Source organism: Taudactylus pleione, unplaced genomic scaffold, assembly GCF_031769625.1.
Source record: "Taudactylus pleione unplaced genomic scaffold, aTauple2 ptg000191l, whole genome shotgun sequence".
Lineage (NCBI taxonomy): Eukaryota > Metazoa > Chordata > Amphibia > Anura > Myobatrachidae > Taudactylus > Taudactylus pleione.
This window is the reverse complement of record NW_028284593.1, coordinates 3760282-3882177: the sequence shown is the minus strand read 5'-3', so window position 1 is coordinate 3882177 and position 121896 is coordinate 3760282. Positions and strand designations below refer to the sequence as shown.

The window sequence follows — 121896 nt, the reverse complement described above, 5'->3', positions numbered from 1 at the left end:
TAACTTCACAGGTAGTTCCCTCACTACCAGAACCTGGCAGGGCCTAATGCCCTCGCCAGCAACAAAGCCCAGCACAGTACTCACAAATAGGTTTTTCCAGTGTCTCTGAGCAAACTCCCTGCCTGCTCTCCCAGGTGAGACAATCAGCCCTCAACACACTAGGCTTATATTGGCCACCCTCAGGTGGGAACCCAATCAAGCCTGTTACCAGGCTGCGAGAACCAAAACCTGGAGTGGCCGTGGGTGGAGCCCTCCCTCTCCTCTCACCCACAACCCCCAGGTCCCAAACCGGCTTTTCAAAAAGCCGAAACTCAAGCCTGCTATACTGCAGACTTTCTCCTGGGGATTTTAAACATATAGGACAGGAATCTGGGATAAATGTCCCTGCCACAGACCACTTTACCAGTGATCCTATCACAATATATATATACATACATACATACATACATACATGTGCTGGCACCGTGCTTGGGACAGGAAGATCAGCCTGCGTGTACACCTGAGATTGTCATGCATAGTCATCTCGCCAGAATCTGCTTATTAGCTGGCCATCCTCCTTTGTGAAAACCATATAATACAAAAAGAGAATCTGATTTTCGAACACAGTTTGTATACTCCACATAAATACGGAGAGCACGAACTACATCCAGGGAGGCTTCACCTACAGAAAGTTCTGGAGCCTGGAAAGCTGGAACAACAATTTCTTCATTTATATGAAAACAGGACACTACCTTAGGAAGGTAACCCTCCCTTGTACGAAGCACAGCTTTATCCTGGGGAAAAATTTAAAATGGGGAGTGACAAGAGAGTGCTGCCAAATCAGAGACTCTGCGAGCAGAAGAGATAGCAAGAAGAAAAAGTGTCTTTGCTGTCAACCACTTCAAATCTACAGAGTGTTAAGTTTCAAATGGGAAGCTTGTAACCTCTTAAGAACCAAAGACAAGTCCCACGGTGCTACCGGTAGAACAAAAGGAGGCTGAACTCCTTGGAAAAGAATTAAGCAATCTTCTTCTGAAACCAGACTGACAGTGCAGAAACCTACACTCTCAAAAGTGGCCAGGAAGAGACCATTGTCTAACCCTGCCTGCAGAAAAGCCAGTATCCCAGAAATCCTGAGCTCTAAGCATCGTTTGAATTACAAAACTGGAAAATCCCCTCGCTTTTATGATGGAAGATTCAAGAGCCACGCCATCAAAACCAGATGGGGCAAGTCCGGATGTCGGCAGGGACCTGCGTTAACAGATCCTGCCACAGAGGGAGATGATATGGAGTGTCTACCGCCAGATTCTGTATGTCGTGAACCAATGACGTCTGGGCCAAGCAGGAGCCACCAGTATTACTGTTCCGCCTTCCTGCTTGAATTTCCTGAGAACTCTTGGGACTTCAGTTGGCGTATCTTTCCTCCCATCTTACTGCCAGTGCGTCCACGAAGGTTGCTGATGGGTCTCTGGACCTGGCCTGTACCTTGTGGCGTGACGCCATGAGATCTCTCTCTGGTAGACCCCATTTGTTTACCAGGAGCTGAAAACCTCCCAGATGGAGAGACCACTCTCCGGCGTGCATGTCCTGGTGACTTAGGAAGTCTGCTTCCTAATTGAGTATTTCTGGAATGAATATTGGCGAGATGGCGGAAGATTACGTTCTGCCCAAGTGAGAACCTTTGTCACTTCCTTCATGGCCGCATAACTTCTTGTGCCTCCCTGATGATTGAGGTAGGCCACTGTAGTCACGTTGTCGGACTGGATATGGAAAGGCCTGCCCTGGAGCAGGCCCTGTGCCCTGACAAGTGCTTTGTATACAGTAAGCAGTTCCAGAATGTTTATTGGCAGACGACTTTCCTGATTTGTCCATCTCCCCTGGAAGGTATGATGACCTGTCACTGCCCCACATCCGCAAAGACTGGCGTCCGTGGTGAGAAGCACCCAATTTGGACGGGTGCCCAATTCCAGAACGGGTGCCCTTTGTTTAGATGCTCCTTTTTTAGCCACCACAGGAGGGGTTGAAGAACTTCTGTAGTGAGAAAGATCATCTGGGACCATATTAAATGATGCTGTCCATTCCATCTGGAGAGAATCAACCGTTGCAGGGGCCTCGAATGGAACTGAGCATACCCCACTATGTCAAAGGTCGATACCATTGATCCCAGCACCTGCAGTGCTGACAGAATGGATACTCTTCGCTTACGTAACAGCATGTGTATCCGCTTTGATAAGGCCACAATCTTGTCCTCTGGCAGAAACACCCTTTGTGCCTGAGAATCTAGAAATGCTCCCAGATATACCATCTGCTGTGTTGGAGAAAGTGATGATCTCTTCCAATTGATGATCCAGCCGTGCCTTTATAGGCAGACTATAGTCAGTTGAAGATGATTTTGTAAAACCACCGAAGTCCGTGCCAATATCAGGTCGTTGTCCAGATATGGCAGAATTCGGACTCCCTGACGCCCGAGATAAGCAGTCATGACTGACATTATTTTGCTAAATACCCGAGGACCCGTAGAAAGGCCATAGGGTAGAGCCTGAAATTGGTAATGTTGCTGAAGGACAGCAAACCTTAAAAATTGCTGGTGGAATGCATATGCAGATATGCATCCTGAATATCCAGGGAAACCATGTAATCTCCTGGCTCCATAGACAAAATAATTGACCGGAGAGTTTCCATGCGGAATTTGGGAATATGGATAAACCTGTTTTTAGATTCAGTATAGGGAGATATCCTCCATTCGGCTTCTGGACCAAAAATAGATTTGAGTAATAACCCCTTCCTTGTTGGGACACAGGAACTTTGACTACTACCCCTGCCTGTAGCAGGGAGTGAATGGCTTCCTGAAAAGCCAAGGCCTTGTCCACATCTGATGGAGGCTCTCTGGCAAAAAAAAACTTCTGGTGGGGATGTCTCCTGAAAGTGAGGGCATACCCCTGAGAGACCACTTCTGGGCCCCAGGCATCTGTAGTTGTTTGATGCCGATAATCCGCAAACTGAAGAAGTCGGCCCCCCGCCCTGGGATCTCCCAGGAGGAGGCCCACTCCATCAGACGAGGACTTGTTGTCCGGCTTAGAAGCTGAACGTCTTGCCTGGCCAGACCTGTTAGTTTGTCGCTGTGACTTACGAAAACTTGTCGGCCTAGAGAAAGTCTGTCCTTTAGCTCTTTCGGGAGGACGGGACTGAAAAGAAACCTTCCTAGCTCTACTCTTTGACGTAGATGGCAGACCTGCTGACTTTGAAGCCACCAAAGTAGTAATTAGGTTATCCAACTCTGCTCCAAAGAGTACCTTTCCATGAAAAAGTAAGACTTCCAAGATCTTGGAAAGCTGATACAGGATCAAAGGGCCCTGCGTGCCACTACTGATGCTTTAGAAGCTAAAATTCCAGCATCCACTGCAGCCCCTCCCAGATAGGAAGAAGCTTCCCGTATGTGGGAGGTATTTATCCTCTGTTCTCTGGTAGCATTTGGTAGAGAGTAAACCAATGCCTCAATCCATTCTTCACAGCTTTAACTACCCAGGCTCCAGCTATAGCTGGACGGGTAACAGCTCCAGATGATGAAAATATTGCCTTAAGACAGGCTTCAATTTTTTAATCTGTGGACTCCCTCAGAGAAGATGCTGATGGAATAGGCAATGTAGCATTTCTGATTAAATGCGTTACATGAGCATCCACAGTAGGATGTACCTCCCACTTAGTACATACAGAAGGTGGGAACAGATACAATGATTTTATTCTCTTATCTACATAAAATTGCTTATCAGGGTTACCCCATGCCTCCTCAATAAGCTCAGTGAGCTGTTCAGACACAGGAAACTTAGTTTTGACCACCTTTTGATGGCAATTAAACATTGTGGAGTCCTCTTACTGTGAGCCAGTTCATCATCCTGAATATATAGGACCGTTTTAACTGCCCTCACCAAAGAAGTAACATCCACCGTAGATGGATGATCTCCTCCCCAGAAGTAGATCCTGGAGAGGAATCCTGTACATCAATAGATTCCTCTGATGATGCATCTGAATTCATATGTTGGGCAGACTGAGATAAAGACAACTTGCGTTTAGGTGCTTTAGTCACTACCGGTCTGTTATCAACATTAGATGGTGCCATACTTTGACTAGAATGGCCATCAACAGCCTTAATTGAGGAAAGCATATGAGGTGGACACTCCATTCAAAGGAGGCATCGTCAGAGTAGCCAAACGATCCACCACCTGCATCATAACGTGGGACAAGCCCAAGATGGCTCTTGTCCAATAGGTAAACCGGACTGTTGAGGTGGCTCTTTATAACAGACAACACACAAACCCTCCTTTATGTCCCTGTGAAGACACAAGTCGTCCATGATTTACGTGAAAACAGCACAAGTGGCTCCCCCTCCTGTTTCCCTTTATCTTTTGACATATTCAAAGTAAAGGCAAAATTGCAAAGTCATGTGACAGCCTTCACAAAATTTCAATGAATGTGAAGTACTCAGAAAGAAATAACAGTGATAGTTATAATTGATAAAAAAATAAAACAAATAATAATATCAGTCAGCAGCTAGCAAACAGTCACATGTAATATAATTACAATTGGCTCTAAATCAACGCAAAAGAATGGTAGGACATATAGAGCACCGTATTCCTTAACCAAGGGAGAGGTATACAGCGAGACTGACCCAGACCCTCCTGAGACCAACAGCTACCGGGCGCACTGAGCGTGGACCGCGAGCGTCTCATACACGTGAAGGGTAGGTGGAGCAACCCAAACGCGCAAAACCCTTCGTGGGGACTGCGTCTGGGTCAGAGCTGCCAGGGGAGCGCCTACCTCCCTTAAGCTGCATTAACCAACTGGGTATGCTGACCTCGCAGCAACAGATAGCGTCTGCTGCCGAACCCCGGCGTCAGACAATAGAGCCCCAGCTCGTGTAGTAAGGACGCCTGGTCCTGACAGCAGTGGCTTCTGAGTCTCCGAGACCAGAAGCAAGGAATGCCGCACGCGATTTCCTGTAAGCGAGGAATCGCCTTACCTGACGTCTCCGATCAATCAGTGCAGTCCAGGTCGCAGCATTGCTGCTAGCAAAGCCCAACCGCGACCCACCAAAATCACCAGCACAATTACTGATGTTGCGGCCCGGCAGAGGTAGATGGAGTCGCAGTACGTGCGTCTTGATACAGACGCGTGGTACTGCCAACTCAAAAACACATAAAAAATAAATAATAAAATAAAAAGCTAAGGACTGCCCGAGCAGTCCCCTGCTACAAAGGTGCGTCTGATCATGCCACACCAAACTAACAAACTGAGGTCTTATGGCTAGGGGAAAGGTATATATGGAGGAGGACCCAGGGCATTCTGGGAGCCAAAGCTTTAACTGTTTGGTGCCTGGTCTTCCAACTATAATATCCCCACGGTGTCCCTGTGGATCCCTATGTACCCTGAAGAAGAAAACATATAAAGTTGTATAAAGAGAATTAAATTGAACATTCACAGTATAATATCTAATCAGGGAATAAAATCTAAAAGCACAATGGGATACATACAATTTCTCACTGTTGTGGTAAATCATCATGTCGACTTATAATAATGTTATTTAAAGCATGTTAATCGTTTTAGCATGATATGCATCATGTTTAAAGTACGCTATAGCACAAGTGGCCACAATTTAACTTCGTCCCACAAGAAACTACTATATAAAGCCATGTGTAACCATGAAGTTTTCTCTTATATGCTTAAGGATTCTGCCATTTTGCAAAGCACTCATCAATACAATGGAATTTAGCAGATGATAGGGGAAAGTGAAAAAATCTGAATATAAACTGCACAGTGTTTAAAAGACTACCAAATGTGTACTTTGGAGGAGGAACAGCTGCAATGATTGGACTATCTTTCTGTCTGTCTATCTCCCTCTCTTTCTGGAAAGCTTCCGTTTGAAAAGGGAATCCCCTTCCCATCAGTATTTGTTGAATTTCGGATTATGGGCCTGATTCAGAGCCGGACGCTATTTGCGCTCGCTCGTTCAGAAAAATGGGGTGGCTATTCAAATGAACCGTTCGCTCTTTGCGGTCTGTTTTGGAAAACTACGCCCCCTGGCTGCTCGCATCCTACGTCATGTCCGCTATTTATTAGATTAATCGAGTACATCGACCAGCGTATGAACTGCTCGCTATTCTTGTGGTTGGTTTTTCCTACCACAATCTTGCGAGCAGTTCTGACTATAAAATAACCCAGTGACGTGGTCAATGACGCTGCTGTATTAATTATGCACACCCATAAAACGCCCGTTTTGACCTTTAAGCACGCCTGCGTTCTGATCTCCACTCCCCGTTTTCAAGCACCTTCCCGTTACCACCCACATACGCCTCCTCCTGTCACTCAAAATAGCAGGCATTCGCTATTAAGCAAACGATTTTCGGCCGCACTGACTGGTTCGCGGATGCGTATTACGATCCGTACGCATGCGCAGTTGTGCAAACATCGCTCGGAACGAATGAGCGGCCGCTTACGAGCGGCTCTGAATCAGGCCCTATGTACAGCCATGGCCAAAAGTTTTGAGAATGACAAGTATTGGTTTTCATACAGTTTGCTGCTTCAGTGTTTTTAGACTTTTGTCAGATGTTACTATGGTGTACTGAAGTAAAATTACAAGCATTTCATAAGTGTCAAAGGCTTTTATTGACAATTACATTAAGTTTATGCAAACAGTCAATATTTGCAGTGTTGACCCTTCTTTTTCTTTTTTTTTTTTTGAGAAATATTTTTATTGAATCGTTTTTTATATTCCATTCCATTTAAAATAGTAACATTACCATAATTGACACAGAAAATAAAATAACATAATCACAGAAAAAACTCTGTGAACTACAATAACATTAGAATTAAGAAACATATATCACAAAATATATCACAAAAAAAGGAATACATTATATATAGATACAGAAACATATATATAAACATTGAATACAAATATGCAAAAGAATAGGTTATACAGAATAGTAAAAATTAGGAAAAAGAGAAGGGAAGAGGGTGGGGGGGGGGGGGGTACCAGTCAATTAGAGAGCAAAATCGCTGAGACAAATTATGTCCAAATAAGACAGAGCTAAATCGTTGTCAGGGGTGGTTCAGCTGAAAAATGTGCGGTCCATGGGGACCATGTTTTAACAAAGTGATCTGGAGTGTCATGTAGGACAGTTGTAATTCGTTCCATTTTATAGGTGTGCCATATGGCGTTAATAGTAGCTAAAACAGAAGGGGGAGTGGATGACTTCCAAAGGGAGGCAATCGTACATTTAGCTGCATTCAATATATGTTTGATTAATTTCAGTTCGGCTCGTGTGGTATTTGGAATAGGCCGAGAAAGGAGGGTATATAAAGGAGTATTTGGGACTTGAATATCAACTACATCCTTAATCAATTTATGTATATCCACCCAATACCTCTGAATACTAGGACAGGACCACCAGATATGCAGCATGGATCCCACCTGGCCACAGAGCCTCCAGCACAAATTAGGGGAAGAGGGGTAAATAGCATGAAGTCGAGTGGGGACCAGGTACCATCTATAGTAAACTTTGTAGGAGTTTTCCTGTATGCGGACTGAAATAGAGCTCTTTGCAATCTCATTCCTTATATCTGACCATTCCTCAGGTGTTAATATCTCGCCCGCCTCTCTCTCCCAGGCCTCCTCATGGGCTTCTTTTACGGGTTGATTATGTTGGATTAATGATTGATAAATTGTGGAAATAAGACCCTTAGTTGAGTGAGGATGTAGACAGAGTGATTCAAGTGTAGTTTTATCAGCTATTATAGAGGTTTGCGTCTGGGAATGAAAAAAATGGCGTAATTGGAGGTACTGAAAAAAAACGTTATTGGGTAGGGAGAATTGAGATTGCAATTCAACAAATTCCGGGAAAGTCTGCAAGGGAGCTAAATCAAATAAAAATAAGATATCAGATTTAGTCCATTGGCGAAAGGATTTATATTGTGTACCTGGGACAAATTCAGGATTGTTCCATAGAGGGACCATTAAGGGATGAGATGAGCGAATATTATAGAGACGGGAGCATTGGTTCCAAATCGAAATCGAACAGTGGAAAGTATGTTTAGCTTAGGTGATCGTGAGAGGGCAGGGCACCAAAGGAAAGAATAGGGAGAATAAACAGATAATGCTCCGGCTTCGATAGATGTCCAAACTCTCTGGCTAGGCGGAGCGTGCCAGAGAACACACGAGACTAAGTGGGTTGCCCGATAATATTTGATTAGATCAGGAATACCCAGCCCTCCATCACTACGAGGTCTTTGTAACAAGCGCATCTTTACTCTGGGTAATCTCCCAGCCCATATATAATGTGAGATCTCTACTTGAATATTTTTCAGGATTGTGATTGGAATATGTATCGGGAGAGTCTGCCACATATATAGCAGCCGAGGAAGAATGTTCATTTTAATTGAAGCCATACGTCCTATCCAAGAGATTATAGATCTATTCCATGTATGAAGGTCGGACTTAATGGAGGCCAATAGTCTAGGAAAATTGGCTGCGTATAAGGAGGAATACGTCTTAGTTAAATAAACCCCTAAGTATTTTATCTTATCCGTTTGCCAGCGGACAGGGAATGCAGCTTGAAGAATGCGAAGGTCAGCAGGGGGGGTCTGTAAGTCTAAGATCTCCGTCTTATCTGTATTAATTTTAAAATTAGAGAGTGTGCTATATTTATCTATCTCGAAAAAAAGATTTGGGAGGGATGAATGGGGGTCAGTTAAAGTTAGAATCACATCATCAGCGTATAAAGCGATCTTGTGGTCAGTATTGCCAACTCGAATACCAGAGATATTCAAACTCGATCTAATCTTTGAGGCTAGGGGTTCCATCACCAACGCAAATATAAGAGGGGAAAGGGGGCAACCCTGACGGGTGCCGTTATAGATGGAAAAAGGGTCGGAAGAAAGGCCATTAACTAAAACGGAAGCTGATGGATTATGATATAATGAGAATAATCCATTAAAAAACGCACCCGAGAACCCCATGTTAAGCAAAGTTTGCTGAATAAAGGGCCAAGCCACACGGTCGAAGGCCTTCTCAGCATCGAGAGCCACCACCAGGGTCGGGTCTGATCTGCCCTGAGCAATTTGTATTAGATCAATCAGACGTCTCGTATTGTCTGAGGCCTGTCTATTGGAGATAAAGCCCACCTGGTCCGAATGAACTAGGTGGGGTAAAATTGGGGCTAACCGAATGGCTAGGATCTTAGCCAATAACTTCAGGTCTACATTCAGAAGTGAGATTGGTCTATAATTTTTCAACTCCAGGGGGTCTCGATCAGGCTTAGGAATGACAACTATATTGGCCCTGGTGGTGGCCGCATCAAACGATTTACCCTCCAACAAAGAATTAAATAGTAGCTTAAGCATAGGAAGTAGGGTTATAGTAAATTTTCTATAATAGAGCGCGGAAAATCCATCAGGACCAGGGGCAGCTGACCTACGTAGATGCTTTATAGCTGCTATAATCTCCTCATCAGTGATAGGGGCATTAAGTAAGGCAATATGTGATTCAGAGAGTTTAGGTAATTGACAAGATTCCAAATATTGGCGTATTCCATTAAGAGTGTGGGGGGTATTTATGTCTACAGGTGGGAGGTTATATAAAGAGGAATAGTATTCCCGAAATAGATTAGCCATAGCCTTGGGGTCATGAGTTAGTGAGCCGTTCGAGTCTCTTAAGGAGATAATCCTGTTACGAGTACGTTTGGCTCTTAGTTGGCGGGCCAATAATGTGTCTGCCTTGTTAGATTTCTCATAAAATCTCTGGCGTGTCCACAATAAGGCATTCGCCGCTTTTTTAGAGAGAATCTGAGATAGCTGACCCTTTACAGATAAAATTTTTAGATACGTGCGTTTTTTGGGAAAACGTTGATGGAGCTGCGTGAGGGAGGATAATAAAGATTCCAGTTCATTTATACGCGTGAGTTCCGCCTTTCTCTGAGCAGAAGATAGGCTGATGAAAAAACCTCGCAGTGTGGACTTATGGGCTTCCCAAAGTATTGAGGGGGAGATATCCGGAGTGAGATTAGTGGCGTAAAAATCTTTTAAAGCAGATATAATTTGTGCTATATGAGCCTGTTTCATTAATAAAGACTCATTTAAGCGCCAACAACGGGTCAAGGGCGTCGGGCTTGTAACCAAAAGCTCCATCTCGATAGCTAAATGATCTGACCAAGGGATAGGTAAGGTCTGTGCCCCCAAGAGCCTTTGGGTGGATGCCCGGTCAACTAAAAAATAATCGATTCGTGTATGAATATTATGTGGCGGGGAATAATGTGTATAACCTCTAGCTGAGGGATAAAGAGTTCTCCATGCGTCATAAAGATCGTTAAGTGACATGTGAGAATGCAGTCGTTTGGTGAGTTTAGCTTGAGTGGAATAGATTGAGACGGGACGAGATCTGTCTAGAATGTGATTTGAGATGGTGTTAAGATCCCCCCCAATTATAATGAGGCCCTGTGGGAGTTGGGATATATGATTGAAAAGGCTAGTAAATAGGGATGCCTGCTGCATTGCCGGGGCATATACCGATGCTAAAACAATCGGTGAGTTACTATACGTCCCTGATATGATGATATACCGGCCCTGATCATCAGATATCACTTTGTCTATATTGATAGGGAAGTCCCTATGTAGCATAATTGTCGTGCCTCTACGCTTAGCTGACATATTCGAATAGTAAACCTGTGAGTATATTTTGCTTGCTAGAGATGGATGAGGGGCTTTAAGATGCGTCTCCTGCAAGAAAACAACATCTGGTCTACGACGATGGAAAAACTGGATGGCCATGGCCCTTTTAGTGGGGGAATTTAACCCGTTGACATTTAACGTAAGAACCTTTAACTTCATGGTGGATATGTATCTAGATAATTCCGTAGTATATGAATTGGACATATTGACTGGTTAGAGATCCAGGGAAAAAAAAGAGGACAGATTAGGGGAGAAAGGAAAGAGATCAGGAACTACCAAGGTAGTAGAAAAGAAAAGACCTTGACCAACACAAAGGACAGGCCTAAATTTGAAAGAGAAGGCATTACAAATACCTTCCCTTTGGCGGGGGGCATGACAAAGAAAGAAAATAAAAAGTAGAAGAACTAAAGATGTATAGTACATGTGTACTAGGACAGTATAGAAGCTGTGACCGTTTGTCCAGAGAAAGTGTTAGAGGTAACAGACATAAGGAGAATACTGTAGACATCGTGAGCGAAGAATAACAATAAAAAACATAATAATAAATGTAGAATCACTGTAGATACGATAGAAGGGTACTCATTAACGTTCCAACTTAGGAAAGGATGGTTCTACTTGAGAACCCGAACCATCCTAAAATTTAGCTAACATAACAGATGAACTATGACATCTTATTAACAATAAACATACAGACATTATACTTTCAGAAGAATGAATAACCCGGGATGATACCAATTTAACTAACAGTGACTTCTCCTAAGAAGAAAGCATTTAGAAAACACAAAAATAGGATATTGACACGATGCCAATTTGAAATAAACAACATCAGTTAGGCCTGAGACCATTTGGGGGATGGTACTGAAGGGCTTTGCTGTGGTGAGGCAATTTGTTTACGGATGGATTCAGGAAGATCATCGATAAGACCGAAAGTTTTTAGAAGCTCGTAGCCTTGTGTAGGGGTTTTAACAATATATGTGCCTCCATTCCTTGTGATTTGGAGTTGAAAAGGAAAACCCCATTTATATCGAATAGAATGATTTCGCAATGTTTTGGTTATATTGATAAGGTCCCGGCGTTTCTTAAGAGTAGACGGAGCTAGGTCTTGGAACACTTGAAGTTGATACTCTGAATAGGAGATTGTAGATAAGCCACGGACAGAATGCATGAACCGGTCTTTTGTTTTATAATAATGAAATCTTAAGATAACATCCCTCGGGGGTTGATTCAGAGGGGGTTTCGGCCGCAATGCCCTATGCGCCCTATCCAAGTGGAGCATATCTTTTGATATATCTGGTAGCAAGTGAAAAAAAAGTCCAAGAACCCAGGAAGAGTATCTGCCGTTATGTCTTCAGGAATGTTGCGGATTCGGATATTGTTCCGTCGGTTCCGGTTCTCCAAGTCCTCCAGGTGATCTTTATACGTATCAAATTCCGAGTGCAGATCAGCAAGCTCTTGCTCCACTACGCTTTGGTACTGACAGACTTCGTCCATCTTCTGTTCCAGAACATCTGTGCGGGAACCAAGATCTGCTAATTCAGTTTTAAATTCTGTGAGCACCGACCTCATTTCTGACTGGATAGTTTTAGTAACAATAGCTATAATGTCTTTAGTTGTCAGAACGGCATCCGCAGAGGTATCTTCCTCAACGTCGGAAACAATGTCTGCAATCGGCGTTTGTCGAGTCAGAGAACCAGATTTTTCCCATGCTCTGAGTATGCTAGGCTTAGGAGCGGCAGAGTTTTTGCGACTTTTTTGTGACATATTGGAATGACAAAAACGGATTATTCAATCAACAAGTGTGCCGAGATTTCCAAAGATGAGGGAGGGGAACATTGGCGAATGCTAGCCGAACAGTGCAATGAATTCTCTGGAGCAATCGCAGGTCACAGCATGATTTATAGAAGAAAAAACATCTGGAGAGTCATGACTAGATAAAAAGAAGAAAGTCGGCTAATGGTATATCCATCTATAAGGCAATATATGAAAGCAGCATTAGATGGCGCTGTAATTCCACCTTGTAGGAGATGAAAATGAGATTCTCCAATAGATTATAATCAGTTAACACTCACTAGATTATAGTAAGTAAAAAAAAATAAAAAAAAAAAAAATAATGAGTGTTATAGATGATTGTAGATTATTGCAGTTATATATATAGATGGATCTATAATTGCAGCTGCATCCGGCTTGTACCATCAGAAACTTAATTAGAAAATGGCTCCCTGCTGAGGGCTGGTAAGTTATGTTCCTTAATTACTTCACAGTCCAGGCAGCTAGTGGGCCGTGGAGCGGAGTATGATGGCAAGAAGAGTAATCTGGGTCAGAAAGGGCAGATTAACATCCTCAGTCAGGCAGATTATAAGAGTGTGTGGATATATACAGCTCTTACCACACACCTCCGGGCGGTGAGTCCCAACGGCGCTGACAGCCGGACAGCAGGCGGCAACAACCTCTCTCCCTCCGGCAGGACAGTCAGGGAGAGTGACAGCAGAGAAGGCAGGGGGGACCACGCTCCCGTATACAGGCGATCAAGCGCCGAAATCTAGCCGCGGCCACACCTCCGGACTTCAGGCCATAAATCGAGGCCCCGGCTTCTGTGGAAGGACCAGGCCGCAATCCGCGGGAGCGTCCAGCGACTCCCCGATTCCGCGACCACGGCACCGGACACGCAGAATAGTCTGAGGGGGTTATTATAGGCAGTGGTGCATCATTTATGGCCCCCTAGAGTGTCACCAGCAGCCGGACAGCAGTATATTCCTCGGGAGCTGCAGGGAAGCCCAGACCCTTCTTTTTCAAGACCTCTGCAATTCGCCCTGGCATGCAGTCAATCAACTTCTGGGCCACATACTGACTGATGGCCACCCATTCTTACCTAATCAATGCCTGGAGTTTGTCAGAATTTGTGGGTTTGTCCACCCGCCTCTTGAGGATTGACCACAAGTTCTCAATGAGATTAAGGTCTGGGGAGTTTCCTGGCTATGGACGAAAAATAACAATATTTTGTTTCCCGAGCCACTTGGAGCACCTTGCCATAAGGCAAAAGTGATAACTATCATGTTGGAAAAGGCATTGTTTGTCACCAAACTTCTTGGATAGTTAGAAGTTACTCTTGGAGGAGGTTTTGGTACCATTCTTTATTCATGGCTGTGTTCTTGGCAAAATTGTGAGTGAGCCCACTCCCTTGGCTGAGAAGCAACCCAACATATGAATGATCTCAGGATGCTTTACTGTTGGCATGACACAGGACTGATGGTAGCGCTCACCGGACAAGCATTTTTCCAGATGCCCCAAATAATCTGAAAGGGGATTCATCAGAGAAAATAACTTTACCCCAGTCCTCAGCAGTCCAATCCCTGTACCTTTTGCAGAATCAGTCTGTCCCTGATGTTTTTCCTGGAGAGAAGTATCTTCTTTGAAGTTCTTGATGATGTGATAAATGGTTGATTTAGGTGCAATCTTACTAGCAGCCTGTGAAGCCCTCTTTGGGCAAAGCAATGATGGCTGCACATGTTTCCTTGCAAGTAACCATGGTTAACAGAGGAAGACCAATGATTTCAAGCTCCACCCTCCTTTTAAAGCTTCCAGTCTGTTATTCTAACTCAATCAGCATGACAGAGTGATCTCCAGCCTTGTCCTTGTCAAGCAAACTCCCCTGGTCCTTTTGTGGTAGGGTTGAAATGCAGTGGAAATGTTTTTGGGATTAAGTTCATTGTCATGGCAAAGAAGGACTTTACAATAAATTGCAATTTATCTGATCACTCTTCATAACATTCTGGAGTATATGCAAATTGCCATCATAAAAACTAAAGCAGCAGACTTTGTGAAATCCAATACTTGTGTAAATTCTCAAAACTTTTGGCCATGGCTGTATAGGAGGGTTATCCCATTGCCTCAGTTTTGTTCACTTTTCTGGTATGGTTTTTAACAGCATGTTTTCTTGTTAAAATTACATCTGCGGTACAACAGTAATTGAATGTTAACATCATTATTTCTTTTCTCCACTATGAAAAAGAGTACCTTGCTGATTTTGTTTGTGGTAGTAATGTATGCCTTTGTTAAGCATCTAAAATACAATTGGGATATCTAATGTTGATTTAACCTAGAGTTTTTAATTCTGTTCCAAAATCTTGCAATTTTGCTGTACCTCAAAATATCAGGCAGATAAAGTAGGTTGGTTTGGATTTCTGTATTCGAGAGAAGTTACATTAGTGGTCCAAATTTTGTGGTGAGTCCTTAAACACCCATGATACTTCAAATAAACTGGAATAAATAAGCCATAAATGTTTTAATAAATTGAAAAATCAATATTTCGGAAACTAACGGTCAGACAGATGTTTTACATCCTCTTAAAAAAAAACTTCCGTAAAAATCTGAGATGGGTGGTGGACACACCTGGTTGAACTGACGTGGACTGACACAGCCAGTAAATATAAGACAAGATCAGAGCTGGTGCAGTCACATTTGCCAAGTGAAAAGGACCATACAACTGCTCACATAAGGAATGCACCCTCTAATATCCATAATCTCACTGTGCAAAATTACAGTTTGTGCACAGCTCCATGCAATCGAAGCACATGCCTTTCATTTTGTACCCCTCTATTATAGTAGAATTTAGAATACCCTAAGTGAAACCTCACTCCCAAGACTACCATGGACCTGGCAATCTGTATGACCCTTCAAGTACTTTGTTGTTTTGGCAAACAATGCCCGTCAGAGAAAAAGTCAGAAGGAGCGATGGGAGCTCAGAAATGGCCACTGCACTCTTTCCATGTGAAGGCTATCTTCTCTCAGTCACACTGCATCAGGTTTTCATTTTGGGAGTAATAACTGAATTGTAAAATGGTGGTTCAAGAGTTTAGGCTATTTATCTTATGCATATAAACAAAACATATAGATCTGACTGTTTGCAGAGCTAAGAAGCCACTAGCCAGAACTGAATACTGCACAATCTGATTACGAAGAACATGATGAGAGTAAAAAAAGCTGTTTAGCTGACTATCCTGCAGGAGTTTAAGTGTATTGAGCCTTTACAATTCTATGGAGAACATACATCCAGATTAGTATGTCCAGTGATAAAACAGTTCCTGGGTTTTGATTTGTTGTCAGATTTTTAACACAGGAAATTCCACCCCTCAAAAAGACAGAACTTCTTATTTAAGGTGGCACAGACTATTCCTAGAGTACTAATGTTACACCTACAGACTTACAGCACAATAATTCAGAACTATAGTGAAGGACTGCCTATTCAAATGTGAAAATAAACAAAAACTGTACAATGTTCAAAGGAAACCATTGCATACAAATAATGGGATATTTTAAGTAAGTTATACTTTTGTACTAAAGGAATATTTAATTTTTTTGGTTACTTTGCCAGATTCCCAAGAACCTTGCCTTTTTTCATCTACAAGTGGTAGTAGCAGTTAACTCAGGAATAGCACAGCAATTCCAAATCTCCCATTCCGTGAAAATTCAGTCTTATCGGTGAACTATGACTGATTTTAATTTGCACACTCATTTAGGATACATGATCTCTCTAATGCTGCATACACATGGTACAACCTGCACAACCAAAGATATCGCCGATAGATTTCCCACCAACTTTCTGTAGTGCAGGGCAAACGATTTTGGGTATACACACACGTAAAGATTTTCTGCCCACCATCCAACTAGTTGATTGGTTGGAATGAAAATCTGGTAACTTCTGGGAGTAAATGATGATCAGCAATTTGCTCCTAAATGCCAGAAAACAGATGAAAATGGTCAGACAAGTTTGTTAATGTTTGATCTAAACAAATTGTTCATACAACAGTTTTTGTCCATTTTCCGGGGTTTGGGAGCAAATTGCTGATCATCAGTTACTCCCATACCTTACCAGATATTCATTTCAACCAATCGAATAGTTGGATGGTTGGACAGAAAATCTTTACGTGCGTATGCACCTTAACAGATATCTATGATAGATATTTCAGTAAAGTCATGTCTTTACAGGCAAATCTTGACAAAATCGTCCAAGTTGGCCTGCATGTACAGTCGACCATAGATACCGTTCATGCGGGAACGCGCATCGTTGGTCGATCGTTCATTGCATAAAAATGAACGATTTATTGTTGAAACATATCGGTCATATTGTACAGGAAAATTAGTCTTGTGTGTACGCATCATAAGTCTTTACCAACTGGGTATAATACTTGCATTTTAGAAACCAAGAACAGAACGTGTAGCTCAGCACTTTATAGCCTAGCCCAGTGGTTCCCAAACTGTGCGACGTGGCACCCTGGGGTGCCTCAGGTTGGTGGTCAAGCACCAAATCAAATTATTTATGGTCAATGTAATGTAAATATGTGGACAAACAGAAGCGCAAACCTGTCCACCACCACATAACTGAACCCAAGGATGATGGGAAAGACCAATTTACTTCACTACATTATTTTCTGAATTTCTCAATAACAAACTTTTAGCTTAGGGGTGCCATGAGAAGAATGCTGATACTGTAGGCCGCCGTGATTCAAAAGAAAAGTTTGGGAACCACTGGCCTAGCCTACAAAATTATCACTGCAATTTAAGAAAATCCCAATACTTGGAAGGTTGTAAGAGCACTTGGTGGTAAACTGTAATCAAATTAGTTTAGACAGCCAGAATAAATAGATAGATATCTACCCTATCAGTGAAACAAACACATTGCGAAGGGTTGAAACCTTTAAGCCATTACATGGCCATTATTCAAATTGGAAAATTTAAACACTAAGCTAAATGGTTCTGGTAAGGCACATTGCAGCCAGAAACATGACATTTATCTCACACCCCTAAGGAGGTGCACAGGAAACCTTGTGATGCTCAAGGTACCGTACAGGCGAATCTGTACAGCGATATTCAGTGGCTTATGCTGAACTGAATCGGCTCCTACGTGATAACCATGTGTATCAACTGCAAGGACAGAATTGGCAGAACACTGTCTCAATGTTGAATGTTTTTCACACCTACACTAGTAAGATCAATAAATTTGTATCTGCACTATGAAATAGCAATGGGAGTGTATTGAACTGGTCCTAAAAAGCAACTGCATTATTTGTGAGACGGCCAAGTTGACAAACTCAAGGTAAAGCAATAAAGTCTATCTTGAAACAGTGGGTGCATCTTTATTTGTTCATGAAACTCTTGATATAACTAATTATGATGTTAAGAATTAACAAACTTATCTGGAGTTTTATTTACAACAGAATTGCATGTGCATCAATTTGCTCAAAAACTACTGCAGTACTTTATCGACCTAAAAAAAAAAACAAACAAAAAAATTCCACCACAACAATGTAACATCCAAGTCGTCTTGTCAGTTAATACATATGCTGTGATTGGCACTCGCCTCTCAAACATAGGCTGTCCTATGAACTAAACAAAACATTGCCCTGGACAGAAGTGTGTTCAATTAGATTCTGTATACCTCATCCAGGGTGACTGTTCATGTGTTAGAAGTGCAGGAACCATGCAATGAACTTTAGTCAGCAAGACAGACTGGAGAATTCAAGAACAATGGTAAGCATTCAGCTGTAAATAGCCATTGGAGCCAATCGCCAATTGTGTTACAGGTAATTGTTTGTTCGAGCCACTACTGAAAAAGAAAAACTTTACAGGCAATTCTCTTTGCCATAAAACAAGCATTAAGACATTGTTGAAATTAAAATGCAAGTCTTTCAGGCACAGCTTTATACATCAAGAATGTTCTTTAGTTCTGAAAGTACATTCCGAGCGATTTAGATTGGCATTACTGACACTGAAAAGTATTTTAAAGATATGCATCTCTTTCCATCAAAGGAAAGAAAGCCAATGACACCAGACAATCCATTCTTTGGCGATCTAGCACCAAGAGAGAAACACTCACAGGTATTGTGAACATACGGAAATATAATCTAACGCGTTCACATTAACGATATGCCACTTATGAAAAGCCACCAGATGTATTCATTCTCAGCTCAAATTTATTCAATGAAACAGTGTCATCCTAGCAGGGTCAAAACAAAAAAGTAACCCATTCAATCCTTCCAACTGAAACACCTCTGAAGAAATATGATGAAGTGTATTATATCGCCACTTGTAAAGGGCCACACCCATAAAATGTCCCTAGCCAAGATATAATACTTGTATACTTAACCATTATAGATTCCAGTCCCAACTTTAGTACACATTTTCAAACTGGTTTTATTTGTTACTTTGGATGACTATAAATAAGTGTTTCCACTATGGAAAAAGAAAGTGAACACAGTACATTTTCATGACTGGGGAATGGATTTGTTTCTGAAGAATTCTTCTGAAGGGCAAAAGCTTAGAAAAAACAACCTGAATATTTAAACTCAGTACTTTTTCCTTAGTTATAAAGTCCCTTGTAAAAAATAAAAGTACAAGACTCTAAATGATTTATTGCTGGTCTCCTGTTTTTTCTTGCTTGATGTCCACCTCTTTGTTTCGAACCTTGCTCTCCTCCTTTACAGACAGTTCTTCTAGTTTTTCTGCCACTTTGTCGGCACAGTCATTTTTGGTCGAGTCTTCTGCAAAGAAAATGTGATAGTCATGTGACCATTACATACAGAATATACTGCACAAGCAGCAGCGCAGAGCTACCCCTAGTTAGTACTAGCAACCCTGGCTGGGTATTTACTTTCCCAAACCAAACAACTAATGGTAACCTAGGGAAGAGTTTTTGTTTTTTTCCTAACTCTGATTCTCTTTGCCATGTATTGGAGGAATTTGCTCTGTGGGAATAGCTTATTTCTTGAGCATACTGCTTTGGTGTGTGAACAAAAGCAAGGGTTTCCTGCTATATATTGCCCACCCTGTATTAGTGAGCAAGGTACTGACTGAACCTCGACACATACTGGAACTCCCCTCTAATCTGACCTCTAGGGGGCACTTGAGAACTGGTATCGGGGAGCCATGAGGTAGAAGTATCAAGCCTTCTAAAGAGTTAAGTTGCCCATAGCAACCAGTTTCTACCCATCATTTTAAATAAGTTAGTTGATTAACGCTAGAAAGAAGATGGTTGCTATGGACATTTACCCCACTCTTTAGGATGCTTGACACATCTCCCCCATTCAGGTCTATGGCAAGCATGTAGAATACTAAGACGTTTGCACGGAAGTTAACAGACCATCGGGGAGCTGTACCTAAGCCTTGAAAAGTGAAAGTGGAGAGTGATAAAGTACCAACCAATCAGCTCCTGTCACTTTACAGGCTGTGTTTGAAAAAATGTCAGTTAAGTGCAGGTTTGTACTCTCTCTGCCCACTTGATCACTTTTCAAGGCTTAGTACACCTTCCCCCATACATTTAAGGCATTTGACAACAAAGAACTGTACCCTACAGCTAACAATCTAAATCTGACATGGTGTACTATAAACCCTTACATCTATATCCCACAGACTACACAGCAGTATATAAAACCAGACGGCAGGAGAAACACACCATAAGCAACATGTGGTGCTCAGCGGAAATTGAGCATAGGAATGCTTAGATTTGCTAACAATGGATACACAGCAAAATGCACAAATTACGATGCAACTAGCCATTGATAAACATTACGGAAAAACTTTTCATATCCCATTATCAAAACAAACAGATTTTCCCTGAAATAGAAAATGTGTTGAAATGATCTTGGTCTTTATTTAGCAGACAGAAAAAGTGCCATAACTGGAGGCTGCAGTTGAGCACAGAGTGAGTCTGCAAAGAGTCAGGCAAGAGAGCTCATTCATGACTGATTACCTTTTGTATCCTTCTCTTTTACGTCACTTCTACATTCTTCAAACTTTGCTTTGAACTTCTGGGCATCTAATTTTGAGAGGAAAACCAGCAGTTTACACCATAAAAAACCCTTGCAACAAACCCCAACATTTACATTAGAGCCAATACAATTAGTTAGGCAACACAGAACAGTGAATTATGTAAATCTTACAAGTAGTTCAATGTGAGATACATAAACAGGACTTTAAATTGACATTCAGTTAACAAGACAAACTATTCATAACTTCTTTGGCATGCCAGAGTGTACAGACATTGCCAAAAGTTTTGAGAATGACAAAAGTATTGATTGTCACAAAAAGTTTGCCGCTGAGGGGATTCAGAGAAAATAACTTTACCCCAGTCCTCAGCAGTCCAATCCCTGTACCTTTTACAGAATATATGTCTGTCCCTGTTTTTCCTGGAGAGAAGTGGCTTCTTTGCTGCGCTTCTTGACGCCAGGCCATCCTCCAAAAGTCTTCGCCTCACTGTGCGTGAAGATGCACTCACACCTGCCTGCTGCCATACCTAAGCAAGCTCTGCACTGGTGGTGCCCCGATCCTGCAACTGAATCAACTTTAGGAGACTGTCCTGGAGCTTGCTGGACATTGTTGGGCGCCCTGAAGCCTTCTTCACAACTATTGAACCTCTCTCCTTGAAGTTCTTGATGAACTGATAAATGGTTTATTAGGTGCAATCTTACTAGCAGCAATATCCTTGCCCGTGAAGCCCTTTTTGAGCAAAGCAATGATGACAGCACGTTTCCTTGCAGGTAACCATGGTTAACAGAAAAAGAACAATGATTTCAAGCTCCACCCTCCTTTTAAAGCTGCCAGTCTGTTATTCTAACTCAATCAGCATGACAGAGTGATCTCCAGCCTTGTCAACGAGAGTCACTGACATGTCGTCAGCTGGTCCTTTTGTGGCAGGGATCAAATGCCGTGGAAATGTTTTTGGGATTAAGTTCATTGTCATGGCAACGAGGGACCTTACAATTAATTGCAATTCATCTGATCACTCTTCATGACAATCTGGAGTATATGCAAATTGTCATCATAGAAACTGAAGCAGCAAACTTTGTGAAAACAAATACTTGTGTCATTCTCAAAACTTTTGGCCATGTCTGTATACCACATTAACCAAGAGGAATAACAATGTGTCTGCCATCTTTTAGCTGTTGTAGATTCTGTTCTGCTACTGTTGCTTGTGTCCATTGTTCTACTTGCATTGTATTTAAAATACAATGTAATTTTATGAAGTCTCTAAAAACAATGAAAGAGCAAGATGGCAGACTAAAGCATTTTCTTTTATTAAGTAGTTAACCTTAAAATATTGTAAGTTATATATACTATTAACTTAAACAGTTTAAGATTACTGGCAAGAAATGTGTGGCGTTACTAGGTGCAGGGTAAGTCCAGGATTGTGAATGGTCAAAAGACGACAGCTGGCAAAGAGATAGCAAAAATGCCAGTGTGCGCACAACGTAATGAGGGGATATAAACACCATATCTGACATTCATTCCCCTCTGCTGGGCCAAATTAAGCACAAGTTTAGTATCCCATTAAAGTTACACTATTGGCTATTTGTACACAATATGTCCCATCACCCTAGCTACAGCAAACAAGGTCTGTATGGCTTTTAAGCAAGAGACTATTGCTTTTTTCTTTTATTAGTCCTCCTGCTTACACTCACCCTCCACCAACATGTAATGGCTGCTAGAAGTAGACTGTTCATTAGAACAGAACCAGCAGAGACGCAAGGAAACAGCCCCCCAATTTTCTCAAGCTGGTAGTGCAGTTTTAACTGAGTTACTAATGCACTAATCATAAATGAGTTACTATTTCCTAAAAGAATTGAACACCGATGGAAAGGTCAATTTACTCAGCACCAACTGACACTAAGCTAAAGACACAAGCGCACAATAATGCTTGTACTGTAGAACCACTGTTAAGTTGGCCATCCACTATACAACTTTGTCAGATATCTGTCCAATCTGGCTGGTTGGAATGAAAACCTGGTAATGTATGGGAGCAATTGACAGTCGATCATATGATTTTAAACACTGAAAAAGGGGACAATTTTTTTTTTTTCAAATTGGTTAAAATTTGTGTGTTTTAACCAATTTGTTTGCACAACCATTTTTGTCAGTTTTCCAGTGTTTGTGAGCATAATGGGCAATTGTCATTTGCTCCCATACATTACCAGGTTTTCATTCCAACCAGCCACATTGGAGAGAAAACTATATAGTGGGTGGCCTGCTTAAGTCTATTGAGATAAAGCATCTGGTTATAAAACCAAAAATGATTTCTGTCTGTTCATTTTAATTTCAAGTAAACTTAAAATTGTGTCTTACAAATTACATCACATTCACAAGTAAACTGACTGGGTTTCATTTGGTGTACTCACTTTCCGCATTTAAAAACCGAATAGCCAGCAGCTCAGGTTTCGGAGCTTCATCTGCATAATCTGCATATGTATTCCAGACCCATGCCCGGTCACTTCCAGCATTGGGTTTCAGCTCCATGGAAGGTGTAACTGGAAGACAGAATAAGCTTCATTTTCACATTGTACTATATTATGACCTGAATCCAACATGCAGTCTTTGGATGTCTGCCAAATCAATTAGCAGTTTATTTGCTGTTTGATTACTGGGTGAGATAAGTTAATTAAATTACTTGAGTACTTAAAACAAGTTTTATAAGCTATGAAACTTTAGCCCCACAGCCACATGCCAACTAGGGAAAGACAGTAGGATTACAACATCGTAATCGTACCATCATTCCCCATCCCCTGCAGTGCCTACAATGAACGATTAAGTGTCATTCAGTGTAGGCACCCTCCATCATCCCCGAACATGGCCAATCTGTCATTATCGGCAGTTTGACTTGCATGTTCAAGCGATGATTGATGTCAAACAGCCAGCGGTAGCGCACATCGCTGGTGGTTTCCGACATTGTAGTGCATGATCAATAAGCGATTGCACGATTACGATGTCGTAATCATGCAATCGCTCATTAATATTGCCTAGTGGATGTGCCCCTTTACTTTCTGCTGACTACCACTCTAGCAGTGTATTAAAGCATACATTTTGCTAAAAAAGGCTGTTCACTAACGTGCAGTACTAATAGTCTATAGGTTCAAATATGAAACAAATTGTATAAAGAATCCAAATACAAATGAATATTCCGAAGAAGGGCACTCTAGGTCGGTTATGACATACAAGTGAACCCCCTTAACAAAATATATATTTAGTAAAAAAAAAGATCACATGTTATCTGCAAAACCTACAGCAAATCTAAACCTTAGATACCCAATTTCACAAATATGCAAGTTTAGACCAGACAACATTACGTGGTTTTACCTGTAACTAACGTATCATTTTACACCATAACTGACCTAGAATGTCCTTCTTTGGAATAGTCTTTTGTTTTTACATTCTTTACAAAAATTTATTGTGCGGTTCTTAATTTTATATCTGGTGCACGTCCAGAATATTTAGTTTTTTTTATACTATTTTATAAAGATCATCATCACAGATTCAAATAAATGTATTTTTTTCTGGATTACCAGTTGGTTGTTATATTTGTTGTGGTTTTTTGTCTATTTAGGTTCAGACTATGTACAGAAGGTTTTAATAACAAAATACCATATCTAGTGATTCAATGCACCATATATCTATTCCTTTTGGGCCATATGATGCAAGACAGCTGGCGTGATATCTGGACTGCATACTTTTTACCTTAACTTTTCTATATTTCCCTAATTTTTGCATCTAAGTTCAAACAGTATGTTCCATTTTTACCTAAATTTTTCATCTTAGTTCACTTATAGTGTACTAGGTACTTAGAATTTGTACTCCAGCACTAAGTAGCAAAGTTGGTGGCGCTATTTTAGGGTAGGCGTGTGCAATTGTGCATTAATTAAATGGCTCCATTAAGAAAAAAACAAACAAAAAAAAACAAAAAAACTGATAAGATAGATATCGCTCTCAAAAGGTAAAAAAAAAAAAGTTTGTTAGTGAAAATTGTTTATTAATTGTGCGGATGAAAGAAAAACCCTCTCGAGAGCCTAGGAAGGTTACTTAAGTGTACAATAGTTACAATTGAACTTTGGGCATGAACACTTTTCCAAATCGTGGTTAGTAGCGCATCTGAGAACTACTGCTTACCATAATGATTAGCGCAGATTTTAAGGGTCTTGTCTCTCCTCATCAAAAGGCGTATTGTTCCTTTCTCCTTGTGTCTGAGCAGTTTAACATCACCAGTGCCTCTTTCTTTCCACTCTGGTGGGTCATTTTCAGAAGCAAACCGAAACAACTTTGCTCTCCTGCAAAATGTGCAATGGGTTACAAGTAATACTTATCCCATTGCAAGATATTATCAAAGTGCATAAGCATCATGTATAAGAGAGGAAGCTTTATATTTCAGATAATGTAATGCAAATTTTACCATGGTAGGAATGTAGTACAGGTTGAGTCTCCCATATCCAAAATGCTTGGGACCAGGGGCATTTTGGATATCGGAATATTCCGTATTTTGGAATAATTGCATACCATATTGAAATGTCTTAGGAATAGGACTCAAATCTAAACACAGGATGCATTTATGATTCATATACACCTTATACACACAGCCTGAAGGTAAGTTTATTCAATATTTTCAATAATTTTGTGGCTCAAACCAAGTTTGTATACATACATGAAATTCATATTTGTGTCATATACAGCTTATACACACAGCCTATAGGTAATTTTATACTTTATTTTTAATAATTTTGTGTCTTAAACAAAGTTTGTGTGCATTAAACCATCAAAAAGCAAAGGTTTCACTATCTCAGTCATGCTAAAAATATTCCGTATTTCGGAATATTCCGTATTTCGGAATATTTGGATATGGGAGACTCAGCCTGTACTGCCATTAATTCCCTGGTGTTCAAGGAGAAAATTAGCAAATATTTCATCTATAGGATCCGCCATATTTACCTCCATGAACATGTGGTGTACTTCAAAAGCACTGGCTATTACACCCCCTTCTGGCATTTTAGTGAATTGCAATGCATTTTCACAGAATATGAAGGAATACTCAGCATTTATTTACAAAAGCTTCATCATATTCTATTGTGCTTTACAATTGGGAACAAAAGCGTAACAAAGCGAGACTCGGTATTAACAAGAGGACTCTTCCCACAAGCTTGCAATACTTATCAAAACATGTTCTCATCACATTTATACAAATGTCAAAAATGAACAGCAAAAGTGTGGTTTGTTTTACCCTCTGTTGATAAAGCGGTTGTCAGGATTACCACAGATATGTTCAAGATAGTGTTTATTTAGAATAGGAATACAATCAAGTGTTAGGAGAGAAGTTTAGATTCACTGCAACTGAGTAGAAAGGGCACCCTGGCATAAAGACCTTAAAACAGGGTTTAAGGGAAAAGAAAAGTCTAAAATTAAATTTAGTGGGAGGATCCAATTTTAACATTGAGGGGCTTTTTAGAAGTTATATGTAAAATAAAACAGTTAAATGTCTATCCTGCTAGTGAGTTATGCTAGATACGTCATATGACCTCACATCTTCATATGACTTCTGAGAAATAACAGAAAGACTTAGGGGCTAGATTTACTAAGCGGATGATTCTCGGAAGATTTGACTCCTAAATTTAAAACTGCAATAATAAATGCAAAACTCTCCTGATTTTGCACTTACTATTATGGTTTAAAATTTTGGTCTTCTAATCTTACAATCATGTTTTCAATGCCCACAATTTTACTACGTGCAGACAGGAAAGACCTTGGACAGTTTGGTTTTGGGTACAGTTTCTTGCCAGGTTAAATAGATATATCCCCCCCCACCCCCCACTGCTGGACAAAATATGGAAGACTTGCGTGGCTCAAAAAATCTATAGACTGGACAAAACTAAACAGCACGGAAGAGGAGGTTAATTTGGTAATCTTTCAGTAAGATGTAACTAATGTCAAATCTTAGCATTTCTGCAACAGAGATCTTGTTAATATATCAACTAACATCTTGTTAACTTTGACACTATCTAATAGTCTCATAACAGCAAAAGAAAGGAGCAAGTTGCTCATGGAATACTACAATGCAAGGAATACAAATGCATTAACTTTTCTGCATGCAGGGAAAATACTGTCTGCATTTGCATGTAGTGAGCAAATACTGGACAGCTTTGTTTTTACAATGAAATTTTGAATTAAGCTAGGACATGCCTTTCTCAGCTATAAATCTTTCTGCGCATTTTAAATTTCCCTCACCATGGTTTTGCTAGTGTTCCAACTAGGCTGTATTAGCAGGACATCGCGCACTGGCCGATTTTAAAGTGGCAAAATGAACCCTGCCCTTATAGTGGCGCCTCGCTAAAGCAGCTTGCCCTGTGCCTTCCACACCCACAGGCCGCAGTGTCCCACGGGTGGGAAAAGTTGTGGTTACCGAACACCGCTGAGCGAATAGATGCCATGCGCATTTCATCTATTCACAGTGAGCAGAGATCTTCGGCAAAAGCCAGGCTCCTACCTCAAGTGCTGGGCACAGCCCCAAAGTGTGATAAATTGGGGGAACGTCACAGGGACACAACCCCTCCCCAGTCGGCCATGTCCCATTTTCGGGAGTGCACACGCAGAGAGTCCCTGTCCACACCTTAGCGCACTGACCTCGGTCTGGTGGGAACAATATTTTGCCATGGTGCAAATTGCTCCTTGATTTTGCGCTCAACTCTGATCAGGACCATATAGTGTGAAAACGTCCACCTACAACACGTTTGTGAAGATTACAAAATTAATCTTAATACGAGATCAAGCCACATCTAGACTCACATCTTAAACAGCTCTTCCTCATCCTCCTCGAGTGTTTTAATCTCCTGCTCAGGCAGTGAAACAATGGGTTCAAAGTGAGGATCATGATTGGGATCTTCTGTGTTTTCAACAGAGGTCTCATGCTCCTCCTTTGTTTCCTGAAATTCAACACAGATACAACTTAGTATGTAGACACTGCCAGGCAAAACATACACCTTTCTCACATTAGAACAATAATTGGACGTGCATTCTGCCAGAATTTTCCGATTTCAAAGTTATAATTAAAGTATATGAAAAGAGGGATTCATTGAAATCTATCACAAGGTGCTTCTTTGGGTGCTGGTACAACTTAATTCAGTCTGTTACAGGATAGAATGAATATAAATATAACATTTCAGTCCTCCTCAACCTATAGGGCTTGCAAACATTGATGTTTTTCTACTATATAAGCCATTCACTTGTTATGCCTAAAAGGAAAACAAGTGTAATTGGAATTGTGATGAACCAGTGCTCGGTCAACAGAACCATGATTAAAAGGCAAAAGCAGCTATGCTTTAATAGGATTTTAACTACTTATTCACGTGGAACTAATCAAGATAGTATTGTTTGGTAGGGAACCTAAAGGTTGGTACACTATAGCGATATCTGCAGATCGAGTGATCTGCAGATATATCTGCAGATGACGGTCCTTCATACACACTGAACGACCATCATCTGCATGCTGCATCAAGTCGGGCCGTCCTGGGGGCATGGCGTAATTGTGGCACTCGTAGCCACGCTCCCTTCAAAAAAAGAAAACATTTGCGGCGCTGCGCACTGGGGAGGGGGTGCTGTGTGCCCCTCAGCCCAGCACATAGACAATGAGGGAGTGTGATCAGAGTGATCACTCCCCTCCTTTGGCATAGGAGACTCTGCGGCTGCTGCTTTAGCAGCCTCGGACAGTCTCCCAGTGCAGCCCAGCACACAGCAGCGTGTGCCGAGTTGCGGTGAACCCAAGAGGGATGGGTAATTAGTACCCGCTCGCAGCTCCCCCCCCCCCTCGCGGCACCAGTGTTCAGGCGATAGACTGATCGCCCGTACACACTTGCCGATGAACAAGATATGTCTGTTCATCAGCTGTGCAACACAGCCAATGTGATATCTGTGAATGACGTCGTTCAGACACATCGTCTGTACACACTGGCCGACGGGGGCACGATATATTTGCCGATCAATTGATCGGCCAGTGTGTACCCAGCATAACACTTTGTTGCTTATGCCCCATTGCTTATTCTGAGTGTTATGATTGCTAACGCAGCAATGTATATAAAACAAGTCCTTGTCCTGTAAGTCACTGCTTTCTTGTTTATATCATTTTTAAGGCGCTGCAGAACACTTGTGGCGCCATATAAAGGATAATAATCTAGCATATCTAATGGCAGCAGAGAAAACGTATATTGCTTTAGACTAGTTGTGCATACACACGGTACAATAAAAATGCACGATATGAATGATGATATTGTGCATTTTTGGGTGCCCTCCAACCCACAAACCAGTGATGCGTGGGGACGTATGGACGATAACGATATAGTCCATTGGCCGTACATGCAGGCCAACCTGGTCAATATCGACCAGGTTACATAGGGACCTGCAATAGTTGATCGCAGGTCACTGGCCCATTGGTGATGGTGTGCTTCGATCATCCAGCACACCGGGAAGGTGCAGGGAGATCGTTCAGCGATATCGTTAACACTGACGATCCTCCCATGAGTATGCACCAGAAGAATGACTGCATATTCTCAGTTTCCAAATAGAAACTCAGAGAGCCCACTTTACTCAACCCTTGCTTTGAACGTCACAAGTCTCTAGTCTTCAACAGACAAAGAAATGCCTTTCCCACCAAGAAACATGTTATAAAGTAATAGGGACCACAGATGTCTTGGTTGTGACATTATTACCCTTAAATACTGTGGCAATTTACCTGGAAAAGTGCAGGAAAATTCTATATAAATGTATTGGCTACTACACTGGCACTGATGTTGTTACTACAATGAATTAGATGCAAACAAATCACAATTATATACAGTATAAACAGAACTTAAGATCAATTTCAGCAAATTGCTTAATACAGACAATAGAAAGTAGTGTACTTTCCGTAAAGAATTGTCCTGTACATCCAACTGCACGAATAGAGGATGGATGAGCCTGAGAGCGTATGGGGTGATCTAAGGAGGTCAAATTAGCAGCCATAGGGGCTGTGCCAGATCAGGCAGAAGAATCACCACACACCGACACACTTTGGGATGCGCCCATACGCCCACTATACACACATTTTATATTTACACCCAGGCTGAAGACGCAGGTGGAGGAGTCCCCCGCCCCGGCTATTAGCCCCTCAGTCGGGCAGAGCAGTTGGCAGCCCCCGGCCAGCAGCGCTCCCTGCGCCGCCAGCCACACATCACCCTGTAGCACCACGAGAGGCGGCTCCGTCCTAGGCCCCCGCCCCATCACCCCTAGACCGGCCCGACGAACACACTGGTGCAGCCGATGCCCCCGGGCCAGGCGCGGTGGACGGGGAGAGAGGCGGCGGCCTGTTCCTACCTTGGTGTCGGCCATCAGACGGAGGATGGGGGCAGATTGCGCGGCTGTGCTGGGGGATCCCTGGATGTGGAGCCTCGTCCGTGGTTTCGCGCTGTTTTTCCTCCCTCCCACCGGCCGCACGTACAGACGTATCCTGTGCTGTACGCAGCGTCACCGCCCCCGCCCCGAAAACGCTAGATCCGTACAGTGACGTCACATCCGCTGTGTGAGAAGAAGCGGGGTGATTAATTGCGGCGTATCAGTAAGCGTGTGTGGCTGTATTACATATCGCTCGGTCCCGGGTGGCGCTGCTGTTGCTGGTACCTTGAAGTCGGTTTAAAAAAAAAAAAAAAAAAACTACAATAGGTGTAAGGGAGCAGCTTCCGGTCCTGCGGTGTGACGTCAGTAACATGGCTGCCCCCATGTGAAGTACTCATGCAGCAGCTCAGACACCAAGCAGGTAACAGAATAAGCTTGCGGGGCTGCTCACCTTTCTGTTTCTCATTGTGTTCATTATGTCTTAATTAACGAGATATTGGCCCTGTCAGGTACTGTTTTCCCATAGTGGCAGTAGTGTTATTAGGGTTTAGTGTCGCAGAATAACCGCCATATGTATTTATAGGATAGAAGTGTGCGACCTGTGAGTGCATGTTATGCTGTCACACAGCTTGTTGTGTTGTGTTTTAGTCCCACCAGTAGCCGTGTTTTTGGGGTCCATGTAAAATTCTATTCCATGTAAAATACCAAATGCACACACTTAGAGCAAGGTGCAGACATAGGGGTGAATTCAATTAGACCTCGCACTGCGCATTCCATTTGCAATTTCCAAACTCGCATTGATTTTTCACAGGAAATTTGTGGGGGGGTTTTGTGTGCACTTCCTGAGCATGAAGAGGTAGGAAAAATATCTTAATGTTAAAATGTGCAGACACAGTGCAGAACCTCTGGTACACATCTCCCAACGGTGGGATATTTATAATGGATGCAGGGTGTGTGGTGTAGCAGTGCTGCACAAATCATCGGGAAAATGGTGGTGTGGTGGCCAGTTTCCCAGCATTTTGCGCATGCACAGTAGAGAAAAATTGCAGGGAAAGTGGCTGCCGTGCCATTTCACTGGAGTCCTGCGCACGCACAGTAGACTCTGGAACAGCACCAGAGTCTACTAGTGCTCACTAATGTGCTGCCAACTAGAGAGGGAGGGGCCTGGACAGAGACTGCTCACGGGCCCCTCTCCTCTGTTAATACACCACTGCCTCCCAATGGAGGGAATTCAATTTAACGCAATGTTGAATAGCCGCGGGAGCTAGCTCCCGCAGCTATTTAATACACCGCACTGTTTGGGCGCGCTAAGGATTTCTTCTCGCACACCCCCTGGGGATGCGAGGAGAAATCAGACCAAAGTGTCGGGTGCGCAGCAGCTTTTCTGCTTAGCGCGGTGCTAACAGCCATGCGCCCGGCACTTTGGTCAGAGAATGCCAGTTAACGCGCCTTAACACCGTTGTTAAGGTGCGATAACCGACATTCTCCGAACACACAGCGTGGTGTATTGAATAGCTAAGGGAGCTCACTCCCGCGGCTAATCAACATTGCGTTGATTTGAATTTCCCCCATTGAATAGTTACACACTTGGGAAAGTTTAAATGGCATAATTTGACCAGTAAAGAGTTTTCATGTGAATTTCTCTAAAAAAAACTTCATAATGCTATGGGACAGGTATATGGAGGTGTTGCATTGACAGCTTTTAGAGCTTGCAGATGAGATGTAGGTGTTTACTTCAACTTTTTACAAACTTATATAAAAACACTAAAAAAAACGACACGTTTTGCTGTACCCCAAAATCCTAGAAAGACTTTAATTTGCTGAAAAATACTTGCTCTAATTTTTCAATGATTAATATAAAAGTGCAAAAATTATATGGTCCCGCTATCTCAGTTGTCTTTTTTTGGGTCTAGGGTGTTTTCCCCACTTTTCATGCACTTCTCCCAGGTCACATTTTGTAGAAAAGTCGCTACCACTACTGCAAATTGGGATTTCTAATTGAATCTGGCATTTTTTTTGGGTGAGTGCTTTAGTGTGATGTCCATTTGCTCACAAACACTGGAAAATAACCAAAAATGGTTGTTCAGACAAATTGGTTAAAAGTTTAAAACACACAAATTTAGCCAATTTGAACAATTTTTTTTTGCCCTTTTTTCAGTGTTTAAAACCTTATGATCGACTGTCATTTGCTCCCATACATTAACAGGTTTTCATTCCAACCAGCCAGATTGGACAGATATCTGACAAAAAATTGTATAGTGGATGCCCAGCTTTACTATTAATACAATCGTATTTATGCAATTTCTGTTTGTCTAAAATTAGAAACGGTCTGACTGTTTTGTTTCTGAAATATTGATTATATATATATATATTGGGTAACCAGGCGCTATTTGGTATATATAAATTAATTTGTAAAAAAAAATAAACTAAAAAGTTGCTACCCCATAAATAGCTCTAATATTACTATTTGGCCGTAAACAGATGATATATGAGGTGCATTCATACGAACATCAGAAACAGTTTAATACCTTAATATTTTTTATTACATTAATATTTTTTATTTATTATATATATTAGATTGTTTCTGATGTTCGTATGAGCGCACCCTGAGGTGAATTATTTATTCTAGGAGTCACCTCATATATCATCTATTTACTAATCACGGCTTATTTATTCAGTTTATTTGAGGTATCATGGCTGTTTATTAAGGAATCACCACGAAATTTGGACTCTTATGGTAACTTTCCTCCCGAATCCAAACCAAATTATTTTAGGTGCTTAACAAAGGTATAAATAACTATCACAATAAAGATCAGCATGGTACTCTGTTTTATAGTGGAGAAAAAAAAATGAGGTTGACGTTTGATTACTGTTTTCTACGTCATACATAATTTACACCAGAAACCATGAAATTTAAAAACTTAAACATACATGAAGTTGAGTCAACAATCAAATTATTTTCCCCTTGTTTGGATCAGGTTGTAACCATCTGTCATTTTCTTTAAAGTGTCAGCAGACTGTGTATACTGCCTTCCAGTACTTCCTTGCATAGTAGGCACTTCCGCTACACAGAGGACGTGAATCAAAGGAACAAAACACTTATCTCCTGAAGGCCAGGACAACACATTTGTTGATTGGTTTTGTTTCTTGAAATGTACCAGCACATTTTGTTCTCCTCATTACATTGAATAATATACCCAATGTACCAGATGTTATCGTACACTGCTGCTCTGTATGTTCCAGTTTGCAGATCACTTTTTGTGAGACTAATACCCCTTTTACACGACCTAAAAATCCTAGGTGGATACTCACCAACCCAGGTTTTTGGCTTTGTAAATGTATCCATCCAGGTCAAGGGATCTAACACTGGTGCATTGCAGGGTTAGCCACGAGTCGTTCCCGTGGCACATTGCAGTGTAAACAGCGCGACCTGGATCACGATGACTCAGATCATGCCACCCGATTGGCCGGCTTCAGTGGCGCTTGGAGATGACATCTCCAAGCATCCACTGCAACACCGCCTGAAGAGCCAGGTCACTGCAGACCCAGATTCGGTGTGAACAACTTGGGAATATCCTGGGTCGGCGCGCAGTATGAAAGTTGTACGTTCCGGGTCTGATCCGGATTGGAACCCTATTCCAACCCACTGGATCAGACCTGGAACTTTGGTATAGAAGTGGTATAACTGGTTCCTGCTGTCTTCATGTCGTCTGACAAGCGGTATATGTCATCATTACTAATAGGCTGAAATCTGTGATGAGTACGTGTTCCTGCCACAGTCTTTGCTGTTTCTAGACGGCTATGCAGTTTGGTTTTGCAGTCTTGTGTTTCACTTTGTGATACGTAGAAAAACTTTATCAGTGATCGCGCTGAGCAAGAAAAAATGTGGGTCCCTGGGACCCCTCACTTTAAAAAATTGGGGTCCTACCCCACAGTTTCTGGGTCCCATTAGGATTTATACTTTTGAGCTCCACATATGCCATGAGACCACCCCACATGCCCTTTATATATGTTGTTGCACATTAATTCTATTTTTGAAACAAAGGTATGTTACGTAGCAATCTAGCTCTATACTGAGCGGTGTTGCATGTGATGCGCTACTAAGAATGCAATATTTAGGAAAAAAGTAAACTGCCATGTGATACCCATTGTGAAAAGTATTTAGCATGAAGAAAACATGGTATGACTATGAGGACAACGGTAATCACCCAAGTTCTGGTAAATGACACGGAACCCGCCTGTGTGCATCTTGTCTGGTTCAGCCCATGAAGATTATGCTCAATCACAGACTAGATCATGGGTGGAATGCATTCCGCCAGTCATCGCATGCATGCCGGCGTTGGTAACGCAGGTATGCATGAAGATCCCGCAAAGGACCGCTCTTGCCGGTAAGAGCGGCCCTTTGCGATGGAGGGACTTCTGGGTCTATGACCCAGAAGCCCGTCCGGCGTCCTTCTGTGCATGCCGCGCAGGGTGCTGGCAGGGATTGGATTTTTCTATCAGAACTTTGCGGAAAGAAGCACATAGGCTTCTATGGGTAACGCCATCAGGAAGATGGCGTTACCCACCGCAACTAAGTCCCGGAGTGCATATGAGAAATGTGGTCAAACCCGCATTTTCGGGATTTCGCCGCATTTCTCCCCTTCCTGCATCTCGCCCCATGCGTGTGTTATAAGGTGCCTGGACACGGTTTAGCAAAAAATGACAACAATACTCTCTACAGATTAAAAGCTCCCAAAGTGCAACAGACCCACTCTATCTTGACATTCTATGTATATAATATTTAACACACCCTGTCATGGTCCCCAGCCTCCCTCTATTCTGACAGTCCCCACTGCATTTAATATTTATCACACCCTGTTTATCATGCCCCCCTCTGTCCTGTCCTCATACCCTGACTTCTCCCTCTTTTTTTACAAGTTCCCACATCACTACACGTTTTATCCAGCCCCCCTGCGGGGCACACACAGATCCGACACCCAGATGCACACTGGCCGCTATCAGTACAGAATGGAAGGCAGTAAGTTAGTATGTCACCAGGTCCGTCAAAGCTCCATGGGAACAGAGGAGCTGCATGCTGCCACTGCACCTCCACCGAGATTCAACCATGATGTGGTGGACATTATTATTAGTTGGCGTTATTTGTACAGCTGCCTGAGCTGCTCCGTCTAACCACTCGGTCACCAGTGGTGATGAATCATTGAGCAGGGAGGTTTCTAGATAACTCAATCACCCCCCTACGTACATTGCAGCCACCCGCTACAGCACCCGCTCACCCATAGGCAGATTTAGGCCTCATTGGGCCCTAGGCAAGATAGTTGTTATACGTTCTTTACCTGCCTGATTTACTTTACTCTCCTTCACTAACCTCAATATTTTTAACTCCCTAAAAAACCTCACACTTGTTACCCATCTTCACCTCTGCCTCTATACCTAATTTCCTTCGCCACTCAGTTTGGTTGGGGATAGATCCTCTTCAGTAAATGTACCCTGACATCATAATTTATTGTCCACGTGGATATCTATTTGGAATAGTAACGGTGGCGAACGAAGCGAGCCACTAAGCCCGAAGTGTTGCAAGCGAAGGGAGCCTGCGAGGGTACAAGTTTCTACTGTTGGTGACCAGATACTTCATTTGGGAGAAAATAACAGTGCTTTAAGGGCATGGAGCCACACTTCCGCCCTCACTCCACGTTACATCCGGGTACATTAACTGAAAGGGATCTATACACAACCCTCTGATTTTGTGCCTATAGTTCTTTCTCCTCCCCTTACACCAGCCTCTATATTCCTCTTCACCTACATTCCCTATCCAGTCCCTCTTTACCTTGCGACTTCCCCCACCCATTCCTCTCACCCCTATTCTTTACCTCTCTCATTCCTTTTGCCTGCCTGATTCTATCTTCCCAGCCTTCACCAGCATCAATAATTTTAGCTATGTACTTGCGTCATTATCTTCAATCCTCCATCATCCATGTTACCCCCTGCCTTTTACCTACCCTCTCCAACTTTACCCCATCCTCTTCCTCCTGCTGTCCGTTATCGTACACAACCTTATCTTGTGCAGAAACACACACTAACTTACTTCGGCCCCATAAAGGCTCACACTAACTTACTTTGGCTCCATAAAGGCTATATTGCCCCAGTGTGCACACCCTATCCCTCAGCTCACAGGCATGCACGCTCCGCCCACTCACCGTCCGTACCAAGCGGGACCAGGGAGAGGTGAGACTCAGCAAGGGATTACTTACAGAGCGGTCAGAGCAGCAGGGAGCGGAGTGTTGTCGGGTGGGACTCAGAGAAGCATGTGAGGCAGCAGCTTCGTCTAGGCTGTCAGTGAGAGGAGGGGGGGCGGTGCCTCCCTCCAGTTCTCTACTGACCTGAGACTGTGTGGATCGTGGCGGGTCTTTTGTGTATGCGACTGTCACATGCACGCTGATGCCACACATGATGACCTCCTAAGCTCAGCTCACTCCTCCCTGTCTCTCGGCGCCAGTTAAACACCATCTTAATATAAACAAAGAAAAATCTTGATTGCAATGCCGGTGCCGCCTTGTGGATAATCCGCCTCTGCACTCACCCCTGAAGTACTCAGCCCACTCGCCACAGCACAGCATAGGTCTCCCGCTCACGTCCGACAGTACCTGTCCACCATGGAAGCACCTCCACCTTCCAAAGTGCCAACCGCTCACAGCTCACCCCACCCGCTACAGCACCAGTCACCTCCGCAACACCAAACACCTACCTGTTTACACTTCACCCAAGCAGGCTGCAGGGGCCTTCTTCATTCCGGGTCACGGAGCCGCGTGTCACTCCCTGCTGGGGCTCCTCCTAATCTTTTTATAGCCTGTGGCCGGGCATCAATTACTCAATCAGAAGCCCAGGGATTGGCCGCTGTAGCGGAGCGCGTCCCCAGGGACCCACCCATTCTTGAAAAGTGAGTCCCTGGTCCTCAAAAACGGGTAAAATACGTATTTGCGAACACTGCTTTATGCCATGTACATTTTCATTTATACAGGTCCAAAGGTGTCAAGATGTGATGGGTTTCCACTGCTTGCAGACTGGTGCGGGCGGCTAGACGTTTAATTGTTCCTCCAGTGCTGTCACATGGACTCTTACCATGAGATGTGGCAAAAAAATTCAGTTCTGCTTGAATGTTGAAGTCATCCTTATGGAAGCATAAGTTCAAAAAGTTTTTGCCGTTCTTGTATTGTGCACTTAGTACCATCACTAAAGTAGTGACTTACTCCAGTTTTGGTAATAGTATTGCGAAGTGTTTAACTATCGTAATGAAGGCATGCACAGTTATGGCTACATGGTCACGGGTATCCCTTATAACGCACAGACTCACACAGTTTAAAGTGTCACAATCATCTTGCCTAAAATATATAGCAAATGGGTGGAGTGTTGCTTGTGAAGTGTCCCAGTGGAATTCTTGAATTGCATCCTGACACACGAATGAATAATTTTCGGCAAAATCTAGTAAAACAATAGCTTCTGTTTCTGGTCGTATGGTTTCCTTCAACTGGCGTAGTTATTCAGCCTGGGAATTTGCTGTGTGCAGATGGGCTGATGCATCATCAACAGCACTACAAATAACTTATCGGAATTGTTCCACAGTACTAGTGATTGTAACCAATTTACTTTGGTCAGTGTGGACCCACTGCTTATAAACAGTTGTGTCCTCATCATCCATGTCACTATCATGAAAAAGTTTTTCAACTATTTTCTGAAGTGCTTCCAGACTTGGGCATTTGTCACATAGATGAAGCATACAAGTTTTTGAAACTAAAGAACAAACAAGGATTTCAGTTAGGTCATTGTAGTCCATCTTTAGTGGTAGAGCAGCAGCTAATAATTTAAAGTTTTTGATGAGTTTCACAAACACACACTGAATGCATACCTCTTGCAGCACCACTAACACACCACGGTGGTCGTAAGGAACAAAACTTAGACGATTCAACTCGAATGTCTGGAAAACGGTCATTGGGCGGTATTCAATAGTTTCACCCCCTTACGCGCTCGACAGGAGCTATTCAATTGTTGCTCCTGTTGGGTGCGATCAGCTGCTGGTGCACCATTTCAGCTTGCAGCCCCTGCGAGCTGAAATGGGCGAAAGGAGACCTATTTGGGCCTCCAAACAGCACTTTGCGTTCAGCGTGAAAATGGGCATTAATTGATTAGCGCACTGTGAACTCCTGTCACTTTAGACGGGAGATCCGGTCCGCAAAAACAATTGAATACCACCCTTTGAAAGCAAGATAAAGCTCTTTCAAGTTTACTAGGAGTAGCATTTTCTGTTTGTGAATTCGTTATCCTCCTGGAACTTTTACAGAAACAAACTTTTTCTTTCCAGGGCACATCCAAGAATGTTCATCATCTTCGTAAAACTGCTGTACCTGATAAACAATTTGTAGAGGAAGGGCTTTCCCTCTATATTTTTCAGGTTGTGCCAGTATGCCATGGGTTGCTTTAAGTTTTCTTGATTGTTTTACCAGGTGTTCTGTGACATTAAATTCTTCTACAGTCTGCTTAACTGTCCAGCTGTTTGGTGCCTGAGTTAATTTTTGTATTACTTCTTGGCGTGGCACTTCACACTTTTGCTTTAATTCATATATCAGACTCTGTGGGCAGTATTCAATTGTTTCTAACCCCTTTCACGCTCGCCGGAGCTATTCAATTTTGCTTCTGTCGGACATGATCAGCTGCCGGTGCACCATTTCAGCTCACACCACCCAGGGGGTGTGAGCTGAAATGGGCAAAAAGTGACCCGTTTGGGCACCCAAACTGCACTTTTCGTGATTGCGCCCAGCATTTTGTTTGGGGTAGCCATTTTACGCAGCTAAGCCCGACCTCTATTTGTGCGATCAGCGTGATAATCTGCATCAATTGAATAGCGCCCTGCGATCTATCACTTTAGACGCGCGATCAGGTGCGCCAAAACAATTCAACAACCGCCCTGTAAATCATCACAACCTGAACATTTGCTTACTTTCTGGGGTGATTCTAGTGATGTGCTAGGAAGAGACAATATTTGAGTAAGCGTCTTTTAAATGGCTTTACTTGCCTGCTCTTTCTTTCTTTTAGCATATGCCTCCTGGTGTCTTCTCTTTACCTCATGCAATTTCACTGGTGTACAACCAAGCTTTGTAATACTTTTCATTCAGCTCATCTGTTTCTGCAGGTTCAGTTAAACTCTTCACCGGGGATTCAACGTCTTCTGTTGGCATATCTATGTCTGTTTGTTCTTTACAGTTTGACAGTTGAATTCTGCATTTTGAGCAAAGTTTCTGTCCTGGCTTTATAACCGCATGAAGTTGAAACTCACCATGTTCTTTGGTCCACTTTAGTGACACAACTCTTAAGCTTTTTCTGGTTCCTTTTTTTGTGAGACAAGAAAGGATTACAGCATGTTTTCTGAAATTCTTCATACTTTAACAGCAATACCTTTTCATTATGGTAGCAGACTCAGGTTCGAGGTTCTAGAATCACTGTTACTGCATTTGAAACTTCAGCTCTCAGAATCAAGTTATTTTTCTTCATCTGTAAACTGGTCTCTGTTATGTAATCCAGTGGTCTTTGAATAGATAGATAGTAATATGGCAGTCAGTATTTAAAATACTATCAAATGTGCACTTTGGAGTAGCAGCTGCCATGATTGACTATATTTCTGTCTGTCTCGTTCTCTGGAAAGTTTCGGTTTGGAATGGGAATCCCCTTCCCATCAGTTTCTGCCTCCATTTTGTTAACTTTTTTGGTATGGTTTTTAACAGAAAGGTTTCTTGTGTAGATTATGTATGTGGTACAACAGTAGTCGAAGGTCAACTTCATTATTTTTATTCTCCACTATGAAACAGAGTACCATGCTGATTTTTTTTTTTTTTTTTTTGTGGCAGTTATGTATATCTTTTTGTTAAGCACCTACAAAAATTGGGATATCTAATGTTGATTTAACCTAGCAGTTTTAATTATGTTCCAAAAACTTGCATTTTTGTCGTAACTCGAAACGTAAGGCAGATAAAGTAATTTTGATTTGGATTCTGGAGGAAAAGGTACATTAGGGGTCCAAATTTTGTGGTGATTCCTTAATAAACACCCGTGATACTTCAAATAAACTGAATAAATAAGCCATGATTAGTAAATAGTTTAATAAATTGAAAAAAAAAATCAATATTTCGGAAACTAACAGTCAAGATATTTGGGAGAAATCGTTTTTTCTCTTTCATCCACTAGGGGACACTGGAGTTGCTTACGCTGGGTATAGAGGCGTGGATAACTGGAGCCGGCACTTTAAATAATTTAGAAGTGTGAAGCTCCTCCCCCTCTATGCCCCACCAGCCCTCAGTTTAGAAAATGTGCCTACGGAGCTGGTCACAATTTGCTGTGCTCCAGCAATACATTTATTTTATTATTTTAATAGGATCTTTTACACTTTATTGGTATTAAAAGGTGGGGTCTGGCTACCTGGCGCCCTGTTATACAGGAAGGAGTGCACAGTGCTTATTAAAAAAGCAACTGACAGCTCCTTATCGCCACACAGCACTTCTACAAGCACTGAGGACAAGACAGTGTGAGAAGCAGGAGTGCTGTTATCAGAGAGGCCATCCAAGGGACGCAGTGAGTACATCAGCTGCGCATCCCCCGGCTCCTGTCCTCGCTGCCGACGCTGACTTCAGAGCATAACGCTATAGCGCTGCTCCACATTACATAATCCATAAGAAGCGGGGCTTCACAGGGGGAGGTGAAAGCTCCAGTGCGACTGCCATTTTCAGAGCCCTTAGGGCATGAAGAAGGGGTGCGGAGCCTAACAGCGCGGGCTCTCTGTCTCCATTCAGAGCGGCAGCGGCTGTTAGAACAGCGTGGCTGCCGTTTCACATGTGTCTGACTGCAGCTCTCCAATTTAGGAAGAGTGTAGCAGCACTACTACAGAAGGGCTGGTTCTCTTGATTGCATCCCTGGGAGCCTGTGAGCACAGGGGAGTGTATAGCAGGGAATCAATTCTGTGGGAAGGGAGTTGTGTGATCTCCTCCTCCTGTTTCCCAAACTAGCCTTCTGTCTTCTGTATCTGTCCCTCTGTATGGGTGACTATGGTTGAATGCCAAACTCTTTGCAAAAGATGTTTGTTCAAACTGTAAACTATACAAGCATGTTATATGATGCTTGTTTAGTAATCTATCCGCCTATGGCTATTACTGACTCTCCTGCTCCTCCATGGGCCGCTGACATGCTAAGAGTGATGGCTGACTTAACATCACAGTTGGCTGAGGCTCGCACCTATCAGTGTGTCAGGGTTAACCAAGTCTGTCGACATCCTGGTACAGGTTATAGGTACCGCTGTTTCTACTCCCTCCACTTCCTACCAATAACGTCCCCTAACGACTGTTCTCCAGTCAGAGAGGGTCTGACAAGGAAATCCTCACAACAGAGGATACTAAGGAACGTGATTGGAGGAAGTTTGTATAATGACGGTACTCCTCAAGATTTTCTCTGCCTTTTGGCTAAGATCAAGTGGAAATGGCTGCAATAAACAGGCAAACAGAAGAGAGTCCCATGTAGTATCTGTTCTTATCAGTTTAATATCTGATACGCCCCCTATCTGTGGGCCATATATAGAGTCTGCCTCTACTGGGGTGGAATTCTTAATTCTGGCGGCCAGGCAGGTATTTAATCTACCTGTGGATATAGTTCCTGCATCCCAGGAGTGTGTATTATTTGAGTACGTTACTCCCTGTGTCAGGGTCAGAACAGCAGTACTCAGTTAGCCTGGAACAATTACAATGTAATTGGACGCTACCTATCTTCTCAGTGACCAACAAAAAGGTTGTCTGTTTTTCAGTTTTCGTGGCCCTAGGGACACTCCACCCTGAACACACCTGATCTCGTAGGGTCAGGCCTGGTTAATGGGAGACTGCCTGGGAATACCAGGTGCTGTAGGCTAAAATAGTCTGGAATCAACCATGTAAGAGGTTCCAAATTCCTCGTCTGTTCCTGTTCAGCTACCCATTTCCGTCATCCATGATAGAAGAGGGGGAAACCTCTCCCCCTGTTGACGCGTCTGCTCACTGTCCCTTTCAGAAAACTACACTCCCAGTACGGGCTGCCTCAATGTTGAGGGACCCTTCTGATTGCAAGTTGGAGTCAATGCTGCGCTCTATTTATACTGCAGCGGGAGTTTAACTTAGACCTACGCTAGTTACCGCCTGGGTTAACAAGGCTATGATTTGCTGGGCTGACCAGTTGATTGCGTTGATCAGGTACTACCAGGGCACAGTTACGTTCTTCTGGCAGAACACATGGTGAGTCTGCAGTTTACCTGGGAGAAGCTTCTAGGGAGCTCTCATATCTGTTTATGCTGAGCCCTCTGGTTGTGCACTTGGTAACCGGATGCAGAATCCAAGCGTGCGGTGAAGGGTTTACCATTCACTGGTGACATGCTTTTTGGCCCGGAATTGGGCAGATGGATATCCCAGGCCACGGGGGGGTAAGTCTTCCTTCCTCCCTTCGACTGCTTCGGCTCCCAGAGGATCTTACATGGGACCTTCGTTTCTTTCCTTTCGTGTGCCACATTCCTTTCGTGGTAGAGCCAGAGGTGCTCCCACGCAAGCAAGAGGCGACAGAGGTAGTGGTCGTCCACACAATGTTGCAGGTCGACAGGAACCTAAACCAGCTGAGAAACAGGTGGCATGACGGTCTTCCGCCCCACCTGGGATCTCCGGCGGTGAGAGCCCGTTTCGCAGAAATTTCAACAAGTTTGGAACCTTTTCAGATCAGTGGATTCAGAGACTGATTTCCCTACGGTAACGAATAAACTTCGAAGTCCCCCCACATCTCGGTACTTCCCTACACGTCTGCCAATACCTGTAGACAGGGCCAGGGTTCTACGGGAAGCTATCCAGTCTCTACTCCGATCCTCGGTGCTAGTTCCAGAACATCAACGAGGTATGGGGTTTGTACTCAAACCTGTTTGTAGTACCAAATACGGATGGATCGGTTTAGGACCTCTAGTCCTTTAAAACCTGTATCTTAACATATATATCGTTTCAACATGGTGTCCCTGCAGTCCATCATTGTGTGGTTGAAACCAGGGGAGTTTCTATTATCCCTGGATGTCAAGGACTATCTCCATGTTCCCTTTTGGGAACCACATCAAACCTTCCCATGTTTTGCCGTATTGCAGGGTCACTACCAGTTTCGGGCATTGCCGTTCGGGTTATCCTCGGCTCCCCGCATTTTCACCAATCTCATGTCAGTCATGATTGCTCTCCTTCAGTCATCGGGAGTAAACATAATCCCCTATTTGGATGACTTGTTCCTCAAGGCTCAGTCGGTATCCCTTCTAACAAACCATGCCTTACTGATATATCACACTCTAATCCAACACGGTTGGATAATCAACTTCAAGAAGGGAGCAGTAGAAAGAAGGTGTCCCTAATTCTTTGTCTGCGTCTCTTAGGAAGATGGTAGCTGCCTTCAAGGCACTACAGTTCGGACGGATCCACTCCAGAGTGTTTCAGCTGGACCTGCTGTCACAAGGGTCAGGGTCTCATCTGCTTCTACAGCGACCAGTGATCGCGGTGAGTGGAAAGAATTGTGGGTCCCAGGGACCCCTCACTTTAAAAAATTGGGGTCCTACACCACTTTTTCTGGGTCCCATTACATATTCTGGGAGTTGAGGGCAGGCACCAGTTGGGACTGTGCTGGAGGGGGTATATAGCAGCTGGGGTAGAGGGGGTTGGGGTAGAGCTTTGGGTAAAGGCAGGGAGAAGTTGGGGTAGAGCTGCAGCTATAGGGGAGTAAGGGCAGGCAGGGCTGGGGGTTAGGGAGGGGTAAGTGCAGACAGTTGATGAGACAGTGCTGGGGGGCATGGAGGGTACTAGGGGCAGTTTGTGTGAGGGGCAATGGTAGATAGCAGCTGGCGCAGTACTTGGGGGGGGTATGGTGGAGGTTAGCGGCAAGCAGTACTTGGAGTAAGGAGGGGGCGAGGGTAGATAACAGCTGCGGCAGTACTGCGGGCAAGGAGGAGGTTAGGGACAGGAAGTGCTGGGTGTAGGGAGTGGCCAGGGTAGATAGCAGCTAGGGCAGTACTGGGGGGGGCAAGAAGGGGGTTAGGGTCAGAGTTGGGTCAGGATAGCAGCTGGGGCAGCACTGGGGGTAAAGAGGGGGCAAGTGTAGATAGCACCAGGGGCAGTATGGGAGGCATATAGGGGAAAAGAGTTGTTAGCAGCTAGGGCAGTACTGGGGGCAAGGAAGAGGTTAGGGGCAAGCAATTCTGGGTGTATGGAGTGGTAAGGGTAGATAACTAGGGCAGTACTGGGGGGCAAGGAGGGTGTTAGGGGCAGGCAATAGTTAGGATAGCAGCTGGGGCAGAACTGAGGGTAGGGAGGGGGTAAAGACATACTGCACATGGGGTAGTGTTTAACTCATTGCTTTTGCTGGGAGCCCCTGGCCGGGTCACTGTTACATCTTCCTCCTGTCCCATGCAGTGTCCCACCTTCCCTGCCTCCTGTGTGCAGAGCGCTCACCTGGCTGAAGGAGCGCAGGCTGCCGGAGAGTCCCGGCACCACCGACAGTTCTGCTGCCCGATGGACGCCGCACGCACAGGCTGGGGGAGATGCCGCACGCACAGGCTGGGGGAGATGCCGCGTGCCCATTGGCTGGGGGAGATGCCGCGTGCCCATTGGCTGGAGGAAACTCTGTGCGCCCATTGGCTGGGGGAGACGCTGCAGCACAGCCATTGGCTGGGGGAGACGCTGCAGAGCAGCCATTGGCTACAGCAGCACAAACAGACCCAGCGGGTCCTATAGGACCCGATCAGTTTTAAAATCTGGGTCCCCAGTTTGCTGTAGCGCGTAAAAAACGCGCTATAGCATGTATTTTGCGAACCGTGACCGACAGATCCGTCTGAGCCAGGTTACCAGAGTAGCCCTCCTCTGGTGGACACACTACAACGGTCTTTTAGCGGACCAAAAATTCGGTATGGTTCTGGATCATCGTAACAACGCATGCCAGCCTTCGAGGATGGGGAGCAGTAGTCCTCGATTTTCACTTTCAAGGTCGATGGTCCCCTCTGGATCAGAAGTGGCCCATAAATGTGTTGGAACTCAGAACGATCTACTATGCTCTGATAGAAGCAACAGAGTTGCAAAAGACACACCCGGTAAGAGTTCAGTCCGACAATGCTACGGCCGTCGCTTACATCAACCGCCAGGGCGGGACTGGTAGTCGCATGGCCATGCGAGTAGTATCTCAGATTCTCTGGTGGGCTGAGAAGAAGTCAGTAATCCTGTCGGTGGTTTTCATCTAGGGTGTGGACCACTGGGAAGCAGATTACCTAAGTCGCCAGGATATACATCCCGGGGAATGGAAGAAACGTGTTCAACGCGCTGATACGTCGATGGTGATTTCAGGTGGACCTCATGGAGTCATGGATGAATCTTCAGCTCCCACTATAAGTGTCAAGAACTCGCGATCCACAAGTGGAGGCAGTAGACGCTCTGACAGTTTCATGGATCTACAACTTCGTTTACCTTTTTCCTCCGATTCCACTTCTTCCTTCTAAAAAGGATAAGACACGAGTCAGCCTTTGTCTTTCTCGTGGCACCGAACTGGCCTCGGAGTAGTTGGTTCTCGGACCTTCGGTCCCTATTTGTAGACGAGCCGTCGTCCCTTCATCTGCGCATGAATCTTCTACAGCAGGGTCCTTTTTCAATTTGGCGCAACTGCGTTTAACGGGGTGGCTCCTGAAACCGATATCTTTTAATGCAGAAGCATCCCAGACTCTGATTCCCACCATGCTACACGCCAGGAAGCCAGTTTAGGCTGCGCTTTATCACATCTGGCGTTCTTATATCGAATGGTGTTCCAGTCGGGTCTTCCGTCCGGTTGTCCCGGTTTCTGTTTTTTTTTCTTCTGATGGGACTGGATTCTGGTTTTCACCTTTTGAACTTTCAAGGTGCAGGTTCTGCCCTTTCTATTTTCTTTCAACGAAAATTGGCCCTCATTCCTGAGGGCAGACGTTACTTTAGGGGGTCTTGCTTGTGTAGCCTCCTTTTGTACCACCGATAGCTCCCTGGTACTTACCTTTTAATTAAGCATTTGTCTTGGAAGAGTGTCCTCCTCCTGGCTCTAGCTTTGGCTCGTAGAGTTTAGATTTGGGTGCTCTGTCCTATAAGCCACCTTAGCTTGTGTTCCCAGGGTTGGGACGGCTTTCCATATCAATCAGCCTATTGAGTACCGTCTTCGGTGGAGGACTCTGGTAATTCTTCTACTTTGGATGTAGTTAGAGCTCCCCGCATCTATATAACAGGACAGCGTCCCTCCGCAAGTCGGAGTCGTTTTTTGTCCTCTATAATGCTGTTCGGACGGGTTGACAAGCAGACGTTGGCACGTTGGATTAGGCTGATTATTCTTCAAGCTTAGATTAGTCCTGCCTACGGCCTCCTACGTCCATTCGACTCATTCCACACGTTCTGTGGGTGCATCAGGGGCGGCCGTTAGGGGCGCCTCCAGGTCACAATTGTGCCGTGCAGCCACTTGGTCTTCAGTTCACACGTGGGTCAAATGTTAGTTTTGATACGTTTGCTGCTTCGGTATCAAGTTTTGGCCGTCTGGTTCTGCAGGTCCCACAGAGCGCTCCCGCGCGAGGGGAAAACTTTTGGAACGTCCCCAGCGTAAGCAACTCCAGTGTCCCCTAGTGGATGAAAGAGAAAATGGGATTTTGGTACCTACCGGTAAATCCTTTTCTCTGATTCCACAGGGGACACTGGACGCCCACCTCTGCGCTCTTAGCCTGCCTGTTCGGTTTGTTCCGTATGTTGTATGCTTTGATTATTGTGTGTCGTTCTCTCCTCTCCTTTTTTACTCCGCTTGTTCTCTATCTCCTCTCGGTCTTGATTTTCTAAACTGAGAGCTGGTGGGGCATAGAGGGGGAGGCGCTTCACACTTCTAAATTATTTAAAGTGCCGGCTCCAGTTATCCACGCCTCTATACCCCAGCGTAAGCAACTCCAGTGTCCTCTGTGGAATCAGAGAAAAGGATTTACCGGTAGGTACCAAAATCCAGAGAATGTTCGTAAAAATCTGAGACGGGTGGTGTACACACCTGGTTGAAATGACCCTGTATTCAGTTTGCAAATGAAACAACACCTGTACTGACCACCTTTCAAATCATGTGACATGGTAATTTAATAACCAGTAAGTACTTCAATGGCATTATCTGGCTGCGCAGACATATATAATATGAAATGCAATAATGTAATCTGTAGAAACAAATTTTGCAACAATATATTAATTGCAACTATGTAGCCAATGTGAGCTATATGGTGATCTAGTTCCTGCTAGACCGCGGGCAGGTAGTTTCTGCCCGCGCGTAAGGTGCGTGCGCTTCCGAAAAGGGGGTGTGGCTGTCTGGGGAGGAGGCGTCATGCCCCCAATGTGTCATACTTGTGAGCGTACCTAGCACTTACGAAGGTGCTGGGCTTCCCACAAGCTCTCCCCTCACAGTGAATAGATGCCGTGCACATCTATTCACCCAGTGGATATCGGTCGCTGGAACTTTTGCCCATTTTAAAATCGAGCAGGGCGTGGTGCCTCGCTAAAACAGCCTAGTTGGAACTAGGGGTCTGGTGCCCATTAATTATTTCTGCCCACAAAACTATTTGATCACCCCCATTGAGTCCCCGTGCTCCTTCTGTCTTTCCGTGTGTAAATACACTTGATAGCAGATAAAAGCTAGGTGGCTGGCCTGGGGTGAGAGACATATTGACATTTCTACTGTCAGGAGTAATGTTGATCATAGACCATGTTGTCAACAGACTTTGCAGTAAATGTACTAAATCTGTGTAGAAAGTTCTTGTTTGGTGCAGATTTAAGAACACAGTATGCAGCTGTGACAGGATTGCTCCCCAGAGTTAGAATTACTGGAATTAGTAGGATTTCTTTCCCCAGAGGGCAAAAAAGGACAAAATCTTTTAGGAGCACACTTTATCTAAATTATTTGTTAAAAAAATGCTTATATTCAATTCATTTTATGATAATGGGCAAATACATTGCTCAGGAAGGTGGGACAGTTGAGGAGCTGTCCAGCAGGTTGAAATTTGAACTACTCTTGAGGTCAGCTGTGTTGCTGCTGTTGGCTTCCGTATGTTATGGGGAGATTTATCAAATCTTGGATATAAAGTGGTTAAGTTACTCATAGCAACCAATCAGCTTCTAACTGTCATTATGTTTGTTTTGTCGATTTCTCCTCGCATCCCCAGTGGGGTGTGAGAAGAAATTCTTTAGCTGCCAATCAGCGCGGTGTATTGAATAGCTGCTGGAGCTCCCTCCCGCGGCTATTCCACATTACACTGAATTTAATTCCCCTCAATGTACTTAGCCTAATTAGGGTAAGATAATAGACCTATTGTAATGTATGATTGCTATAACAATAATATTTTGTCTATGATAAGAGGGATCAATTTTCTCCTTCTTTTCCTTTTTTTTTCTCAGACCCTTCAAACTTGTTAAATCCGCGAAGAGTCCAGGACAATTCCCTGTCCACAAAACTGTGTTTGTATTATAACTTCTAGGATTTTACATTTTATCTTTATTTTTGGGATATTGATACTTATGTAATCTTTTAAATATTCTCATAAATAAGTTAGAAGTAAATCAAACTATAAAGAGTGCCCCACAGAAGGATCTCTTTTTTTATCTTTGGTTGACTTGCATTGCAAGGAATTTACAAGGTGCTTCCTGATGAGAAAGCGTGAGAGGTGAAAATACCTGTTAGAAGTAGTGGCAATTGTAATATGTGGTCAGACAGAGCCACTTAGTGCCTAATGCTGGGTCTTGTATGCGCATGTCGAGAATCTGGAAGTGGGAGTATGATGCGCGTTTCGCCTAGTAGTGGACTTAATCACATTTAGACCTGTTACTGTGTTACTGCACCGTCCAAACATAATTAAGTTGAAGCTACTTATATTGACTCGGGTCTGTGCAGTGCAGGGTAATAGGCACTGCTAATGGACGGAGTATAGGTGTGGGTTTGGGACACACATGTGCACAGCATGTGCCACCTGAGTAGCCTAAAAGGCCACTCACTGCCTTTATATGGCAACGGCAGCATGTGGTTCAGCCTTGACAGGTACCAGCCAGCCCGAATAATTGAATATGGACTGGCAGCCCACATCTTCTAGGGACATGCAGAGAATGTCTGATAACATGTTTAGTGATCCCGCCAGACAGTGGGTGTGGCAGAGCACTGAGGTGTGAGCAGGGGTTCTATGCACGCTCCCAATAAGGGGGCATGGCCTAACGGGAGGGGTGTGGCCTCGTGTCAATACACCAATTTGTCAGTCTGGGGGGTGTACCCAGCACTTAGAGGTGCTGGGCTTCTCCCATGCTCTCCCCTCACTGTGAATAGATTCACCCGACACCTATCAGAAACTGCAATTTTTCCCACCCACGGGAGGGGACGGCACAGGGCAGGCTGCTTTAGCAGGGCGGCGCTAAAAGGGCAGGATGCCATTTGCCTCTTTTTAAAATTGGGCAGGGTGCTGCGCCCCGCTAAAACAGTCTAGTGGGAACACTACATGTTGTACTAACAGAACTTGTAGGTAAGCTGTAAGACAAAATGGCAGATTGTGCTGTGAGTGTATCTAATACACCCAGTGAGTTTGGGGAACCAAGTTAATCCATGGAGCAAAGGTGAGGACATGGAGTATTCCAGTGGGTTCCTCCCTTCATCCTTCAGGAGGGGTAGTGCACTTACAAAGCAGAGCTCTTCAATTTCAGGTACAATGTATAAATCCAAAAAGAAGTTTTGCTACATGCCAGTGAATTGTAAAATGAAAATGTGCTAATTAAGAGCTATTTTATTATAAACAGGTAGGCAAGCAGAATAACATCTTGAAATAAGATGATGTTTCAGCATTCAAAACCCCATCAAATGCAGCATGTTTACATGACCACTGGTTTTACAAATCAATAGTCAATTTCCTGTTGCATCAATGTTTAGATTTGTGCCAAAGAATTAAAAATGTTTTATTTTTTTTTATTTACAGTAGTTCTGTTTATATTGTCCAAATTTTCCTTTAAGAGTATGTCAGTTGCTATATATGCATACAGTCAGGTGCATAAATATTGGGACATTGACAGGATTTTCATATTTTGGCCTCTATTCACCACCACAATGGCTTTGAAATGAAACAAACAAGATGTGCTTGAACTGCAGACTTTCAGATTTAATTTGAGGGTAATTACATCCAAATCAGGTGAACAATGTAGGAATTACAACCGTTTCTATATGTGCCTCCCACTTTTTAAGGGGCCAAAAGTAATGGGACTGTCAACTCAAAAGCTAATTCATGGACAGGCGTGGGCTATTCCCTCGTTATTTCATTATCAATTAAGCAGCTAAAAGGTCTGGAGTTTATTCTAGGTGTGACATTTGCCTTTGGAATCAGTTGCTGTCGACTCTCAATATGAGATCCAAAGAGCTGTCACTTATAGTGAAGCAAGCCATCATTAGGCTGAAAAATCAAAACAAACCCATCAGAGAAATAGCAAAAACATTAGGTGTGGCCAAATCAACTGTTTGGAACATTCTTAAAAATAAAGAACGCATCAGAGAGCTCAGCAACACCAAAAGACCCGGAAGACCACGGAAAACAACTGTGGTGGATGACAGAAGAAATATTTCCCTGGTGAAGAAACCCCCCTTCACAACAGTTGGCCAAATCGAGAACACTCTCCAGGAGGTAGGTGTATATGTGTCAAAGTCAGCAATCAAGAGAAGACTTCACAAGAGTGAATATAGAGGGTTCATCACAAGATGCAAACCATTGGTGAGCCACAAAAACAGGAAGACCAGATTAGAGTTTGCCAAACAACATCTAAAAAAGCCATTACAGTTCTGGAACAACATCCTATGGACAGATGAGACAAAGATCAACTTGTACCAGAGTGATGGGAAGAGAAGAGTATGGAGAAGGAAAGGAACTGCTCATGATCCAAAACATACCACCTCATCAGTGAAGCGTGGTAGTGTCATGGCGTGGGCATGTATGGCTGCCAATGGAACTGGTTCCTTTGTATTTATTCATGATGTGACTGCTGACAAAAGCAGCAGAATTAATTCTGAAGTATTTCGTGCAATATTATATGCTCATATTCAGTCAAATGCTTCAGAACTCATTGGATGGCGCTTCACAGTGCAGATGGACAATGACCCGAAGCATACTGCAAAAGCAACCAGAGTTTTTTAAGGCTAAAAAGTAGAATGTTATGCAATGGCCAGGTCAATCCCCTGACCTGAATCTGATTGAGCATGCATTTCACTTGATGAAGACAAAACTGAAGGGAAAATGCCCCAAGAACAAGCAGGAACTGAAGACCTTTGCAGCAGAGGCCTGGCAGAGCATCACCAGGGATGAAACCCAGCGTCTGGTGATGTCTATGCGTTCCAGACTTCAGGCTGTAATTGCCTGCAAAGGATTTGCAACAAAGTATTAAAAAGTGAAAATTAGATTTAGGATTGTTTAGTTTGTCCCATTACTTTTGGCCCCTTAAAAAGTGGGAGGCACATATAGAAACCGTTGTAATTCCTACTCCGTTGACCTGATTTGGATGTAATTACCCTCAAATTAAATCTGAAAGTCTGCAGTTAAAGCACATCTTGTTTGTTTCATTTCATTTCAAAGCCATTGTGGTGGTGAATAGAGGCTAAAATATGAAAATTCTGTCAATGTCACAATATTTATGCACCTGACTGTATGTACATAGATACCCAAGGACACCTTTCTGACCTTGCACTTGGTGACTTCTGTTTCTGTTAAAGCTGCTGCTCTTATGGGGAGGTGCATGCACTGCAGGGAAGGCATTCAGTGGTGAAAATTCATTTTTCTTTGGCATTCTGTTCAAGTATTTGGTGGATTCAAGTTAGTGACTGTTCCTTTGGGTTTGTTTGTCTGTTTCAGGACATAACACAAGATGGAAGCTTCTGGCAGTGATAGAGACTGCTGTGATCATCAGGAACAAAATAATAGTATTGAAAATGAGAAAGAGGAGAAAATGGAAGGTTCTACAGAGCTAGATATGGATAATACAAGATTAGATGATGTTGTTGAGAGAGTCAAAGATGCTTCAGAAACCGATGACTGTGCAGTAAATGTGGGTGACGGTGATGCGACAGCAAGTGAAGATTTCGTTAAGGTGAATGACCGTTCTGCAGAAACAGAGGATGCTGGGATTTATAGATATATCAAAGATGATCTCTTCACATCAGAGATTTTCAAAGTTGAAATTCAGAATTTGCCAAAGTACATATGCTTTAATGACATTAAGAAATTCCTTGCCAAATATGGATTAAACCCTCATAAAATAAAGCTCATGCAGAAACAAACATTTGCATTTGTGACTTTCAAAAGTGAGGAGGAAAGGGACAAAGCTATGAAAGTTATACACGGGGTTATGTGGAAGAATCGTTTATTGAATGTCCGGCTTGCAAAACCCAGAGCTGATCCCATAATGAAGAAGAGAAAACAAGTAGAAGATGAAAAGGAACAGCCACGATGCAAGCGATCGGCTGTGCAGGAGAATTCTCTGGAGGAACCTCTCAGCAAGCAGATTGCAGATGTGGTGACCCCATTGTGGCAGGTACCATATGAAGAGCAGCTGAAAATGAAGGAACAAGAATGTGAACATGTGCTACAGAGACTGACAAAGTAATTATTGCCATTTTTCTTGTAACTTCACATCAGCTAGATTTTATTATGGCATGTAGAACACACTGGGTCTTTTATGCCAGCAGGCTAAGTGAGATCCTTGAAATTCCAAGAAGAGAAAGAGAGACACTTTTTTTTTGAGGGCACTCTTAAACTGGGTACACATTAAATGATGTGTACCCAGTGACAGCAAATACAAGGGCACAATATATTAGGCGGTCCATACACCCTGCACAATCTGGTGTACGATTGCCCGATATATCGTTCTCTCGCCGCATCCTGAAGCATGGTGTCAGCTGACAGATCTTCAGATTGGCCTGCACTGCAGGTAGATCTAAAGATAGGACGAACGATGCACTGGAGCACGCAATAGTGTGTACACACTGGACGGTTTGTTCGATTTGCCTCCAAATGTCAAATCGTCCAATATATCGTCTAGTGTGTTCCCAGCTTTACAATTAAATTACTCTTAAAATTTAACTTTTTTTATTACCATAGTTAAAGTAGTAAGATTACCAATATCATATAAAAACTAAACAAAAGGATTAATCCTTCCTGTTTCATTTTGTTTCCACAATCCAAGTGATCCTTGATGGACAGGGAACTGCAGGGGACATAGAATGCAGGCGCACACTCCAAGTACTAAGAACAATGATAGTCAAAATAATCCTGATAAAACTCTACAATTGGAGTTTAAGTGAGGTTTTTAGTACATATTTGGCCAAAAATGTTTGCCCATCCACTGCGTCAAGGTGAAACCCATAAAATGGGTTCCTAACATCCCTAATATTAACTAACACATTCTGTAAATTTATCCAGGACTTACCTATTTCTGTTTCATTTTTTTGCATCCACAATCCAAGAGATCCTTGATGGACAGGGAACTGTCCTACCTATATGTGCAGTTTGGGCTAATTAACACAAATCATCCTTAGCATATTAAGAATGCAAAATTTTGTTGTGCAATCCCCGATTTTGTATATAGAGCGCCAGATATTAAATTGAGTTGGACAGAGAACATTCGGGCAGGGCATGGCGCCCCGATAAAAACAGCTTAGCGGGATCGCTATGCACAGAAAATCGCAATGTGTGTGGTCATAAAGCGTCAGGGTTATGTCTGTATCCTCCCTGTTTCTACTGATCCCCTGTTCGCTGTACAGCAGTGAACAGGGGAGTGAGAACTCAAGGTATCCGACTCTGAGAAAAGAAGTAATGGGTTGGATCTGCTTTTGAGGGTGCCTCTATTCCTTTATCATCTGGGGGATGTCTTGCATCTGTGTTATGTATAGTTGCATCTGTGTTATGTATAGTGGAGGGTGGAGTCGGACACTAGCGAATTGAAAACTGGCTCCCACCCCTATATAACCCCTCCCTTCCCACCGTAAGCTCAGTCTTTTTTTTTTTTTTTTAGTGCCTTTGGAGTAAGGCACTAGCTAGATAGGTCATAGCTTTTAGTTACAGTAGGTTTTTTCTTTATTTTAATGTTTTGGATTTGGGTGCTTAGTTCCTGGATACAGACGACAAGCACCAACAGAGTGGGAGTTATATAGATTAGACGGCCCCTGAGAGAGTCCCCAAACTACCATGTCCCTTGGTCTCTCTCCAATCCAGACACACATCTGAGGGGGTGCAGGCAAAAAGGTAAGATTTGTTACAAAGTATAAAAGTCTTGTTGCCAATATACTGCTTCCTGGCACACTGCTTTTGAGCAGATTGGCCGGGGCTTGTAATTGCTCACAGATCCTGTAAAACCAACTTGTCTCATACCTCCATGGGCTGCTTGCGGTGACCCGCGTGTACAAATGCAGTCGCATGCCTCCGGTCTCTGGGGACAGACCGGAGGCGCTAGCAGTGGCGGCGGGCTCCCCCTCTCCGTAGGCATACCCAACGGGACCACTAGACCACCAGGGTGTTATGCGGCAAGTGGGAGCCAGCGTCCGAGGGGTTAATCGCTAGCCAGGGGAGGCAGCCTTCCCTGTTTAGCGGCTCCTCCTCTCAGCTGAGCGCGCCTTTTCGCTTAGGTCTGGTGACGCTGAGCTGCTTCCTCCTGCAGCCACTCCTCCTCTGAGGTCTCCAGCGGCCATCTTTTCTCCGGTGTAGCGCTGATCTCGCAGGCAGTGTGCGGTCAGTCCCCCTGTGTACCTCTACCTGGCTGAAGGTCAGTGTACACAGCACTATAGCCCTCCAGACACTGAATCTGGGCAGTTGATTGTAGTGACAAGGTGTAGTGAGTATTAACTTTCTGCATTGTATGTGACTTTTGCTAGTGCTGACTGTGCTTTATTTCTTCTTACTGTCAGTCTATGACTATCCCTTTCCTTCTCCTACAACCCTGACAGGTGTGGGAAGGGCTTTTCCTGGATCTCACTTATATAAATTCATGTATTTGTGAGGTCGGACACATACTATGGTGTGCTACACCCTGCCATATGTGTGTATATATTATCATGTCTGATAGGAAGTTGAGCGCTCTACGGCTCCCAGTCTGCTCTCTTGCAGACGCTGCGCTGCAGGGGGGAATATGGAGGATTTATCACAGGATGGGCTGTGTATGAGGTGCCGTCAGTTACCTGTCCCTCTAACCCCCCAACTTCGGGACAGGATCCTCCTTGGGCGGTATTTTCTCAGGTGCTGGCTTCCATCGCGGACCGTCTGGCGGTCCCGACTGCTCTCCCCCATAGGGGGTTACCCCAAATAGCCATCCCCCTCTTCTCCGGGTGTACCGCAATTATTGCAGTCTCCCCCTAGGCCTCAGACTGTTCATCCATATGCGGGGTTCCCTATGTGTGTTCAGTCTTTTCAAATGACGCAGCAGTCCGTCATTCCCTTCCAGGGTCTCCCACAAATGGGTCAACCACCTTTGGTGGATGTGTTCTCCAATTCAGTCCAAAGTTTGGCAGCCTCATCTTCAGCCTTTCAAACCATGTTGCGTAGTGACAAGCCTCACAAGGCATCAAAACGCACGGTTATGTCATCCCAGTCTGCGCAGCTATCAGACTCTGAGGCGTCCTCGGATGAGGGAGAATTGCATGAGGACTCTGATTCGGATTCCCCTGCCCCAGAAGTAGAGACAAAATCTTCCATTAATGTACCGGCATTGGTGCAGGCGGTGCGGTCCATTCTTGATATACAGGATGATGTCCCGGGCCCCTAAGTCCAAGTATCCAAATTTTAAACAGGCAAAAGTGACTGGCTGTTTGTCCTCTCTGACCAGCTGACTGATCATATATCGGAGGCCTGGCAGTCGCCTAGTAAGAGGTTCCAGCCGCAGAAACGTTTAGCATCTAGTTATCAGTTTCCTGCAAGTCAATGCAAAAAGTGGGAAACCCCGCCTGCGGTGGATTCTCACGTTACTTGCTTAATTAAGCGTGCCACCTTCCTATGCCGTCCATTTCATCCCTAAAGGATCCCACGGACAGGAAAGTGGAGACTTGTTTAAAATCCATTTACTCTCTCTCTGGGGCGGTGGCCCGTCCGTCCATGGCCATCTCTTGGGTGGCTAAAGCCATTGAGAGCTGGGCCAATGTACTGGAGGATACTTTACCTGAGGAAGCTCCGGAGGTTCAGAGAGCTTTAGTTGGGCGATGAGGGATGCCGCTTCCTATATTGGAGAAGCGTCTTTGGATGCCAGTCTTCTGACCTCCAGGGTTTCGGCGGGACCTGTTGTCTCAGAGGCCCTGCCTTTACCCGGATCTGGGTCGTCTGTCTTTGACATCCGCCTGGGTCGCCTGTCTTTGACATCCGTCTCAAGGTCCCTGGGTTTTTCCAGCTCAGTAATTGGCACAATGCTACAGGCGCGCAAGCCTGCCTCCGCCAGAATTTACCACAGAGTGTGGCATACTTATTTTCAATGGTGTGAGTCCAGAAACTACGATCCTCAAGCATTTCGTGTTTCTAGGATTTTGGCGTTCCTTCAGTCTGGATTTGGACCTAGGCTTACGCCTTGCTTCTTTGAAAGTTCATGTGTCTGCACTTTCTGTGTAGTTCCAGCGTACGATCGCTACTCTGCCTGATGTCCGCACCTTTTTCCAGGAGTTGTACTGCTTTGGGACATCCCCAAGGTAAACCCTGTGGACCCCCTATGGAACCTGAAGTAGAAAACAAGCGATATGGTAAGAACTTACCTTTGTTATCTCTGTTTCTATGAAGTCCATAGGGCGCCCGCCCTGACGCACCTGGCTTCATATGGGCTATGTGGCTGGTCACCGGTTTTCCGTCTCCCTTTCTGTGAGTATGGTTCTTGTGTGTTCCAGTCTTCCTTCTCTCTGTTTTTTTCCTCCTCCGGCCTTGGCTATTTACCAACTGAGGTGCCTGTGGCTGGGGCGGGGTATAGAGAAGGATGGACCCAGTGCATCCTGGGAGCAGCAAAAGCTTTAACTGCGTGGTGCCCGTGGATCCAGATCCAGCTATACCCCCAAGGTCAACCCTATGGACCTCGTAGAAACAGAGATAACAAAGGCAAGTTCTTACCATATCTCTTGTTTTCTGCTGCAGGCAAAGAATCATAATCTGCAATCCCGAATAAGACCCTTTTACAGATTTCTCATATCTCTGTTCTAAAGGCGCATACACACTTAAGGATATCGCTCATGGAGCGATTCGTTTAGTGTTTGCCGGGCTCAATGTCGTTAACCACATTGAGCCTGTACACTGAACTAAGGACCTCATTCAGAGTCGGTCGTTGCGGCCGTACGGGAAAAGGGGCCGGATATTCAAATGATTCCCTCGCAAGTTGCGTCCCTAAGTTCGGATCGGTAGTTGGCCGACCAAGGGGAAGAAGCGGTCGGAAGACAAAAAAATACGCCCCCTTCTCGTACGCATTGCACGTCATCTCCGGGCATTTAAGGATTAATCGAGACCATCGGGAACCATCGGAACTGGTCGTAGAGCTTAAGGTGGACCCATACCATCTCTTAAGCTCTACGATCATGTCAGTGTAAAAACCTTCCATGTCACATGTGCCATGACGCTACTTTGTTAATTATGCACTCCCATAATCCGTATGCACTCCCATAAAACGCAGTTCGCATAATGAGGCACGCCTGCGTTCGGATCTCCACTCCCCCGTTTTCAATCACCTTCCCCTGTTACCACCCAGAAACGCCTCCATCTGTCACTCAAACTACCGACCTGGCTGTGTTCAAGGAGAGAGAAATTTCTGATCGTAGCGGCTAGTTTGCGCACGCGCATTGCGAACTTTACGCATGCGCAGTATCGCGAACATCGGTGGCGTACGACCGTGCGGCCGCAACAACCGACTCTGAATGAGGTCCTAAATCTTTCAGGATATCGTTCAGTGATGTCACCGGCAGCTTCCCTGAACATGCACAACCTGACGACAGGTTGGCCTGTGTGTTCAGGCGATGAAAGATATCGTTAACGATCTGTGGGAACGCGCATTGTTAACGATATCTTGCATACACACTGGACGATACTGTGAACAATATCGTTGAATCATTCACAGTAACGCCCACTGTGTACGTGGCTTAAGGGCTATGCAGATAATGGGGAAAATGGTAGCTTCATTCGAAGCTGTTCCTTTTGCCAGATTTCACGCCAGACCTCTATAGAACCAATTGCTTCAGCGGTGGGTAAAACCAAACTCTCGATTAAACAATCAGATGTTCAGATTATCACCGCAGACCCAGCGGTCTCTCCGATGGTGGCTGCAGGATGCATATCTGAACATGGGTTGCCAATTGTCTGTAAAATACTGGAACATTTTTCACCACAGCTCCCAGCCTTACAGGCTCGGAGGCGGTGGTTCTGGACAGACACTTACAGGATCCTTGGTCTGTTCAGGAGAACGCTCTTCCTATCAATATACTGGAACTAAGGGCAATTCGATGTACATTGATTCAGGCTCAATGCTATCGAAAGAATTTACCAGTACGAATCAAATCGGACAATGCCACAGCAGTTGCTTACATAGTCTCAACAAGAAGCTTCCAAGGTTCGATCTCGGTCTCTAGATCCTCAGGCATCTCTGGTGGATGCCGTGACAGCACCTTGCGTGTTTCAGCTGGGTTACATCTTTCCTCCTTTGGTAATGTTACCACGGGTAATTCAGGAGATTCGATGGCACGGCCGGTCATTCTGGTGGCTACAGACTGGCCGTGCCATATTGGTACACAATTCTTCAGACCATGTTGGCAGACGTTCCATATAGTCTGCATCCAGATCTGTTGCTTCAGGGTCCATGCTGTCACCCCAATTTGCATCGCTTGGCTTTGACGGCATGGTTCTTGAATCCAAAATTCTGAGGGCCATAGGGTTTTCAGAAACTGTGGTGAAAACCATGATACAGGCTCGCAAACCAATTACTTCCCAGATTTATCATCGGATATGGAAGATATATATTTCTTGGTGTGAACAACAGAAGTTCAAGCGTGAAATTTTCCGAGTGTCTTGCCTCTTATCTTTTCTGCAAGAGGGGTTGGTTAAGGGTCTGAGATTGTCCTCTCTTAAGGGACAAAGTTTCGGCCTTATCGATCCTGTTTCAAAGGAAATTGGCCTCCATTACAGAAGATCAGACCTTCTAGCAGGGGGTTCTTCGCATACAACCTCCTTATGTCCCACCGGTTCCTCCTTGGGACTTGAATTTAGTTTTGGAGGCTCTCCAAAAAGCACCATTCGAGCTTTTGGAGTCTGTAGAATTGCGATATATCTCTCTGAAGGAGATTTTCCTTTTAGCCATTGCCTCGGCCAGAAGGTTATCTGAACTAGCGGCTCTTTCCTGTAAAGCTCCACTTATTATTTTTCCCAAGGATAGGGTAGTGTTACACATTAAACCTTCCTTTCTGTAGCTCTTTCTCTGTGTCAATTCCTCTACTCTGAATGCCAGTCGCATGGTTCCTATACATTGACTGCAGTAGGAAAATTGGGTCATGCACAGACTATTCGTGTACTTCTTCCTCCTTCTGCAGCCAGTCTGTCAGCGGAAAGCGATTGGTGACAGTGGAATTAGAGGACCAACAAGGGAGGGTATGTTGCGGACTGGAAAAGTCTGAATAACCTAGATGTCACCTGGTTAATGGAACACTGTCTGTGGCATAGTGCTTGTGTCAGATCTGCCAATATGGATTCAGTGCAGCTGTTGTATCTTATGATCACAAATATAAATAACTTTGTCTGATGATAGATAATTTGATGCATTTAGTGAAAGTTGCAGGATGTTATTGTTTTAAATGGTAAAAATTGAAACTGTACTTTGTTTTCCTGTATCTGTTTCCCAGATTTATCTACAGCACGGTGAACTGATGGATGCAATGATTGTCATGGCTGATTGACACAATGTATAATATGAAAGCTTGCATGTGTAGTAAACTGATATAAAACCATGATATTTCTAGTCTGTGTTTATCAGCCATGACAGGTTCACCCACTGGAAGGGAATATCGATGCTATTTGCAATTAGATCAGGGAAAGCAAGCACATACTGAATTTACAAAGCTAATATTTTGGTCACAAGTGCTTGGTACACCAGTAATAAGCATAAGCATTTCACGCTGAATGTTTTGTAGTGAATGGGGACCTACCATAATGTAGACAACTGGTTATAACTTTGCCTGGGTTACAATGACCGATTTATTCTGTATTTTTTTTTTTTCTCCAGGGAGATAGGAAACACTAACGAGGCCCTATTACCGTGGTTATTTGTTCAGAAGCAGAAGTATAATAAAGTGTGCTGTCTCTTGGAAAGTGTGAAGCCGTCCCCAACACAGGTATTGTGTTCTTAAATGTCATAGGGCGTGTCACCTATCAAGATATTGTCATGTGTTGCTTTGATTTCCTGTAGAATACCTAGTTACGGTAATCATATATTCCAGATTATTTTAGCATTTCCATCTCCTATGCTAATGAGGTAGTAATGTCTGCCCTTACTTCCAGAAATCTAAGATCATTTATACTTCTCTCTGTAACGTAATTGGTAGCTTCTGTGGTAAAAGTATACTTTATGGTAGCTTGTTCCTGGTAAATGAAGGGTAGTGAAAAACTACTACTGGAAAACGATCATTAATAGTTGTCAAACCTTCAGTGACTTCCTCGGCGGTCTTCAGGGTAATCGCTGTAGGGCTTCTTAGGCAATTAGGGTGCCCTTCTTCTATGCACGTCTGTTCTTATATTTTTTTTATTATTTATCTGTTTAAAAGAGTCAATATTCTCAACTAGCTGGGATACCCGGTATTGCACGGGTTGAAGACTGGACCCTGAAGTACACCTGCAGCCTTTACTTGTTTACATTGTCCTCGTCTATATCCCCATTCCAACGATCCTGAAAAGGACCCCACTGTTTACTAGCATGCAGTGGCGTAACTACTGCGGGTGCAAGTGGTGCGGCTGCTTTTCTGCCTCTGTGGCCCGCCACTCCCCATGCAACCAGTGACACACACAAGGTGGGCAAGTCCAGTCATGGACGGATAGCAGCGGTATTGATTTTGTGCCAGCTGATTACAGCTTGGGCACCGGCAGGCAGATATGGAGAGACAGTGCCACCGGTTGCAAGACAATCAGAGCTCGCGGATCGGCAGCTAATTCTCAGTCCGGTCCGCGATCTCTGATTGGTGGGGCCAGATTCAAATTGTCCATGAGTGCCACTGCCTGCCGGTGTGCCAGCTGTAATTAGCTAGCTGGAGGGAGAAGGAGAGGTGAGTTGCTGGGGGGGGGGCATAATGTGTAAGGGGCATTGCTGTGTGGAATAATGTGCAAGGGGCGCTACTATTGTGTGGAATAATGTGTTATATAGGGCACTACTACTATGTGGCATAATCTGTAAAGGGCATTACTCTGTGGTATAATGTGTAAGGGGCAATACTGTGTGGCATAATGCATAAGGGGCACTACTACTGCGTGGCATAATGTGTATAAGCAGTACTACTGTGTGGCATAACATGAATGGGCTTTGTGTGGGGGCAAATGTATGTTTTTGTTTTTTTTACCTCGTGGCAGGGGGGCTTTTAGATCTTGTGGCCCCCAAAGTTCAAGTTACGCCCTTGCATTCAAACACAGACGGCTGACTAATATATATGGTCACTTTAAAAAGGACTAACTGGATTTAATATGAACTTGCATGAGTCCTAAAGTTTGACACTTGCTCAGCCTGTGAGGTTGAAAGGATACTTTTGTAGCTTTCACACAGGCTTGTGGCAGACTGCCAATTTCCACTTGAGTCAGCCTCGGAACCTGTGTAATTTAAGAGTGTCCCCATTTTTAGGGAGTGTGGGACCCTGACTAAGTTCAAACCTAGGCAAAAACCTAATCCTGTTCAAACTACACCACAAAACTCTGTCTGTGCATAAAGGACAGACAGACATGCTTTCTCACTTATTATATAGATAGCATTTTTTGAAAAGGGGGTAAAAAAGACTGTTTAATTTTTCTTATCAGAAAGCTTATCGAAACAAATGTGAATTTCTGATTGGCATTGGGGCCAATGAAGAAGACAAGACAGTGGGTTTCCGCCTTGGAAAGTATAAGGGAGGAACGTGTGCTGTTGTGGAGCCTTTTGATACTATTCACATTCCCTGTGTCACCAAGAAAGTTGTGAAGGCTTTTCAAGAATATATCAGGTAGCGTTATTATACTGCAAAGTAGTGACTAACATCAAAGTAGAAATGCAGAGTTTGGCTGCTGTTTTGCCTTTTTCAGTACTAATAACTTAAACTTCCTTTTAGCTTTCAGGTGCGCAACAAAAATCTGTCTAACTAGTATTCCTATAGAATGCTATTTTTACTGCATGTTATTATTAACTGGTAGTTGTAATACAAGGCTTCATTCAAATAATTTGCTTAATGTTTACATTCAGGACCACATCATACGCAGTTTACAGCCCGGAGTCTTATGAAGGCCACTGGAAACAGCTTACTGTTCGCAGCAGCCGGAAGGGTCATGTCATGGCCATTGTGTATTTTAATCCACAGGTATACAATCTGTTCTATGACTGCTTTTGTGTGTGTGTGTGTGTGTGTGTGTGTGTATGTATGTATGTATGTATATATGTATGTATATATATATATATATATATATATATATATATATATATATATATATTCTACCTAGTTTATACAGTAATGATTATTCCTGCAGAAACTGAGCAAGGAGGACCTGGCAGAGTTGAAATGTTCTATTGCAACATTTTTCACGGATGGACATGGAAAAGACAGTGGTGTCACATCCCTTTATTTTGTTGAGGAAGGTCAAAGGTTGGTTATATTTTAACAAGTTTAAATAGCATCTTAGTTTATAGTTAACAGTTTTTCTCTTTTTTTTTTTTTTTTTTTGATGTACCAAAATTATTTTTATTGGTGTAAAAGGAAGTATGGTCCTGTAAGAGGAGTTTGTGATGTGTGGAGTGGAATAATCCTTTTTAAAAAAAAAAAAATTTTTTATTTGAGTTCTAGCATAAAGAATACTTTAAATTGTATAGACAAATGGAAAATAAAAGTAAGGAGGGGGAAATGATGGAACAGAAGATGGCTATAATGACATTACTGACAATATGTAACAATTCATTTAGGGGTATAGCCCTACAAAAAAAAAAGTTGTACAAATCGTACAACACACTTATTAAATACACTAATTTATTGATAACAAGGAAAAAGAGCAAAAGAAAGGAAAGGAGAAGAAAATAGTTAACATAGTTAATCATTTAGCCATTTCCTTAAGTCAGTGGTTCCCAAACTGTGCGCCGCGGCACCATGGGGTGCCTCAGGTTGATGGTCCAGCACCATATCAAATTATTTATGGTCAATGTAATGTAAATATGTGGGCAAACGAAGCACAAACCTGTCCACCACCACATAACTGAACCTAAGGGTGACAGGTAAGCGCAATTTATTTAAATTTACTACATGACTAAATTTTTTTCTGAATTTGTCAATAACAAACTTTTGGCTTAAGGGTGCCGTGAAAACAATTCTGATGCACTAGGGCGCCACGTTTCAAAAAAGTTTGGGAACCACTGCTTTAAGTAAAGTATGTCTGAGAATATGCCAGTCATTAAGAGTTCGTTATGGGAAACAAAATTGCTATTTTTTTTATATGTAAATAAATACACCTGTAGTTGTCACATATTAATTAAACGCAAAGTATCTATCCACATTCTGTGTGACAATACTGTACAATGATATACTGTAATATAATTGACATTTTGTTTATTTAATGATTTGTTAAGGAGCATAGTTTAAAGAAATGGTTTGTTCTGCAGAAAATCTCCAAACCTGTCGGATTTGCATGTGGAGCATGTGACTGGAGAGCAGTACATCTATGAGGAACTACTGGGCCTCACCTTCCGTATCTCCCCTCATGCTTTCTTTCAGGTATGAGGAATTCTATCAAGCAATTAAACATTTGCCTAGATTCTCTGTGATGGGATGTAGTCAGGAAGCCGACGGTCGAAATGCCGGCTTCCCGACTCTCTAATCCCGGTATGGTTCTAATGACAGGCGTGGAGAACTCGACGCCTGTCATTATCCATACGCTGGAAGACCTTGGGGGGGTAGGGTTAGGTTTTATGGCTCCCGGGGGGACTTGGGGTTAGACTTTCCCCCAGGAGGGTTAGGTTTAGGCTAGGGGAAGGGGGGGTTAGGGTTAGGCACCCCCCCGGGAGACTTGGGTTTAGGCTGAGGAGAAGGGGGGGGGGGGGGGGGGTTAGGTTTACGCACTTAGCGGGGGGTTTAGGGTTAGGCACTTGGGGAGGTTAGGTTTAGGCACCCCTAAGGGAGGGTTAGGGGGTAGAATTAGATTAGTGATACTTAACTTTTGACTATCGGGATTTTCACCCTTGTCGGGCTGCCGCCGTTGGGATTTGAACCACCAGCCATGCGGCCGACTGTAATACCTACTACACCCTCTGTGATTACAGTATTTCTAAAACACTACAAATTGGTGCTTAAAAAGTCATTTATCCATTTGCGATTTTTGTGCTTGCTTTCTGGTCCTACAATGTTCAAAACGATATATCGTTTTATGCAATATAAAAGCTTTAGGGTGTTTATTGTCTAAGGAAATCCCAGTTACATCACTAGGTATTTCCTCTTGGTAACTAAGCATGGTAGGTTACATTATATTATTGTAGTAAGTTGCATGGTTAGCAGATTCTTTAGATCCATGCTGACAGTAGCTGCTATTTTGCTGTGGTTCGATTTGTCCATTTCACAATGTTCCCAGAAACCCTAATGTTTTAAAATCTGCAATTTGCCTGGGTGGAATTAAAAATGAAAACCGATCTTGTCAGAGGTATAAAACCGTCTCTGGTTTTGAAGGGTTTGATTATTCTCACATCAATAAATCTACATGTTAAATTGCAGTTCAAGCTTTAATTGCACATTCAGTGACTTGCTAAATAAATCCTATCACACAGGTTAACACACTTGCAGCAGAGGTTTTGTATTCAACAATTGCGGATTGGGCTCAGTTGGACCAGAACAGCACTGTATTGGATGTTTGCTGCGGGACAGGAACTATTGGCATCTCCTTGGCCAAGGTGAGGGGGAAGGGGGGGATGTTGTATTGCTGTGAAGTCTGGAAGTCTCTTTTTGGTTGTTTGTATCTGATAAAATATCAGTAAGATTTGTTTTCCATTTCACCTATGAAAGAAAGTGAAGAAGGTTGTGGGGATTGAGCTATGCCAGGAAGCCATTGCCGATGCCAAGGCTAATGCCCATATCAACAGTAAGTATCTCTCGCACTAATTGTATTTATAAATCCTTAACTTTTTTTTAGGCAAAAAGAGAAGCATTCAGTTGCTGGTGTTAGGATTGTGCTTGGAAGAAGCACAATCCTAACACCAGGAAGATCTTCTAAAGGAAGATTTCAACTGATGATACCTGATAATCCGGTCTTCTGGCTTGTAAAATTCTATTTTCCAAAACTCAGCCCAGATTAATTCAATTAAGATCTTAGACTGTGTAGAAACCAATACAAGCTCCTGTTTAGAGTTATTGTTAGAAATCTTTAATGGATCATCCTTACACTCACAGAGCGACTGTCATTGGCTCTTCATTTCTCTCAAATGGGGTAGCAATTGGTCTTGGATGTCTAATGGAGTGGTTGGGGTCCTGGTCGGACCTAACGGCGGAGTTCGTCGAACAGAGCTTTGACCCAGGGAGTCTGTTCTCAGCCTTCCACTGAATAGATTTGGACGACCTCACATAATAAAACTTAATAACTTGACTATTTATACCTGGGCAACGCCGGGTACTTCAGCTAGTGTTACTAGAAACTCCAAACATCGGGCTTCCAAGGGGCATGTGAGCAGTTGCATCTTTCTAGAGTTCTGCCAGGATTCAAATATTTTATATTTTCAATATTTTGTATAACTGATTTGCGACTTATTTTATGGAGAAAAAGCTTCTCCTAATTAGAGAGCATGGGAGGAATGTAATTGGTTACGAGTTTGTACCAGTGCATGTGTGCCAATGTTTCCACCACTGGATTTAAAGAGTCAGTATTTTAAAAGCAAGATCGTTTTGCCTTTTCTATTAAATCTTGTGGCAAAATTGCTGAAAAAGTGTCGCTTTTACAAACTCGTACCCATTACATACCCCCCAGAGAGCTTATTGCCCCTCTGACATACAGGATGGTATGTACAAGCTTTCTTCTTCGGGGTCCATAGGGTCCACAGAAATTACCTTGGGATATGTGGTTGGAGTGATCCAGGCACCAAATGGTTAACAAGCTTTAGCTCCCAAGATGCACTGGATCCTCCTCCATATATACCCTGCCCCCCGGCTATAGGCAGTTTTTTCTTTTGGTGCAAGAAGGCACCTTATTAACAGTGGGACTGCGGCAGCAGTCTCAAACAAGTTTTTTTTTTTTTTTTTTTTTCCTGAGCAGTGGCGCGTGCTGAGTGAGGGGAAAAACCGAAGCGGCTAAGCTTCCGAATAGACGCCAGTGTCGCCGCTCCGTCTTGCCCCGCCGGCGGCACAACACCAGTGACGTGATTGGTGATTTTGGTGGGCTTAGTCAGCCCAGGGCTGCAACCAGAAACATCGGGATGCAGGTAAGTGGTTCCCTGCGCGCGCTGACGTGGGGAACCCTGTGGCAGTCTGTGCCTCCGGCGGTGGAGACTCGCCGGGGAACGCTGTTGTGAGGAGCCATGTGCAAACTGTCTCCAACACTAGACCACCGGGACATGAGGGATCCTGACAGCCAGGGGCTTGATGGCGGCGGCCATGTCAGTGTGCCAGGTGGATCCATACAGCAAAGGGGAGGAACGCTTTCCCCTGGCAGCCCCTCCCCTGACCCAGACGCTGGTTTATATTGGGTGTGAAACATTGTCGCATTTATACTCAGACTTTGCGTAACATTAGGGGTTTTTGTTATGTCCAAGGGAACTGAAAGACAGGTGGCTGAAGCCCCTGTGCTGGTATCATGTATGGCCTGTAAAGCAAGGTTATCCCCACATGATTTCATACAAGATGGATTATGTGGTCACTGTTTTAAGGAGTCACCACATCAGTCAAACCTACCAGCTTCTGGGCAGGAACCCCCTTGGGCTTCCTTTTCCCAGATCATGGCACAGGTTGCAGACCGATTGGCGGCCACGGGGCAGGCCCCATCGATGGGATACTCTCAGCAGCTGCAACCCATTATGTTTATGCCCCCTATGCATCCGTCCTGGATGGACATGTGTGCTCACTCAGGTCAGAATGTGGCTTCGTCCTTAGCAGCTTTTCTGCAACCGTGGCAAGCAGCTAGGCCAATCCAGCCAAAAACCAGAAGGTGATCGGTTTCACACGCCGTCCAGCCTTCAGTTTCTTGTACATCTTCTGATGAGTATGTGGTTACACTGGGCTCCTCTCACTAATCTTTTTCGGAAGGGGAAGTCCATTTTCCAGCAGCAGATGTCCCCTATCTGATTAGGGATGTTAAGGCTGCGCTAAACATAGACGAAGAGGAGCCGGTACAAAGACAGCCTCCAGGATTCAAATGCGAAAAAGTGGTGAAAGCTGAATTTCCCAAATCTGAGCACCTTTCGGGACTTATGGGGGAAACATGGAGTTCTCTGGATAGGAAATTCCATATTTCTAGAAGGTTGAGGCCTTATACCCCCTTTCCATTGGATGAGAGCACCAAATGGGAAGTTCCTCCGTCAGTAAACACACATGTGGCACATCTGGTTAGGAGCTCCACATTGCCCATACCATCTGCATCCACTCTTAAATGTTCCACGGATAGGAGACTGGAAGCCTGTCTTAAAGCAGTCTTTTCTCTATCAGGTGCTGTCACTCACCCGACCATGGCCACGACCTGGGTTTCCAAAGCCATTGAGGAATGGATAAATACACTGAAGGAGGCTCTTCCAGAAGCTTCCAAGGAACAGCTGACAATGATCTCCTATGTTAAGGAGACAGCGTCCTATTTGGGAGAGGCAGCGTTGGATGCTGGTATATTCTCTTCTAAAGCATCAGTTGTCTCAGTGGTGGCTCAGAGAGCCCTTTGGTTAAGGGACTGGAAAGCAGCTCTAAGAGGGCCCTGGAATCCCTTCCGTTTATGGGAGGCAATTTGTTTGGCACGGAATTAGACAAGATTGTGGCTACGGTGGCAGCTTCTAAAATGGCTGGTCTACTAAACCTAAGCAGTCGTCCTTTTGGGCCTTTCGGCCACAAGGAAAAGCAAAGGGTCAATCTTCCTCTAGAATCAGTTCTCGCGGTAAGCCACAGTCTAAGAAATCCTGGCCAAGGAGACATCCGGCTTCCAGGTTTGAAGATAAACCTGCAACCTGATGGGACAGGCCTCCCTCTGGGAGATCCCAGAGTAGGAGGCCTACTTCTTCAGTTTTCAGGCACCTGGCATTTCACAACAACAGATGCCTGGGTTCGGGAGGTGGTCTCCCAGGGGTACACCCTTACTTTCTGGAGAAGTCCCCCGCAAAGGTTTTTCTGTGAAAACCTTGGCCATCCAACAGGCTATACACTCCCTGCTGGTGTCAGGGGTAATAATCCCGATTCCAGTGAATCAACTAGGAAAGGGATAATATTCTTGATTCAAAAACCCAATGGATCTCACTGGCCTATTCTAAACCCGAAGGGACTCAACACATTTATCTGGGTGCCCAGGTTTCGTATGGTAACCCTTTTGGTCGATTGTGTTGCAATGGAACTGGGGGATTTCATGGTGTCCTTGGATATTCAGGATGCATACCTTCATGTACCAATTACGCCATCCCACCAACTGTTCTTGTGGTTCGCAGTGCTGCAGACACATTTCCAATTTTAGGCACTGACTTTTGGTTTATCAACAGCCCCTTGGGTGTTTTCCAAAATCATGACAGTAATGACTGCCTGCCTCAGGCACCAGGCAGTCAGGATACTGCCATACTTGGACGATCTCCTGCTATTGGTACAATCGCCACAAGAGTTGCAGCATCATCTTAGACTGATAATTGCCTGTTTACTCAGACATGGATGGATCATAAATTGGAAGATAAACCGTACAGCAGATGGTGCATTTAGGGGCACGCTTGGATTCTCTGGCACAGAGGACCTATCTGCCAGAAGACAAGATTGCGGCCCTTCAGCGGCGGATATCCAGGCTTTTTCACAGTCTGTCAGTATCTGTTCATTCAGCAATGCGGGTTCTGGGATCCATGGTTTCCACCTTCAACATGGTGGAGTATGTCCAGTTCCACTCCAGACCATTGCAGTGGGTTAATTCTCTCACACTGGAACGGGGAGTACCACTCAAAGTGACAGACGATCTGTCTCTTGCCAGGAGTGCGTCTGTCCCTCTCATAGTGGTTACAGACTTACCGTCTCAACAATGGTCGCCCATTCTGGATTCCAGATTGGGTACTCCTTACGACCGATGCCAGCATCCCCGGAGGGGGCGCAGTGACAGGTCGACACACATTTCAAGGAAAATGGACGACCAGGGAAAGTCCCCTGTCCATAAACGTCCTGGAACTAAGGGCAGTATTCAGGGCGCTTGTTCAGGCGCAAGAAATACTAAAGGGCAGGCCTGTCCAGGTACAGTTCGACAACACTACCGCAGTAGCCTACCTCAACCATCAGGAAGGCACGCGGAGCCAGGCTTCCATGGCGGAAGTATCAAACATTCTGGTATGGGCAGAATGTCGCCTTACGGCGATATCAGCGGTGTTCATACCAGGAGTCCTCAATTAGGAAGCGGACTTCCTAAGTCAGCAGGATATACACGCCGGAGAGTGGGCTCTTCACAGGTATTTCAGAGCCTTGTGGACAGATGGGGTCTTCCAGAGGTAGACCTCATGGCCTCAAGTCACAACTACAGGGTCCCCATGTACGGATCCAGAACCAGGGATCCTGCAGCCAAGTTTGTGGACACTCTGGCAGTAAAGTGGAACTTCAGACTGACGTATCGCTTTCCTCCATTTTCTCTTCTTCCAAGGGTCATCAGGAAGCTCAAGCAAGAAGGCGGGACAGCAATACTGATAGCTCCTGCTTGGCCCAGACGCCATTGGTTCACCGACCGACCGACAGAGTCTTTCCATAGACAATCCGTGGCCTCTTCCTCTAAAGCTGGACCTGTTAATACAGGGTCCCTGCCGGTATCCAGATCTTCCTCATCTGTCTTTGACGGCATGACTCTTGAGTCCTCCATCTTAAAAGCAAAAGGTTTTTCCAATTCTGTAATTCAGACAATGCAGAGGACACGGAAACCTTCATCTACCCGCATTTATTACAGAATTTGGCACTGGTATTTTCAGTGGTGTGAACATAGAAATTGTGACCCTAAGGTGTTTAAGGTCTCTCGAGTGCTTTCTTTTCTTCAGGCTGGATTAGATCAGGGTCTCCATCTGGCCACCTTGAGGGTTGAGGTTTCTGCACTTTCAGTTTGGTTTCAGTGAAGGATCGCACCATTGCCTGCTGTTATAATATTTTTTTTCAGGGTGTTCTGAGGGTTCAGCCTACCTTTGTCCCCCCGGTAGCACCGTGGAATTTGACGTTTGTTCTCAGGGCTTTGCAGGCTCCACCATTTGGACCCCTGAAATCAGTAGACCTAAAGTGATTGACAGCGAAAACCGTTTTTCTTCTGGCTACCTCTCCTGCCCGTAGGGTCTCTGATTTGGCAGCCCTTTCATTTCACTCTCATTTTTTTATATTTCATCCGGATAGAGCTGTTCTTCATACCAGGGCGGGGTACCTTCCTAAGATGGTATCCCGGTTTCATGTAAATTAAGAAATTGTGGTTCCGGCTTTGCAAGCTTCAGGCCTCTCTGCAGGCGAAGCATCATTGGATGTTGTCCGTGCACTACGTATCTATGTTAGATCGCACCAACCCCATTAGAAAGTCAGATTCTTTATTTGTGTTGTATGGCTGTCATAAGCGAGGCTGGCCAGCTAGCAAACAGACTTTGGCCAGATGGTTGCATGTGACAATTTCTCAAGCATACACAGAAGCTGGTCTTGTTCCGAACACGGTCCCAGCACATTCTACTCGATCTGTGGGTGGTTCGCCGGGGTGCCTCTGCTGAACAAATATGTAAGTCCACACCTTTGTCAAATTTTACGCATTTGACACATTTGCCTCTCAGGATGCTTCCTTTGGGCGTAGGATTCTCCTTTCTACTGAAACACAGGAGCGTCCCCACCCTTAAAGGGAACTGCTTTGGGACATCCCCAAGGTAATTTCTGTGGACCCTATGGACCCCGAAGAAGAAAATATGTTATGGTAAAACATACCTTTTGTTAACTCTTTTTCTACGAAGTCCATAGGGTCCACAGGACACCCACTCTAACGCACCTGGTGTTGTTTGGTAATCTTTTCTTTTGTATCTTCTACTATTCCCTATTCTTAGTGTTTCTGGAGTACAAGGGTCTTCTCATCTTATTTCCTTCTCCTACTTGATAACAAACTAACTGCCTGTAGCCAGGGCGGGGTATATATGGAGGAGGCTAAAGCTTGTTAACTGTTTGGTGTCTGCCAGAAGGTCTTAATGAAATGGGTGAGGCCAGAGGTGAATTTGCAGTTGAGGTGAGACACACATAAGTAGTGGAAGATACATGCACAGACTTAGTGATTGAGGTTTATATCCTCAATAATTGCTACTGTGCCAAAAGAAACAAACAAATGACCTAGTAAATAAACGGATACTAAAGAACATTCACCTTGTGGGCCTTATTGAAGGCATTGAAAGCCAAACTCTGTAGGCTTTTCTGGATACATGGCTGTTTTCTACCTTTTGGAGTTGGTTGACGCTACTGAGTGGCGCCTAGCTCCTCTCCAAAACCATTTATTGCAAAACCCCAGAATAAAAAAAGATAACAGTGCACAAGATAAAGGTGCAATCGCTCAGGACAATCATGATATACTGTATATACAGATTATTTTTTTGTTGATTTTCAGCACATAGTCTGATGCAGTCACTGCATGGCTGGAATTTGTCTAATTTACGGGAAAGAGAGGGGATGGCCATATTACAGTGGTGAGGAGTGCTGTTTATATATTGCGGCTCCTGTCACGGGGCATTGCAATCCCAGAGATTAAGGCTAGGTACATATCAGAACGATGTACAAAAGACGCATTGGTTTTTCCAATTTGTTCATCATCCGATGTGTGACACTGCTAGCTGACGCTGGGCTTATGTGGGTTGGACCACAGGAATAGGCATTAGAAGACTAATCTGGCTCCACCCCCCTACATAACCTCTCCTGCGTCCCTGAAGCCTCAGTTGTTTCCTAGTGCTTATGGCACTATGTATCTCTGCTCCTTAAAGTTAGCTTTATTTTTTATTTTTTTATTTTAATTTGTTTTTTTGTCACCAGCCACAGCTCCTGTTTACAGGGCTCAGGCAGTCAGAGCGGCTCCGGTTAGGCAGGGTGGTCATTAAAAGGCCTCAATCTTCATTTAGAGGAGGCACACTTTAAGATGGAGTCTCTGCGTTCTGTCATCAGTTCAATGTTAGCAGGGGAATTTTTGGCATCCCTGGATGTCAAAGATGCCTATCTTCATGTTCCAATTTTGCAGGGTCATCAAAAGTTACTTTGGTTTGCAGTGGGAGTCCATCACTTCCAATTCGGAGCTCTTTCGTTTGGTTTATCCATGGCTCCTATAGTATCACATGGTAGCCTTACTTAGAAAAAAGGGTGTTACCATCGTTCCATACTTATATGACCTGTTGGTAAAGGCAGGTTCAGAGTCTATTCTGATGCAGCATTTGGAGATGGTCAAGGAAACGTTGGAATCCCACGGGTGGGTAATCAGCTATCCAAAGTCCAATCTTATACCATCTCAGCGGATGATCTTTTTAGGTTTCCATCTTCCTTCAGAAAATGTTCAGAATCTACAGTCTTTGGTCAGGACTGTAAATCAGCTTCCACATGTTTCTATCCTCAGGGGTATGAAACTTCTGGGCAAGATGGTGGCATCATTCGAGGCCGTTCTTTTGCCAGGTTTCATTCCCATCCTCTGCAGGCCCAAATCCTGGCTCAATGGGTCCGAAAGGATCTTCGTTCGGACAAGCAGTTTTTTTGCTTGTCACCTGAGACAGGGAAATCCCTCCAGTGATGGCTACAGCCTCAGAACAATCCCTCCTGAATTTATGGTGGTGACCATTGGACCCTGGTCACCACCAATGATTGTTTGGGGTGGGGTGAATCTTGGCCTTCAGTTTCAGGGCTGCTGGTCTAGGTCCGAGGCACAGCGCCCAAACAGCATTCTGGGACTGTGAGCTGTCAGGTTGAATCTTCTACAGATCTTTTCTTGGCGTGGTTACTTGCGATATCGGCCATCCACATTCCCGTAATGGAGAACTGGGAGGTAGATTAGTGCATCGGGGGGGGGGGGGGGAACTCCATTATGAGATTTTACAGCCCATAGTAAGCCTTTGGAGAATGCCCGATATATACCTGAAGGCCTTTCTCCTCAACAAGCGGTTGCCAATTTACGGAGCAAGGTCCAGGGACCCTCATGCAACTTTGGTGGACACTCTGTTGGTTCTGCGGTCCTTCAGTCTTGGGCCATCTTTTTCCTCTTTTGCCATATTGGCCAGGGTGCTTTAGAAGATTCAGCGAGAGGGTCTTCTGGTCATTCTAATTGCTGCAGATTGGCCACGTTGAGCATGGTATTAATCTCTGCAGGGTCTTCTGTTCTGTCTTCCCTTTCTGTGCTATTTCAGAAACGTTTAGCAGTCATTCAGACGTTTCTGCAGGGCTCGCTTTGCCTCCAACCACCTTTTTATATTCCTCCTATTCCTCCTTGGAATTTAAATTTTGTCCTGCACGCTCTTCAAAAACCACCTTTTGAACCTTTGGAAACAGTAGATCTGCACTACCTTACCTTGAAGGTTGTCTTCTAGCCATAGCTTTGGCTAGAAGGCTGTCTGAACTTACGGCACTGTCCTGTTCTCCCTTAATTTTTCATATGAATCAAGGCCTTGCCTAATGGGTGACGGCAGCTATACGACAGGCATATCTGTCCGGAGATGTGTCAGTTACTACTTCACTCATGGCCCATTTAACACGGGTGGTTGGGACATATATGGCGGTTCTCTGTGGTGCATTGGTGGATCAGTTGTGCAAGGCAGCAACCTGGTCTTCTGTGCATACGTTCACCTGGTTTTATAGTTTTCATACTTTTTGTTATGTTGAGACATCCTTGCCAGTTGAGATTCCCCTCCCCATTAGGCTTGCTTTGGGAAATCCCAGCGTCAGCTAGTAGTGTCACCCAGATCAGATAATAAGGAAATTAAATTTTTTATATACTCACCATAAAATACTTACCTCGCCATCCACGTGAGGGACACTGTGATCCCTCCTTTTCTAGTCATCTTTCTGTTTTTGTTTTAGTTTATGGTTTTATCGTGGTGCGATTTTGCTTTCTCCAAGTGGCTTTGTTAGAAAATAGGGAAGCAGGAGGGATTATGTAGGTAGGTGGTGAAACCAATCCTATTAGTCTTCTAATGCCTACTCCTGTGGTCCAACCCACTTAACCCCAGCATCAGCTAGCAGTGTCACCCAGATGGATGACAAGGGAAAGATATTACGGTGAGTACATAAAAAATCCAATCTTCCCTTCATCCCAGAACACACCATACAGAGCACACTATGCAATCTTCTGAATGACTGCACTATATATTGTGTTGAGAGGTTGTATCCAATTAATCTTTTCTCCTGTACACACTATGCAATAAATAGATCACTGGCAGTTCAGGTGATGTATCCAGGTAGTTTGAGCAAGGTAGTAGGGTGGGGTTGAGAGAGACTGGCCTGCTTAGGGATTTTATTAATAATTTTATTATTGTTTTACATATAACTACCAATACATTATATAATGCAGAACTATTCTTCTTATTTGTATTGGAAAGGGCCTGTATGAATGTATGTTGCTCATTGCTTTACTTTCAATGGACTACATGAAATAATACCCATGTGGCCTCCATCATGTATTGGCAAGAGTTTATTCGTTACCTGATTGACTTCTCAGTATTGCCATGCTTCTTACAAGTATGACAGAAAAGCCTAAAATGTAAATATTCTAACCAGTTCCATCTTACCCTGTATCTACAGTACACATGTCTGCTACATACAGTGCAGCAGCCATTTTCCAACACTGCTGCTTATAAATTTACTATAGGCCAGTATCTCATGAATACTAGTACTAATTTACTTTGGTGAGATCACTAATTAATAGGACACATTCTCAACATTGGTTCGTCTTGCAAAATAACTCTGTCAAATCTGTCAGTTGGTGACCAATGATCATAAAGAAAAACAGACATGATTAAGCCTTCTAATATAAAATGTGACATTGATGCTCTAAATCTTGTAATAAAAAGTTAGGACATACATTTTAAGATCAAGGACTCAGTGTTGTGGTGACAATGTGTATACAGAACCAGCACTTAATCCAAAAAGCAGCATTATAAATCTGTAATCATGTGATGTAAGGGATGAAGTCTACAATTTTTAGCATCTAAATAAGCTATATGTGGCACTTTTCCTATACTGTAGTGGTATTTGTCTGTGACTGCACTGAGCCAAAGAACTGTGGGTCCCAGGGACCCCTCACATTAAAATTTAGGGTCCTACAGGATCATTTCTGGGCCCCATTGGAATGATTATTTTCAGTGATAATATAACAGAGAAATAAAGAAATATAATCCAGTTTTGTAAAGCATAATTTAGCTTTATTACAGTAAGTGCAATATTAAATGTTGATCCAAGCAACCTAAATCTTATTTTTCCATGATGTGCAGGCTTCGGTAACCAACTTTAAAGCTGCCACATAGACTTAGGGCCGAATTCAATTAGCCCCGTTAATTTAACGGGGATGAAAAATGGCCGTTATTAACGCCTATTAAATTAACACGTTAATGGACGTTAACACACAGAATCTGTGATAAATTCACTGACCTATGTGTTAACATGGTCCCGGCACCCGAACACAGGCTATTTATCGGGGATTTAATTTCCAACCAGCTCAGGAACAAAAGAAAATCCCCGTTAAGTGCAACCTGCGGGTTGTTTAAAACATGTGAACACTGAACAGCCTCATATGTGTTCCAACCCTTGAAATTTTTTTAAACTATGGACAGCAAAAGTACACCTCAATAACAATGTTACATAGATTGTTTTGAAATGTTATGCATATTTGTAAGTGAGTGAGGGTGATCCTATTTCTCTCTTCAGGGGTACAGAAGAGAATTTTGAGCCTGTTAAGGCACTTTTGAGAAGGGACATCAACTTATATTTGTTTGTTTCAGCAAATGAAACTATGTACTGTAAAATATTATATCATGCAAGATAATGAATATATCAAAACTGCTGAAATGGTCCGGAAAGCGCTATGGATGATTAGAAAATGTTCCAGAAATTTGATTTTTAGTGAACTTAGATTTAGCTTCTTTCAAATATGCAGATCTCCTGGAAGTGCACATACTTGACAAATATCTATACAGTCCCTGTAATGTGCATGCCTTGAATAAATATGCAAGACATTCCTTGATTACAGAACTCGACAATGTTGAATTTCGTTGTGGCAAAGCTGAAGACATCTTCCCTACTCTGATAAACTCATTTTACTCTCAAAACCCTGTTGCTATAGTTGACCCACCTAGAGCTGGACTTCGTAAGTATCAGACTGCATTATTACTAATGTGTGCAACTCTACAATGTTAAAATTTCAACTGGCGGAATTTCATTTAGAATTGCAGTTGCTTGTCCCATGTGCTAAATTTTAGCATCATGGTTTACAGCACTTTTATTATAAAGGTATATAAAACATTTTATTGAAGGCATCAATTGCTTCATGTGGATGTCACATGATAACTACAACTTTGAGCATAATGGTAAAGGGTAATGTACAGTTGTTCCAGTATTGTATTTACCAATGACCATCAATGTATTATCCCTGCTGAAGCGGAAGAACAGTAGAATGGAGGCAAACCATGCCATAGGTTTTATTTAATTATTGTAGAGGTACATAGATGAGAAGGGGATGGAAAGCAGAGGAAACACCTTGTGGGGGGATTAATGGAAAGACTGGTCCACTCTGAGGCGTAGCACCAGAAAAATGAAGCAGTGTGGGCTACCTAGGGCAGAATTCAAATTAAGCAAGGGATTTATTTTAGAAAGTTACCCAAGGTGCTCAAACTTTATGGCAAGCGGAGGAGAAGTTCTTCTGGATGCTAATAATGTATTCAGTTTGCCAAATTCACTCCACTGCCAAAGGGAAAATGGGGGGGAGCTACCCTTTACCACAGTGCACAAGTTTGACAAGTCATTCTGCTTCATTTTGGCATATGCTTAGCGACATCCTGGAATCTGTAAGGGTAGAAACATGCAAGAGGACATGATTCTGACCACTATTCATAGGGGTTGTAGTCTGAAGAAAAGATCTCTTTTTCCAGATTAAACCAGAAGTGCGTGGGAAAAATTCTGTGTGGGTTTTCTGGGACCAAATACTGCTTAAAGGCACCTGATAGGCATTTCCTTTTATGTGCACATTTATTGAGGATTTCCAGACCATTTTTAAAATATTGGACTCATCCCCTGAATTGTAAGTCTCCCCAAAATCCACTTCTTATTTACATTTATGAAGACCTGTCTCCAGGTGGAGAGGGTCAGTATAAATCCCTTTCACAAATTGTAAATGGAGGTAAATATTTTGTATAGAGGAGAGTCTCTTTGAGAGGTGAGCTTTGGCTGAACAGTAGAAACGTCTGATCTGCAGGAACTGCCACATAGAAACTAGAAACTTGTTTAGCTTTACAGAGTCTTTTTAAAAAGTGCATAACCAGGGTTATTTGAGAGGACCTTTGAGCAGAGGTCATTGTTGTCCGATATGAGAATTACTGGAGAGGAAAATAGGGGTAGTTTTGTGTTGGATAACAACTAGACCAAATAGTTGGATAACTTAATGAGAGTGGGCCAGGGCTGGTCTCAACCTCAGTAGTACCCTCAGGAAAACAATTACTCTGAGTCATACCCAAATCTACTGCTCTGGGCCCGATTCAGAGGTGGACAGAATAAAAACTTCGGCTGCAAGCAATGTTTTAATTCTGCGTATGGTTATGCCGGAGGAAGCAGAGCGGAGATCCATGCAATTTCGATAGGCATTCCTGGGCGGTGACTGGAGAGCTGGCTATCGGCGTGTCTGTGTCAGGGACTGCATTGAAAAGACACAGTTCTACTGGCACCTGCGACCATGTACCGTCGGAAATTCTGAGCAACCTTAGTGTTGCTCTAATATCCGATGGTGCACCCGATGTCTGATTGATGGTGTGACTATTTGCGCACATTGTCAGATTAGAGCCGGAGCTGGTGCGCATCTCAGTAGGAAGCTCATCAGCTGCGGCATTAGCATAAATTTGCAACTCTGTCTACGTCTGAATCAGCCCTTCTGTCTAACCACACTCTGGTACCTGGAAGGATAACGTCATTGCACACATTGGGCTAAGTGGGTCACATTAAATATTTACATACATTAGTGCCCGCTTAAGCTACAAGGTCTTTGTATACGACCAGAAAAATCATTGTGTTTTGGAGGGATATGAGGATTAGGTTGGGAAATGTAATCGGGTGTGAAATAAGTATAGTGGTCTTGGCACTGCATTCATTCCGATAGAAGTGATATGACTGATCAAGGAACTAAACCTATTATTCCATGCCTCTAAATCTCACTTAATGGGCTTAGTTAACCTGATAGTCTATTCTCTCTAAGGCCCTGATTCAGAGGTGGACGCTAATGCATGCATGGCTGCGATATATTTCAGATTCGCAGCTGCGATAATATGCTAATGCTAGTCTCAGCCTTCCCCTTCTGTAATTGTTAACGCCTGAGACGCTCACTTTCAATGTCCTTGGGCAGTGGAAATCCGCATGTGGACCCAAACACTCCCCCCTCACGATTACCATCAACACTAATGGTGCGTACACACTAGATGATATGCTCTCTGAGCGATATAGTCTAGTGTGTCCCCAGCAGGGTGTGCTCAATGTCGTTCATGACATTGAGCACACCCGCTGAACGATATCATTAACGATATTGTTCAGCGCCGGGCTCTCTTCCCCCATCCCCCAACATGCAGCAACCTGATGACATCGTCAGGTTGGCCTGCATGTTAACCCGATGAACGATGATGACGAACGACCCGCGGGAAAGCTTCGTCGTTATCGTTCATCGTTTTTGTGATTAAAAATGGACGATAAAGTGGGCGACTGAACGATAGCGTTATCGTTCAGTCGTCCACTTTAATCGCCCAGTGTGTACCCACCATTATGACGCCCTATGGCTGGCACACTGTCTCCTCCTAAACTTTCTCTAATCCTGGCCTCTCTAGCTGCGGCTCTGCGTTTGAGAATGCAGCCACCTTCACTGACACACCTGTGAGACTCCCACAACACACCCATGTGATGGCCTTTTTTATGCGTTCACTTCAGGCCACCTCTCAGGGATGCCCATGCCTTTTTGCCATCATCCCAGATAAGTGTGATCACATATGCAACAGCAATCTCTGCATACACTCAGTGCGCCAATGCGCCATTGGTGTTTTCAGGACTTTTCGCACATGCGCAGTAGTAAACAATTTGCTCAACTGCGCAAATATCAACTTATATATTTATAGATATTTGGTCATTCTTGAATGTAATTTAATAAGGAAATTAAGGGTCATATTCAATTCGTATCGAAAACGGCAGTATTTCTCACCATTGGCAAAAACGAGCATTTTTTTGAAAAAAAAAAAGGCAACATTTTTGCCAAAACAACGGCAAACAGGCAAAAATGGAGGAAAAAAAACTGGAGAAAAGTTTTCTCCATCCCAAAATATGTGGGGATTTCTTTCAGAACCCTGTAAACACCCCCTCTAATGATAAATGACCCCAAAAATGTATTGTAAGTTGTGCAAATTTTGAGTGGAAAAAAAAAATGTTGCATATAATAGCTATTTTATTTCCAGGAAATTACTGCCCCACGTCAATTGGGGGTACGTTAAAATTGGTGCAAGTATATTTTCGTGTCGTAAAAACACAATTTTTAAAACTGTTAGAAAAAAAAAAAATACCTGCTGCTGCGACCACGTGCGATGTTTAAAACACTTTCCACATGCATACAGCCCCCCCAAAAAATCAGACCCAGTACGATAAAACCATTTTCAACAATTTTTTTTTCACCCAAAATTTGGGGGGGGGTCCAAAGGGTTCTGAAAGAAATCTTCACATTTGTAGCCAAAAATAGGGATTTTGCATTTTTATTCTCCTGGTCTGGGATGGAGAACTTTTCTCCCAGTTTTTTTTTTTCTCCATTTTCGCCTGTTTGCAGTTTTCGCAGTTTTTTAGACAAAAAACTGGTGTTTTCGCAGATGGCGGAAAAAAACGTCTGTATGGTGTCCCCCTGTCATAGTCCCAAGAATCCTTAGGCCACTCAGCATGGGCCTGTGGCCCTGATTCAGAGCCGGACGCTCTGACCAGAGCGCTCGCTCTGAATCAGGGCCGTCCTATTTAAATTTGGAGCGGCCTTTTGGCGCATTTTTGGCATGCGCATTTGGGTACCATTGACCCGCATGCGAGCGTCCTGCGCGACCATCGGGCTTGCAACGAGACCCTGCGGTAGGGTCTCGCTGCCTCAAGTCCTGGAGTGATTTTGGCTCTATCAGAGCCAAAATCACTCCCACTGACATCACTAGTGATGTCAGTGGGGTCGGACCCAGACGGTAGGCGTTCCCATGGGAATGCCTCCGTCTGGCAGCCACGCCCCCGGCACGCCTACCAAAGGGGGCGTGCTGTCAATCACCATCAGCACGCCCCCTTTGGTGCGAGACCCGGAGCGACAGCTTGGCTGTCGCTATCCGGGTCTCGCGCATGCGCATGACGGAGCTCCCTCCAACGTGCGCATGCGCATCTGGGTACCATCGACCCGCATGCGAGCGTCCTGCGCTCGCGAGCGGGTCTGAATGAGACCCTGTATTCCCTAGTGATATCGGGCTGCAAAACAATGTGCACCCTGTGCTGATGTCACTGGGGCTACACTCGGGTACAGATGATTGTGGGATAATATTCATCTACTATTCATCTAATATTCATCTATAATATTCACCACTGTACTGGTGCACTACTTTTTTACCTCCACGCACCTGATATGAACTTACGCCCCTGGAATGAAACATTGGTAGAGTAATATGATTTTTGCGGATAGTATCAAGAATCATATTAAACTTTCCCCCAAGTATCAAATAACTGTGGGCATGCTTACCTATTTTCTGAAGTAGAGCAATGGAAATTTTCATAGAACTTGCCCAAGGGTATAACTACCAAAATGGATGTTCCTTCAGGGCATACAAATGTGTACCAGGTACAGGAGGGGAACTTAATATTTGCTAACATAGCAATTGCCCAGTGTTTTGCTTAGGTGCTATTGTGAGAGATAAACAGGAACCACTCGCGAGAGGAAAGTTAATATCTTCCAGTGTCAGAATGCTGACTACATCCCTGCTTTTTGTGATCCTATTTACCAGATTCCAAAGTAATCATTGCAATCCGAAGAGCTGAACATCTTAAACGACTGATCTATGTCTCCTGCAATCCAAAAGCTGCATTGAACAACTTTGTAGAGTAAGTATGCTGTGATTGAAACATACTTTATTGGATGTTGTTTTGTTATTGGTAATGTTGTCAAATCGAGTAACGTACAAAACAGTCATCTGCAAAAATAAAATATTTGTATTTATTCAGTATTGTATATGTTTACATATTGGACACACTTTTTGTATATTATCATGTTATATCAATCTTCTAATATTATGGGGCTAATCTGCCAGATTATACAATCAAGTGAATAATGTAATTTAGTCCATTTAATTTAATAATTTTTTATTGTTTTTTAATTTAATATGAATACATCCTAAAACCCATCAACCGATAAGTTGTAGAACCTGATTTTGTACATACTTTTTCATATATGCTACAACCACTGATTTGTTTCTTATTTTCCAGTCTGTGTCGTGCGCCTTCAAACCGTGTGAAAGGACGTCCTTTCCGGCCCGTCAGAGCGGTTACTGTGGACCTCTTTCCTCAAACCCCACATTGTGAACTTCTTATTTTGTTTGAGAGAGTGGAGTATACAGAGAGTTCTAGTAATCCTGCCCCCAAGCCCTCACCTGAGCATACAGAGTCTCAGCCAGGCAGCAATACTAATCCAGAACAATCAGCTAACTAGAGAAGTAAAGTCTGTCAATAAAACACAATTCTAGACATGTGTGGAACATGTTTTGGAAAGTCTTAAATACTTTGTACCATTATGTGAATAGCTATTTATGCTCAGTTCAGCCTTGTGCACAAGTTAATTTTGAGGTTACATGTAAAGGAAGGGTGAGCATTATGTGATTACTACAATCTGAGTACCCCTTAAAGTGGATCTGCCATTCCAAAGGAAAATCCTTTTGGTTTTTTCAAATTTAACATAAAAAAAAAAATCTGATTTCATTTTAAAACCAAATTTGTATATACATCTTTATTCCATAAGCATCTTTTTATATTGAAACTGCTAGAATGTGTTCTAATTTAACTCCATGAATAGAATTTCAGAGGCATTATCAGAAACTGGCAATAAAAATAGCAGGCAGACCAAATAGCTGGCTAAAATAAGCTTCTGATTTAGCTTTGGCAGAATTGGATTCTTTTATATCCAGGAATTGAATTTTGCTTTTAAGATTTTAATTTTTCTGTCTTAGCTATTCTGTTACTTGAGCTAGTTGATGCATGTGGAGGTTACTGTCTAGACAGATGGTTGTACGTAGATGTTAAGGGGTCCCATTCTGCGCATATGCAGAACGGGTCATGTGATCTCTCACGCCCCCCCCCCCCTAGCGGGGGTGTGGCAGAAACAGCGTGTCGAGGCCAGGGTCTGCATCGGTGGACTCAGATTTCCTGGTCTCGCAAGTGACCAGACACCGGCCATGCTGGGGTGTAAGCTTAAGCAGCCTGGCCAATGGAGCAACCATTGCGACCATCAGTCGCTTTGGGTAGCAATGGTGATCCGAGGCAGCGTCTACGAACGCTGCACTTAGATCACAACTGCAGCAAGGAGGTGTCTATTTCATACAGACATCTCCTGCTGCATTAACAGTTTGTTGGGCGGTATTGCATAGCCGCTTCTGTGTGGCTCTGCAATACCATCTATCTCTGAGTGAAGCTGCCCACTGCTAGCCTGATACACTGCTCTCTCATCTGTAAATGTTATGTTTATAGTGACAGGTCGTCCCATGTAGAAATGGAATACTGCGGATTACAATAATTGTGCTTATATACTGAATGTTATGATTTCCCTGATTATTGCAGTTACATGTTAAAATGTGCTTATGTGTCTTTCATGTGTTCTGTTCCATTGCTTTATCTGTCACACATTTAATAAACATGTTGCAAAAAAAAAACTAAGACTGAATTTAGCAACATGAGTTGCACCTCATGAGTAGAGTAATGAGCGCCTTCTTCAGCATTCACCTCTCTCCCTTCTTACCTTAAATCAGGAGATGCCCTGGGAATATCAGGAGGCAAAGCTCAACACTGAGGCCATACCAGAGGTGTTGCTAGAAACCAGAGCAGAGATCCTGGAAGTTTGGGTGGGAGGTATAATCACACCACCCATGCCACTTGGTGTAATGTTAAGTTATGATCATGAGATCAATTGATTCTTGGGATTAGAGAATCATTTGGGGCTGGATTACATCCTAGCAGCATGTGTCTAAAACCAGTGGCGTAACTAGGGCAGGGCGAGCGGGGGGGCACCGCCGGCCACGGTCCGGCCCGCCCTAGTTAGCCACCAGTTTAGCGCCGACCGCAATGAGTGCGGTCAGCGCTACACATTTGACCTGAGACCGTTCCCTCCCCCTGAGCGCTTGCCCAATAGCGCCAGGAGGCGGGCTCAGGCTGTGCATAACACACACATCGCCGCCAGCGCTGGCGGCAATGCGTGTGTTAAACAGAAGTAAAATGAGAGTCAGATAGACTCTCATTGACTGCTGCAGCACCCACTGCAAGAGCCGGACTTCCATCCGGCTCCTGCAGTGGGTAATGGGACAGACGTCATGACGTCTGTCCCATTATGCTGAGCGCGCCAGCCCGGGAGGACTGGCGGGCGGCGGCGCGGACTGGAGGAGCAGCAGCGTGGATTCAGGTAAGTATGTTTTTATATATATATATATATATATATATATATATATATATATATAATTTTTTTTTTAAAACCTGTCAGCACTACTGGGGGCACAACGGGGGTGGCTACCACTGGGGGGACCTCTACTGGGGTGGGGGCACAACGGGAAGGGGGGGTGCCTACTACTGGGGGCACCATTATTAGGAGGACGGGGGAGGGGCTGTTACTGGGGGCACCATTATTAGGAGGACCTCTACTGGGGGGGGCTATTACTGGGGGCACCATTATTGGGAGGACCTCTACTGGGGGGGGCTATTACAGGGGGCACTTAATCGGGAGGGGGAACCTCAACTGGGGACCACTACTTGGGGGAGGGGGGGAGGGGCAGAAACTACTACTGGGGGAATTATAAAAGGGGCCTACTACTTGGGGGGGGGGGGGAAACTACTACTGGGGGAATTATAAAAGGGGCCTACTACTAGGGGCACTGCACTGGGGGGACCACAACTGTGGGGGCAATAACAGGAAGGACCACTACAGGGACCACTGGATAGGGGGGGTCACTACTGGGAGCCTGCATCAGGGGGACCACTACTGGGAGCACTGCATGGGAGGGGGGGGGGGGACTACTGCTGGGGGCACTAAATAAGGGGCTTACTGCTAGGGGCACTGCGGGGAACACTACAGGGAGCACTAGATAGGAGGGATCACTACTGGGTGCCTGCATAAGGGGGACCACTACAGGCAAACCTGCATGGGGGGGACTACTGCTGGGGGCACTATATAAAGGGCACTGCATAGGGGGGGGGGGGCTACTGCTGGGGGCACTATATAAAGGGCACTGCATAGGGGGGGGCTACTACTGGGGGCACTATATAAAGGGCACTGCATAAGGGGATACCACTACTGGGGCACTGCATTGTGGGGACTGCTACTGGGGGCACTGCATAAGGGGGAACACTACATAGGGCACTGCATTTGGGGGGACCACTACTGGGGACACTGAGTAAGGGGAACTAATAGGGGGCTGTATAAGGGGGACCACTACTGGGGATACTGTATAAGGGGCACTACTATGGGCCTGCATAAGAGGGACCACAACTGCATACTGGGTGTACTGTATAAGGGGTACTACTGGGGTTAAGGTGCATATGGATAAGAATGTTCAACGTGAAAATAAAGGGGTGTGTCATGTTGACACGCCCCATTTTTAAGTGACCACGCCCATTTTTTTTCCCGTGCGCGCCTTAGGCGCGCGCACATATCAGTGTGTTGGGTGGGGTGGCTCCCTTTTCAAATTTGCCCTGGGCTCCAAATACCCTAGTTACGCCACTGTCTAAAACTATATAAAGGGTTAAAATCCAAAGTGGATAGTATTGATTTGTCACACTGGATGTTTTCAGTTCTTTTACTCAAAATGTAATATCAAATCAAGGGAACATGCTTAAAAGCGTGTGATATACCAGTTTGACAGTCAGCATGTCGACACAGACTGAGTATCGGCAGGGTCTCCTTGTCAACATTCACAATGTCGACACTGACACAATTTTCTGAGGCAAAACCTCAGAAAATCAATGGTTTGTAAAACCTGCTTAGCACATAAAGAGTGGCAGTCTATAACAGGGGCATATGTCTTTTATTCAGAAACACTCAGGATTTTATGCACTACTTTGATTTTCTTAGAAATACATACAAGTGAGAGGCATTTTGAGGAATAGAATTTGTTTATTTTAATTTTTTTAAACTTATACAATAAAATTGTCAACTGGTATGTAATGTAGGCATAGCTTAAGCTCCTTACCTACTTGTGTGCAGATCACACTTTTGCTAGTGATTTAACAAAATAAACAAAACAATTAAATATAAATGAATTGAATCTATTGATCCTTTTTTTTTTTTTTTTTTTTTTTTTAAACTTTGCTTGCTCTATATAGTTGTGTTCACTGCATCTCCAAACCTGAGCACAAGAGGTACATAGGTAGAGACAGGCAGTTAATAAAATGCCTATATGGAAAGTATATACTGTAATGATGCTTCTCATCAGGGCCGTTTCTAGGGGCTGAGGCTCCCAGTGCGAACAGACAAAATGCACCCCCCCCTCCTCAACAAGAGTACAAACCGTTAAGAATGCTCATTGCTGCCTGTAAGAGGGCGTGGTCTCACAATAAGGGGTGTGGCCTCAAATTAAAAGACTACCTTATGACATTAACATAACCATAGGATTAGGGACAGCAACACCAACTGCTGTTTTCCCCGATTCCTGTTCTAATCACATCAATCCAGTGTACACCCACAGGAAAAAAAACATTGCTCCCCCCACATTGCTTTCCCATTCTCACTGTGAGAGAGGCTGGCTGCCTGCTCTGCTGCTGTATGCCCCTGGGCCTGGCCGGCGGTGGCGTCTCTCACTCCCAGTCCTTCTCAGAAATGGCACCCGCCGGGCTCCTCTGCATACGGGCGTGGCTTAAAGAAGTTGCTCCTCTGTGCGCTGAGTGGCTGGTGAGCTGTCATCAATGGGCGTGGACAGGCCGGGACAGTCAGCGGTCGGAGCTGCAAGCCACGCAGTGCTGCTACCGCTGCACCAGAATGCCTGCTGTGAGTGACAGCTAGGGGCAGGGTGGAGTGCCCTGCGCAATTGCACAGGCAGCCCACCCCTAGGAAAGGCCCTGCTTCTCATCTTCTCCAGTATCTCTTCCTGTATTTAGCTTAGGCAGACTGATAAGTGTTTTTCTTCTTCCTCCACTAGGGGGGCACAGGGATCACTCTGGTGCTCAGATTCTCCCTCTCCAGGCTATACCCAAACAGTTACTAATTTACTTCCCAGCAACCACCTGGCTCCCTCTCCACTATACCCCAGCCACAGGCCAGCCAGTTTTTAAGCAAGGGCACCATTTTGTGGGGCTGCTTTTTAGTGGCCATGTGTTGTTTTTATTTAATTTTTTACACACAGAGCGGACAGTGCAGGGCATCCTATATAATGTCTTCACTGCCACCCCAATGACCCAAGCACCGGTGGTGGCAGCACCGGTGACTTCCACCACAGGTCTCTGGGAAGGTCAGCAGAACACTGCTCCCAGAGCCCGCAGCCGGCTGCCGACAGGGGCAGGTAAGAGTGGCTTGCGGCTTAACACCGCAGGTAATGTTGGTTCTAGGTGTCCCCATTCCATACACTAGACCACCAGGGCGCTGGCTAACAGGACGCTGCTGGCAGCGGTGAGGGCCATGTCCCTGGGGTTCACAGCAGAGGGGGAAGTCGGGCTTTGCTTGCTCGCTCGCGCGCTCATAGCAGACAGCCTGTCCCAGTCTGATAGCCATCTCACTCTCTCAAAACTCTCCCCTCCTATAAAGAAATGCTGGGCAGCCAATTTACAAAATGCATGCTTCAGCACATCTCTGGGGAGTAGTTGGGCTCATGTCTCCATGTATACCTCACTATAGTTAGCCCTTTCCTGCGCTATTATTGCTGGTTTGTTGAGCACTATTATTGCCCATTGGTTCAGTGCCTTGAATGTTATGTGTACAGCTATTCTGAGGTACTTTATTTCTGTCCAAATTTCTGGATGTATATGTATGTATCTATCCAGGGTTAACCGTGCCCTGTGCGGGACCGGGATCTGTTGCCCCTTAGTGTGACTGAAAATGGGGCATGGCCTAATTACCATAGGCCATGCCTCCTAAATTACGTTATTTAGGGATGTGCCCGTATGGCATGCCTCCCGTTAACGTCAGGCTGGGGGCAAGCCCAGCACTACGTCAGTAGCTGGGCTGTCCCTAGCCCCCTTCCTGCAGTGAATGGATGCCGCGTGCATGCATGCATGCATGCATGCGGCATCCATTCCTCTTCCCCGGGGCTGGTACGGCTGCGGTGGTAGAGGTACCGAACCACCCGCCGGACACTTTGCCCCGCGGGTGGAACAGCAGGGCAGTGCCTGAAAAACGGGACTATCCCGCTGAAATCGGAAATGGTTGAGAGGGGTGTGCCCTCGATGGAGTGGCGCCCCTGTTCGACCGCACTGGTCGAACATGCCCCGAGCCAGCCCAGTATCTACAGTCAGGTGCATAAATATTGGGACATTGACAGAATTTTCATATTTCTACTTCAGGGTCCATAGGGTATCCACAGGATACCTTGGGGTATAGGTGATGACGTCAGGCATCGGGCACCATAGAGTTAAGCTTTCAGCCTCCCAGGATGCACTAGGGTCCCCCTCCTATACCCCGCCCCCGAGCCAAGGCATCTCAGTTTCGTTGGTGCCCGGCTCGGAGTCGGATGCATCTGTTTAGAGGGGGGCTAAGGATAGCCCCTGAAGTTTTCTACAAGGCAGCTGTGGCTGCACATCTGGAGGTACAGCATGGACAGTCATTCTTGACGTCCATGCGGTCTTCCCGACACCCCCGCCGGTACCAGAACGCCGGTACTGATCCGGGGATGCTGGTAGGCATCTGGGGTCACAGCTAGCGGTGACCCCAGATGTTTGGGACCATGGCCGGATTTAAGGGGGACAGCAGGTAAGCAGCGGGGTCCCGCGGTGGGTCCCCGCTGGAACATGGTCCGGAGTCCCCAGGCAGGGGGCTCCCTGGGGAGTGGCGGCTGCAGCGTGGAGCCAGGTTACGGACCTGTGCTTCCACTACCCCCATGGGACACCGGACCGCAGCTGAGCGGTAGCGCTGCGGCGTCCCAGGGGTTAATTGCATGCCAGGGGAGCGCGCCTTCCCTGTACACAGCCGGTGCCTCCCCCGCTGCACACAGCCCTCTCTACACCTGCCGATTGGCCCTGTGGCAGCGCTCCTCCCCCAGGCCGGCCTCCTCTCTGCTCCTCGGTGGCCATCTTTATGGAAGCATGGTGAACGCTGCTGGAAGCTGCTGATCGGTGGCATCGTGGTCTGGGTCCCCCGGCATAACTCTCCTCCGTTGGAACAGGTCTGTGTATGCAGCGCTGTGTCCTACCAGGCCCTGTGTCTGCGTAATTGAGGATCAGCGCTGATAGTGCAGGGATGGATTTGTTTGCATTGTATGTGACTGCTGCTAGCATCTGCTGCCTGTACTTTCACTTTCTACTGTCAGCCTTTTCACTGTCCCTGCTCTTCTTCTGCTAAAGCCTTGCGGTGCGGTGATTGCAGGGCGGTTCTCTCACTATACTAATGTGTATCAGTGAGAGGGGTCACATACTTGCCATCATGTCTGAGTGATTTTCCTCTCCAGCTTCTGTGTACTACGTGTAAGGTACCTATAGCGGAGGGGCTATGTCGGCAGTGTTTTTTATTGACGCGGCCAATTACTGTCACGGCTCCGGTACAGGAACCGCCCTGGGCTTGTTTCGCTAAAGCGCTTACAACCCTAGTGGGCCAGTTAGCTCCGCAACCTGCGTTCCCTCAGATGGGATTGTCCCAGCAGTCAGTGGTGTCGTCACCAATGCAGGGGTTTCCGAGACAACTGATGGTACCCCACAGTCTCCCTATTTCCCCTCAGGTCTCTAAGGAGCCTGCATGGGATAATTCTCTGACAAGTTCTGTGCAGCATTTGTCAGACGTGTTACAAGGGGAGTCTGTGTTGCTGCCTCACAAGCGGCCGGTGGCGTCTCTGTCCACTCCTTATGAGGATGACGAGGGGACGACCGATGATGGGGAGATTCTGGATCTGTTGGATCAAGAACCTCTCCGTACTAAAGAGTCGGACGCTAAGTCTAAGGTTTATATACCTGGCCTTATTCGTGCAGTCCGCACAGCTTTAGTTATTGAGGATGATGAACCTCCGGTATCAAAATCCAAATATGCCTTTTTCAAAGATGTTAAGGGTGACGCCACAGTGTTTCCTCTTTCGGGTCAATTGGTGGACCACTTAGAGGAAGCGTGGAAACATCCTGGCAGACGGTATCAGCCTCAAAAACGTTTAGCAGTGGCTTATCCGTTTGCGGACAATTATTTTGCTAAGTGGGAATCCCCGCCACAGGTGGATTCTCATGTGATACGTCTGGTCCGAAGTGCCACGTTGCCCATGACCTCCATGTCCTTAAAGGATGCCACGGACCGTAAGGTGGAAATCTGCCTGAAGTCCGTTTATTCTCTCGCGGGGGAGGGGCAGCCAGGCCGGCATTTTGTTGGGTAGCCAGAGCTATGGAGCGCTGGGCTGATAGTTTGGAGGTGTCTTTCGATTCCGACTGTTCGGCTGAACAGACCGAGTTGATAGGCAATCTCCGGGATTCGGCCACTTACATTAATGAAGCGGCTTTAGACTTCTCGGGTTTCTTCGGCAGCTGTGGCGGCTCGTCGCACCTTCTGGTTGCGATCTTGGAAGGCAGACGCTGATTCCAAAAAGGGTTTGGAAGCTTTGCCTTTTAATGGAGAAGTCCTATTTGGTCCGGATCTGGACAAAATTGCCCAAGCTCCGGAAGCAGGCCTGGAGTACCAGACGTCTGGCCCCTAAGTCCAATGACAAACCTGCGGCCTGACGGTCCGGTCCTCCCTTTGGGGGATCCCAGAGTGGGAGGCCGCCTGCTATGGTTCGCCCAGTGTTGGTCGGTAACCACGACAGACAGTTGGGTTCACGAGGTGGTTTCTCACGGGTATGCCTTCTCCTTTCGGCACAGGCCCCCATCCTGATTCTTCACCAAGGATCTTCCATCAGACCGGATCAAAGCCACGGAACTGCGGAAGGTTTTGCACACTATGCTCCAGGCTGGAGTTATAGTGCCTGTTCCTTTCTCCCAGAGGGGCCTGAGTTTCTATTCCAATCTGTTTTTGGTGCAGAAACCCAATGGGTCGTACCGTCCGATCTTCAACCTCAAAGCACTCAACAAGTCCTTGCGGGTGCCAAGGTTTCGGATGGAGACCCTACGGTCCATCATTCTGGCGCTGGAACCTGGGGATTACATGGTGTCGTTGGACATACAGGACGCTTACCTGCATGTCCCTATTCTTTCGCGCCATCAACAGTTCCTCAGGTTTGCAATCTGCAACGATCACTTCCAGTTCTGGGCGTTACATTTTGGCCTAGCGACAGCAGCACGTGTTATGGCGGTCATGGCGGCTTCCCTGCGGCTGCAGGGAGTCCGCATGTTGCCGTACCTAGACGACCTTCTGTTGGTGGCAGGATCTCCGGCGCTCCTTCTACACCATTTGGATCTGACGATTGCAGTACTGCAACGGCACGGCTGGTTGATAAACTGGCAAAAGTCCACCCTGATCCCGTCTCAGAGGATTCTGCACCTCGGTGCCTTATTGGACTCCAGTCAGCAGAGGATCTTTGTGACGGGGGGAAAAGATCTCTGCCTTGCAGTTGAGGGTGCGCAGTTGTCTGCAGAGTCGCTGTGTGTCTCTTCACTCGGCTATGATGTTACTGGGCTACATGGTCTCCGTATTCAACATGGTGGAATATGCCCAGTTTCACTCCAGACCTCTGCAGCAATTGATCCTGTCCAAATGGAATGGACTGCCTCAGAGTCTCAAGTCCCAGACGATAGTGCTCACTCTGGAGGTTCACCTGTTCCTTGCCTGGTGGTTGCAGATGACCCATCTCAATAAGGGTCGTCCGTTTTGGGTGGCGAACTGGGTCCTATTGACGACGGACGCCAGTCTTCGGGGCTGGGGAGCGGTCTCGGGTCCACACTTGTTCCAGGGCAGATGGACTCAGGCGGAAAAGGAGCTTCCGATAAACATCTTGGAACTCCGCGCCGTTTTCAATGCTCTCCAGCAGGCCCATCGGGTTCTCCACGGTCATCCCGTGCAGGTCCAGTCAGACAACGCCACCACCATGGCCTACATAAATCGGCAAGGAGGAACCCGAAGTCGGGCGGCAGAGGTGTCCCGCATCCTGATCTGGGCGAAGCGCAATCTCCCGGCCATATCAGCGGTGTTCATCCCGGGAGTCCTCAACTGGGAGGCCGACTTTCTCAGTCGCCAGGACGTTCATCCGGGGGAATGGTCTCTGCACCAGGAAGTCTTTCAACTTCTGGTGGACAGGTGGGGTCTTCCAGAGATCGACCTCATGGCATCACGGCACAACAACAAGTTGCCGGTGTACGGGTCTCGCACAAGAGACGAAAAGGCGTCTCTGGTGGATGCTCTGTCCGTCCAGTGGACGTTCCGGTTTGCCTATCTTTTTCCTCCGTTTTCCCTTCTTCCACGGGTAATCCGGAAATTCAGACAGGAAGGAGGGACGCTCCTGTTAATAGCTCCCGCGTGGCCCAGACGGCACTGGTTCTCAGACCTTCAGGGTCTGTCCGTGGACATCCCTCTGCGGTTGCCGCTACGACCAGACCTACTGTCACAGGGTCCTTGTCTTCACCCGGACCTGACTCGGCTGTCTTTGACGGCGTGGCTGTTGAGACGGCCATGTTAAGGTCCAGGGGTTTTTCCAGCTCTGTAGTACGCACTATGCTGAGAGCTCGGAAACAGTCTTCTGCCAGAATATACCATCGTGTGTGGCATACATTCTTCCAATGGTGTCGACCGAGAGGTTATGCACCTCGGGAGTTCCATCTGTCTAGAGTGCTAGCCTTCCTACAGGCGGGACTAGACCATGGGCTTCGCCTTGCTTCTTTGAAGGTGCAGGTGTCTGCCTTGTCTGTCTGGTTCCATCGTAGGATTGCTACAATCCCTGATGTGTGCACCTTTATGCAAGGTGTTCTTAGAATTCAGCCGCCATTTGTTCCACCGGTGGCGCCTTGGAATTTAGCTGTGGTCCTGTGGGCTCTCCAGGGGCCGCCGTTTGAACCACTGGGCTCAGTGGATCTTAAATGGCTGACAGCTAAAACAATTTTCCTTCTGGCCATCTCTTCAGCCAGCCATGTTTCTGATTTAGGGGCTCTCTCTTGTAGACCCCCTTTCTTGATTTTTCATGGGAACAGGGCGGTACTGCGCACTCTTCCTGATTTTCTTCCCAAAGTTGTTTCCCGTTTTCATATCAACGAGGAAATTGTTGTGCCGGCTTTTAACTCACCTGACTTGTCGGTGGGTGAGGCCACTTTGGACGTTGTGCGGGCCTTAAGGATTTATGTTGACCGCACTTCTTCATTTAGGAAGTCGGACGCCTTGTTTGTCCTCTATGGCTTCCGTAAAAAGGGTTGCGTAAAAAAGCAAACTTTGGCAGCTTGGATCCGTATGGCCATTTCAGAAGCTTATCTTCATGAAGGCCTGCCGGTTCCATCCTCTGTGAGGGCTCATTCCACTAGGTCTGTGGGTCCTTCGTGGGCAGCTCGACGTGGTGCCTCTGCAGTCCAGATCTGCAAGGCTGCCACGTAGTCCTCGGTCCATACTTTTGTGAGGTATTACTCGTTTGACACCTTTTGCCTCTCAGGATGCTTCCTTTGGGCGGCGGATTCTGCTTTCAGCACAGGAGCGTCCCCACCCTTGAAGGATACTGCTTTGGGACATCCCCAAGGTATCCTGTGGATACCCTATGGACCCTGAAGTAGAAAATGAGATATGGTAAGTACTTACGTTTGTTATCTCTATTTCTACGAAGTCCATAGGGTTTCACAGGACTCCCGCCCTGTCGCACCTGTGCTGCAGATGGGCTTTGTTCTGGTCACCGGTTTTTCCGTCTCCCTCTGGTGAGAATGTGATTCTTGTGTGTGTCCAGATCTTTCTTCTCTCTCTTCCTTCTTCTTCTCCGGTCTATGGCTTGGTACGTAACTGAGATGCCTTGGCTCTGGGGTGGGGTATAGGAGGGGGACCCCAGTGCATTCTGGGAGGCTGAAAACTTAACTCTATGGTGCCCGATGCCTGACGTCATCACCTATACCCCAAGGTATCCTGTGGAACCCTATGGATTTCGTAGAAATAGAGATAACAAAGGTACGTTCTTACCATGTCTCATATTTTTGGCCTCTATTCACCACCACAATGTATTTGAAATGAAACAAACAAGATGTGCTTTAACTGCAGACTTTCAGATTTAATTTTAGGGTAATCATATCCAAATCAGGTGAACGGTGTAGGAATTACAACGGTTACTATATGTGCCTCCCACTTTTTAAGGGGCCAAAAGTAATGGGACTGTCAACTCAAAAGCTATTTCATGGACAGGTGTGGGCTATTCCCTCATTATTTCATTATCAATTAAGCAGGTAAAAGGTCTGGAGTTGATTCTAGGTGTGACATTTGCATTTGGAATCAGTTGCTGTCGACTCTCAATATGAGATCCAAAGAGCTGTCACTATCAGTGAAGCAAGCCATCATTAGGCTGAAAAATCAAAACAAACCCATCAGAGAGATAGCAAAAACATTAGGTGTGGCCAAAACAACTGGAACATTCTTAAAAAGAAAGAACGCATCGGAGAGCTCAGCAACACCAAAAGACCCGGAAGACCACGGAAAACAACTGTGGTGGATGACAGAAGAATTATTTTCCTGGTGAAGAAAAGCCCATTCACAACAGTTGGCTAAATCAAGAACACTCTCCAGGAGGTAGGTGTATATGTGTCAAAGTCAACAATCAAGAGAAGACTTCACAAAAGTGAAAATAGAGGGTTCACCACAAGATGTAAACCATTGGTGAGCCACAAAAACAGGAAGACCAGATTAGAGTTTGCCAAACAACATCTAAAAAAGCCATTACAGTTCTGGAACAACATCCTATGGACAGATGAGACAAAGATCAACTTGTACCAAAGTGATGGGAAGAGTATGGAGAAGGAAAGGAACTGCTCATGATCCAAAACATTCCACCCCATCAGTGAAGCATGGTGGTGGTAGTGTCATGGCGTCGGCATGTATGGCTGCCAATGGAACTGGTTCCCTTGTATTTATTGATGATGTGACTGCTGACAAAAGCAGCAGAATGAATTCTGAAGTGTTTCAGGCAATATTATATGCTCATATTCAGTCAAATACTTCAGAACTCATTGGACGGCACTTCACAGTGCAGATGGACAATGACCCGAAGCATACTGCAAAAGCAACCAAAGAGTTTTTTAAGTCTAAAAAGTGAAATGTTATGCAATGGCCAAGTCAATCCCCTGACCTGAATCCGATTGAGCACGCGTTTCACTTGATGAAGACAAAACTGCTGGGAAAATACCCCAAGAACAAGCAGGAACTGAAGACATTTGCAGTAGAGGCCTGGTAGAGCATCACCAGGGTTGAAACCCAGTGTCTGGTGATGTCTATGCGTTCCAGACTTCAGGCTGTAATTGCCTGCAAATGATTTGCAACAAAATATTAAAAAGTGAAAGTTAGATTTAGGATTGTTTAGTTTGTCCCATTACTTTTGGCCCCTTAAAAAGTGGGAGGCACTTATAGAAACCGTTGTAATTCCTACACCGTTCACCTGATTTGGATGTAATTACCCTCAAATTAAATCTGAAAGTCTGCAGTTAAAGCACATCTTGTTTGTTTAATTTCAAAGCCGTTGTGGTGGTGAATAGAGGCCAAAATATGAAAATTCTGTCAATGTCCCAATATTTATGCACCTGACTGTATATATGGATATGTTTAAATCTAAGTACCCCTTCAGTAAAGCCACGATGTGTGCTTGCTTCGGCAGCACATATACTAAAATTTTGAACAATACAGAGAAGATTAGCATTCCATACATCACTGTACTATAGTTACAGTGATGTAACCGTTAAGTAATTTCTCTATGACTGATACATTAATGTCTGTTTGACCTTAATTTCTTCTTCAGGGTCCATAGGGCTCCACAGGGAGACTTTGGGGGTGTAAGCGGGACCTGGAGGACCGGACACCAACAGCAAAGCTTTTCAATCCCAAGATGCTCCGGTCCTTCCCTCTATACCCCTGCCCACAGCCTGAGGGCACTTCAGTGTTGTTGGTGTCCGGCAGGAGCTGGATCACCATTATAACAGAGGGCTGCATTAAGCAGCCCAAGCTTTTATTTTAGGATTTATTTTATTTTCTACTTTTACTATAACGGGTGAGCAGCACCAGACTGTCCTCCGGACGTCTGTGCTGCCGCCCCATCAACCCTTTGCAGCGCCGTGACACCAAGCCTGTGCTAGATACTACTGGCCGAGCACCGACGGGGGCTAGCTAGTAGGCTTCCCAGACTGCAACCCGGAATTCAGGGGACTAGTAAGGCGGGGACCCGTGTTTTTATGCAGTCTTACCTCCGGTCTTAGGAGACAGACCGAAGGTGTTGATATGGACACTGGTGCGCCCATGACTCCATTAGGCCACCGTGGCATATAATTCAAGAGGAGAAGGCGCTCGCCCTGCAGCCCCTCCCCCAGCCCAGGGCACCATTCCACAGCGGCCCCTGTGTTCCCTGGGCTGCTCCTCCCTCTCCGAGAGGTGCGGCAGCCATTTTATGCAAGCAAGTCTCCGGGAACGCGGCTACTTGCCTTCCTGTATACCTCTCCCATGGGCCAGGTCATACAGTGCTATATCCTACTAGCCACTGCAGTCTATGTAGTTGATTTTAGTGCCCATTGCAGACATGTAATGTTTTTCTGTATGTGACTTGTGCTAGTGCTAATCTCTACTTTCCATACTGTCAGCTTATAACTTTCCCTTTATTCTACCATACCCTGACATACTAAGGTATAGGGGGTTCATTGTACCTCACATCTCCTATATAATTGTGAGGGCTATCACACACTACACTGTGCCATATTACACATACTGCAGGGTGTATATTATTCTTGTGGCTATGGCTGGCACAGGAAAGAAAACAAGCAGCCTGATGCTGCTGCTCCTACACTGGTGTCTTATAAGTCCTGCTCAGTGGGCTTAGCCCCAGAGGGCCTCATGCAGGATGGTCTTTGTACTAATTGTTACACAGCCCCAGGCCCCTCAGCCCCTGTCTCCACCATGGGCTGCCTTTTCACAGATGCTGGCAAAACTTGCATACTACAGTCCCCTGGGTAGCTCCCCCTGTGGGATGGCCACAACAGGTACTCCCTGCAAATCCTTTGCCGCCCCCATGGGTAGACGTACTGTCTACCTCAGTACAGAGTTTGGCTAATACCTCTATGGTTTATCAGCTAATGCTGCAAAAAGAAAACTCGTTACCTACTAAACGTGCTGTGTTATCTTCCCAGTCCACACAGTTATCTGATTCTGATATATCATCTGGGGAGGCAGAAGACCAGATCTCTCTCACTCTGACTCTGTCTCAGGAGAAAAGGAGCCACCCTCTAAAATATACCTGCTCTTGTGAGAACTGTAAAAACTATTCTACAAATAGAAGAGGATTTTCCCGCTTCTAAGAAAAAAACACTTATTAAATGACAAAAAGTAGTTTTACCAGTTTCCTCACTCGGGCCAGCTATCTGATCACATGAGTGAAGGGTATGCAGTCGTAATGCAGGCGGTCTAAATGCCGACCGTCAGTATCCCGGCAAGGGTCTAATGACAGGCGTCAAAATCCCAACGCCTGTCATTTTACCTACGGCGGGAGCCCGACACCCGGTATCCTGTTTGAAGAAAAGCCGAGCGTGGACAGCCGCTAGGGGGGAGGGTTAGGTTAGGGGCTCCCGGGGGAGACTTAGAGTTGGGCAGCCCCCCGGGAATTGCAATTCTGTACCAAATAGGATGTTACCAGAATATGGCCTGGGTGGCAAAATCCATCGAGAGTTTGGCAGAAGCGCTAGAAGAGACATTTCCCCTGATGCTTAAAGGGAATAGCTGTCCTACATATCTCACATTATAGATGCAGCCTCCTACTTAGGTGAAGCAGCTGTGGATACAGCATTCCTCAGGATATCTGCCACTTCGGTTGTAGCCCGCCATATTGTTTGGCTACATGCCTGGAAGGCAGATTCAGACTCAAAACGGACTCTGGAGTCTGCCTTATTCTGGTAACATCCTGTTTGGTCCAGAATTGCATAAAATTCTGACTACCTTGGCAGCTACCAAGATGGCGTTCCTGCCCTCTGCATATAACACAAAGCCGCGGGCGCCATCCTTTCGCCCTCAAGGAAAAGCCAAGGGTCAGTCCTTTCCACAACAGCAGACATCAGCCAAGCCCTCAAAGCTTAGGGCCAAACAGGCCTGGGCTACTAGACATCCACCTGCCAAATCTGAGGACAAGACTACACCCTGACGGGGCGGACCTCTCCCTGGGGGCTCCCAGCATGGGAGGCCGACTTCTTCAATTCGCCCAGGTTTGGCATCAAACCACATCAGATGCTTGGGTAAGGGAAATGGTCTACCACGAATGCTCCTCTCATTCCTGAGGCACCCCCCCTCTCCCAAGCAGTTATTTTGCACAGGACCTCCATCGGACCCAACCAGGGCCCTGCTGCTCCAAAAAGCCATTCAGTCTTTACTGAATTCAGGAGTAATAATGTGGATTGAAAGATCTACAGTAAAAATGTAGATAAAGTCTAGATAGACACCAGATGTTAGACAGTCAATAAGCAGACAGGGACAAAAGGTCAACATAGTACATGTCAACATGTAAGAAGGTCGACATGTAAATGGTCGACGCATGTTTGTTTTTTCCTAACCCTAATCTTCATCCTAACCCTCCCCGTCCGGTAAGTGCCTAATCCTAACTCCCCGCCCCCCCAAAAGAAATCATGTCGATCTATTGACTAACACCCAGTGTCTATCTAGACATTGTCTACCTTTTTACTGTAGATCTTTAGACAGGATTCCCCTCACAACAGGGCAAGGGCTATTATTCTACCCTTTTCTTAGTTCAGAAGCCCAATGGGTCTCATCGGCCAATTCTCAACCTCAAATCTCTGAACAAGTTTATCTGGGTGCCCAGGTTTCGTATGGAAACCCTCCATTCCGTTATCCTAGCTATGGAGCCTATTTTATGGTATCTCTAGACATTCAGGATGCTTGCCTTCTCATCAACAATATCTCTGGTATGCTATACTACAGCAACAGTAATGCAGGCCTTGGGATCAATGGTGTCCACCTTCAACATAGTGGAGTTTGCCCAGTTTCACTCCAGGCCTCTACAACACCTGATCCTCTCTAGGTGGAAAGGGCTACCCCATCTGCTCAAATCTCAGATGATGGGCCTCTTCCCAGAAATCTGCCTTGCTCTAGCCTGGTGGCTACAGACTTCCCATTTAAACAAGGGTCATTACTTTAGGATCCCGGCCTGGGCGCTCCTCACCACGGATGCAAGCCTCCGAGGGTGGGGTGCAGTAACCGGCCAGCACTCCTTCCAGGGCTGATGGTCCCCAGTCGAGGCAGTGTTACCAATCAACATCCTGGAACTTTGAGCCATCTGCAAGGCTCTCACTCTGGCTCAGATTATTCTGAAAAACAGACCAGTACAAGTACAGTCCGACAACGCCACGGCTGTGGCCTACCTCAATCACGAAGGGGGCACTCGAAGTCGGTCAGCAATGGCAGAAGTGTCCAGCATCTCACATGGGCTGAACGCAATCTCCCAACCATCTCCACAGTGTTCATCCGGGTGATTCTCAATTGGGAAGCTGATATCCTCAGCCGTCACAATGCGCATGCAGGAGAATGGTCTCTACATCCAGAAGTCTTTCAGGTTCTAGTGGACAAATCGTGGTTCCAACCTTTAAATCACCAGACCTCTTGGCAGGTGAGGCCTTTTTGGATGTGGTCCGTGCTCAGACGATCAACGTGAACCGTTCTACTTCCATCAGGAAATCGGACTCCCTCTTAGTCCTATATGGATTCAACAAGAAGGGATGGCCAACTAACAAACAGACTCTGGCCAGATGGATTCCCATGACTATTTCACAGGCTTACATGCAAACTGGCCTTCCTGTGCCGGCTACAATATCTGATCATTCTACTCGCTCTGTGCGTACCTCGTGGGCAGCCTGGCATGGCGCCTCAGCTGAACAGCTATGCAAGGCTGCCACCTGGTCTTCTGTCCACACCTTTCTTAGGTTCTTCTGAGAGGCAAATGTATCAAAGCCATAAGACCTAATGCCTGTAGGAAGCATCCTATCAGCTCAGGAGCGTTCCTGCCCTTGAACAACTGCTTTGGGACATCTCCAATGTTTCCCTGTGGAGCCCTATGGATCCTGAAGCTATGGTAAAACTTACCTTTGTTAACTCTTTCTTTGAAGTCCATAGGGTCCACAGGGCACCCACCCTGATGCTCCTATGGGTTTCTTCTCCTGGTCACTTGTTTCCTTCTCTGTGTGAGTATGATTCCACATGTACCAGTCTTCCTTCTCTCCAATTCTGCTCCTGCCTTGGGCTTGTTAACAAAACTGAAGTGCCCTCAGGCTATGGGCAGGGTATAGGGGGAAGGACCGGAGCTTTCTGGGATTGAAAAGCTTTGCTGTTGTTGTCCGGTCCTCCAGGTTCCACCCGTAGCAGAAAAGAATAACTGCACATGATATGCACATGATATTGGGTTGGTAGAAACATGTATATTTATGTAGCATCATTTGTATGTTAAAATGCTTTGCACTAGGGTCTGTGTAATCTAAGAGGGGTTGTAGGAAGGTCAGTCATCCTGAACAGCCATAAACCTATCACACTGTATATGGCATGAAATAAATATGTCCGTGGAAATTATAGGACAGCTGGCACGACACTTGATAAATCAGTCATTAGGATCCCTGTGTCCTGTTTGAGGACAGTGATCAAAGGATAGTTGTTTACACAGAAAGACACTGGTCTTAGCAGATGTGAATTGCTTCACCTAGTCAGCTGTGTACATTTATGACCTCAGCCTACTTCCCAGCTTCAGAAAGAGCTGAATGTATAATTAAAGAACCCCTGCTCAGGTGGCCGGGATACCCTGTGTTTTTATGACCCAAGGCCTCATGTTACCTATTTTTCTAAGTATTGATAATTGTGTATGCAGGTGAGACCAGAAGCTCACCTTATGCTTTAGCATTACGGTTTTCTTCTGCTGGTGGCAGTTACCAGGTTTAGTTAACCACACATGCTAAGATGACCTGTAAAAGTCACGGGCAGCGATTATCAGATTAGCTTATGTGGAGGGTCGGCCCACAGGACCGTGACACTTGGTTTGCAGCAGTAGGATAATAATTGTTTATTTCATAAAAACTTAAGTGAAGGAGGGAGTACTCAGAGAGGAACCCAATTTCACCAGATACCAGAACTCAAAGCTTATATTAGTAAAAGGTCACACTGTGAAAGCAATTTCTGTTTCCCCACCCCTGTTCTCTTATTTTTATTTTGGCGAATAATGGCTGTAAACTATAAAGACCTCAGGAAGTTAGAGCTTGAGGCATGGTGCAGGCAGAAGGGTCTAATCAGTGAGGACCAAACCAGGCAACAGATGATCAAAGCCCTAATGGACACAGACCCGCAACAAGGAGCTGGAGGGGTTCAATTGGATTCCGGGTCTGTTGTTGAGGATCAGTTGGCACTGGACATTACGGAGCCCACTCGTCGGAGATCGGACTCATCTAACACCTCCAGTGGGAACTCTGCTTTGGATCTGTATCTGCAGTCGGCTCTTAAGTATGTGAAAGAGCCGACCCGGCTATGGTGCTGTGGCTTATGGAGCAGTTCAGTACTAGAGAGGCTGCAGAGCGTAAATCAGCTATGGACCTGGAAGCGGCTGCCATGGTAAGAGAGGCTGCTGAACGCAGAGCTGCTATGGACTGAGTGGAAAAGGAGGCTGATCGCAGGCTCCAATTGGAGTTAGTTAAACTCGCACACCAGCCTGTGGCCGGCAATGCGAATACCCATCGACCGCGTCAAGATCAATTTCCAGTGATGGAAAAGGACTCAGGACCTTTTGAAAAGACTTGTCATCAATTTCAATTGGACTCAAATCTGTGGCCCAGTTGTTTAACCCCTGGCCTAAGAGGGAGATCGCTAAATGCGTTTGCCGACCTTCCACGGGAGATGGATGGGAATCATGCTGAAATCAAAAAGGCATTGTTGGCACAATTTAACATTACCCCGGAAGCTTACAGGTAGAAGTTCAGAGGTCTAACATGCAGTGCCTCTGATACTTATGCAGGACTGTCCGCACAGCTAACAACCTGCCTGCAGCAATGGCTGGATGGAGTGCAGGTGACAGACTTTGAAGTGTTAAAGGACCTCATTCTGCAGGAGCAATTCATCTCCCTGTGCCCAGCAAAAGTCAAGGAGTGGGTCCTGGATTGCGAACCCAAGACGACGAAAGAAGCTGCCAGCCTGGCAGATAAGTATGCTGCTACTAAGACCACCACAGCAAAGAAAAGCTGGGAATCACCAGGGCAACCAACTTGGAGAAACCGTCCCATTGCCTTCCACTGCAGCTGTGACTCCTGTTTCAGCACCAGTAAAATGAGTGGGGGGAAAACCAGTTTGGGCCACGGGCTGCCAGTGTTTTTGATGATCCCGGGCACCTCAGTGCTAGTTGCCCGGTAAGTAGAAGATGACACCCTCTCCTGCAGGGGCCTCACCAACAAAAACCTGTGCACGCTATTTTGTACACACAAGGGTCCTAGGATGGCGCCAGCAAGAATCTGCAAGCCACAGTCATAGGAAATCTGGTAACTGTGGGTCTACCTGACACCAGGGCAGATTTGACATAAGTGCATCCCACATTAGTGGACCCAGAGAACTTTATTCCCGGAAAGACAATTGCCGTACGCAGTGTTGGGGGAACCCACTCTTAAGTAGCCATGGCCCGGGTATACCAGGACTGGGGGGTTGGAAGAGGTTTTCGGGAGGTGGGTGTGGTGCCCCATCTACTCACAAATATGTTACTTGGTACTGACCTAGGACGTTTGAGAGCTACCTCTGTGACAGAACCTGATGTATCTAATACAATGTTGCCAGCTTCTCCCACTAACCTCATTCCTCCCCAGGTAGCAAGTGATCCCGATAAAGTACCAATGTCTATGTGTAAGATGGGGGCAACGATTCCATGTAGTGATGAAAATGCTCATGTTGATTTGCAGATACCCAGAGAGAATACACCAGGTCGGGTTAATGCTGATAATATATTGTCTTGTGTCACTGTAGCCAGTAATTCTGCCAATGCATGCATCACTGCTGGGGATAATGTGCCTATGTGTGGGAGTGACCAGAAGGAACCTGATCTAGATTGAAATAATTGGTTCAAGAAAGGATAGGGAGAAAGGGAAAAGACGCAGCACTGTGACAAATTAATGGTCTAAGTGTTGTTGTAATTCACAAGGTGGTAATTAACGTATTCAATACAGAGGACCTGTATTCATCTGATTTAACAGAGGTGCTCCCTGAGAGTGATTATTCAAGAACAAAAGAGAGAACAAAAAGAAGAAGGTCAAACTCTCATTGTGGGGCACACAAATGATGTTTAAAACTTAACTTTTATTGTTTATTGAATAAAAAGCCTCTCTATTCAATAGGAAACAGGAAGACAAACAAAATTACATAAAATCAAATGACAAATTTGTAATATTCAAGAGACTAAAATGCTCAGTGTTTATATACTGTATATCTCCCTCTCTCTATTAATTAAAGTGCTATGTGCAATGTTGTGCAAAATAATGCATTCTAATATAGATTAGTGGGTGTTCTATCAATGTGTTTGACACTAGCGGCATACACCTCTGATAGTCAGAATATGTAATGCAACTTGTCTCTGTAATGCAACAGAATAATTCCCCACTATCTCCAATAAAAATTAAAAAATATGCTTAAAGTGAAAAGTGCAAATACATCAAAATAAATTAATTAGTAAAAACAAACAAAAAAATATATATATATATATATATATATATATATATATATGCAAATTAGATAAATAAATAAATGAAAAAAATCATACACAGTAAAAATTGCTTGTTACCCAATCAAAATTAATAAACTGCAATCCAAAATGATAAATATTTAGTTGAAAAACAGTCTCCTTTATCGATGTAAAACATCAACCATATTGATAACGGTAAAAATATGAAGACAAATATTTCATTGTATATAGTACAATCATGTACAGTATTAGTCACTGTATAAATGTTTTAAATAATAAGAAGCAGTGACACCATGGACTCATTGATCGATCTCTGAATTTGAAAAATAGGTATTTGAGGCGTCCCTCAGTATATAGACTATTAAATTGTCAAGTCACCTATGCAAATAGTTACAGATAAAGACAAGAGTACCTGTGTACTTATCAGTCCAGGGATCTGCTATTGCCAGTCTTACTTTGGCATAGGCCTGGCAATGAGAGTCCCTGTTCTGTGGCATAGTGAAAAAGCAAAGTCATTTCCCTGCTGTCAGTGCAGGACAATGTAGTCACCCTGTTACCTCAGCATTGCAGGGTGAGGACTACAGAGACAGCGACTGATGAGAGTCTAGTGAGGGGAAGAGAAAGATACCTGACAGCAAATGCGGAGAGAGAGCCTGCTTCTAGATTGTAGTCCGTGGAAAGAGGAGTCCCCGTGCGCACAGAGACCCCTGTGGTGACGTGGCCCGACGAGCGTTTCACCCGATGTCTTTTTCAAGGAGGCACCTCATCAGTCGCTATCTCTGTACTCCTCACCCTACAATGTGAGGGACTCTTTCTAAGCATACAAACTGATCAGCCTCTCAGTGCAGATGTCTATGACAAGCTGTACTGGGAGGAAGATTATTTGTATAGGGAAAGGTCTGTTTCCAACACAGCACAGGGACAGTATAGGATTGGGTGTGAAAGGTATGTTGACATATGTCCAACTGTGTGAGATAATACAGAACCTTCTCTCACCTGTGTTGCAGCCATCCCTGAAGGAATGAACATGGGTTTGTTAGCAGCCATGGGTGTACCAAAATTTGTGGCTACTGCCACACTGCAAGTAGTGTCCCTGCCCCCAGAGTGGAGCTCATTAGACTGGTTGCCATGGATAATGTGGGGCCTGGTACAGTCAGTCCTGTGCTAGAATCTACTCTTGGTGGTATGGAGATTGCTAGTCTAAAAATAGGGACAGAGGAGTCTAGTCCCCAAGACATAATGTCTAACCCTATGGTGAACAAGTTATGTCCCCCATATGTTTCCGATAGGGAATGTAGGATTTTCTGGAGCATCTGAACCAGCAGGTTGTCAAATGTTGCCTTGTGCTAAGATGGTTCCTGAGGGAGGAGACTTGTCCAGCCCCCTGGAGATGCTAGATAAGGGCATGAAGGTAATACTAAATTATAATGCATTAGTTGTCACTGCAAAGAAGAAGGGTGTGTCAGAGTCTCAGCCTGCACTTTTGAAACCCCCATCCAATGAGCCAGCAACCCAATAGAGTGATGACCACATTTTTTAAAATATGGTGTCTGGGTGTGCTCTCTATCCTGATGTAGGTCCCAGGGAACGAGACATGGACAATGTTAGTTCTCAGGTGCTATATATGGAAGCGGTAAGCCTCAGTCTTGTAGAGACAGGAGAGAGGACAAAGGCACCAGATTCGGGGTGGGCTACTGTGTGATATCTATCCCCTGCCCAGGATGGATGAACTGTTAGATCAGCCCATCCAGGCAGGTTAATGACAGCTGTCAGAGACTGCTGCAGCGGAAAAGCATAACTGCACATGATATTGGGTTGGTAGTAACATGTAATTTCATGTAATTCCTTAGAGTTCACAGGTGACCTTGGGTATTGAGGATGAAGTAGGCATCGGGCACCATGCAGTTAATTTCTTTCCCCCAGGATGCACTGGTCCGCCTCCATACCCCACCTCCCAGCCAGGGCATCACTCAGTTAAGTGTGGTGCCCCTGCCGGGTAGGTTGGTGAGCACCGGGTTTGCAGGGGAGCTATCAGAAGAGCCCCTGAAGATTGAAAAGTTCTGCTGACTGGAGTCAGCAGGAATTAGCGGATGGCACTGACAGTCCAGCACAGTGTCTGCTTTAATTTCTACTAAAAATAAAGTATATTGCTGTACACTGTTTTTCCGTTTAACCTCTGACTTGCTGTCCAAGTCTGGTTAGGTCACAAACAGTTTCTGTGTGTAATAGGGGTACAAGCAATACTATACAGATATACCTATGTATCCTTTCACCATATCCAGCGGTGAAGATAATGCCCGGGTGTCTACCCCTGCCTTGCAGTCTTGTGTGCGTTGTGCTGCTGGCATTGGGGAAACTGATGTGCTGCGTGAGGGTTTATGCGGCAGGTGTTATATCCCTCCAGGTCCCTCTTTGGTCCTTGGGACTGTGCAAGAACCCCCATGGGCATGCTTTGCTCAGGCACTGCAGACACTTATGGTTCACATGGCTGTGCCCCCTGTGCTCCCCCAAGTGGGGTCTTCACAGCATCCACTGGTTCTGGCTCCTAAGCCACAGATCCAGTTGGCACCGCAGGTGGTTAATGTACCACAAGGGTCTCAGGTCAACTCGCCTGCGAGCTCTGACCCTGATTCACTATCTAGGACCCCTAGGGTGCTGGCAAAAAGGCCTTCTGTGTCCCCTCGCCATCCCTATGTGGATGAGGATGAGAGGTCTTCTGAGGACGATGGGGTGCTACCAGAGTCTGACTTGGAACTATCCCCAAAGGATGAGCAGCACAAGTCCAGTGTTACATTCCGGGCCTGGTCCGAGCAGTAAAAGAGGTGTTGGTCATTGAGGAGGAAGATGCTCCTCCGGCTCTTAAATCTAAACACCCCTTGTTTAAGAGGGTTAAAAGTTCTACAGCCATTTTCCCTATGTTAGATCAGCTAGTGGATCATCTGGAGGAGGCGTGGAAGGCTTCGGCGAGGCAGTTTCAGCATCAAAAGCGCCTGGTCAATGCATACCCAGTACTTCAAGAAATGGGTTTCACCTCCTGTAGTGGACTCCCATGTAACACGCTTAGTCAGAAGTGCGACCTTACCTATGCCTTCCATTGCGTCCTTAAAGGACTCAACTGACCAGAAGGTGGAAAACTGCCTAAAATCCATTTACTCCTTGTCAAGAGCAGTGGCCGGACCATTTATGGCTATCTCTTGGATAGCTAGGGCCGTGAAATCCTGGGCAGATCTGTTGGAGGAGTCCTTGTCTCCTGATGCTTTAGAGGACCAGCTGTCCCTGGTGGGCAAGATACGTGACCTATATGAATGAGGCAGCTCTGGATGTCAGCTTGTTATCCTCGAGAGTGTTAGCCGTGGCTGTCACAGCACGCAGGTCCTTATGGCTCCGTTCCTGGAAGGCGGATGTGGACTCTAAGAAGGGACTGGAAGTTTTGCCTTACAACGGGAAGGTGTTGTTTGGCCCGGATATAGACAAGATCGTGGACACTTTAGCAGCAGCCACATCTGCCATCAGCCTCTGTCTGCTCTAGTTCCTGAGCTTTCTCCTTTCGGTCCTATAGGGTGCAAACTAGGCTTAAAAGCCAATCATTTGTCAGGAAGACAGGCAGACCCAAAAGCAAGCTTGGAGTACAAGGCGTCCAGCCTCTAAACCGGACAACAAGTCCACAGCATGACGGGACGGGCCTCCCTTTGGGGATCCCCACAGTGGGAGGCAGTTTTCCCAGTGCTGGCATCAGACCACAACAGATGCCTGGGTAAGAGAAGTGGTCTCTCGGGGCTATGCCCTCTTGTTTCGCAGCTGGCCCCCTCACCAATTCTTCCACTCAGAAGTCTCCAACAAGGACAAAGCCTTACTAATACAGGAAGCGCTATATTCCCTGCACAAGGCAGGAGTGATTGTCCCAGTACCAGAGCCCCAGCGGGGCATGGGGTTTTATTCCAACGTGTTTTTGGTGCAAAACCCAATGGGACCTACCGCCCTATCCTGAACCTCAAGTGCATAAACAGGTTCCTCAGGGTTCCTCGTTTCCGGATGGAGATGCTACGCACTATCATACTGGCTATGGAACCGGGGGATTTCATGGTATCCCTGGACATCCGGGATGCCTTGCTGCATTTCCCTATTGCTTCTTTATAGCAACAGGAGGGGAGAGAGGACAAAGGCACCAGATTCGGGTTTCTCAGGTTTGCTGTGCAACAGCAACACTTCCAGTTCCAGGCATTACCCTTTGGCCTATCCATGGCCCCTTAGGTATTTACAAAAATTATGGTAGTGATGGCGTCCCATCTGCAGCTGCAAAGAATCCGCCTATTACCATATCTGGATGATCTGTTGCTCCTGTCAGGATCTCCAGAGGTATTTCTCAATCACCTCCAGATGACCATCTTGGTGCTTTGTCGCATGGATGGGTCATAAATTGGGAGAAGTCGTCTCTAACCCCGTGCAGAGGATGCTGCAGCTAGGAGCTCTATTGTACTCACAACAGCAAAGGATCTTCCTGACATCAGACAAGATCTCGGTGTTGCAGACGCGGGTACGCAGATGTCTCCACAGTCGCCGGGTCTCTGTGCATGCAGCAATGCAATTGCTGGGGTCGATGGTGTCAACATTCGACATGGTGGAGTATGCGCAATTTCATTCGAGGCCTCTACAGACACTGATCCTTGCCCGATGGGACAGATCATCTCGAAAAAAAAGGCACAGACAATAGTGCTCTCCCCGGAAATCAGGTTGTGTCTGGCTTGGTAGCTGCAAACTCAGCATCTCACCCAGGGACGGCCCTTTTGGATACCGGACTGGAGTCTACTGACAACGGATGCCAGTCTGCGGGGTTGGGGCACAATGTCAGGTCCCCACTCCTTTTAGGGTCAGTGGATGCTAGAGGAAACTGTCCTTCCAATCAATATATTGGAACTGAGGGCGGGTCTGCCTGGCTCTCTCAAGAGCAAGACACATCCTACAAGGAAATCCTGTGCAGGTGCGGTCAGACAATGCCATGACGATGGCGTACATCATCCACCAGGGAGGAACTCAAAGTCAGGCGGCCATGCGAGAAGTGTCCTGCATCCTGACATGGGCAGAAGACCATCTGCCGGCCATATCGGCAGTGTTCATACCCGGAGCCCTCAATTGGGTAGCGGACTTCTTCAGCCGTCACGACGTGCATCCAGGGGAATGGTCTCTTCACCAGGTGTTTCAACTCCTGGTGGACAGATGGGGCCTTCCGGACATGGACCTACTGGCCTCCCGACACAATTACAAGCTGCCAGTGTACGGATCGAGGACAACAGACGCAGGTGCTCTACTAGTAGATGCTCTGTTGGTCAGGTGGACCTTTTGGTTCACGTACCTTTTTCCTCTGGTGTCACTTCTTCCTCGCGTACTCAGAAAGTTCAAGCAGTAAGGAGGCAGGCTCCTACTGGTGGCTCCAGCATGGCCAAGGAGGCACTGGTACTCATAGTCTGTCGGTAGACACTCCGTGGCTGTTACCTCAATGTTGGGACCTGTTGTCACAGGGTCCCTGCCTTCACCCGGATCTGGGTCGATTGGCTTTGACGGCATGGGTCTTGAGGCATCCCTCCTAAGGTCGAAGGGCTTCTCTGGTGCGGAAGTTAACACCTTGATGAGTGCATGGAAGCCAGCCTCTGCCAGGATTTACCACAGAGTGTGGCACTCCTACTTTCAGTGGTGCACCCCTAGAGGGTATGACCCTCGGATGTTTAGAATTTCCCGGATTAGGCTTTCCTCCAGGCAAGCCTTGACCTAGGACTCAGCCTGGCTTCACTGAAGGTACAAGTCTCGGCCCTGTCAGTGTGGTTTCAGAGATGGATTGCAACTCTGCAGAATGTGCGCACCTTTTTACAAGGTGTGCTGCGGATTCAGCCACCCTTTGTGCCTCCTGTGGAACCTTGGGATTTGATGGTTGTCCTTCGGGCCTTGCAGGACCCGCCTTTTGAACCACTGGGATCAGCGAATTTGAAATGGCTTACGTTTAAGACCATCTTCCTTCTGACCATTGCTTCAGCTAAAAGAGTGTCAGATTTGGGGGCCCTTTCGTGTTGCTCTCCATATCTGGTGGTGACAAGTTTTCACATTAATGAGGAAATTGTGGTTCCAGCCTTTATTAGGCTGGGTCTTTTAGCAGGTGAGGCCTCTTTGGATGTGGTGTGAGCCCTCCGAATTTATGTGGACCATTCTGGGTCCTACAGAAAGTCAGACTCCCTCTTTGTCCTTTTTGGGTTCCATAAAAAGGGTTGACCTGCCACAAAGCAGACTTTGGCACGATGACTTTGTCTGACTATTTTGGAGGCCTACTCTAGGGAGGGCCTTCCAGCTCCGCCTTCTGTATCTACTCATTCTACGAGGTCTTTGGGCCCTTCGTGGGCAGTTCGGCGGGTCGCCTTGGCTGTTCAGCTTTGTAAGGCGGCCACCTGGTCTTCAGTCCAGACCTTAGTGAGGTATTATTTATTTGATACCTTCGCCTCTCAGGATGCTTCCTTTGGGCGTCGGGTCCTCCTTTCTGTACAGGAGCATACCCACCCTTAAGGGAAACTGCTTTGGGACATCCCCAAGGTCACCTATGGACCCTAAGGAACCCGAAGTAGAAAAGAGGAGATATGGTTACAACTTACCTTTGTTATCTCCCTTTCTACGAGGTCCTTAGGGTCAATAGGGCACCCGCCCTGTACAGTAACTAGGGTGTTGTCTGGTCTACAGTCTCTATCTCCTTCTTAGCGAGAATGTGATTCTTGTATGTTCCAGACTTCCTTCTCTCTCACAGTACTCTCCTCCGGCCTCTGGCTTGCTACTAAACTGAGTGATGCCCTGGTTGGGAGGCGGAATATGGAGGGGGACCAGTGCATCCTGGGGGAAAGAAATTAACTGCATGGTGCCCGATGCCTACGTCATCACCTATACCCCAAGGTCACCTGTGGGCCCTAAGGACCTTGTAGAAAGGGAGATAACAAAAGGTAAGTTTTTACCATATCTCCTCTTTTTCCCTTGTATATTTATGTAGCATCATTTGTATGTTAAAATGCTTTGAACTAGGATCTGTGTAATCTAAGATGGGTTGTAGGAAGGTCGGTCATCCTGAACAGCCATAAACCTGTCATGCTGTATATGGCATGAAAGAAATATGTCCTTGGAAATTATAGGACAGCTGGCCAGACCCTTGATAAACCAGTCATTAGGAGTCCAGTGTCCTGTTTGGGGACAGTGATCAAAGGATAGTTGTTTACACAGAAAGACACTTGTCTTAGCAGGTGTGAATTGCTTCACCTAGTCAGCTGTGTATGTTTATGACCTCAGCCTACTTCCCAACTTCAGAAAGAGCTGAATGTATAATTAAAGAACCCCTGCTCAGGTGGCCAGGAAACCCTGAAGCTTCAGCCAGCTGGACAATCCACTCTGAGCTGACAAGGGTTAAAATCACCCCAGGGAGTGGGGTGAGGGGATGCCTGGGAGCAGGCATAAAAATGTGACTCGACCCTGGTCCAGTGTTCATCTGCATGAGGCTATCGAAGGATACAGATGATCCAGAGTTTGTCATTGGGAAGGCCTCATCCCAAAACCATTTAAACCAACGGGTTTTGAGTGTTTTGTTTCCCCAATTTGTTAGTTACTTACAATTTCCAAAACTAAAATAAAATGTGTGATTCTTTTTAACATTATTATATTCTTTGTAACTTTTTGTACATAAACTTTGAAGATATTCTTGAATTAAACATTAATTCTAGTTCTGGATCTGAGTTTTTATGACCCAAGGCCCCATATGGCTCATCTTACCTATTTTTGTAAGTATTGACAATTGTGTATACAGGTGAGAGCAGAAGATCACCTTATGCTTTAGCAATACAGTTTTCTTCTGCTGGTGGCAGTTACCAGGTTTAGTTAACCACACATGCTAAGATAACCTGTAAAAGTCACGGGCGGGCGATTCTCAGATTGGTGTATTTGGAGGGTCGGCCTGCAGGACCATAACACCACCTACAGCCCACTGTCTCCCTGTGGACTTCGAAGAGAGTTAACAAAAATAAGTTTTACCATAACTCCTTTTTTCTCTCCATAGTCCCACTTTATTCCTCTATTTGTGGTGCTTTATCATTCATGGCACACCCCTGTAATCTACACATCACTGTTTTTATAACTTTTGTGTGGGGGAAATACAAAAGTTACATAGCTGTTGAACCTTTTTCTAGAGCTGTGTTCTAATGCACTTTCTCCACAGCCTCTATGGGGCATATTCAATTGGGGGCGAGAAAAGCAAAAATCCCGCACCTACGAAGGTTTTTCCTGCAGGTGCAGGATTTTTGCTATTCAATTAAGTGCCGATATTATTATTTTTTTTGTACGCCGGTAGGTTTTTATTCTCACACTTCCAGAGCAAGTGTGATTTTTTTCTAAAATAGTTAATTTTAGGAAAAAAAAGCGGGACTATAACCCATGATTGAGGCAAGTCCGGCGGCACTCGCCACTTAACTGCGGGGGAGTGGGAGGGTAATGGTAAGATTTAGGCACCCTAGGGGTGACAGGGTTAGGGACCCCTTCGTGAAGGGATGGCTATTGAGCCGCCGTGGTTCTTACCCAACCTCTTAAAACCAACATTTATTCTTATCAGATTAATATCTGCTACGCCCCCTATCTGGGGGCAAAATATTTAATGATTTAGAAATATACAAAATTATCTAATGCGCTGTTATTTAAAGCAGCCAGTAGGGTTTGTCAGCCCCAACAAAATATAGAATATTTAATAGGTATATACTGGCGCTAGATTAAGTTGTTGTATATAATTAAAACATGGATATGTGTGCAATTTAAATCACATTTATTTCATCACAATGCTGTTAAACATGCTAATAAATAAACATAAAATATCCCTATATCTTAGGAGCATGAAATCCAATGTCCAATGAAATCGCTATTGGGGGACTGTTTGGTCCAATTAATAAGACACTGGTGATAGGACTATTGATAATCCATATACAGGGTCCAGCGAATATTTACCAAGTGGATTGTCCTGATTTCTCAGTCCAGATGGTGTATCCTGTGTCCAAATCCTGTTGGTAAAAGCACAGAGTGTAGACTGGATAGGACCCACTTGTAGCTGCTTCCCTTGGATAATAGTAGCTGATGTCCCAGTAACCATGTGTCAGAATGTCCAAGATGAATAAATGGCGTTGTCCCCAAAACGATAAGCGATGGAGGTGAAGCTTAAAGCGTTTCGCTGGCAAATGTATATCCAGCTTCTTCAGAAGCATATCTCCAATGTGTTACTCAGGCTCCTTAAATACCCTATTCATTATTGATGATCTTTTTATTATTTGGGACGGGGATCTTTGTTCAGCACTATCCTTTGTTGAATCTTTAAATCAAAATTCATACAATTTGACCTATACCCATTGTTATCACAAGACTAGTGGAAATTTCCTGGACGTGACACTTAATATTGTGGATAATCAGATCATAACTTCTAATTATGTCAAAAATGTCAATACATATTCTTATTTACATTACAATAGTGCTCATTATAACCCATGGAAAACCAATATCCCAAAAGAACAATTAATGCGTCTTCGACGCAATTGTAGTGATGTAGATGTTTTTTCGGGACAGGCAAAAGACATGTTAGATTCTTTTATTAAGTGTGGATATCCAAAAAAATTATTGGATAAAGCTATCTAGATGTATTGGGGATGGAACGGAAAACCTTACTTCAGCCAAATAAATCCTATGAAAAGAAGGAAGTGATTAATAATAATCTGGCTTTTATATGTAAATTTAATAATCAAGCAAGTGAGATCAAAAAAATCATAAAACGTAGCTATCAGATTCTAAGACATGACCAGATTTTGGGTGATCTTTTACCAGTAGATCCACAAATTATATATAGAAAAAATAAATCAATAAAACAATAATTGTACCAAGCCACCTAAAAAAATCTAAAAAATATAAAAAGTATAACAACATCTGAAATCAAAAAAGATACAACTTGGCTAATACAAAGACCATCTGGTTTTTATAAATGTGGGAAACCAAGATGCAACATGTGCACTCACATGGACAGAAGGACGACCGCTATTTCCATCCCTACACAAAAAGAACAATATCATCTTAATAATAACAGCTTTATAAACTGTGAAACATGCTATGTTATTTATTTATTGACTTGTGGTTGCGGACTATATTATATAGGTCGCACCACTAGAGCTCTCCGTGTTCATTTTAGGGAACATAGACGAAATATTATTAATAAATATCCACACCATAGTATTTCTCGTCATTATGCTAAAACACATAATAGTAACCCTAAGTGTCTCTCTGTTGTAGGGCTAGAAGCGATACCTAAAACAGCTCGAGGGGGAGACAGGTACAACAGACTATGCTAACAGGAAGTCTATTGGACATTACAATTTGACTCATTATATCCAAATGGATTAAATGAAACTATTGAATTGAATTCTGTATTATGATTTTTTTTTTTTGCCTTTTTTACAAGAAAATGTAATAATATCTTTTTTTAGTATGAATCAGAATGTAATATCTATCATCATGTAAACATTTATTAAGCTAATACAATAGCTATGGCTAGATCTATCATGCCACAATATGATCATAGATTCACTGCTATCAATTTATTTTTTTGGTAGATTAGTTATATTATTTAATTTAATTTAATTTCTTTTAATATTTATTCTTGTCCCGAGGATGATGCAAACTCCCTATAGTGTCAATGAATTCTTAATGATATGCATGGGGTTCATATTACATTCACCAAATATGTCATATTGGTGATTTTGTTATACTTTATGTATATTTTTTAAATATCTAAATGTATGTATTATATATATATATATATATATATATATATACGAATTTTTATAAAATATGACAATTACAAATTACAGGATTATATATTTGCTATGAGTAATAAGACCAATTGCAATAACTAAATGTTTGTTAGTAACGGTTATCAACATCTCCAGGTATTCTGGAAGGTTGCTTAGCAAAAGGTGATGCAAATAGATGATTGGTTGTAATATATCATCTGGTTCACTTCCGTATGATGTGATAGTCACGTGATCGGGTGAAGCCAGAGGGTGTATGACAACAAATCCAGTATAGACTAATCAATGTTGGAGCGTTGCTTAGCAGCATCGTACACACAATGTGGATGAGCTGGTATATCATCTGATCCGCTTGCGGATCACGTGGTAGTCACGTGATCGGACGAAACCAGGAAGTGTATGGGAACAAGGTATACTCGATTTAAATGGTTTATTGTTGTAATAGATGAAATTTTGGTTCTAAATGTAATTAGGATTGCCTTCATTAATGTAAGTTTAAACTCTGATTATGTCTTTTTTATTAACGGACGTGTGTGCAATTGATAGTCTTAATTGATACGCAGCTGTTTGCCCTAATCCATAATGAATAGGGTATTTAAGGAGCCTGAGTAACACATTGGAGATATGCTACTCGGCTACTATTATCCAAGGGAAGCAGCTACAAGTGGGTCCTATCCAGTCTACACTCTGTGCTTTTACCAACAGGATTTGGACACAGGATACACCATCTGGACTGAGAAATCAGGACAATCCACTTGGTAAATATTCGCTGGACCCTGTATATGGATTATCAATAGTCCTATCACCAGTGTCTTATTAATTGGACCAAACAGTCCCCCAATAGCGATTTCACTGGACATTGGATTTCATGCTCCTAAGATATAGGGATATTTTATGTTTTATTTATTAGCATGTTTAACAGTATTGTGATGAAATAAATGTGATTTAAATTGCACACATATCTGTGTTTTAATTATATACAACAACTTAATCTAGCGCCAGTATATACCTATTACATATTTAATGATTTAGAACTGGGAGATGGAAGAAAAGCTTGCTCTGTCCACTCCATGTATTAACCTGGTATTGGAGTTGTAGCTTGGGGACCTTCTAGCGAAGGCTTCTGGATATTTAAGCACATTGCTTTAGTGCAGTGGTTCTCAAACTCAGTCCTCAGTACCCCACGCAGGTCACCCAGCAGGTGCACAGGTGTAGTCATTACTCACTGACACATTTTAAAAGATCCACAGGTAGAGCCAATTATTTCACTTGTGATTCTGTGAGGAGACCCTGAAAACATGTACTGTTTAGGGTCCTGAGGACCGAATTTGAGAACCTGTTGTTTAGTGTACACGCTACCAGCTATGGATCAGTCACCTTGGCTTGCTAGATCTGCTATCTTAGGCAGCTGTATAGTTTTCTCAAAATTATCTAGTCCAGGACACATACCTCGCTTTGCTTGGGCAGCTATGGCTAGGGACCATTGGGCTGATGCCAGATAGGATCTCATTCAGGGACAATGTATTGTCCCTTGTGGGGCAGTCGGGCTACTACCTAGTTAATTAGGAGTTCATTGACAGTCAAATTAACCTCTTAAGTGTAGACATCTGCCATGGTGGCCAGGATATACCTCTGGCCACATTCCTGGCACGCTGCAACAGACTTTAAATACTTAGAGGCTCTTCTGTATGTAGAGAAGTTCCTCGTGGTCCGGGGTTTGACAGTCTCTAGGTAGTACCCATATACATTGTCTGTCTTCTGCACCAGGCATCTACCTTATAGATTAAGGGGTTCCTCCCCCTATGGACCCTGACATAGATGACCTTAGTCCATCATTCAGTGGGCAGGTCTGTTGCCACAGGTTGGGGTGGATTTCCACTTGAGGAATCCCAGCCTGGGGTCAGGGCAAGTGGTCTAGGGCGCAGTCTCCCCTGGAGTTGTGGGTTCAGTTCACACTTCTGTCGGAGGAGTTGTGTTCCCACCTAGGGACCAGCACAGCCCAGGTACGAGTCCCATTAGGGACTCGTATGCATTAGCGAGTTTCCCAAGCACTACCAGGAGCAGCACTCTGGGAGGCTCTGTTCGCTCCCCTCTAACCTCCACGCTTAATATCCAGGTCCTTGCCTCTGAAGATGCAAGTTACTTTACCAGTCTTTTACTGGTCAGATACCGGACTACTTGTTCTAGCCCATCCTTATTCTCTGGGCTCTAGCAGGGACTCCAGGATTCTCATGTTCCGCTTTATCATTCGCTCAGACTAGAGATTAGCAAACATCCTTTCACATATGAGACCTATTTACATATTGCCTTCCGAAATAGTCAGCCTACAGCCACTCCACCCTGAACAAGCCTGATCTCGTAAGCTAAGCAGGGTCATGCTTAGTTAGTACTTGGATGGGAAACCACCTGGGAATACCAGGTGCTGTAGCTTCCTCGGGTATGCTGTGCAGTACAATCGCTCCCAGTTTTGCTATCTCCGTTATGGTAGGTTCTCAGCCCTTCCTTGTTTTCATGAGGATGAGGAGAGTCATGGCTGCTCCTCTCAACCTGTTCATCAGGGCTCAGTCACTGGATATCCATCTCTGTCTGAAGGTAGATCTTTGGTGGTCCCTTGGATGGATTATTATTTGGAAGCCTTTTCCCTTGGTGGAGAGCTTTTTTCCCGGTTACCATTCCCTCCTTTCTAGCATCTCTATCGAGTGTTTTACACTCTTCCAGACAGATCTTGGGCTCTGTAATCTATTTCTTTGACAGGGTGGAGTTACGGCAGTTTGCTCTGTTTCACTCCCTGCCTCTTCACAGGGAAATTTGGGCCCTATGACAAATCCAGTCTGATTTTTATTACAAATGGCTAAAGAGGACCCATTTGGCTATAAGCCACTCCCGTTGGCACCCACAATAGGGGTCCTTCTCATCACCAATGCACACCTTGGGTGGAGGGATGCAACTGGTCATTAGTCCTTTAAGATCAGTGGATGGCTCAGGGGAGCCAGTTACAGATTTCATCCTGCTGTTCTGGTTGGTTTTCAGAGCTCTCTGTCTGGTTCTACCCCTCCTCCAGTATCATTCGGTACTAGTCTGGCCCGACAATGTGATACCTGTTGCCCTCATAAGCCATCAGGGTGACGCTCTCAGTTGCGCTTCCATTAAGATGGTCAGCTGCTCCCACAGTTGGGGGGAGCGTCATCTTATGGCTCTGTAGGCGGCCTTTCTTCCTACAGTTCTCCTGGAGCAGAGGACTCCTAAGCTGCCAGGTCATTCACTCAGGTGAGAGTGAGCTCTACATACTGATGCGTTTCAGTGCATCGTGATCGCTGGGGCCTGACGAACACTGAGATTGTAGTGTCTCACATAACTACCAGTTACCAAGATACTGTTCCAGCTCCAGAGTTCCTGGAGCTTACCTATTGGTAGCTCCAGCAGTACAGTGGACATTTCCACTCTTATTTATCTTTCCTCCCCTGTTCATACTTCACAGCTTGCATTTGGAAGGAAGCATGGTGATCCTCGTGGCTTAGCTTGGCCATGGCGGCCGAGCAGTTCTTCCGCCTCTCAGACAGTCGGCGCCTAATGAGTCTTCCGCTGAGGTCGGTGTTTGGTCTCCGAGCCCATGCTTCAATCAGATTCTGGCCTGCCTCACTTTGCCAGGGTCGCTCTTGTTTTTTTCCAGAGGGGTCAGTTGTACCCTATGGCAGGCCGACTAGCCCTCCTCTGTCAGAAATCTTTACGAAGTAGAGGCCCTATTGAGGAACTCTCAGAGCCGGCCCTAGGCATAGGCATTATAAGCAAATGCCTAGGGGCTACTCAGAATGCTAGGGGCATTCCATCCAGGGCTCAGCTCTGCCTATCTATCTGTCCCCGCCTGCCGCCACCTGCCACTGCTCCCACCTACCCCGGAGCCGGTGCAGCTACCTAGACTCTCTCCCCAAGCGCTGCCTTGATCGGAATATCAATGTTTCAGATGCTTTTTATTGCACCTTTCGTGTGTGTGTGTGTATATATATATATATATATATATATATATGCCAACCACGGACCGGCACTCTGTTCCTCACTGTGTATAATAACTCCGGTGTCTTCAGGGAAAGTCTCATATATATATATCCAATACAAACAGGCTGCGGCACTCGGAGATTCGTGAAGAAATATATTTTGTTTAAATCACATTATGTACACATACCACCAACGTTTCGGGACTCTCCTGTCCCTTTGTCAAGGCATAAACATAATGAATAAAATGCAACATACCTTAAATAGAACAAAACCCGCCAAGTGTGCTACTGCATGCATACCAAGGCTTCTGGGTGTACGTCTATTCACGTGTCATCTAGAGATGACGTCAAAGTAACGCGTCGGTGTTACCAAGGTAACTAGGACGCTAGACTCCCATGAGTGAACACCATCACCTAAGAAAAAGTGAAAAGAGTATCTATAGTGTAACGGCACCAACTGCCGTAAGAAAAAAGGTGTGCAAAAATTATACATTTATTAAAACATGTGAAGCTATTAAAAATAGAATCAGCCAGAAATAAATACTAAGACAGGATAATCTGGTCAAAAATTACCCAATATGAGATGTAAAGGATCAAATATAAACACTACAGTATGTAGCAAAAAATACAATTATGATACATCCTATCTATTAGCCAATGTATCAGAAAATCTTCAGCATACATATACATGTATGCAATATGATATAATATTAAAAAAATTACCTAGATCCACATATATAAAAAAAAATATATAACCAAAGTTATCCACTGAAAACAGTGTGAAATACTAATTAGTAAAGTGTATGGGAATAAGTGATGTAACTAATGAAATGTGTACTTAGATGAATAAATGAATAACAATGTGTGTGACAATAAAAGTGAAAATGTGAATCAAACTAAAAAACGTGTACAAATGTCGTAAAAAATCTGTGAATGAAAATAAACTGTGAGTGAAGTAATGTAATGAATCTATAAATGTGTGTGATGTATATGATAAACTATAATGTCTGCTTTGTGTATCATGTGAATATAACATACCAATCAGTACTAAAAAAAGACAAAAAATAACATTATATAAAAGAATCAGGTCAATGAGTACTATTTGAAGATATTCCACTGGATTTTTTCATTGAGCCCATAAGGATTCATGGTATTTAAAGTGAAGATCCATCGTGCTTCCACTTGTAACAATTTGCCCGCTCGATCACCTCCTCTTGGATTCTTGGGTACATGATCTATTAATTGATGTTTGAGGTCCTGAAGTTTGTGTCCTTTTTCGGCAAAATGCCTACCCACCGGCTGCTCCAATGTTCGCCCCAGTAGTGCAGCTTTAATTGCTGATCTGTGTAAGGCCATTCTTTCTCTTGCCGTCCTGGTAGTTTTACCGACATATGCCATCCCACACGGGCACTTAATTAAATAAATGATGAAAGATGACATGCAATTGAGTACATATTTGATGTGATAAATTTTGCCCGTACTAGGATGTGAAAAATAATTTCCTGGCGTCCACGTATAAACACTTAGACCCCCATTTATCAATGATGGTAAACACCAGCGCAATTTTTCGTTTAGTATCTCTGTGATACAAACTAAAAATGTACTGGTATTTACCAATACTTAACCCTCCGGCGAGGTCCCGTGAAGTCCTCCTCCGCGGGGCTGCTGGCTGCCTAACGCTGCCAGTGTCAGGGCTCCGGTGTTATGCGCATGCGCAACGGTCCGTCAGTGCATGTGCATAACACGGGGACCCAGCAGTGCCCGAAAGGCGTCGCCGAAGCCGTAAAGGCACCACTGGGTCTCATTGCAGCAACGGGGGCCACGTTACACTCGCCATCTAAAAGATAGCAAGAGCGATGCTTGACAAAGAGCAGTAATCTTTGATTATCGCTGTTTGTTAAATCCAGAAAAGAAGGCATAATTCCTTTAACGATCGCTAAAGGGTTTATGCTTCGTTGATAAATGGGTGCCTTAGATTGGTGGTGGGATTATCTGCTCCACTCAAAATCTTGCCTAGGGCACCAAAATGTCTGTGGCCGGCTCTGGAACTGTTAGAGGCTTCTTCCCCAGATCATTCAACGACTGAATTTGCGCCTACTAGAGGTTCGGATGTTCTCTTTTGTTAGGGCATCCTCTGGGTGCAGTTACCGGTTGTTCTTACCAGGTGGCTCCATCGAACCTTTTCTTGGTTGATTGGATTCTTTGGTAGGCTCCCTTAGGAGTTCTTGATTGTGGTTGGTTTACTGGGACAGCATTCTTACTTCTTGCCATTGCTTAAAGTGGTGGGTGTCTGTTTGAGCATCTTGACACTCCCCCTCTCTGATCTTATACTCAGATCGGGCCATTCTGCGGTCTCGGTTGGGTTCATCCCCAGAGTTGTCTCTCGGTTCCTCTCCTACCTGGGATTGTAGTGTTCCGGACTCCTCACCGAAGGATGAATCTAGGAATTAAGGCTTCCGGTATTTTTTCCGTGAACAGACCCAGAGCTCAGTTCTCTGTGGTCCTGTTCGATTTTCACAAGCAGGGCGGCTGGTTTCCTGACAGATTATCCTGGTGGCCCCTCTTGGCTATCCGCCACACTCTGTGATGGATCTCTTGCCCCTATTGTGGTAACTGCTCATTCTTCCAGGTCAGTGGGACCTTCTTGGGTGGCTTAAACGTGGCATTTCTGTGGCACAACTTGTACGGCTGCCACATGGTTCTCTGCCCACACTTTTATTATTTATTATGCAGTTATCACCTTCGCGTCTTCAGGCACAAAGGGGATTCCCAGTGCATCCCAGGAGCGTCCCCTCCCATCTGGGGAAAGCTTTAGGACAGTGTTGGCTAACCTTGACACTCCAGCTGTTATGGAACTACATAACCCAGCATGCACTGCTACAGTTTTGCTATTAGGGCATGCTAAAACTGTGGCAGGGCATGCTGGGATATATAGTTCCACAACAGCTGGAGTGTCAAGGTTAGCCAACACTGCTTTAGGACGTCCCAGAGTGATCCCTGTGCCCCCTAGTGGAGGAAAAAGAAAGGAGGATTTATGGTCTTACCTAGTTAAATCCCTTTCTAGAACTCCATACAGGGAACAGGGTGCCCACTCTGACACACCTGGCTTGCGAGGTTTCCTCTTACGCAGATTCTTGGCGCACCTTTCTCTGACATGGGTTCCGAGTGTGTTTGGTTTTCCTTCTCCTTCTCCTTCCTCCTGCCATTGGTTTGCTAACAAACTGGCGGACCTGTGGATGGGTATAGTGGTGAGAGAGCCAGGTGGCTGCTGGGAAGAAAATTGTAACTGGTGTCCAGAGTCTCCCTCTCCAGGCTATACCCAGAGTAATCCCTGTGCCCCATATGGAGTCA

General features: G+C 44.8%; 2 protein-coding genes, 1 non-coding gene and 2 pseudogenes across 4 annotated transcripts; 3 read left to right on the top strand and 2 right to left on the bottom strand.

Annotated features, from left to right (window-relative positions):
• Positions 1 to 17811: 17811 nt before the first annotated feature.
• Positions 17812 to 30053, bottom strand: RANBP1 (RAN binding protein 1). The gene is made up of 6 exons (XM_088476684.1): positions 29848 to 30053; positions 27289 to 27425; positions 24628 to 24785; positions 22866 to 22994; positions 20444 to 20509; positions 17812 to 19235 (listed from the first exon to the last, which is right to left on the bottom strand). The coding sequence occupies exons 1-6, from the start codon at positions 29860 to 29862 to the stop codon at positions 19105 to 19107; spliced, it is 636 nt and encodes a 211-aa protein (XP_088332810.1). The 5' UTR covers positions 29863 to 30053; the 3' UTR covers positions 17812 to 19104.
• Positions 20318 to 20405, bottom strand: LOC148519312 (small nucleolar RNA SNORA77). The gene has a single exon (XR_015878952.1). It is a non-coding gene; the product is annotated as a small nucleolar RNA SNORA77 (small nucleolar RNA).
• TRMT2A (tRNA methyltransferase 2A) lies at positions 30042 to 83436 on the top strand. 2 transcript variants are annotated; one of them, XM_088476683.1, is made up of 13 exons: positions 30042 to 30286; positions 48354 to 48413; positions 51824 to 52570; positions 60186 to 60294; positions 61958 to 62139; positions 62376 to 62490; positions 62657 to 62772; positions 63777 to 63888; positions 64932 to 65054; positions 65167 to 65242; positions 76505 to 76621; positions 81507 to 81603; positions 81985 to 83436. In XM_088476683.1, the coding sequence occupies exons 3-13, from the start codon at positions 51837 to 51839 to the stop codon at positions 82205 to 82207; spliced, it is 2004 nt and encodes a 667-aa protein (XP_088332809.1). In that variant the 5' UTR covers positions 30042 to 30286; positions 48354 to 48413; positions 51824 to 51836; the 3' UTR covers positions 82208 to 83436. The 2 variants fall into 2 exon arrangements, with proteins under 2 accessions (XP_088332809.1, XP_088332808.1); XM_088476682.1 differs by lacking the exon at positions 48354 to 48413 and having other exon boundaries at positions 30043 to 30286.
• On the top strand, positions 41417 to 41469 carry LOC148519310 (U2 spliceosomal RNA; annotated as a pseudogene).
• A 12175-nt stretch (positions 83437 to 95611) lies between the features above and the next one.
• LOC148519308 (U6 spliceosomal RNA) lies at positions 95612 to 95669 on the top strand (annotated as a pseudogene).
• The last annotated feature ends 26227 nt before the right edge of the window (positions 95670 to 121896 follow it).

Coding starts and splice junctions, on each gene's coding strand:
- TRMT2A (XM_088476683.1), top strand. CDS start 51,837: ATGGAAGCTTCTGGCAGTGATAGAGACTGCTGTGATCATCAGGAACAA. Junction 52,571..60,185: donor GTGCTACAGAGACTGACAAA/GTAATTATTGCC, acceptor TTTTTTCTCCAG/GGAGATAGGAAACACTAACG. Junction 62,773..63,776: donor TTTGTTGAGGAAGGTCAAAG/GTTGGTTATATT, acceptor TTTGTTCTGCAG/AAAATCTCCAAACCTGTCGG.
- RANBP1 (XM_088476684.1), bottom strand. Junction 22,995..24,627: donor AATCTGCGCTAATCATTATG/GTAAGCAGTAGT, acceptor TCTGTCTTCCAG/TTACACCTTCCATGGAGCTG. Junction 20,510..22,865: donor TCGGTTTTTAAATGCGGAAA/GTGAGTACACCA, acceptor TCTCAAAATTAG/ATGCCCAGAAGTTCAAAGCA.